Consider the following 144,179-nt stretch of genomic DNA (forward strand, 5'->3'; position numbering starts at 1 on the left):
CAGTTATATTTGTAATTTGTCATCTCCTGTGTTCTTCCTCCCTAGACTGTGTCAACATCTGTCACAGCATGAGGTGCACAGAATCCCATGTGACTAACATGGAGGGTCCCTCTGAACAAATGTCTCCCTTAATTTGTATACAGGACAAAAAGGTTCCTGGCATAGTAATCCTGCAGCCATGTCTGCTGAGTTCAACAGCATGTCCCTGTAGTACTCTACCACTGTGAAACACGTATTTCTTATGTGCCCCATCCCCTAAGCAACTTCTGAGGACAGACATTCTTTTCCTGTCTAATCTGAGAAGGGAAGGTTGTCAGATTCCACTCTGGGGCCAGAAGATCACTATATGACCTCATGCACCACAACCCCCAATGTACAACTCTGGAAAAGTTCATTTCATGGGTTCTTTGCTGGACTCTAGCACTGGACCATGGTTAGATACTCAGACAAAACCAAGGAAGACTTCTCACAGAATCTGGCCAGCCTATGTTGTAGAGTCGGGCTCACACTATGGTGATCTCTTGCTATCTGTACCCTGGAGTAAAGAAGCCCTGTGAGTCTATATCTCTGACTCTGGCAATGTCTCTGTCTCTGGACTTCTTGTACATGAACTATTTCTGTGCACATGGATATCAATGGCTGTCTCTTTAACTGGACTCCAAGAGAATCATGTAATACTGAAGATGGCCTTAAGTGGAAAATACACCTTAAGTGGAAAACACAAAACACAAACATAAAATTTAAAATTACAGTTGATAGAAATAGTTGCATAAAATGAAAAACCAACAGATGAACCACACTTACCACCTCAACAAAACTCCTTGAATGATTTGCATTTCCCTGATTACTAAGGATGTTGAAAATTGCTTTAGGTGCTTCTGGGCCATTTGATATTTCAGTTGAAATTTGTTTGTTTAGCTCTTTACTCCATTTTTGAATATGGTTATTTGATTCTCTGGAGTCTAACTTTTTGAGTTCTTTGTATATATTGGCTGTTAACCCCCTGTCAGATGTAGGATTGGTAAGGATCTTTACCCAGCATGTTGCCACTTTGTCCTATTGAGTTACAGAATCTTTGCAATATTATGAGGTCCCACGTGTCTATTGTTGACCTTAGAGCATAAGTAAGTCACTGGTGTTTTGTTTAGGAAAATTTTCCATGAGCTTAGCGTTCAATGTTCTTCCCCAGTTTGTCTTCTATTAGTTTCAGTGTATCTGGCTTTCTGTGGAGGTCCTTGATCCATTTGGACTTGAGCTTTGTACAAGGCAATAAGAATGTATCAATTTGCATTCTTCTACATGCTGACTGCCAGCTGAACCAGCACCATTTGTTGAAATGCTGTCTTTTTTTTTCCCCCACTGGATGGTTTTAGCTCCTTTCTCAAAGATCTATTATTTCTATTCCATTGATCTACCTGACTGTCTCTGTATCAATACCATACAGTTTTTAATCATTATTGCTCAGTAATACAGCTTAAGGTTAGGGAAAGTGACTACCCCAGAATTTTTTTTTTTTATTGTTGAGAAACTTTTCCTTATCCTGAGTTTTTTGTTATTTCAAATGAATTTGCAAATTACCTTTTCTAACTCTATGAAGAATTGAGTTGGAATTTTGATGGGGACTGCATTGACTCTGTAGATTGCTTTCAGTAAGATGGTCATTTTTACTATATTAATCCTGCCAATCCATGAGCATGGGATGTCATTCCACCTTCTGAAATCTTCTTCAATTTCTTTCTTCTGATACTTAAATTTTTTGTCATACAGATCTTTAACTTACTTTCTTAGAGTTATAGCAAGGTATTTTATATGATTTGTGACTATTGTGAAAGGTGTCATTTCCCTAATTTATTTCACAGCCTGTTTATTCTTTGAGTAGAGGAAGGCTACTGATTGAGTTAATTTTATATCCAGCCCCTTTGCTGAAGTTGTTTATCAGGTTTAGGATTTCTCTAGAGGAATTTTTGGTGTCACTTAAGTATACTATCATATCATCTGCAAATAGTGATATTTTAATTTCTTCCTTTCCAATGTATCCCGTTGACCTTCTTTTATTGTCTGATTGCTCTGGCTAGGACTTCAAGTATTATATTGAATAAGTAGGGAGAGAGTGAGCAGCCTTGTCTAATCCCTGATTTTAGTGGGATTGCTTCAAATTTCCCTCCATTTAGATTGATATTGGCTACTGGTTTGCTGTATATTGCTTTTACTATGTTTAGGTATGAACCTTGAATTCCTGATCTTTCCAAGACTTTTATCATGTGTCGCGCGCCCAATGTCCCACCAGCAAGAACGACGCGCGGCAACAGGATTCTTCTGCGAGCAAGCCTTTACTGTGTTACTGCTCTTCTTAGTGTTACAGCTCTTCTTAGTGTTACAGCTCTTCTTAGTGTTACAGCTCTTCTTAGTGTTACAGCTTTCTTGAACAGGGACCCCAAGCAGCAAAATCGCTTGACTTATATAGACAACAGTATGCTAATTATCTCTCAGGGATTGGTGGGGCATGGATCACCCCACTACTTGTCCTCCAGTGATTGGCGGAGAATGAATCACCTCATTAGCATATTAACGGTCAACTGACACCTGGTGCATAAACTGCACATGTGCAGTACCGCTGTTCACCACTAGAGGGAGCCCTAGCAAGGGGACAAGCCTGCACATGCGCAGTAAGTCGTTTATATCCAGACAAGGCTGGATGTCGGCGCCATCTTTGTTTCGCCGCGCCGCTCTCTACAATCATGAAGGGGTGTTGAATTTTGTCAAATGCTTTCTCACCATCTAATGAGATGATCATGTGGTTTTCTTCTTTGAGTTGGTTTATATAGTGGATTACAGTGATGGATTTCCATATAATGAACCATCCCTGCATCCATGGGATGAAGCCTACTTGTTCATGATGGATGATCATTCTTGAATTTAGTATGTGAGAATTATATTTTGCATCAATATTCATAAGGTAAATTGGTCTGAAGTTCTCTTACCTTGTTGGGTCTTTGTGTGGTTTAGGTATAAGTGTAATTGTGGCTTCATAGAATGAAATTTGTAGTGAAATAATTTGAAGAGTATTGGTATTAGATCTTCTTTGAAGGTCTGCTAGAATACTGCACTAAACCTATCTGGTCCTGGGCTTCTTTTTTCTTTGGTTTGGAGACATTTAATGACTGCTTCTTCAATAAAACAACCCTCAGATTCCACCTTATACCAGTCAGAATTGCTAAGATCAAAAAGTCAGGTAACAGCAGATACTGGTGAGAACGTGGAGAAAGAAGAACACTCTTCCATCATTGGGATTGCAAGCTGGTACAAACCCTCTGGAAATCAATCTGGATGTTCCTCAGAAAATTGGACATAATACTACCCGAGGACCTAGCTATACCACTCCTGATCATATACCCAAATGATGCTCCAACATATAACAAAGACACATGTTCTACTCTGTTCTTAGCAGCTTTATTCACAATAGCCAGAAGCTGGAAAGAACCCAGATATCCTTCAACAGAGAAATGGATGCAGAAAATGTACATTTACACAATGGAGTACTACTCAGCTGTTAAAGCAATGACTTCATGAAATGTTTAGACAAATGGATGGAACTAGAAAATACCATCCTGAGTGAGGTAACCTGATCAGAAAAGAACAAACATGATATGCACTCACCAGTGGATATTATCCCAAAAGCTTGGGATATCCAAGATACAATTCACAGACCATATGAAACTCAAGAAGAAGAAAGACCAAAGTGTGGTTGCTTCAGGACTTCTTATAAGAGAGAAGTAAATATTCATAGGAGGAAATATGGAGACAAAATGTCGAGTAGAGACTGAAGGAAAGGCCATCCAGAGACTGCCACACATGGGGATCCATCCCCCATGCAGTCAGAAAACCCTGACACTATTGCAGACGCTAAGAGTTGCATGCTGACAGGAGCCTGATATATCTGTCCCCTGAGAGGCTCTGCTAGAACCTGATAAATAGAGAGGAGGATGCTCCTAGCCAACCATTGGTCTGAGAATGGGGTCTCCAGTAAAGGAATTAGAGAAAGAACTGAGGTATCTTAGGGGGTTGCAAACCCATAGGAAGAACAACAATATTAGCTAACCAGACACCCCAGAGCTCCCAGGGATGAAACCATCAGCCAAAGAGTGCACATGGAGCGACCCATGACTTCAGATGCCTATGTAGCAGAGGATTGCCTTGTGGGGCATGAATGGGAGGAGAGGCCCTTGGTCCTGTAATTGCTAGATACTGCGGTGTAGGAGAATGTCAGGGCAGGGAGGCAGGAGGGAGTGGGTGAGAGGTAGCACTCTCATGGCGGTAGGGGTTGTGGGGAAAAAATCCTTGAATGTGTCACTCTTAATTCAAACAGACTCACAGAAGTATGCTAAAGAAGCACATTGCACCTATGATAAACAAAGGAAATTGGTTTTTATTTTCTGATATATTTAGGTGTCTTAGGCACACTTCCATTTTATCTTCTGACATTTGGTTTTTTTCTACTTTGGTTCATAGGAATAGGGTTGCTATGCGATTTTAGTGTTCACACAGTCTCCTCTCTAAAGGAGATGGAATGGAACTCACGGAGTAGCCCAGGTTACCTTTTTTTTTTAATATTTATTTATTTATTTTATGTGAGTACACTGTCACTCTCTTCAGACACACCAGAAGAGGGCACCAGATCTCATCACAGATGGTTGCGAGCCACCATGTGGGTGCTGGGATTTGAACTCAGGACCCCTGGAAGAGCAGTCAGTGCTCTTAACCACCGAGTCATCTCTCCAGCCCCCAGGCTACCTTTTACTTCCTCTGGATCCTGTTGCCTCAGTTCCTCCTTTGGTTCATTGTTATGCTGTTGGCATTTGTGTTTTAGTCAAGGTTTCATATTTCCTAACAGGCTACCTTGTAACCAAAGATGACCTTGAGCAGGATCATGTCCTTCTCTCTCTAATTCTCCAATGTAGAAGTTTCAGTTCTGAGTCAATCTGCCCTGTCAAGTATCAAAACTTCAAGGCCAGTGTAGCCAAGAGGAAGTACCAGGCTGAGTGGAATCCTGTCTGAAAAAGTACATAGACATTCTTAATATTTTTAACTCTCACATATGGTCTTAGGATCTGGGGAGATGAAGGTTAGGTAAAGTGTCACAGTGCAACAAAAGTGCCCTGTGAAAATCAGACAAGGAAGCATCCTTGCGTCATCTTAGGCCTGGAGGTCAACGGAGGAAAATGTGGGACCTTGATGGCCTAAGAGCACTGACATATACCCAGTCTCAAAAATTAGGGTAGAATAGCATTTGGTGAATATTCCTGGCCTACATGCGTAAGAACAAACAGAAGACACACAAAGTCCCAGTCTCTCTCTCTCTCTCTCTCTCTCTCTCTCTCTCTCTCTCTCTCTCCTCTTTTACACACACACACACACACACACACACACACAGAGAGAGAGAGAGAGAGAGAGAGAGAGAGAGACTTACCTTTATCATGCACAAATTAAGGCCTTATAGAACTATCTAGGCTTCTCCTTCTCGGCCATTACCCTTTCCTCCTCGATATCAACTGTCTAAAGTTTATACTCATGTCCTTGTTTCTTTGCAGTGAACATGAATTTAAGTCCCATGGCAAAAAACTACTTGAGTTTTCTATTGATGAATGTTTTATTTTTTCTCTCTCTCTTGTTTTGACTCCAGTTTTCTATATGCAGTCCAGGCAGCCAAGGACTTTTGATCCTGCTGGACAATGAACTGGACCTCATGAATGGTCTGATGAATGGACCCTTGGACCACTCAGGACTCATCGGGACTATAATCCATGTATAACAAAAGGGACTCCAACATCCTGCTCCTTCCACTAGGAGGGTAGATGCTCCAAGACATTGATTTTATGTGGCTTTTTTTCTGTGTGTTTTCTTTTGAAGCTTCTAAGGTTTGCTGTCTATTCCTCTTATATTTATATAATTTTGTTCATACATTTGTTTTTATTTTATTTTTTAATGTTTTAATTGAAACAGTTACATTGCCTCCCCCTTTTCTACCTTCTTTCCAGCCTCTCCCAGCTATGCTGTATTGAACCCCTCCGATGCCTTCACTCTTAAGTTAATATTCTTTTTTGCTTAAATTTGTTATGTGTGTGTATGCACAAATATATATATATTTATTATATTACCATATATATATATATAAAACTTTTTGTGTATATATATACACACATATATATTACCTTTTGAGTTTATTTTTCTTTTTCATTTGTGTATATATGGTTTCAAGACTGACTACTCTGTATTTGACAACATGGTACTTTTTATTTTTACCTTTTGACATTTTCTTTCCCCCTTTCCTAAACTTCTTATTTTGGCTTATGCTTTCTTGACACCTTCATTTAACCTAGAATCTTTATTTTCTTCTTTTGCCTCCTTTTCATAATTCCCTTCATCCTTGATTCTACTACAACAATGATCAATGCCTGTGGGTAGGACTGGCTAGGACATGCAGTTATGAACAGGAAGCATCGCAACACATTACAAACGAGATAATGAAATTCAACGTGGTATAAGCTGAAAGTAACAACTTTTAATATTCTTACAAATGAAGCCCAACAAAATATTCTCCGATCACACAAGAGAAGTACCAGGAAAGAAACCTGAAAATAAACATTTGCCAATCAAGATTGTTCTGATAAAGAAAGCAAACTTTTAGAACGATAAGGGCGTTCCAAAGCACATTAACACACCTGTGAAAACAGCCAGTGACGCAGAAGGTGCATAAAGGAATTGGAAGTGGACAGGGAAAAACAAGACTATCTGAACTACACAAGCACAAAAGAAAAGGCTTTCAGGACATGAACAGATCAACAACAACGAATAGCTGGGAAAGGAAAGTGTTCAGTGTGCTGAGCCAAAAACTGGCTGAAATGAATGCAAGAGAAATGATCAAATGATAAAAAATAATAAAAACAACACATTGCAAGATTTAAGATGTTTGTTTCAATAAAAACTTCTAGTGGAACTAGTTTGAACTTGACAACTAGAAGATGCACTAGTTGGTTTGATAAAAGCAAAAGATTCAATTGTAGTCTGTCTCTGAAAATCCTTCCTCATGGATAAATATGCACAAACTTAAAGTTAAGAGATGTGAATCCATATAGAGCAAAAAAAAAAAACAACCAAACTATGGTTATTCTTCTATCTTATAAATTATATTTGACCTTATGACCATTCACAGAGAGTAAACACGTAGGGCCATTGTTCTTGTCTCTGACATCACTCCATTTTTTTTAAGTTTAGGACATGATGGATTATTTCATTTCACATCCCAGGTCTCTGGTGTATTCTAGAGGGTCCTCCTACCTCCCACCTTCGGAGACTGCATATTTCTATTCATTCTGCTGGCCCTCAGGGTTTAACTTCTTGCCCCAAATTACCTGATTGTGTTCCTCTTTTCTGATCCTTTTCCTCTCTTCCACCTAGGACCCTCCCTCCCTCTACCCTAATGATTGATTTCTTCTGCTTCCCAAGTGGGATTGAAGCCTCCTCATTTGGGCCCCTAGCTTGTGTACAGGTTACAAATGTGCACTAGGGACCCAGATCAGCATCAAGCATTTAAAAATTCTGGGATATCTCAAAAGTCTTATAGTAAATGTTATAAATCTTTACAAATAATGGGATTATACACTGGAGAATTTATTGTACTAAGATATAAAAATAGAAACCTTTAAATTGAATCTTACATTTAAAAATAACTTTACTGAGAGTGACCAGTCATGTGTGTGATTCTTAATCCCCAGGATTGGGCCAGTTGCATGTCCTAAACACCAGCCTAGTGTGGTCAACTCACTGTAGCTAGTTAATGCCACACCAACCTCAAGGGTTTGCTTAGATATGGACTGATAGGCTCCCTAGAACTGGCCTGAGGCACCATATATACTTAACCAGTGGTGCCCATTGGTGCCTGTTATATGATGAGAACCTTACCCAGCTCTGAGTAATGGGAACATTACCTGTTGCTGCCATCCCCTGGTCTAGCCTGGTAAATACCCATGATTTCAGTCTACTCATGTTATCCTCAGAACTCCAGACATAACTCAGGTAACACAGCATACAAAGCACCCCAAGTAGTCTCAGCTCTTTAGTCCAGTCATGAGTTCTCTTGCTTACCCCTAGCCTGTATTCATGCTGTTAATCAAATCAAAAATCAACACTGAGCATCTGAAGTATCAATTAGCCAACTCATACCTGAGTTGAAATCAAGCTAGTGTGGACCTCAAAAATGAAAACAAATTTCTATTTCACAGAGGCAGCATAGAATATCACATTAGGCACACAACCAAGAAGATAAATCCACACCCCCATGTCTCATCATAAAAGCACAACAACATGAAAGACCAAAATGGTATAGTATAGTTCCCCAAACTCACTCTGTCTCACAAAAATGTTCTCCAATGAAAATTACCTCAATGAACCCCAGGACACATAACTTAAAAGAATCTTCATAAACTTCCTTAAATAATTCAAGGAGTTTGAGGAAGACATAGACAACAGCTTAGTCAAATTAGTGAGATTAATGGTAGACACCTGAATGATGCCAAAGAAAACAATAGCAACCACAAAAACCGAAGTGAAATGAAGACAATTCAGGATTTGAAAACTGAATTCAGTAAAAGACAGAAATGGTGAAGAGAACAAAAGCTGAAATGAAAACATAATTGAAAAACTACTCACACAGAAGCCTCACAGGAAGAATGGATCAAGTAGGAGGTAGTAGACTACTTGGATTTCAAGTACAAGAGTCAGAGCATGCAGCAGGGAATGTGAAAAGATTAAACACTTGAGAGAAATGCAAAGGATCTGGGAGTCAGCAGGAAATACAAAACTCTTTGAATTCTAGACATAGATGAAATGAACCAGGTCAATGGCCTAGAATACATCTTCAAAACCAGGACAGAAAATTTTATTCCCAAATCAAGAAAAAAACATGTCCACAGATATAATAAGCACACAGAACACTAAGTAGACAGAGACAGGGAAAAACTTCCTATATTATACATAAAACACTAAACATATACATTAAGAGTACTGAAAACTGCAAGACAAAACTACAGGCCACCTAAAAAGGAAAACCCATCAGAAAAGCATTGAATTTCTCAATGGAATTTTAAAAGCCAGAAGAACCTGGATCAAGGTTGTCTAAACTGTAAACCTAGACTGCAGCACCTTGCAAAATTCTCTATCAGAGGTAGAGAAAGAAAAAATTTCCACGACAGGAAAAAGTTAAAATCCATCAAATCAGCCCTAAACAGATACCAGAGATAATACTTCTGACTTAAGAGAGAAATAAATATAGTCAAGAGACTATAGAAGGAAATCAAAGGAATCTATAAATGCTAGAACACACAAAGTAGTTCTAATATATACACACATAATGAGAGAGGAAGAGGGGGGACTATAATCAAGACACGTCTTTCAATAATGACTTTAAATAGCAATGGCCTCAACTCCCCATCAAAAGACAAATATTAGCTGAATAGATTAAGAAATAAAATTTGTCTACAAGAAACTCCTCTTAGCATTGAAGCCAGACAGCATCTCTAAGTGAAAATACGGACAAAGCAGTCAGGAACAGGAAGAAAAAAGTTGACACTCTTCTAATATTTGACAAAATAAATTTCACACTAAAATAAATCAGAACTTATAAGAAGGAACTTATTTTAATGATGGGAATAATTAATGAAAAGATATTATAATGCTAAGCAATATGCACCAAAATCTGGTGCATCCAATTTCATAAAAAGCTAACTACTAGGATTATAGACATAGAAGAAATCCAACTCAGTAATAATAGATTTTAATGCCCCACTTTCTCTAATTGGTCATCTGGAAAAAAATAAAGAAACTTAATGACTAAATGGCATCATACATCACACACACACACACACACACACACACACATATGTGATATATATATATATAATGTATGTATATAGCATATCTAGAGAATATTTTACCTTAATACCAAGAATATATATTACTCAGAAGCCCCTCTAAAACAGACTATATTCTGGTAAATAAAATCTTGACTAATACAGAAAAAATAAAATTACTACCTATATCTTACTGGGATCACAAAGCTATAAAGCTTAGAATAAACAAGTGAATAACTAGTCATACAAAAATGCAGGACAATTTTGTACTGGCACACACCTTTAATCGCAGCCTCACAAGGTAGAGGCAGGTGAATCTCTTTGAGTTCGAGGCCAGCCTGGTCTACAAAGTGAGGTGCAGGACAGCCAGGGTGGTCACACAGAGCCTGTCTCAGGAAACACACAAACAATGCATTACTGAGTGATGAACAAACAAAAGAAGAAATTAAGACAATTTTTTAAGTTTCTAGAATCAAATGAAACCGAAATGCAACAATAGACCTGGAACCCATAAAAAGCAGTCCTAAAAGAGACATTTACAGCTCTGTACTTGTACATTAAAAAGCCTGAAACATCACGAATAAATGATTCAAGATTGCAATGCAAGAGGGGTGTGATGTCAAACAGAACAAACTTATATACAGAATATAGTGAGGAAAAATAAAAATTAGAGTGGAAATTGATAGAAATAAAACAATAAAAGAAATAATGAATATAAGATCTGGTTCTTTGACAAGATAAACAATATCAAAAGATTCTTGGCTCAACTCACCAGAGATGACCCAGATTATCAGAATTAGAGTTCACATCAAGCACCAAACAAATTCATACTATAAAGGAATCCTTTTAAATGTGTACTTCTTTCAGATAGAAAATCTGTAAGGAGTGAATGAATTTCTGGATTCATTCACGCTACCTAAGTTAAACCAAAAGATGAAAACCTAAACAGACCATAATAAATAAGAAAATTAAACCAATAAATCTCTAGTATAAAAAGAGCCCTGTTGGGCTAGAGAGATGGCTCAATGGTTAAGAGCAGTTATTGCTCTTCCAGAGGTCCTGAGATCAATCCCAGCAACCACATGGTGGCTCACAACCATTTGTAATGGGATCCAATGCCCTCTTCTGGTGTGTCTGAAGACATCTACAGTGTATTCATATACATAAAATAAATTTTTAGAAAAGAGCCCTGTATAGAAAGAATCTGTTACAATCATCACCTGTCAATAAAAATGCCTTTGCCAATGAGCTGAGACAGGACCTAGAAGATGAGACAATGGCAGGAAGAGAGAGAAATCTGGGAATTAGGAGACATATAAAGGAGAGATTCAAGCTAGATGCTGCAAAGCTAGATGCTGAGGAAGAAGTGGCCAGTACTAAAGGAAAGGTAAACTAACCATGTAGAATAGTTTAAATGGATTAAGTAAGTCAAAACTTTGACAGGGATAAGGCAAAGCTTATGTGTGGAAAGCCGTAATAGCTTCCACCGTTACAAGATGGCGCTGGCTTCCGTTGCAGCAGCCCGGCTCCTCCCTGTAAACAAACTGTGTGCGCGTGCGCAAGGGTGTGTTCGCGCCAAGTCTTTGCCCACCCCGGGGCGTGCCAGTGAGATCATGGGTAAGCGACCAATCAGGCGTGGACCAGCCATGCTAGGGTTTTATAAGCAGCGCCTTTCTGGGCCCCAGGTGTCTCCTCTTCAAGATGCAATAAACGCTTTGCTGCAGAAGGATCCTGGTGTCCGCGTGCGTTCTTGCTGGCGAGACGATAGCGTGGGATATTTGGTGCCGAAACCCGGAACAAACGCCTCACCATCGCCGGCGCCGAGGAGACCCTCCACTTGCAGTTTGACTGTCATTTCCTACATATGAACGCACGATGGTGCGGTCTCCAATACCTCAACAAAGAGACATTGTCCTAAATTCTTTTAGAAGCCTGGTTTCTAGGATAAGAGTTCCATAGGGGCTGGGGATTTAGCTCAGTGGTAGAGCGCTTACCTAGGAAGCGCAAGGCCCTGGGTTCGGTCCCCAGCTCCAAAAAAAAGAACCAAAAAAAAAAAGAGTTCCATAAAAATATTGTCTCAATTTAGACCTGTTTCCCTAGGTTGGCTCATGCCACATGTTGTCTAGAATGACTTCATACAAATTACCAGCTTTATGTCAACTTTCTGTTACCAATATTATACTTTTTTAACCATATCCAATAACTTAAAAGCCAATAGTCCATAACCAAGGCATGTAGAGCATATTTATACATTTAAAACCAATGAGAAACAAAATTGAAGTGGCTATACATATCTTTAATATTTAGATCAAGCACCATTTTTACTTTTCTAGCTATGATTTTAAGAGAAGCACCTTGTCACCTGCTAAGTCTAATAATAAGTCAGGGATTTTTCTAAGAGAAACAGCCATCAGCTCCTGTACCAAAGAAGCTGAGGAGCTGCTGGCACCTTTAAGATCAGCTCGTGCAGATGCTCAGCCCCCCGGGCAGCTTCTCCAGCTGACCTAGACTCCTGGCTATAGGTACAGGGCTCCAAGGACTGATTGAAACTGCTTTTTATTCATTTGTTCCTTTTTTGAAACGAGTTAAAACCAAATCAAGGTGTGAACGACTGGCAGATAATGTTTTTACCATTTTTTTCTTTTGAACATGAAACATAAAACATTCAAGCAACAAGAAACAAAAACCACAGACATAAACTAACAGACATGGACAGCTTGGTGCACCAAGGACAGACAATAGACATAGAGGGAAAAAACTAGATGGTGTCCCACCGAAGGGACCCAGATTCCAATAGGAGTCAGCAGAGAGGAAGGATTTCCCCTTTCCCACCACTTCCACGGTGACCATCCACTCGAGTGGAGTTGATATGGACGATGGATTGTCTCAATTCCTGGACTAGTCCATCAACGTGTTGAAACCAAATTCCTGTAAGATACTGAGATATATTACGGGATATCTGAGCAGCACGACTGATATTCACAAATGGTATGGAAGTGAAACACAGTCCTGAATATTTCCACTCACAACCCAATTACATTAACTCCATCAAGCTGTGCATGGGCGTTGAGATGTCCTTGGGGGTAGGGGGTAGGAAAAATGAAACTAATGCTGTAGCTGATGTGTTCTGACTGGTCCCAGCTAAAAGTCCTTGAGACCAGGAATCCAAGTAGGCACACTCTGTAAAATATGACTCTGAAGACAAAAGTTTAGAATTGAGATATCATTTTGTTTGATTCTCCTGAATAAATGTTTCAGGCGGTCTACCTCTATCAAATCTGATCAGTATGACTCTGTGAAGTTTTCAGAGCCTAATCACACCTTTTACAAGCACAAAGACAACATTTTTTCTTTCAAAATACTGTGTTCCTTTTATCTCCTCCTTGTTTCTCTCCCAGGGCGTCCTTTCCCTGATCTCTCGCTTCCTCGGATCCAAGGTCCTTGGAAGGGCCTCTTTTCTTAGGTGCACCTTTCCTTCTTAAAGCTTCTAATCTTTCACCTCGCTGTTTCTGACAGGCTTTTATAGTAAGATCTGATGATTTTTTGAATTTCCTCTGATTCTGTAGTTATGTCTCCCTTTTCATTTCTGATTTTGTTAATTTGGAAACACTCTCTGTGTCCTCTCGTTAGTCTGGCTAAGGGTTTATCTATCTTGTTGATTTTCTCAAAGAACCAACTTTTGGTTCTGTTGATTCTTTCTATGGTCCTTTTTGTTTCTACTTGGTTGATTTCAGCTCTGAGTTTGATTATTTCCTGCCTTCTACTCCTCCTGGGTGTATTTGCTTCTTTTTGTTCTAGAGCTTTTAGGTGTGCTGTCAAGCTGCTGACATATGCTCTTTCCTGTTTCTTTCTGCAGGCACTCAGCGCTATGAGTTTTCCTCTTAGCACAGCTTTCATTGTGTCCCATAAGTTTGGGTATGTTGTACCTTCATTTTCATTAAATTCTAAGAAATCTTTAATTTTTTCTTTATTTCTTCCTTGACCAGGTTATCGTTGAGTAGAGCATTGTTCAACTTCCACGTATATGTGGGCATTCTTCCCTTATTGTTATTGAAGACCAGCTTTAGGCCATGGTGGTCTGATAGCACGCATGGGATTATTTCTATCTTTCTGTACCTGTTGAGGCCGTTTTTTTTTTTTTTTTCCTTTTCTTTTTTTCGGAGCTGGGGACCGAACCCAGGGCCTTGCGCTTGCTAGGCAAGCGCTCTACCACTGAGCTAAATCCCCAACCCCGAGGCCCGTTTTTTGACCAATTATATGGTCAATTTTGGAGAAAGTACCATGAGGAGCTGAGAAGAATGTATATCCTTTTGCTTTAGGATAGAATGTTCTGTAAATATCTGTTAAGTCCATTTGGTTCATGACTTCTCTTAGTCTGTCTACATCTCTGTTTAATTTCTGTTTCCATGATCTGTCCATTGATGAGAGTGGGGTGTTGAAATCTCCTACTATTATTGTGTGAGGTGCAATGTGTGTTTTGAGCTTTAGTAAGGTTTCTTTTACGTATGTAGGTGCCCTTGTATTTGGGGCATAGATATTTAGGATTGAGAGTTCATCTTGGTGGATTTTTCCTTTGATGAATATGAAATGTCCTTCCTTATCTTTTTTCATGACTTTTAGTTGAAAATTGATTTTATTTGATATTAGAATGGTTACTCCAGCTTGTTTCTTCCGACCATTTGCTTGGAAAGTTGTTTTCCAGCCTTTTACTCTGAGGTAGTGTCTGTCTTTGTCTCTGAGGTGTGTTTCCTGTAGGCAGCAGAATGCAGGGTCCTCATTGCGTATCCAGTTTGTTAATCTATGTCTTTTTATTGGGGAGTTGAGACCATTGATATTGAGAGATATTAAGGAATAGTGATTATTGCTTCCTGTTATATTCATATTTGGATGTGAGGTTATGTTTTTGTGCTTTTCTTCTCTTCGTTTTGTTGCCAAGACGATTAGTTTCTTGCTTTTTCTAGAGTGTAGCTTGCCTCCTTATGTTGGGCTTTACCATTTATTATCCTTTGTAGTGCTGGATTTGTAGAAAGATATTGTGTAAATTTGGTTTTGTCATGGAATATCTTGGTTTCTGCATCTATGTTAATTGAGAGTTTTGCAGGATACAGTAACCTGGGCTAGCATTTGTGTGCTCTTAGGGTCTGTATGACATCTGTCCAGGATCTTCTGGCTTTCATAGTCTCTGGCGAAAAGTCTGGTGTGATTCTGATAGGTCTGCCTTTATATGTTACTTGACCTTTTTCCCTTACTGCTTTTAATATTCTTTTTTTATTTTGTGCATTTGGTGTTTTGACTATTATGTGACAGGAGGAGTTTCTTTTCTGGTCCAATCTATTTGGAGTTCTGTAGGCTTCTTGTATGCTTATGGGTATCTCTTTCTTTAGTTTAGGGAAGTTTTCTTCTATGATTTTGTTGAAGATATTTACTGGTCCTTTGAGCTGGGAGTCTTCACTCTCTTCTATACCTATTATCCTTAGGTTTGATCTCCTCATTGAGTCCTGGATTTCCTGTATGTTTTGGACCAGTAACTTTTTCCGCTTTACATTATCTTTGACACTTGAGTTGATGATTTCTATGGAATCTTCTGCTCCAGAGATTCTCTCTTCTATCTCTTGTATTCTGTTGGTGAACCTTGTATCTTCGGCTCCTTGTCTCTTCTTTTGGTTTTCTATATCCAGGGTTGTTTCCATGTGTTCTTTCTTGATTGCTTCTATTTCCATTTTTAATTCCTTCAACTGTTTGATTGTGTTTTCCTGGAATTCTTTCAGGGATTTTTGTGATTCCTCTCTGTAGGCTTCTACTTGCTTATTTATGTTTTCCTGTGTTTCTCTAAGGGAGTTCGTCATGTCTTTCTTGAAGTCCTCCAGCATCATGATCAAATATGATTTTGAAACTAGATCTTGCTTTTCTTGTGTGTTTGGATATTCAGTGTTTGCTTTGGTGGGAGAATTGGGCTCCGATGATGCCATGTAGTCTTGGTTTCTGTTGCTTGGATTCCTGCGTTTGCCTCTTGCCATCTGATTATCTCTAGTGTTACTAGAGGACAGTGGCTAGACTGTCCTGTAAGCCTGTGTGTCAGGGGTGCTGTAGACCTGTTTACCTGCTTTATTTCAGCCAGTTATGGGAACAGAGTGTTCTGCTTTCGGGCGTGTAGTTTTTCCTATCTACAGATCTTCAGCTGTAACACAGTTCCTGTGGGCCTGTGTCCTGAGTTCACTAGGCAGGTCGCTTGGAATAGGAAGGTTTGTCTTACCTGTGGTCCCGAGGCTCAAGTTTGCTCGTGGGGTGTTGCTTACGAGCTCTCCGCGGCGGCAGCAACCAGGAAGATCTGCGCCGCCCTTTCCGGGAGCTTCCGTGCACCAGGGTTCCAGATGGCATTTGCTGTTTTCCTCTGGAGTCAGAGATGTGGGCAGAGTGCAGTCTCTTCTGGTTTCCCAGGCGTGTCTGCCTCTCTGAAGGTTTAGCTCTCCCTCCCACGGGATTTGGGTGCATAGAACTGTTTATCCGGTCGGTCCCTTCAGGTTTAGGCGGTGTCTCAGACGCAGCGGACCTGCTGCTCCTGGGCCCTCCTCTATGGGAACCCAGAGGCCGTATACCGTCCTCATTTTTAATAGCTGAGTAGTATTCCATTGTGTAAATGAACCACATTTTCTGTATCCATTCTTCTGTTGTGGGACATCTGTGTTGTTTCCAGCTTCTGGTTATCATAAATAAGGCCGCTATGAACATTGTGGAACATATGATCCTGTGGCATCTTTGTGGGAATCTTTAGTGTATATTCCCAAGAGTGGTATTTCTGGATCTTTAGGTAGGTCTATTTCCAATTTCCTGTTGTACCAGTTACCACCAGCAATGGAGGAGTGTTCCTCTTTCTCCACATCCTTGCCAACATGTGTTGTCACCTGAGGTTTTGATCTTAGCCATTCTGACTGGTGTAAGGTGGATCTCAGGGTCGTTTTGATTTGCATTTCTCTGATCCATAAGGAGTGTGAACATTTCTTTAGGTGCTTCTCAGCCATTCCAGATTCCTCTATTGTGAATTCTTGGTTTAGTTCTATATCCTATTTCTTGATTTTTTTTTGTTTTGTTTTTTTTGTTTTTTGTTTTTGTTTTGTTTTTTGGTGGTAAGCTTCTTGAGTTCTTTATATATTTTGGATATTAGTCATCTATCAGATGTGGAGTTAGTGAGGGTTTTTCCAAATCTATAGGATGCTGATTTGTCTTATTGGCTATCTCCTTTTCCTATATCCTTTGCCAATTCTTGATCTTAGAGCCTGAGCCATTGGAGTTCTGTTTAGGAAATTTCTGCCTGTGACAATGAGTTCAAGGATCTTTCCCACTTTCTCTTACTAAGAAATAGTTTTAAAGTGTTTAAAATTCTTAGCAATTAGGGGAGTGAAAATTGAAACTACTTTAAGATTTTATCCTACTCAGGTCAGAATATCAAAAATGAATAAAACAACTATTGGGGCTGGAGAGATGGTGTAGTGCTTAAGATTAATAGCTGCTCTTCCAGATGGTCTCTGCTTGATTCCCAGCTACCATATGCTGGTCCACAATGGAGCAACTCTAGTTCCAGGGCATTGGAGAATGTCTTACGGCCTGCTCTGGCTATCATACAGGGATGTGGCATCTGGACCTATATGTAGGCTGAAAACCCTTACACACAAAGTAACAAACAACATTGTAAAGTAATAAGCACCTCTTTCTTTTCTGGCTACCATGATAAAATGATTATATTAGAAAAATAGTATCTTCTTGAGTTTGTTTCAGGGCAATTACTTCCCAAAATATTAAATAAAATACTTACAATATCAGTATTAAAGTGTTAGATTTGACACTGTGTACCACTCCGAGCTTTTGAAAAATTTAACTGCACAAACTAAGGTTGAAAATTTACACTTATTTTATCTTTAAAAATCCAAAAGTCAGCCTTCTGCTGGGGCAGATCACCAGCTTGTCTGCTTCCCCAAGGACACCACAGCCTGAAGGCATCCCAGGAGTTCTGCTGCATGCGGGGTAACTGAACGACTGACACTACAGTCTGAAGACCTCCTACACAAGCAAGGTAACTGACCCAAAAGTTTGAAAGCCTCCCTGGAGTTCTGATGCACACAGGTCAACAGACCCCACAGTCCACAGGCTTCCCAAGAGAATAGCTACACAGAGGACAACAGCTGGACTGCTCCTCTGATGGTTAAATAGTCTGAAGGCCTCCCTAGAGGTCTGCAGCTAGGGTAAGATATCAGCAATTATTCTGCCCCTCTGAAGGCCACACAGTTTGAAAGCCTTTCAGAAAGTCTCCCAGAAGAAACACTGAGGCCAGGGCAACAGGTCACCAGTGTACATGCCCCTCTGAAGACCCCACAATCTGGTGGCCCTACACAAAGTCTGATACTTCCAGGGCCACAGGCCTACTAGAAGACCTGACGCAACCCAAAGTCATAAGAGGCAAGCTCTAGACAGAGATACCCAGAGCAGAAAACACAGGGATAAGCAGATGGCAAGAGGCAAGCACAAGACCATAGGAAACAGAAGCCAATATACTTCGACATCATTAGAACCCCGTTCTTCAACCACAGCAAGCCCTGGATACACCAACACACCTGAAAATCAGGAAGATGACCTAAACTCTTATCTCACGAAGATAATAGAGTCCTTCAAAGAGGATATAAGTAACTCAGTGAGATAAATACAGGAAAACATATGTAAACAGGTAGAAGCTCTTAAAGAGGATACAAATAAATCCCTTAAAGAAATAAAGGAAATTGCAGACAGGTGAAGGAATTGAACCAAGCAGTCTAAGACCTAAAATTGGAAGTACACCTAATACAGAAAACAAAAATGGAGGCAACCGTTGAAATAGAAAACCTAGGAAAGAGGGCAGGAATTACAGATGTAAGCATCACCAACAGAATACAAGAGATAGAAGATGTTCTCTCTTTTTACTCTCCAGCTTATTGTTTTGAAACAAGGTCTGTCACTGAACAGGAAGCTGGCAAGCCAACAACCTCTTGAAATCCATTCACCTCTCCCCTCTGATGCTGGGTTTAGATGAAGCCATGCTCAGCCTTTTGCATGGTACTGAGAATTCATACTCAGTCCTTCATGTTTACAGAGCAAGAGTTCTTACCAAGTCACCTCCCAGCTATGAGGTTTTCCTAATAAAAGAAAGAAATGACGTTAGTCCACAGGAGTCTGACCAGTGGCTAGGTAAGACCCTCAGCCTGAGTAAGCTATGCTTCCTGATACTGGAAGAGATTGTAAAATACGCTCACTCTGAGAGGAGTAAAGAGCAGTAGCTATGGAAACCGAGTATTGGAAGGTCAGTTTGTAGCATGCCACTAAGGAGGTTGTTTAATACATAACCTGGAGCTGTTCCACATCCGGAAAGTGACCCTAAACATTTCTCTTCTAAACATTTCTTCTCTAAATATTGTCATGGCTGGATGTTTACACTCAGCCCTCCGGTTTCAAGAATGTGTCCACCAGTCGGGGAGCACCTGGGCCTCCAAAGAAAGTCCCCCTAGATATCAGATTCTCCTAACCCCTCCTAAGAACTTTGGACAGACGATTTCTGTTTCTGACGTTTTGAATAAAGTTCTTGCCGACAGACCTGGATTCCGATGACACTCTGTGTATTTTTAATTAGCATAGGACACGTGGAAACAGAAACTAGATAATAGTTTTTGTTGTTGTTGTCGCTGTCGCTGTTGTTGTTGTTGTTTTGCTTTGGTGTTTTTGGGTTTGTTGTTTGTTTTTTAAGTCAGCACAGAGGGCAATGTGTTGAGAAAATTCTAGGATGCTAGGAGCATGGTACCAATAGAGGGCGCTCGTTCCAGAAGGACTGGATTGACACTGGCAATGAACCCTCCCACCTCCAATAGCCCTGGTGAGCAATTAGTTCAAATCTCATTCTCTGCAGGGGGCCCAGAGGCCAGAAAACCCCCGGGCAAAGCCGGGACTGTAGGCCTCAGCTTACTAATGTGGGGCTCATCCATTTTGGAAGGTCGGAGTGATGCAGAGCCCACCGCCAAACGTGAATGGTCACAGCAGGGCTGTTTATGCAGCTGGAGCCCAGGCCAGCTTGAGTGCTGCAGTGTGGCGGAGTTGCCTGTGGGCAGATGCCGTCTTTGAAAGGCAGAGGATAGCCTGGAACACTCTTTCTGCTCCTTCATTCTCCATCCGTTTCCCACTTTAAAGGCCTTGCTTGCGGCAGCACTCTCAAACAGTCTCTTGTTGGACGTGGTGCTGGTGCAACCCTTTGCTTGAGGTATTTCCTGTTTACCTGAGTCCCGCTTTCCCCGAGAAACCAGCAATAGCTAGGAAATTAATTTCTATCTGGTTAGCTGTATATATGGCTTTTGTGTAATTTTTTTACTGACAATTCTTACATTCACCGGACCTAGAGACACCTGTGTAGTGTTTTTTACAGAGGTTCTACTGAGTAGATATGGACATTAAGTCATTGGCCATTGGTGACTGACACCAGTCTCCTCCCTTAAGGTCTGGAGCTGGACTGGAAATTCCACTGCTTAACCACACGGTTAGTAACTAGTCTTGTTTGTGTTTGCTGCTACAGTGAATTTGTTAAAACTTCTTGCTGGTGCACAGACACACAAGAGCTGATATTTATGGCCCCACTGTTCTGTCATTTCTTTTTCTTTTTTGTTTGTTTGCTTTCTTGTTTGTTTGAGACAACATCTCTGTATTGTATAGCCCTGGATATCCTGGAACTCATTAACTAGAGCAGGCTGACCTCTAACTCAGACATCCAGCTCTCTCTGCCTCCTGAGTGTTGATTAAAGGCATGAGCGCCACATCCAATGGTTTCTTTTCTTCTCTTTGTTTCTTTTCATATTGTTTTGCTTGGTTCAGCATCTTGAGATGTTGTCCAGATTGGCTTTGAACTCAGCATCCTTTTGCCTCCTGCCCTCAAGTACTGGGATTATGAGTATACAACACCGCCTAGGTAACCCTTCCTTCCTTCTTTCCCGCCTTCCTTTCTTTCTTTTGTGTGGGTGACCAGGAGAATATGTGGAGGTCCAAGGACAGCCTTGGGTGTCTGTCCCCTTCTACCACCTTGTCTGAGGCAGGGGCTCTTGTCTGGCCAGTGCACGTGCCCAGCTAGATGCTCCCAAAGCTTGCTGAGATTCTCCTGTCTGGAATGTGGAAGTGTTACCATATCATGTGGGGACTGAGGATCTGAACTCAGGGTTTCAAACTCTTGTGCCAAGCACTTTATCCACACAGCCATCTCCCTAGTTTGCACCTAGCACTTAAAAAAAAAAAATCTTGTTACTTCAGCAAAGAATTGATTTCTTCTGGAAATAGTTCTGTCAATTTGTGTCTTTGAAGGAATCTTGTCATTTAAACTGTGTGATTTATTAGGGAAAGTTTTTAATATTTTTCTTGTCACTTAAATTTCAGTGACATTTGTCCTCTAATTCCCCCAATGCTGCTAAATTGTGTTTTCCTTTTCAGTCTGGCTATAGCTTTATCAAACTTCTGATCTACTTAAAGAAGTAACTTTTAGTCTCTGTTTCTCATGGTTTCTGTATCAGGCTCTGCTTCCAGGCTCCTGCCTTTTCTTGCTCCGACTTCAGTGATGGGCTATAAACTGTAAGGTGAAATAACCCCCTTCCTCTCCCATGTTTTTATCATGATTTTTTTTTTAAAGATTTATTTTATTTATTATATATAAGTACACTGTAGCTGTCTCCAGATACACCAGAAGGGGGCATCAGATCTCTTTACAGATGGTTGTGAGCCACCATGTGGCTGCTGGGAATTGAACTCATGACCTCTGGAAGAGCAGTCGGGTGCTCTTAACCGCTGAGCCATCTCTCCAGCCCTTTATCATGATTTTTATCCCAGCAACAGAAGATAAACTGGAACAGTCCTCATGATGAGTCCATATGTGCTGGCTAGTTTCGTGTCAACTTGACACAAGCTAGACTCATGCCAGAGGAGGGAACCATGCCTCTGTAAGATCTGGCTGGAGTCAAGTCTGTGGGACATTTTCTTAGTGAATGATGGTGTAGGGCCCAGCCCACTATAGGTGGTGCCATCCCTGGGCTGGAAGTCCTGGGTTCTAAGAAAGCAGTTGTTTTCAACATCAAAAACAAACCAGTAGGCAGTGCCCTCCATGACCTCTGCATCAGCTCCTGCGCTAAGGCCCTGCCCTGCTTGAGCTCCTGTCCTGACTTCCTTCAATGATGGAGAGGGGTGTGGAAGTGTAAGCCAGATCAACCCTTTCCAAGCTAATTTGATTTTTGGTCCTGGTGTTTTATCACAGGAATAGATCCCCTGACTAAGACAAGTTGGTAGCAGGATAGTGAGATACTGCTGTTTGGGGAGGATTGTAGGACTTTGAAACTTTGGGTTAGAAAAGCTATTGAGTGTTCAGAGCTCAGTGGGCTGCTCTGTAGCAGCTTGGAAGACGAAGACGTTGAGAGCAGTGCAGATGATGGAGTTCTGACTTGTGAAGTTTTAGACTCTACCGGGTTCTTGTGTGAAGAATCTGTGGCCAGCTGGAGCTGAAGAATCAGCTGTGATTAACAAGAGGCCAGCACTTCTAAACTAAAACCTTCACTTTGGTGGGACAATGGGTGCTGGTTAGCTGGGGCTGAGGAAACAGCTGTGACTAAGAAGAGACTCCTGTTGTTGAGGTGAAATCTTCTGGACAGTGTCTCCTCGGGGTCAGCATAGAGAAGCAGTGTTGCAAGGTTGTACCTCACGCATGCAGCAAAGATGCTCGAGTCTCACAGGTGGTGGCTTTGAAGGCACAGAGGGTCACGGAGAGTAGCTGAGGTTTGGCATCATGAATGGAGCCCAGGACAGGCTATGGATGAAAGTACAGCCCAGTCGCAGCAGAAGACCCTAGCATGTCAGGGGTGCCAGCACCATGGGCTAACCACCTACAACAGCAGCAGCTGTGGAAGAGTTAGTGGAGCCCTCTTCAGCCTAGAAATCACAGTGTGTGCTGCAGAGCGCAGAGCCAGAGGAGTGACCCAAGGCCCTTGGAGGAACTCAGATAATAAGTGGACTTGAGAAATTGGACATTGCATTTTGTACACTGCTGGAGTGCTTATGCCTTGATCTGCGACTGTGCCCCAAGTCAGTCAGTCAGTCAGTCAGTCAGTCTGTCTGTCTGTCTGTCTGTCTATCTATCTACCTACCTACCTACCTACTTACTTTCGGATTTTTGGTTACATAGGGTTTCTCTATGTAGCCCTGGCTGTCTGGAACTTGCTCTGTAGACCAGCCTGACTTTGAACTCAAAGATCCACCTGCCTCTGCCTTCTGAGTGCTGGGCCCTGCTACTTGATATTCTAAAGGGACTGAAGTTGAAATGTATTTTAATTTGTAAAGTCTGTGGGTACTTTTAAAGTTATTGTGTTTTTAATGTGAGGTCTTGGGGATGAATGAGAAGAAAGGATGTGACTTAATGGTGATGTGTTTGTAGGTCAGGCTGACAAGGGGTCAATTGTACTGGTTAATTATACGTCTGTCAACTTGACACAAGGTAAGTCATCTGAGAGGAGGAAACCTCAATTAAGGAAAAGTCTCCGTAAGATCAGACTTCAAGCTCCAGAAATGCAAAAGCAAATTTTCTATAAAAATTGCCCAGTCTCAGGTATTTTTGGAATAGGAGCACTAAATGGACCAGGACAGCCATCTCCATGCTGAGACATCAGGCTGGCACAGGGGCAGTTGTGCTGACGAGTTTCATGTCAACTTGACACAAGCTAAAGTCAACAAGTCTGGAATACAGGAAGCATTAGTATTAGACAAAGTAAGGAACATTGCTTGGGAGAGAGAACAGTTCATAGCAGCAAAAGATGGTTTCATCGTGGAGATCGTCTTAGTTCGCTTTCTATTGCTATAAACTGTGGAGAAAATTTCTTGTGAACTATATGGAAGCGTCTTCTGTCAAAGCTTATGGCTAATGGGCTGAGGCAGAAACCAGGAGGTAGGAGCTCCAGGAGAAGGGGGCGGGGAGGGGGAGACAGAGACAGAGGCGGGGGGAGGAGGGAAGAGAGAAGAGAATGGGGAGAGAGAGAAAAGAGAGGAGAAGAGATGGAGGGAGGGAGGGAGAGAGGAGAGAGGAGAGAGAAGGGGGAAAAGAGAGAGGAAGAAAGAGGAGGAGGAGGATGAAGAGGAGGAGGAGGAAGAGGAAGAAGAAGAAGCAGAAGAAGAAGAAGAAGAAGAAGAAGAAGAAGAAGAAGAAGAAGAAGAAGAAGAAGAAGAAGAAGAAGAAGAAGAAGAAGGAGAAAGAGAGAGAGAGAGAGAGAGAGAGAGAGAGAGAGAGAGAGAGAGAGAGAGAGATATCTGGGAAAATCAGGTATGGGAGATTTGCCCTGAAGTATGGAGGAGACCGTTGCATAAACTTGAGAGGTAACTAGCTGTGTGGAAGAGATAAAATAGAATAAATGGGTTAAATAGGTTCCTAGTTAGTTGAGGAACAAGGCCAAGTTCATGGCCTAAGCATTTATTCAGACATAATTAAATCTCAGAGTCGTTATTTCTGGGAACAAAGAGGCTGGGTGGAAGAGCTCATGGTGACAATAAACACAGGACAAAAACAAGTTTAGCAGAGGAAGGGTTTATTCAGCTTACACGCCACATTGCAGTCCATCACTGAAAGAAGGCAGGACAGAAACTCAAACAGGGCAGGAATCTGGAAGCAGGAGCTGATGATACAGAGGCCATGGAGGGGTTCTGTTTACTGGTTTTCTCCTCATGGCTTGCTTGTGCATGTGTGTGGTGCGGGGTGAATGTGGGATGTGTGTGTGAGGACAGGATCTGTTGAAGTCCGATCCCCTGGAGGTAGAGTTACAGGTGGTTGTGAGACACCTGACATGGCTGCTGGGAACTGAGCAGGGTTCGCTTGTAAGAGCAGCCAACAGTCTTAACCACTGAGCCATCTCTCGAGCCCCTAATTGAATCTGATCTTTTACATCATAAACGTATAATTTTACGAGTAGGAAAGCACTAACATGAAGTAGATTTACCTCCAATATTGGAGTCCTAGATATAAATGCTCTCAATAAATTTTTATCATGTTGGGCCTGTGAGCCAGCTCAGCAGGCACAGTGCCTGCTGCCAAGGTTGCTGGCCTAAGTCACCCACCTCGTAGACACTTGTCTTCTGACTTCCACACCCATGCTGTAGTTTGCAAGTCACATAAGCACAAATACAAATTTGTATTGTTTTACTGTTAAAAAGTTTGAAAATAACAGGGATGAACAAACAGCATATGCAGCATTACTAGGTCATTAGTATTGTGCTACGTTTTCCGTGTGTGCCACTCATGTAGGGGTGAGCAGCCTATCACTGTAGGCAGAGTCTTGATCATGAGAATTTTGAGAGACGTCATGCAGATCATTGACTATGCTTTCCAGGTGCTCAGTAAACAGCATTTGACAGGGCTGGGGTTGAGAAGTAGGAGTGGTTGGTGGGGTAGGGGTGTGTGTGTGTGTGTGTGTGTGTGTGTGTGTGTGTGTGTGTGTGTGTGTGTGTGTGTGTGTGTGCGCGCGTGCATGCGCGCGCACACACACATGTGCATGTGTTTTATAGGAGAAACTAGGCAGTGGGAGCTTTGAGACTAGAGAAGGCGATCAATGGAAAGACAGAGAATGCCAGCCAGCCAGTGGCATCTGAAAAAGAAATGAGACAGTCTGTCCTTAGCTCCCAAAGCCTGGATTTCAACTCAGTGAAATAAGTGTATTCTAAATTCAGGACTTCTCCTGGGAGAGAGAAACATGTTTGCCTGGTATGCCCAACCTTTGACATCCTGACATAAAGTTGCCATTCACAAAGCTCATACACATGGTGCAACCAAGTTACCAAAACTTTTTTTTACTGTTTTGTGTTGTGTTGTATTCATAGCTGTCCTTGGATGTGGTGGGCTGGACAATCCTGGAGCTATCAAACATGCAATATTATTGTGATTGGGAACTAATAAATCATATGTGGTAAAAAATAAAGTCAGTAGCTAGATGGTCCAGTCTGTAAAGTGCCGGTCACGAAAACATGAGTTTGACTCCCCAGCACTTGCATAAAATCCGGTGTGGTGGCGTAAGATGTCTAATGCCAGAGGGGCAGAGACAGGATCCTGGAGTTCACCAGCCTAGCCAATCCATTAATTTTTGGTTCAATGAGAAATCCTGTCTGCAAGTTGTTCTCTGATCTTCACACATGCTATGGTACACACACTCAAACATAGTAAATGATAAAATGATGATACTGGACAGATTAAATCCTGGCCTCCACATACATGTGCTCATTGCTACATACCTAACCTCACACACTGGCACACCATACCCACCCCACACAAATGCACACACACCCACATATACACTCCCATACACATACCTACGATCATGTACACCCAGCATGTAAACCCACACACAAAAGCAAGGAAACAAGCCTTCTGTAACACCAAAGTTCTGTGATGCTAGTGTTCCTACTCTTTTACAGAATTATCAATGTAGACCATTCTCTACTCTTTAGACTTTTGTATGTATTCAGAATATTCTGGAATTATCTGTTTTATTCAGTTGCGTAGTCTGTAATTTCAAAGGCTAGTGTTTAATTTACTTGAAGAATATTAAGTTAATGTCTTATTCTGATTTCAGGCTAGTAGCTTTAGTATGATTGTGCACTACTTAGCCTCACCTAGTCCGTCTGTCTTTCAATGCAGAGCCTATGAGGAGGTAAGCAGCAGAGGCTGGGCTCTGCTTGCTCGACCACCATCTACTGTAGCACATTTCTTAGTCTAATGGGCTGCTTGTCTATTCCTGCAATGCTGTCATTTTCAAGCTAAAATCCAAAACCAAAACCCAACCAACCAACCATACACCAAATCCACAATCCTTATAATTTAGAGTTCAAAAGAGAACTTTTTTTTTTTTTAAATCTGGGTAAAAAGATAGTGTTTGTAGGGTACCTGGGGGTTTTGTTCATGAATTGTACCAAAGCTTAGAGCTATAGTGACCTCTAAGGTTACCCTGGGAACCATGAGGATGGTTACCAAGGAAACTGTGTGCACTGGTCTAACCACACACAGTTGTAGACAAACACTGCCATCTTTGGAGTCTGGCAGGTGTGACTTTAAGGCTGTCACACCTGTGCCCTTTCTTCACTTTCCCCAGGCCTTCTTGTTTAAGCTGTTTGTATCGTGTCCTTTATTTCATGGTACTGCAGCACAGTAGCAAGAGCATGGGAGACACAGTTTAGGGGTCCTCCAAACTACAGTACCCCTTTAAAAAATATGTATATTCCTTTGCACATCTCCTGAATCCCTGTTGTGAGGCACCCAAAAAGATGCTGCAAGGATCACGACCAGCACAGCTACCTCCCAACCTCAGCCGGGGTCACTTCCTATTTATGGATCTGCCTGCGGACAGAGCAAGCTTCGGAGGACACCGGCCCCATCCCGCCTGCAGTGTGCCCTTCGGAAGCGCTGACCCTGATCTGCGGTTTAAGTTTTCAGTCCTACTGACTACACACTGGGATGGGAAGACAAACCTCGTGCTCTCCCCTTGCAATGTGAGTGGGAATTAGTTCTTCACATTAGCTGTCTACTTCTTTGAGACAGATAAAACTAACTCAAGCTCACCTTGCTGTCAGCGCTGCATTACTCTCCTATCCCTTGCTTTGTAACCTCCTATCGCCAACCGCCCCCCAATTCCCACATGCTTGCTTCTATTCTATCCCCTTCATCTTGACATGGGTATTTAATGAGTGATCTTAAACCACCCCAATTCCCCACACCCACTTCTCCCACAGTGCTTTCAGCTGTCTGTGGTCGGCTGAATCTGCTCAGGTAAGACATTTTGAATGAAGTTTTGTCTGTACACCATGTGGAGGTCAGAGAGCACCATCATGGTGTCCCTTAGAAGGGGCCCACCTTGGCTTTTCAGTCTCTCATTGCTTGCAGTGTTCAGAGCAGGCTAGACTGGCTGACCAGTGAGCCCAGGGTCCACACTACCATCTACCTTTCCGTCAGTCCTGCGATGACAAGCATGTCGCCACTTGGCTTTTACTGAGTTCTGGGAATTGAACTCTGGTCCTCACTGCTCCTTTGGAGCTTTCTTAACCCTTTCTTCTCATGTGCCTTACTAAACAGATGCATTAACTTCTTTCTTTTTTAGAAACAGGGTTTCTGTACATATCCTGGGCTGTCCTAGAACTCACTGTAGACCAGGCTGGCCTTCAACTCAGAGATCCACCTGCCTCTGCTGGGATTACTGCCACCAGGCCTGGCCTGTAAGCAACTTCTAATGGCTTCTAAACAGAGACAGAGCCAAATACTTCACACTACCCTGGGGTCACTGGGGTCATCTACTACTGGGAGTTGCCCCTGAAGACTAGTCTGGATACTGAGGCAGAGTGGGACTCTTCTGCTCCAAGTTCCGTTCTGTACAGAAAGTCAGAGTCCTCTGTGCCATACTCTGCTGTCGTCCCTATATTCTACTCCCTGGTCCCTGCGTCAATGCTCCTCTCTGCCTGACTGCTTCTGCTGCTCAAGTCTCTGACCCAGTCTGACTGGGAACATCCTTGGCTCTCTACACTCGTTCACCGAGCCTGACTTTCCCTTCCCATTAGTCACACTACATTTTACATCTCATTTACTCTCACCTCCATGAGATTATTAATCAAGCGAGGGATTTCTTTCACTGCTGAAGACAGACACATCAAAATAATCACTGAAAACATGAAGTTCTCCCTTCCCATTTCTAACCAAGCCCCTTACTCAAACAACAAAGTCACACAAAGTTCTGGGGTTGAAAACAAAAGGCAGAGACCACTGCACGTTAGTTTGTCAACATGTAATGCCCTGGGTTTATTTTGTGAGAATTCTATCACAATGTTTCCAGGTGGGATTAAAAACCTTAAGGATAACATATGTCTGCCATTGGACTGGGCATTCAGACTTCGGTACTAACAAAGCAGTAGTAGTCTGGTAAGTACCATTCTCTTCACAGAAGAGAGGTCAAATATTTCCAAAGGAAGGCACCCGATATTTGTGGTTCTGGCCTCGCAGCCTTCTGGAGAATCTTAAAAGGAAAAAGCTGGCTGGCTGTTTTACAAACTGGAATGACGATACACGGACAGCATTCTTCTCCCCTATATCCTTTCTGTAAGAACAAGTAAAGAATGAAGTCTTTAAACAATTCCACAATATAAAAGTACATCTTTTTGTGCTAAAAAAAGGGCAAGACAACATAAACTCCAGTTGTAAGGACTCCGTTTGTGTACTTGATTTAACACTTTTTGGTGTGGAAGGAAATGGGACGACTGGGCTGTTTGTAGGGCAGCAACATAACATTAGTGCTTTAAGTACCAGGGCTGCCCAAGCTTGCAGGCAGGCGGGGATGGGAGAATTCAAGAGACTTCATTTTTAGCTTGTTGCGCATCCTAATGCTAGTAGACCAGGAAGATCCCCATTGAACAGTACATTCCCCGTTTTAAAAAACTGATGCCTTTTTTTTTTTTGTAAAATTCTGTATGTATGTCACCATTTTTTTTTTCACATGATACACAGAAAACTCAAGGACCCAGAGGGAACCAAGTTATGTTATACCATTTACAAAATACCAAGGAGTCCACAGCTACCTAACACATTTACTACAGCACAGGAACCAATGAGGGTACAGTGTACAAAACCTGTAAACACGGCACAATAAATAGAGACAGCAGGTTCCGCACCATGCACATGATGTGATGACACCAGCTACACAATCTCACAGCTCACACTCTTGTTGCAGTTACCCCCCACCCCCCGCCCCCAAGTGCAAAGCATCACAAATGAACAGTTCTGTATTCAAGTAACATATATACAAGGGTATTACAAATATGCAGTACTGTACAGATAATTGCTGTATTCTTAATTTACAGATGTTGATTTTTTCCTATTAACAATAAGAAAAGAAAGGTTGAAGCACGAGAGGTGCGCAGTGCTGCCGAGTCCCCACAGCTGCCACGGAACCGCCTACGCACTCCATCCTCCCTGCGTTCCAACGCTCTGATGCATAGCACCTGACCATGTCCCCAGGATGCAGTCCTGCTCCCAGGAAGCTACGTCACCTCCATTGCTACTGTGTTGTCTGCTATGTTGTTCAGTGCTGGCTTTTCTGATTCATGATTTTCCCTGTTGGGATAAAAGTTCCGTTAGTCAATGGTCATGTACGAGCTGAGCCAGTGAAGGCCGTCCTTCCTTTAAAAGCCTTAGTTATCTTTAACAGCAGGAAGAAAGGTCACTTATGGGGCAAGGGGACGAAGGATTAGGAATTTTCGTAATTATGAAAAACAGGCAAGTAGAAATCAAGTATATCAGGGGTCAACAGTCAACTCCATGCCAACTGCCAAAACACTGTCCAAGAACTCAAGTGACCCAAAGATACAGACACACTCAACACCGAAACGTCTCAAGCTCTGACAGTTACAGCAGCTCCCTTCCACAGCCGACTTCCCTTCTTACGCTTATCTACTTACTTAGTACATATGTGCATACACACGTGTGCTCACTCGAGTATCTCAGCTCAACTTTTGGGAGTCAGTTCTTTTCTTCCACCACATAGGTTCTGGGATCAAGCGTAGCTTGATGGGTTTGGTGGCAAGGGCCTTTACCCATGGAGCCATCATGTTAGCCCCAAACCTTTATCATCGTTTTGGGATGTGTGTGAGTGTGTACACACATGTGCGTGCACATGGAGGCCACAAGTGGATGGCGAGTGTCACTTCTATCCGTCTTCACCTTAATTTCTGAGAGAAGCTGAAGTTCATGGAGTTGATCCCTTCCTTTCCTGTAACCCCCACAATGTAGGGTCATGCACTCAACACGTGAAGCTTCTTTAAAAATGTGGATTATGAACTCAGCTGCTCCTGCGTGTACTGGCAAGCACTGAGTAGTTCTCTTTGGCCCTGAACTCTTTTTCGGCCTTTACACAATTACGTTGTGTAGTCAGAGGCAAGCTGCAGGACTGCTTCTCTTCTTCCACCACACGATACAACGGACCAACGCGGGCTGTCAGGCTTGACGGCAAGCGCCTCTGCCCACGGAGGAGCTCCTCCTCCCAACCCAAAGCTTTTCTTAACAATCATCCAGCACAGACACAAATATCTCCACAATTCTTAACAATCCAGCACAGACACAAATATGTCCAAAATTCTTAACAATCATCCAGCACAGACACAAATATGTCCAAAATTCTTAACAATCATCCAGCACAGACACAAATATGTCCAAAATTCTTAACAATCATCCAGCACAGACACAAATATGTCCAAAATTCTTAACAACCCAGCACAGACACAAATATGTCCAAAATTCACGATGGGACTTTAAATCTAGGTCTCAATCAACATCACTAAGTGAGACAGACACAGGACTGGAACACTGGGTAAAGACAGGGATATGAGAAGTCCCATCTACTGTAAATGTCCCCATATTTGTCATGTTCTACAGCAATGAAAGTCATGATTGGTGATGTGGAAGAGGAGAACTAGTCCACTGATCAGCCATGATCAGACCAACAATGCGTTCCTGGTACTGAACAGATAAATGTAGACAGGGCCTGTGGGTGTGCAAAGTGAGCTCCTGCACAGCTGCTCTCCCGAACGCTCTCTGCTGAAGTCTCAGTGTTGGTCTAAGCATAGCACTGGCCTTCTAGGCAGCAATGTTAACCGCTAAGCACCATCTTCTCCAATTTTTATTTCTGCTTTGCCCACTCAAACTTATGATACACATTCTCTTCACCCAATCAAGTGGGGTCTGATATTTCATAGAACACACAATTCGGTTTTAAAACAAGAGCAACTGTCAATACAATGAACTGGGCAACACACGCTGATCTGAGACAAACCTAGAAGGGCTTCTGTCTATTACCTGCACTGTTTTAACACCCACATTCATGTTTTAAGCTTATTTCTTGCTAATCTGAATAATGCAGGTCTTTGTTTCTTTTCTCCTAGTACTTTGTAGCAATAGGATTTTAATTAGTTAATACAGAGTTAAATTAATAGTTATAGTTAAAATGGAACCTTGACAAAAACCTTAAACTCCTGAAATCAAGAAGGTCAGTGAGCAGAGAAAGCCACGGCTTATTAGATGTCAGCAGGCCTGCCAGCATTTCCACAATGAGTAGCGAGCAGACTGGCGAAGGAGGCTTTACCAAGTCTACCCCACAGTAAGCCACCGATGAGATCCATCAACAGCATGACAGCACCTAAAGAGGCCTCCCTCCACCAAAGCCACACAAGAGTGACGACACTCGAGGCTACTGCTCAATTAGGGGAGGTCCGGGCCCCAGAAGCAACACTGACTGTCCCAGTGAGTGGACTGGCCTGGTCTTAAGACTGAATTCAACCAACACTGAATTATTACATCCGCTTGCTTAGTTCTTGAGTAAGCGAAGGTTCATTCATGTATTCATATATATATATCCATATATATTCAATACACAAAAGGAAAAGAAGAGAAGACTTAGGTGGATAGCCACTTCAGGAGGCAAGTTAGGTGTTTACATTTCAGACATTTAATCTTCAAAGAACTACTCACCTTGGAACTGAATCTACAGAGGATGAGGAGGGGACCTTGGAAACTTGACAGTTTGCTGCAGCAGCCAGCTTTAAGGCAGATGGCGGAACAGCACTTAAAGTCCTAGGTATATGCCGTGCGTTTATTGGGGCGATAGAGTTGACAGTGGGGACAGATGAGGGGACAGTTAATCGGATGTTGTTCCCAAACAGAACCTGAGTTGTTGCAGAGTTGGCAGCAGTTACTTGGTGACTCAGTGCGCTGTGGGAACCCGAAGTCTGTGTAATATTTGAAGGCTGTAACAAGGTTGAACCTGCGGTCGAAGGACTCGTATGTACAAGCGCCGTTGGTGTAGTGCTGCTGAGGTGCAAGCCCTTGTATACTCCTAGGGAGAGGAAGAAAGCATGTAAACACTGCACTCTGCGGCTAAATCACAATGTGTACAAACATGTATGCATGTGAATATAACTGGGTCTTTCTCCTCACCTGAGGCGGGAAGGACGCCATTCACCCCAATCCCAAGCACCACATCATCCTTCATCTTGAATCCCATCAGCTGTTCTGACGTCATTAAAGCAGAAGCAGCGAACTGTGCACTGGCAGAATCCAACGTCTTAGAAACAAAACCCTGAAAGGAAAACACAAAAGTCATCAGTGTAATTGTCTTGAAGTATCAGTCAGTACCACAGGTGATCAAAGTCGGTCGGCCTCACTACACAGGTCACCAGAGTCAGTCAGCGTCACTACACAGGTCACCAGAGTCAGTCAGCGTCACTACACACAGGTCACCAGAGTCAGTCAGCGTCACTACACAGGTCACCAGAGTCAGTCAGCATCAGTACACAGGTCACCAGAGTCGGTCAGCATCACTGCACAGAGTCACTAGTCAGTCAGCCTCACTACACAGGTCACCAGAGTCAGTCAGCGTCACTACACACAGGTCACCAGAGTCAGTCAGCGTCACTACACAGGTCACCAGAGTCAGTCAATGTCACTACACAGGTCACCAGAGTCAGTCAGCGTCACTACACAGGTCACCAGAGTCAGTCAGCATCACTACACAGGTCACCAGAGTCAGTCAGCGTCACTACACAGGTCACCAGAGTCAGTCAATGTCACTACACAGGTCACCAGAGTCAGTCAGCGTCACTACACAGGTCACCAGAGTCGGTCAGCGTCACTATACAGGTCACCAGAGTCGGTCAGCATCACTACACAGGTCACCAGAGTCAGTCAGTGTTACTACACAGGTCACCAGAGTCAGTCAGTGTCACTACACAGGTCACCAGAATCAGCTTCACAGCTCTAAAAGCAGCAAACCAATGAAATCTACTTCATTTTCATAGCTATAGTTAATTGTCTAACTTAAAGGTTTACACATTTTGATCTTCCTATGATAATACAGAATATATACAAAGCAATTACAAAAATAAGCCTATTAGTGCAGAATACAACAGCAGCAGAAAGTTTCAATTTTCTCAGGTAGTTCAGTCCTGGACAAATCCATTAAGGCAAATACGTAACTTCTTTCATTTAATCTCCAAACACCATTCTTCCTACCCACCCTCAGTGCTAATATCCACCCACTGTCCACCCAGAAGCACCTTTCAATAGTAAGACAACCATCCCTTAATTAAAAAAAGATCTGACATCATAATTTAAAAATGAAAAGGCCTCTCGCATCTTCAAAAATGAAATTTCCTTTAAATGCTTGGAAGGACTCAATTCTCAGCCGTTCAGCCCCAAGTCTATCTATACAGCAAGTATCTTTCCATACTTAAGAGCAGAACAGATGGTTTTGGGTTAACTCTGGAACTGGAACATCAGCTGCATGGGGCTTTGCGATGAGGACAGTACATTACAGACCCGTCAGAATGAAGCTACTTTACAACTTAGAGAGCTACGTTCTTAAGTTACTCTGTATAACAGCAGCAGAGGGAACGGCTTCCATACTCACCTGGAGTGTTCTTTCTAAACCCTGTACATTCAGGCCAGAGCCACGTGTCTGCTGGTTAGATGCAAGGTTCTATGACAACCCTTGGTAATGAGAGATGAACTCTGGTGGGAAACAATGAGGGATAATCATAAGACACACAAGCCCCTCACCTGTGGAGCGGCGGTGGAGGAACTGCTATTTGCTTGCTGCTGCTGAGTTTGTGCAAGCTGCTGCTGCTGCATGAGTGCCAGTTGCTGCTGGTGCTGCTGGTACTGCTCGGCTGTAAATGCTGAACATAAAACAAGGAGGCGGTTCACAAAGATGCAGATGCCACAGACACCTTACAACACTACAAAAGTCCAGCATAAGAAAAAGGTGTTTTTGTGCAAAGTGGAGGCATTTGGATAGAAATGATGCTGCTAGAGATCATTCCAGACAGAAACCAGCATCTTCTGCCACATCTAACCAAAGTGGCTTCAACTTCAAGAAAAACCACTGCTTTTCTCAGCTGTGTGTGACACTGTGCTGGACAGCACAGAAAGTGCTCTTGGGCTCTCAGTCCACGAGCTTGGAGATGCCCTTTGCACTGCACATGAGGTGAAACCTGGTAACCAGCATTCCGCTTCTATTTTGTCCAGATCGCCATGCCAAGGCTCAGGCCGTCCCAACAGCTGTGTACAAACACTAAAGTCTACATAGCTTCTTATTCCAGTCATTATAAAACTTTCCTCTACATAAAAAGTAAATCCAATAGTTTAATACTTAAACAGGAGAACTCATCTTTCAAGTTTAACAGGAAGAAAAGAAGTCCCAGGGTTAAGGTTAATGAACTTTCCCCACCCAGTTAACCCACCTGGACAAAATCCAGTCAATAAGAACGGAGTAATGCTGATTACTGTACAGAGTGAAGCCTGAGGACAGACACTGTGTTATGCTACTTATGTGTGTCTATGGAGAGCTCAGTTCTAAAAAAGACAAACAAAAAAATGTTCATTTATTACCCCCAAAAGTGTGTGCAACTTTAAAAAGGAAACCTGTTTCTTTATTCTTTTCCTTTGTCAATTTGAAAAGAAAGTGGGGAAGGGGAAGAAAAAAGAAAGCAATATCACAGCCACCTGACAGTGAAGGCTTCTTAAAGAGTCCTTTCCTGTCTGAGTAAAAGTTACTTAAAAAGCAAGCAAGCAAACAAACAAAAAAACCAAAACCCCCAAACAAACAAAACCAAAAAACCACAACTCAAACAAACAAACCAAAAAAAAAACCCAACCCCCCCAAGCCCCAAACAAAAAAACCACCCCCCCCCCCAAAAAAAACCCCACAACTCAAAGCAACAACAGAGTTTAGCCGTACCCGGTACCAGAGCACCTATTACCAACACTCCTTGTGCTTCAGCCCGCCGTTCTCAAACATGCCCACCTGACTGCCTAGAAGTGCTCTGCTAGTTGAAATGTCATCACCCCATCAAGTCTTCTGAATTTCACTTGTAACTTGGGAGGGGCTTTACTAACCTCCAGGGTCCCACTTCTGCCTGGTACCACTCACTAGACAGCAGCACTTCTACCACACACACTGTATGTGCCCAGAAGACCGTTAGGCTATCGGCACCTTCACACGTTCTTGAACTGAACTAAGTTCATGGCCCACATGGGCAAAAAAGTACTTCTCCCTGGAAAAATACTCCTACCGATTCTCTTACTTTTTGTGTTACAGCTCCATTTAATTGGTATCTAACTTGTAAGTCTTTCCTACCATTTGTAATCTAAAGATCTAATTCTGTGGGGAGACTTATTGGTATTAGGCAGGCAATATTTGGTAATTAATTTTTTTTTTTTCTGGAAGGGTCAGGGCATTTCATACCTAGGAAAATGATGACTCAGCCATTGCTGATGACCTCTCATGAGTGAAGGTAAACAGATGCTCATAGATAGCAATGTTATTTCCCTGCAAAATTTCTTTTGTAAGTATTTGATGTATGTGCACTTCAGTTAAACATTTAGTGGTAAGTAAACTGGGACTCAACTGTGAATAGACTTTCAAATACTTCTGCCCTAGTTAAACTTTCCCCCAGTTTCTGCCAATCCCCCTTTTTAAAAAATAGATTTACTTATTTTATGGTTATGAGTACACTGTAGCTATCTTTAGACACACCAGAAGAGGGCATCAGATCCCATTACAGATGGTTGTGAGCCACCATGTGGTTGCTGGGAATTGAACTCAGGACCTCTGGAAGAGCAGTCAGTGCTCTTAACCACTGAGCCATGTCTTTGGCTCAGCCAACCTACTTTTTATCATCTGTCTCTTGCCAGTGCAGGTGCAGAGATAAACAACACTTAACCCCCGAGCCAGTCAGCTCAGCATCTCATCACTGCGTTTTAGATGCTGCTGCTCTATCTAGAGTCTACTTGTAACATCTGGCCTGGATGTTTCTGGTAAATGATCTGTATTTAAAACAGCAACAGAGCTGGCAGTGAGAAATAAAAGCACAGCACAACAGCGTCCTCAGAAGAGCGTGCCACCTGCTGTGGTTCAGCATCTCCATGCCAATGTGACAGGACTCAATTTAGGTGGCTGCCAAGTCCTCTCAGCTCCTTCTCAGAAATAAAACTGCAATCTGTATGAAGGTACATGTGGATAATGAAATGGGAGCTGGATCTTATATTCCCATCTTGTCATAGAGACTGCAGAAGCATTCAAGGTCCCTGATCCAGTCTAACTCTAAGGTCCAACCAAATGTTCCATGAGATAAATGAAAGCGATACTTTCTCAAATGTCTACTAACAACTGGGGCATCAAGGCAGGAGTCTTCAGCTATACATCTGCTTCAGATAAAATGGAAGTCAAATTTAACTCAGAAACAGTGGGGAGAACCAACTAAAGCAAATCTAGGATCACAACTGCTTTGCGGAACCAAAAGAGCAGCGGTGGTCAACGAGACCATCACACCTGATGCTGTCCTGTAACCTCACACTGGACATGAGGCTGAGGGCCTGGGGAAAAACACGGAAGGTGAACAAGCACCACCAGTAGTGAGACTTCACAGTTAGAACAGAAAGGCAAGAGCATTGAACTGGGGAAGAAAACGAGGCTATCTCTGGTGAACAGTTTGACTCGATCCCATGAGAAAACAACTGAGCTGCAGGAGGCTGCTTGTGGTAGTGTATAGATAAGCTCTCTGAGCAAGCTCCTTCAATGCAGAATAATTTGATCAATTCCATTTCCTCCCATCAGAAATAGATTATGATGAAACTACCAGGTTTTTAGGAGTCTCTAACTAACTCTGGGGTAAGACTCTGTAAAGCAAACCAACTCCAAGAATGGGGAAATGCTGTCTTCCAGTACCTGGAATTGTCTAAGGCCCTATAGGCACACCCCTGACACTGCAGCAAGCTACCTAAGTGGGAAGGGAGACACGAATCAGCAAGAAATGAACCATTTATATTTCATTAAAAACAAACAAAACCCACAAACTTGTTTTAAAACAACTCCGAATCAGTAGTTTCTAATTCTAAGAGGCTGACCCAAAAGGTAATGAAAACAAGAGCTGGGGATATGGCTCAGTGGTACAGCACTTACCTAATGTGCAGGAGACCCTAGCTAGATCCAATCCTCAGCCACTCAAAACCAAATAAAAAGCCCAAACAAAATAACTACGATGTGAAATGGTCTGGTTACTAAAGTAGGATCTCTGCAGTAGAGAACTGAAATCAAAAAGCTTCCCAGTCTCTATCAACCAACAAAAACCCAACTTGAAAACCAAGGTGTGTTGTAATTCAACTGACAGCAAGCCGTGTCACAGCTGAGTGTGCCTTGCTAAGACTTCAATGTGACATTTCACTATCGCAGTGCTACTCTGGACGTGACGCTCCTGCAACATTTACATCCACCTGCTGAACTCACAGTGCACCACACACAAGGTGCCGTGTGTGTGTGTATGTGTGTGTGTGTGTGTGGGGGGGAACCACCTTGAGGTAAGCTTAGGGTCCCATAGACTGACACAAGTAACAAGAACCACTGCACAAGACTGCAGGCCTGCCTTTCCATGCAAGATCAAGCCAAACACACGGATTCTGCCGGTAGAGCTTCTGTTGCTTACAAACACAAAGCAGGCTGGAGCAGACAGAGTTTAGAAAAACAACTTACAATGATGCTGATTTCAATTTCACTGGACGCTAAGAGGCTTTTACTGTTGTAGGAGTTTTAGTCTTTCTGAATCATCTACACACTCATACATATATCCTTTCCCCTGTCTGTCTGTCTGTCTGTCTGTCTGTCTGTCTGTCTGTCTGTCTCTGTGTGTGTGTCTCTCTTGCTCTCTGAGAGAGACAGAGTGAGTGTGCATCAGGAGGACAAAGAACAACTTATGGGAATGGAGTCTTTCCTTCCACCTGAGGGTTCTGGGGACAGAACTGGGGCAGCAGGCTTGCTGGTTCATAGCCTTCACCTACTGAGTCACTGCTAGACCCTTGTCTAGCAATTTGATATCACTCCAATTTCAAATGCACAAAATAGACGGATGCTCAACCACTGACCAAATAGTAAGAAGGTGCTAGTACAGCTTGATAAAAGCCTAGAAAAGTATTGAAAACAGTCCAAATCATGCATTAACTGATGATCACTAAAAACAATGTATCCTATCCCGAAGCAGACCTAGCCCTAGAAATTCTAAACCCCTATCACCAAGTCTTCCCAAGAGCTCCCTCTGATACACAGCATTCATGGCACGTCCTCGGAGGCTACCCAACACCCTATTCAGGACATGCTCCATGGGTGCACAGCTGTGAAATGGCCAATGAACAGCAAGCTGAAGGGACCCTGAGCTGTACAACTGCATACTCTTCAAAGAAATGAGTACACTCCTGGTATACACTTCAGTTGGAATTCTCTATTCAAAATGTGGATATAGCTCACTAAGAGCTACTTAGAAAAGAGCCTGGTGGGGCAGTGTATCACTTGTATCAATTTCAATATCTGAGTCAGTAATTGAATAATCAGAAGTGGTTAAATTTGAGGCCCTATATTTGGCCTACACTATGGGCCAAACTGACACCTATCCATCTGATGGGATGGCTGAATCAGCACGGCTAAGGTCTAGCCTGCAGATGCTTGCGGAGAGGACGTGGCTGACACTCATGAGACCCTCAGCAGACCTAGAATAATTGGATTGTCTTTTCTGTCTTCAGGGGCTGTTAGCAGAACTCACTTAGGTTAAATTCACACATGACATAATTTAGAGAGCCTCATGACCTCATGAATATTCCCAAGCATGAAAACAGCATAACTCTACTGTAAGCTCTTATTTTCTAAGTATATGTGAAAATAAAGACAGCATTTAAAAAGGTCTGATTGTCAAAAAAAATGATTAAGAAGAAAAGTTACATAATTATGAAAGGCTTTTTTCAGCTAACTTTTGCTAATGTCTACCTTTTAATGATGTTGGAGAAACAAAACAGCAAAGTTTGCAACTGGCACCGACATGCCTCTGTAAGTCACGCCAGCACACCATGTTACGTAAACTGAAATGAAATCTGGAGGTCTGTCCTGGTCTATAGTGTTCCACTTTAGGAGTGACAGGATGTGGTTGATAGAACATGGCTACTTTCTCCATAAAAATCTCAAAAAAACCCTCATATATCTCCAAAAATATTTGGGGGGAACCGATTAGGAGTCTCCACTTTTGAATTCCCCACACCCGTGCATAGCTAACTAAGGCTCCAATCAGCCAGCTTGTCAGCCTGGCTTGCAGGACAGAAAAACGGTTAGTAAAACTAGTGGAATTACAATCACTAAAGTCCCAGAAACTACAGATTTTTTTGACAACTGATTGTCAAGTTTGGTCAGATCACAGAACTACTTTTATTTGTAACTAACAAGTAAATTAGTTTATGGAGCATTTCCTCTGAAGATGTCAGCAAATTCTTATGTGTAGAAAACACTTTAATTGTAACTTAAGGTAATTAGGGAAACAATCCTCTTCTTAATCTGTATTAAAATCATCCTAAAAGAACTTTAATGAAATGATTTAAAAACATTTCAAGCATAAGCCAGACATGGTGGTACATGTATGTCTTTAGTCTCTGCACTCGGGAGGTCGAGCAGGCAGATCTCCACGAGTACAAGGCCAGCCTGGCCTACAAAGTGGCCAGGACAGCCAGAACTACAGTGAAACCCTGTTTCAGAATAATCACCAAAACAACTACCACCAACAAAAAAATCTCAAAAATATCTCTTCACTTATTGTATGTATTGACTGTGTACATGCACACAGGCCACAGCACACGCACTGAGGCCAGAAACAGACTGAAGGAGTGGGATCCTTCCCTTCTACTGTGTGGGTCTGGGGACTGAGCACAGGCTGTGAGGCTGAGCCATGTTGACAGTGAGCTTTTATAATTTATACAACTCAGATAATGTGGACTACCTAAGTGTTCTAAAAAAGAAAGTCACGGGACATTGCATTGTTCCCAGTGTTTTATTCACACTATACAACAAAGTAGGGATTATCTTTAAAATATCTACAAACTATTAGAAGTCAGCTTCTCTGGTATTTATTCTGAACGACTGCCAATGTAAGTTTATGTCTAACTACTGACTAGTGGCCTCTAAATTTAAACAGATCACAGTAGATGATGTTCAAGTACATACCAATAACAACTTGGGGTCCCTTTTATTTTATTACTTGAAAATTAATGAATCTTGTGGTTCATGGGCTACCTCAAGATAACAAGTTAAACATTAAATATATAGTGACAAACATACCACCTCTCTTTGGCTGTGGTTAAGGAAAGATGCACGTACACACAAACCCACACAGCAACAGCACTACTGAGCAGAACTCAAAGAAGTACGTGAGGACCTCACTACGGGAATAATATACCACATCCTCAACAAGATGGGAGACCCCACCCTTATAGCAATGGGTACCACAAAAGGACATACCACAGTGTGTCGAGCCACTGCTACTTCTGCTCTGTGTGGAGGCGCTGCACGTGTGGGCCCCAGGCTGCGCTGGTCCTGCTCGACTTATACTTCTGTGTAACTTTCTACTGGAGAGCTCACCACTGTCACTGTCAGGAAGGGATGGTGTCCGGGGCCTAAAGTGCCGCCATCTACATGATTTGATATCGACTAGTATCTGACTGAGGTCTTTAGAGGAAGGTCTGTCCGAGGTATTGGTTTCTGAGGTATTGGCAAACTGATTGACTGGAGAAGGTTGTGGTGAGGAAAGCATGTCCAGATCCAGGTGGTGAAACATACTGTCATAGTCTGAATGCGCTCTGTCCAGCAAGACCCTGCACAAGGAGCAGACACCAGAGATTACATCACAGACTTTCCTTTCTCTCCCGAACGCTTTCCCCCAAGCTGAGCAACAGTACACTGGACATTTAAAGTGAGCAAGTTCATCACTGCAGCGTTTGACTCTCACACTGTATGCGCACAGCACACGGAGCAGAGCACGGCGTGCACGCAGCAGCCACAGGACAATTCCCAAGAGTTGCTTTTCTCCTTCCACCAGGTGAGTCCTGGGGACAGAACTCAGGCTGTCACCTTGGTGGCAACCGCTTCTTCCCACTGAGTCATCTTGTTGGCTCTGGTTCTTTTAGCCTCAAAGCTCAATGTTGGACAAAGTTCTTTTTTTCAAATTGTCTTTCAACCAAAACTTTTCTGTGCTTTGCAGTTCCTTCTCTCCTCCACTCCATGTATGAAATATTCTATTTCAGACCCCAGAACCACATCCTGACAAACTGAGGCCATGAGCAGCAAAGTTAAGTGGTCACTGCAGTAGTTAACGTAAGGTTTTCCCCAGAACTCAGCGACTTTGGTTGTAGTCTCCTGAACCAATCCTGAGTGTGTACACACAAGTATACTTGTCCTTTCTTGGGATTCTACTCTGTGATAACTCAGGTGCTAAGAAGCTTGGGGAGATAAGAACCCACACGGGCCTGTAGGGACTACGCAGTGTAGTGTGTGAGGACGTTGGGAGTGCAAAGGGAACATGTAGACAGCTCTGCTAAGCATAGCAAGCTGGAGCTTCTAGACTCTGTTCACAAGAAGGGCCTCAGTTTAAACTCTGACTCCAATGTCTAAAAAGCATGCTGGTGCAAGGAAAGCAGAAGCGCGTTACCTTCCACCGCGCCCGACCCGTCTTCGTGCAAATCCAAGACACCTCTGGGGTACGGTGAGAGTAGTTAAGCAATATCTATATCGCACATCCCCCAGGCCTCCATCTTTAGGGCTAGTCCAGGGCCAGTTGCCAGTTTGGTCTAAATGAGGCTAAAAAAAAAATCCAAATTATTGTATTTTGTCAGTCTGTCTGCTGTTTGTTGTTTACAGAAAGTCTGACACTTACAGCATAGTACTGACAGCCTGCTTTCCTACGGAAAGCGAAAGGGCCATCAGGGTCATTCTCTTCCTCAGCTTCTGAAGAGCCAGACAAAACCTTGAAATAAAGCAACGAGAGGTCAAACATGCGGGTTCTATGTTCCTCTTCTGTGTGCAGAGAGCTGGTCTTCTGTTTACCTGTGACAGAGGCTCTTCATCTGAGCTGGGGAAGTCGTACTGGTTTAAGTCTTTAGCACTGAAGCCTGGCAGTGCAGCAGGACTTGGCTGCTGGGGTGCGGCAGCAGACGACGGTAAGACTTTGGGCTTCTTTTCATATTTGCGCTTCGGCCGAATAAGATCAGCCTTATCTTGCTGCAACACAGACACGAGTCGGTCACACAGCGAAAGCACACCCCACAACTGCAACCTCTTAACAGCTTGAGTTAATTATTACTTGGGGAGCCAAGTGCTTGAACTATTAAAAGAGGCTCAGGCAACCCTCTGGTGGCCCCCCTACCCTCAGAGGGTCAGTCTCAGTTTCCCCTAATAATCTACATTTGCTCTGTTCAAAACAAACATTTGCTTAAAAGACTTAAAAGTGTATGTGTATGTGCAGGTGTCTTCAAAAGCCAGAGACTGTCAGACCCCCTGGAACTGGAATTACAGAACTGTATGCCATCTCACGTAGGTGCTGGCAACTCAACTGCACCCAGGTCCTCTGCAGGAACAATGGGCACTCCTAACTGCTCACCCAGCTCTCCAGCCAGACAACAAAACAGTTTGAATGAAAATTTAAATAAGAAAATGTTCAAAACAGCAGGCCTATTCCACTAATGACTCTGTCTTGACTTAGAAGGATTTAAGGTAAACCAGAACCACATGCATGGCTCATGTCTCTGGAACATACAGACGAACAATGAATGTTGTACAATTAGAATCCGAGTTAAATCCCAAAATATAAAAATCAAAGTAACACCTTTGAAGTGATTTGTAAGGCCATATATTTCAGACAGGTGGACAATAGACTTCAATATAAAAACAAGGAAAACTGTACTATGCAGGACTGGAAATTATGAGCACACAAGTATTTGGAACATGGCCTTTAGCATTTTTTTTTTTTTTTTTTTTTTTTTTGGCAGAGGTAATTGGATAGAGGTGTTTCACTGAGTAGCCTTGGCTAGCCTGAAACTCACTATGTAGACCAGGCTGTGTCTCAACCTCAAGAGATCTGCCAGGCACAGCTTCTGCTGGGATTAATAGCCACCATTTGTGATTACCAAAGAGAATACTTCTATTTATCTGTTCAACAGTTCAATACTTCAAAACCAACATGTTTGAAATAGTCTTGGTCAGTGCTCTGATAGGGAAAAAGTCTATGCTGCAGAAACCACCATTCCAAATGGTACGGTAAATTATACACCAAATTATAAAAAAAAAAAAAAATCACAGACACAAAATATTAAACAGAACAGGTTAGATAATAAATGATTAGCAGATCACATTATTTCCTCAATTGAAATGGAATGCTAAGTCTGAGTTAAATGATACATGTTAGGTCACAAGTATATGAAAACCTTCCCTGCTAAGGTGCATTTATCAGAAAGGCACACTGCCGGCTCTCTCTTATTCCCCTGGTTTTCTCCTTACTAATTTTATTTCCCCCTCACCAATTTTACTCTTCACAAATTAGGACATATCAACTTGTCAAAGTATTTCCACTTCTGCCCACGTTACCAGCCGTTGACAAGACCCGCCTGACACTGACACACAGATGTGGCCCAGAACGTTACACTGGGTGGAAGGCTTCATGCTCTCTCCAGGCCTCCATACCACTAACCACACCAACATTTCATACCCCCTCTCAGCAAACCCCTCTTTTTATCAGACAGAGAGCAAAGCCTTCCCTTGTAAGGAAGCAAGGGAAATTAAATTGTCGTGAAAAGCTCCCCATTTTTAGTGTCCCTTATTTTCAGTGTTCAGAAATCCCTTGCGGTAGGAATTCATGGTTTTCCCTGTTTACTGGATCTACTGTTACAAAGCTCTAATAACCTTGTTAACTTTGAACTCCTTCGCATCCGTGACGTCCTGGTGTTTGAACTGGCTGCTGTTAGTAATCGGGATGATGGGGATGGCATAGGTAGGCTTCACTGGCTGTCTCTGTGCCATGACCTCAGACATGATCTCTCCACTGTAGTCACCTAAATTATACCTGAAATTACAAAGGGAACTTTAAGCTATACACAGAGTACAATGAGATGCTTCCATACACACTGTGAAATGATCTACAGTCCAACTAACTAACTCACTCACTCACTCAACAGCCACCTCCTCGGGTACCGTGTGTGCCTGCTGTAGGTGGGGTAACATACGACTTTCAACGCACGTGCTACTCAACAGTGGCCCTAAATGCATATGGGTACGTTGCCGACTTGTATGTCTGTGCACCATGTGTGTGCCATGCCCATGTGGCCAGAGAGGATACTGGACCCCTGGACCTAAGCTTAACAGAAAGTCGTTAGATGTCACAGGGTACTGAGCATCAAACCAGGTTCTTTACAAGAGAACCTCTGAAGCACCTCCTGCAGGCACGAGCCACCATGCCTGGCTCACCTGGCTCAAACCCAGAGCTGCATGCTTGACAGGCGCACTCTACTGATGGGGCTAACGCCTGAGCCGTCCAGTCTTAGCTCGGCTCAGGGCTGAAATGCCTCAAGCAGTGCCAAAAACACCTTGCCAATTAGGACTGTCTGTGCTACAAAAGTACTTTCTTTTTTATGAAAGAATCATAAGAAATTTAAGTGTGTTTTTTTTTGGGGGGGGGGAGGAGCTGAGAAGCAGGGCCTTGAGAACGAGCTTTTATGTACATGTCATGTGCATGGCACTAAGTGGTCATCTGAGTATCATGGTGCTGAGGGAGCTCAGGGAAATGTTTGCCTGGGTTGTGCAGGGCCCTGGGTTTTGTCTCTAGTACTAAAAATCCCCCACAAACCCACAAAACACTACAAATAAACTACTAGCAGTCACACACACTCTCATACAGCCACACAACTCAAAAATAATAAAATATCTCTCAATAGAAACACCTGATGTGCTGTTAGTGAGCCCAATCACCTTGCAAGAAAATTAAGACAGAATTGTGTATAAAATTTCACAGTTTAACCCACAGTCTCTATTAAAGAAAATGTTTCTGAAACTTCGGATTAGGAAAACACGATGGTCCTGGCACTGAGAACTTGCTTCACCTCTTCTCCATAATCTCCAGTGTCAGGTGCAGCAGCTCCCGTTTACTTTTCTCACGTCTCTTGATCATCTCCAGGATGGTGACAGCCCGGCTGAGATCCCGGCGCAGCTTAAGCATTTTCTCATAGGAGGCTTCATCGTTTTTGCGATTCTGGAAATATAAAGCTACTTGCTTAACATCAGGAAGCACTTCTCATTCTTGGCACATAAAAGTGTATGGATCTGTAGGGCTACAGCTTAAAGACACCGGAGAGGAACACAGACCACCAAGATACCAATTCCAGACCTGGTTTTTAAGTGAATCAGTATTAATATATATTAAGACCTCCATTAAAAACTCTAAAGGTCAACTACTTTTACTAATTTCTCGTGTAATTAAAAAAGTTAGTGTGTGTGTGTGTGTGTGTGTGTGTGTGTGTGTGTGTGTGTGTGTGTGTGTGTACAAGTGCCCCCAGGTCCAAAGTGGGGCACTAGAATCTTTGGAGCAGGAGGAGTCACGAGTGCTTATGAGCTGCCTGATATGGGTACAGGAATTGCAATACTGTCCTCTGATAGAGAAACAAAAGCTCAGAACCACTGAGCAACCCCTCTAGTATAATTTTAAGGAATATTATGTAAAAGCACAGAATTAAGTCACAAAATTAAGGTATTAATAATTTTTCATAAAATTAAAAAATTTACTTACTTTTCGAGTTTGCATTTTCTCAGTTCGTCTTCTAAAAGCCACATAAGGATCATTTGTGCTAGAACCATCTCGTTTTTCCTGTTTTACCGACGGGATAAGTGATGGCCCCCGGCAGGTTTTCCTCTTTTTAATCCAGTATTCATAAACTTCTCTAATTAACTCATCATCTTCTTTTAGAAGTAGTTTGGCTTCCTGCAGACTGACTGGCTAAATGTAAAACCATTTCGTCACTTTCATAAAACACATACGCGAGAACTCAACACCATTCATCACTGCTTCATTTTCTGAGAACAATCAGGCCAACAGCAGTATTGACAGTTCATTTTCTTAAACAGGGTCTCCCGCATCCCGGGTGAGTCTGGAACTTGCTGCACAGCTGAGGATGAGCTTGAACGTCTGACCATCCTGTCTTAAATACCAGGACCCGGGCAGGTGTAACTACCACACCCGCCTTTGCTGGGTGTTGGGGAGCATGTGCAACACGCGTGCTATGCAGGCACTGTGACTAAGCAACACCTCCAGCCCGTCTGTGCTCAGTCTTTACAATAATCTCACACCAACTCCTAGGTCACACAGCTTGCTGTGTTTCATGACTTTAGGACTTGGTATTAGTCACTTTCTATTGGTCACCAAATACATAAATGCCAGGTAAAGAGAGTTTTTTTGCTTTGACATAGGGTCTTACTATGTAGCCTTGGCTGGCCTGGAACTTACAATGTAGAGGAGGCTGGTCTTTAACTCACAGAGATCCATCCATCTGCCTCTGCCTTCCAAGTTCTGGGATTAAAGGTGTGTGACACCATATCCTTCCAGTTTATTATTTTTATCTCTATATACAGCTAGGATAAGTGAGGCACAAAAAATTTAAACATAATGCTCAAAATTATACAGGTGATGACTAGGCAGATGTGAGTCTACGCTTTAACTGCAGAGTGCTACCTCAGCCCTCCTCCATACTACTGTACTGTTCACATAACACAGCAGTCCAGAGAACACGCAAACATACATGAAGTTGTACCTGCTGACCGCTGCCTTTTTCTAACCGGTCAATCATCTCCTCAAACTGCACTGGGCAGATGTCCATTTTCTTCTTCAGTTTATTCACAAAGACTTCATCCTCAGAATCCAGGTCGTAATCAGGCTGCTCAGCGTCCAAGCTGAAAGCTGATGGAGGAACCACAAGCAATCATTTACCATGACTCCACCAGCAGAGGCCGCACAGAAGGCAGCGTACAGCAAGCCAGCCGGGGCTTCGTAAAGAATGAAGGCACCACCAGAGTCACACAGACTCCAGCTTAGTGCTGGGTCTTCCACACAGAACGGAAAGTAGATAAAAGCTATACAAACAACGACAGGACTCCCCACCCACTCTTCAGGTAAGTTATTTGTCTAGATTATTTAAGTTCTATTTTATAAATCATTTAGCTATTTTTCCAAAAGATTAAGGAAGCCATTATCAGTAACCGTAACAGTTCCAATGGTTCAAGTCAAGAGACTCTTGTGTCACTGTGTCAGACATGTGTAGCTTGGTACTTGCACACGTAGGTGAGAAGTCCAGTCTACAGCATCAAAACTCATTCAGTGGTTTACAAAAACCACTGAAGGGAGCAGATATTAAAGAAAATTAAATATTCTGATAGCAAAACCCTTCTATTTCTTTCCTTTGGGTTATTAGTTTCTAACTCTGGAAAACGAATGTCTAGAATGGCAAGGCCTTTTTAATTCATCTTTCTGACCCAGTCTCCCTAAGGCCAGAAGCATATCAAGTCTATTATCATATGGCATGCTGTAGTTTATGACTTCAGGCCTTTCTTTGTATTACGTACATTTTGTCTAAGCAGGTACATTCCAATTTAATCTTTTCAAACTCTAGATGATGTCGCTCCTTCAAAGTCCTCTGCCTATCAGTCACCCAAGTAAGTGGTTCCTAAGCTCTTCAGCCTCAGAAACTAAGTCCTCAACAGAAAAATGGGCTGAGAAGATATACAACATTCTGCATAAATTAGAGGCATTTCAAGCAATCACAAAATCGCAAGGTACATAGCTTAAAAACAAAAACCCTATCCCAATCATTCTCTCCTCTCTTCCCACTGCTGTTTCTGTGTTGTTTGACACTTTAGTTATTAACCCTCTAGTGAGATGAGATTGATCCTCAAGGGAGGCTTATGTCTTGTCTTTGTATCTCTAAGTGTTTTGAGAAAGAGGAACCTGTCCCTTCTGTGCCACCCCTGTCTGAAGCAGTCAACTGAGAAGTATTTTAGCATTATGTAAATCTACTTAAGCCAGAGGGAAAGAACCACACAACTAGTCATTTGTGACATATGGGGACACTCAGTGGGTGGCCAGTAACTGTTACCCTTGCTATAGAGGACGCCTTAAGTACCTGCAGAATTAAATGTATTACTCTGCTGTCTATCTTCTTCATTGACTTATTTAATTAAAAGTGTGCTGAGAGTGCTAACTGGATGTCTAGACTTGAGTGACTATAGAGTGACTATAGAGGTCTCTCAACCCAGACTTTGCAGCAATCTGTTCTTCCCTTGAGAATCCACTTCCCATCACCGTTACAGAAGCAAGACTTTGAGAAAGTATTATATGGTGGAACAGAGGCAGAGAACACTGGATTCTGCTTCTAACCAAATTAATCCAGATCTATGTTTGTTCCCTAGCTATTTTGATTAAATTTATACTAAGCAAGCAAAATTTAAAATTCAGTCTCTGCCACATTAGCTGCATTCCAAGTGCTAACAACTGACATGTGCCTGATGGTAAGCGCTATCTAGAAAAGTACCAATTAGAAAACACATCTATCGCTCTAGATGGTTCCATTAAACACGGCTGACTCAAATCACCCAGAAAGCCATACTGACAGGGACCAGACTGATGTTCTACCTTCTGAGGTTTTTAATGCATTTTTAGGATCTTATCTGTACAACACTTCCCAGAAAGCTCTACTGTGAACTGTGGCTTTTCTTTAGAGCAAACCCCAAGGGAAATCATCATCATCACAATGCTTAATCATTCCTAAGAACCAAACCAGGTTGCCCCACATCACCTTTCTATCAATGCTCTCCACATGCTGCTGGTACATACTCAAATCATCTTTAAGCCTCCAGGGAACTACGGAGGGACTAGACAGGAAGACTGTCTTCATTTCACCAGAGAGAACAGTACCATTCCCAGCCCCCTACCCAAGGGTCCTTTTGATAGTGCCAACACAGGTCCCACTGAACAGTTAGTTCAGCTGCCCTAGAACCTGTGGCTCCTACTTTTCACCTCCAGAGTGTTAGTTGGGATTACAGGTGTGTCATGGCTTCTCTAATGGATTCCATCAGCCACACAAGCTTGGTGGCACATACCTGTGATCCCAGGATCCCAATACCCAGGAGGCCAAACCAGTGTGCTCCAAGTTTGAGGTCAGCTTGATCTATACAGTAAGCACTAGCAGCAGCAACAACAACAATAACAACGTTCTGTCAATTAGAATGAGATCCAGCTGTCAACTGCTCCTAAATAACTACCACACTGGATTTAATTCCTTTAAAAAGGTCAACCAGACACGTGCACAATCAAGGCCATTCACAACTTAATTCTGGGAGATCGACAATCTCCTTTTGGCCTCTGTGGGCACCAGCAATGCATACTACGCACCATACATATATACATGCAGATGAAACACTCGTACATGTAAAACCAAGTAAACAAATCTTTCAAAAAACAAAACAACGCACACCATCACCATGCTGTGGGCATAGTTCAGTGGTCCAATCTTTGCCTTACATGTGTAAAGAAAGACATGGGTTTGATCTTTAAAACCGCAAAAACTAAACCAGAAAGATCAACCCTTAGTATTGTATGTTACATACAGGAATACTGCTACAACATGAATCCAAGTGCATGGAGCACAATCCCACATAAAAGCTGACTTTACTTTAAAAGAGAAATAGAAAGTAATATGAGACAGTAGTTTCCTCCCGTTTACTGGGGCTCGGTCTCCAGAGGGTGCGAAGCCACAGTTTGCAGCCTGATTATTTAGTGTCATCTCCACTCATCCTCACACACCATTCTTACTACACTTCCGCACCTTAAAACTCAAAGACTGGTATCTAGAATGTCCCACATAATCCTTCAGAGCTCAGCTGATCACAGACGAGTGAGAACAAGATAAGGACAATTTCTGTACTTACTGCAGAGATGAAATACATATAAATGCTTACAGTAACAAAGTTAATAATTAACAAAATTATTGTGCTCAAACTAACTGGGCACAAGCAGGCTTGCCGGCAACAGTGCTGTGTGACATAAGGAGAAAAGCACACTTTCGGGGTCAAGGAGACATTTCTCACTCTGGTTCTAATATAAGCACTAACTTTCAATAAATTATCTCCTAAAACAACTCTGAGTGAGTGTCAAGGAAAATGTGTTGTGCTATTCGCTGTGGGCAGTGGGATTAGCAACTCTTGCCTTAGGTCTCGGGCAACGCCGTCACTGGATGCTTCAGCCTCCTCACGGTGAAGACCTTGGTTCTTAGAGTCACTTTCAAATGTACTCAAGTAGCGCAGACAGAGAATCCTACATCTGAAATCGCGTACAGCTCTGAGGTTGATGCTATGGGCTTTATCTGTCACAAAGCGGAGCCCTGGACCATGTCTTGGGTAGACATGGAGACAAAGAAATGCTATGCTGTGCATTCTTTCAGTAACTGGGCACAAAGGCAGAGCACTGGCTCCGGGAAGCAATGACACAAAGTCTGATTGTGTTTTAGGGTCTACTGGGGGAAACACAACCTTTTATATTTACTTCTTGTGTTTGTGCACTGAGGTCAGAGGAACTTTTGGGGTACAGTGTTCTTTCACCATGTGAGTCCTCGGGGTCAAACACAGGTTGTGAGGTTAGAGACAGGTGTCTTAATTCAGTAGGCCATCTTGCTAGCCCACCACCTACCTTCTTATTTTTAAAGAAAGGATTTCATTCTGTAACGCAGTATGCAGCCCAGGCTGACAATCTTCCTGCCTTAACCTCCCAAATGCTAAGACAAGGGGTATGAGCTATCATGCCCATGAAAACTCGAATCCCACCCCCACCCAGACCAAAACCCTTTTTCCTTTGAAAGTCAAAACTACTGCAAATTGCAAAATAAGAACACCTACAGGATACCCGAGTGCCTCTATCGCCTGCAGCAGGCAAGCTACTGCCACACATTTGTTTCTTTACTTTCTACGTCACCACAGACAGTAAGTGACAATAATGGCTCTGGCCACACTCCTGGCTGGACTGGGGATGCAGCTCAGTGGCAGAAGCACTTGCTTCAGTGTGGAAGGGGCTGGGTTCAAACCCTGCTGTAATAAAACGGAACACAACAAACTACATTCTTCACTTTTTAAACACTGCTTGGCTCCTCTGTCATAATTTGACTGTATGTGTTCTTGACTAGAATAAGATAGGACTATTTCAGTCTTCAGAATATCATACCTGGAAGCACACAATACTTATCTGCTCCTCATAACAGGGATTTTATTACACACACACACACCATACTCACACCGCTCATAACACACACACACACACACACACACACACACACGAATGCAGGCGCAGTACACATATGGAGGTCAGAGAACAACTTTCAGGAGTTAATTCTCTCTTTTCACAACTTGGGCCTAGGGAATGAACTCAGCATGGTGGCAGGTGACTTTCCCAGCTGAGCTGCCTCTTGGGCTCCGTCTGGTAATTTTGACTTAGGAAGTCAAGATACTGTCCAATGACTCTAGTCTAATGCTGATTTCTTTCCCCTTTGGATACAATAAGCAGTATAGGGAAGAGGTTAAATTTCTCACATATCCTGTTTCTCATCAAACTCTCTCACATTCAGTAGATACTGGTGAGCTCTATGCTGTCACCTTGATCATGGTAACTGTCCACAAGGTGTCACACAGTTCTGACACTCGCTGAGGGAACACAAGATGCCCTCATCAGCATGCTGAGTCCCCAACAGTTTACTATTCATTACTACGCTCAAGATGTTTCTGGGTCACCATGTCCCTCTCGTATTTACACCTGGGATCAGCCATTTCCTGATGACACAGGTCCTTGGTGTACTCACTGCTCTGAGAATTATCATTGCTTTTTGAATCCCTTGGATCAGGAGAAATTGAACAATGCTAAGTGAAATAGTTTAGACACATCAGAGAATGGAGCTGGAGATAGTAATGGCTTTAATGTTTCTTTTTGCAGAATTCTGACATGACTAAAGAGAAAATACTGACTTTGTTCCTAAGCCAAGACCAAAACCAATAGAGGTGGAATTTCCCATTTGATGAGATGAAATAATATTCAGTGATAAATTTACGAAAAGACTGCAATACACAGTAGTAGCATTCACTACCATTTAGGGGGCAGGGAGAGGCATACATTCTCAAACACATTTGATCACAGCTTTAAGGGCACATTAATTTTATCCTAAAAAACACCAAATAGTCAAAGCACCAGCACCCCTTGCCACAGCGAATGGAGGACTGAGGCACGGGCACGCAAACAGACCTATAGATCAATGCCATAGAACTGAGCATACACAACTAAAGCCATGTGTGAGAACAGGACTTTAAAAGACTCCTCAGGGGCTGGGGATTTAGCTCAGTGGTAGAGCGCTTACCTAGGAAGCGCAAGGCCCTGGGTTCGGTCCCCAGCTCCGAAAAAAAAAGAAAAAAAAAAAAAAAAAGACTCCTCAGTTACACACTGATGGAAAGACATTCACCATGTAAAAACATATTCCAAAGGATTTAAAGGCCTTAAATAGGCCCGATACTCTGAAACTGCTAGAGGAAAACACCCCACAGTACAGCACAAAGATTCTCTCAACAGGACTCTAGCTGTAGTGGTCATTCTTAGTTGCCAACTTGACTACATCTGGAATTAGCTAAAACTCAAAAGGCTGTGAACATCAATGAGGGATTTTTTCCCCTCAATTAAGTTCCATGAAGTGGGAAGAGTGGATCTTTGAAGTGGGAAAATCTTTAGTCATGTTTAATCTGAGCTACACCTCCTGCTGGCAGCCTACATGAAGGACTCTGAAGAAGGAAACTCTGTCCTTGCCCGATTGCTCGCAAATGCAAGTCCCCTCACTGTCATTAGAGCCTGTACTGCACACCAGTGTTTACTCACAACAGCCAAACTAGGCATCCAGCAGCAGAGGGATAGACACAGTGGGACCTTACAGGCATAAAGTACAACAAAGCTAGGGGTTTTGTGGTAAAATGGACTCCACTGCAGATGATGGCATGAAGCAAACTCAGCCAGTTGAGAATGGTGAATGCTCTTCTTTTCTCATTCATGGGCGCTAGCCTTTAGACATATAAAATTATGTATTTACAGATGGCATCACAGCAAAAGCAAGATGGCTAGGGAAAAAGGGAACAAGAAGAAGGGTAAGAAAAGGGAGGGAACAGGATGGGGAGGGTAATATGCTTAAAACACATTTTATTCACATGAAAATGTCTTCATAAAATGTCCTCATATAACCCTGCATAATAAAACTAAAAGAGAAATTCCAGAGAAAAATTAGTGTAATTTAGGAGCTTTAAAATTATCTTATCACTGTATATTTGTATGATGTGTGCACAAGTATGGGTTATTATGTCACTTACCAGAGTTAGGAGTTCACTTTTCACTTGAAAACTATTATACTGCGTGTTATGGCTACTCTCAGTTGCCAGCTTGACTACACGTGGAATTATCTAAAACTCAAGCAGCTCAGTACTCCTGTGAGGGTTTCTTTTAAATAAGATCATTTGAAGTAGGAAGACCCACCTTTAATCTGGGCCACACCTTCTGCTGGCAGGCTACATAAAGGGCATGGAGGAAGGAAGCTCAGTTTTTCCCCCACTTGCCCTCAACTCTTGCTGGCAAGTTCATCCCTTCACTGGCCTATTCCTCAGGATTTTGGTGCACACCGTAGACCAGCTGAGACACCCAGCCTCAGGGACTGAACAACTATTTGAATCTTAAACTTTCCATTGGTAGACAACTATTGTTGGACTTGCTAGACTATAGCCTATAAGCCACTCTAAGAAATTACACACATTCATTCTCATTCATATTCTCTCTCTCTCTCCTCTCTCCTCCCCCCCCTCTCTCTCAGATCAGTCTATCAGTTCTGTTCCTTTAGAGAACCTTAGAGAACCCTGACAAACGTGTGTGTGTGTGTGTGTGTGTGTGTGTGTGTGTAAAACAATTAGGTCTTCTTCATTTATACTAAAATTCTTTAAGAATTATTATCAATGTTATTCAATCTCTTCCACAAAGCAGAAAAAGTTGGAACATTCCCTAACATGCTTTACCACACCAATACTAATGATGTGTAAATCAGGGAAGACAGATGACTTACTAATGCCACTCATGAACCTAGAAGCCAAAGTCCTTCATAAATTCTTAGAGCAAACATCTCCATCTCACCTAACAATGTGCTGAAAGGCACACTACACCATAGTCAAGTGAGGTATAAGGCTGTAAGGCTAGTAGTATCTGAAAGTCCGCCAGAATAACCAACCATTATCAGCAGGCTATATTGGTTAGATGTTTTTCTGGTTGGATCTGGGAAGAAGAATCAATTGAAAAAATACTTTTATCATACTGGCGAGATGGCAGATTTGTTGGCTATTTTTTGATTAATGATTGATGTGGGAGGGTTCAGACAACTGTGTGTGGTGTCACTCCTGAACAGGCAGGATTGGGTGCTGTAAGAAAGCAGGCCCCTATTGGCTTGATCACCAAAGTTTGCTAAGCCTGTTTTCTTTTCATCCAAGACTTATTCCCAGACATTAAGGGTTATATTTAGCTACAATATGCAAGACAGTGGTGTTCTACTGAAATAAATACAAAGATCAAGGGACAGAATTGAGAATCCAAGAACAGACCCAGCAGGTCAAGGTGGTACATGCCCTGTAATCCCAGCACACACAAGACCAATGTAGGAGAGGGCCAAGTCCGAGGCCACTCTGATACAGAGACTGCCACAAACAAAGCAGCACCCACAAAATGTGTTCAATTAGTTTTGACCATGAAGCAAAAGGTAACCTAGTGGGAGGGAGCTCCTGTAATAATGGCAGCAGAGTGACCGGGGCTACAAAGGGAAAATCAACGACTATGATTCTCATAAAAACTAACTCAAAATGGATCACAGAATTACATATCAAACTGCTAAATTTCCACAACACAATAAAGAATGATCTGGAAGCCAAGGGTGACAACTCATGTCACTCAAGGCTACAAAATAATAAGGCCCTGTCTCAGAACATCAGCCGTGTAAGAGGAATATCAATAACTTGGATCTAATCCATATTAAGAACTTCTACTGTGGGAAATGAAGAGACATATGACAAAAGTGAAAGAAAATATTGCATCATGCACCTAATACAGTCTTAAGCCTAGAATGTCTTTATTACCTCTCAGAGTCAACAATAAACAATCCATTAGAAAAATGGGTAAAAGACATATGACCAGTCCCTTAAAACAACACAAAGAGAAGGCAAATAAAGCCACAGAATGATTCCTTATTTAGTCTCTCCAGGAAGCACACAATAGAAGATGAGCTCATGCTATACACAATACACACAATAACTACAATACGAAGCAATGACCCTGGCCAGATGCTGCAGAGCACAAACCCAGACTGCATATGCATCAACAGTGACCTGGGAAGCAGCCTGGCAACTGTCATCCAAACTAAAACTGGATGGCTCACGCCAGTCAACCTGAATACTGAACCTAGAGAGATTAAAAATAGAGTTCATACAACAACATGCACATGGATGTTCTAGTGGACCTATTTATACTAGTCTTAAGCTACAAGCTTCCCACATGTCCTCCAATGGGTTAACGAAGACAGCATGTGGTACATAGGCACTGTGGTTGGCTTTACTTTCAGAGGCTTTCCTAAGGGACTATCTATAGACTTTTGTCAGCGTAGTATAAACCTGTCTGACTCTTTCATGATCTTGTACAAAACTGAGAAACTGGCTGTAACCAACCCCTAACTCACTACCTGGTTTCTGGCTTACTTAATTTTTCCAACTATTTGTTTTTAAGCTGCCAACCACCTGAGGCCAGGGAAGCAGACTTTAGTAACAAGACACACACCATCTTACGTCTGTTAGTCATTCTGAGCAATCATTTCTCGTTTACCATCCAGTGGAATAACTTTCAAATGAGAACATTGACATTTAAAATACCAGTGTCAGAGACTGACAAACCACACCCCACAAAACAACTCTGGCTTGCTATGTGATATCATCATTAAAATGTAGCTGCCTTTATACTACACAACACCAAAGACGAGTATTTGTAACAGAGAATGACTTACAAACTTAAAACCTTTCCCAGGAAAAGCTGACTTTCTTACATTAAGTTCTTTGAGGCTGGTAATATTATTAATTCCAAAAAATAAAAAATGAAAACTGCTTTTCTTTTGAGGCACATTAAGATTTTGCTTATCTGAAGCAGCATACAATGGAACTATAAGACTATACAGACAGATGCCATCTTTTTATAAGACAGGTATCTTAAACACCATTTTCTGTGCGACAGAATCCACGATGACCTGAAACTCACAATATAGCTGAGTACAATCTGAGTTGCTATCCCTTCAATGTGCACCACTGTGACCGGTTCATGCAATGTATGGCTTTGTGGCACACAAGGTACTTCATCAGATGACATACATCCCTGGACCCTCAAACACTGTGTTAAAAGTGGAAAACAGGCCCTACTAACTTAGGCCATGGTGCTCAAGGACACAGATTTTTCCAAGTTACATAGGAAGACAGACTCGGAGAAAGAAACAACAATCACAAGAGCACTCACGCTGTATGTGAATGAGCTGCTTTGGCATCTTGAACTCCCCAGGGTATATGGACTCATAGTAAGCGATGTTACTTTCTGCTTCAGGAACTGGAATAACCATGTTATCCCGCTTCTCGCCGTACACCTGCTGTGCAGAGATAGCCCGCTGAAGATGGTGTTCCTAAAAACAAGGAAAATGCCAAGTGTAAGCTTTAAGATGTACTTATCAGTATGTACAGTAGAATATATATAGCAATATGCATACAGAAGTTTCTGCCCATTTGTTTTCGAATGAAGGAACTCTGGTAGACCCAACAGACCAGCTAGCCTAAGGGCTTTTTTGACATAGGTGCTCATTATATAGACCAGGCTGGCCTCAAACTCCCAAATATCCATCTGCCTATGTGCTGGGATCGAAGGCGCACATGTAAGAATACTTCTAGGTACAGATACTAACTACTTCCTCGAAAGGTAGTATCTGTCAAATGTCAGAATCTGACTATCAGAATCAAAATTTCATTTACAGATGAAGAGTTATTTTTTAAAATTTAACTCTATTTGTTCACATTTAAGGATAATATGGAGAACGGATCAACTAGGAAGAACACCAGCATAAAAATGTTAATGGCATTTTGTTTATAGGGAAAAATCAGAAAATGAATGAGTAGGGAATCATTCTAGGTCCACCTCAGAGTAGCCAAGTCACACAATTTCAGCACTCAGATTATCTAATTAAGCACTACCCACTAATCTAAAGCGAAAAGAGAACCCAAAGCTTCTGTTTGGTGTAAGAACCGAGAGGTGACTTGTTTCACAGTAACTTTGCAATTCTCTTTCATGTGGTGACTGAAATTCCTGAATGCAACTAACCAGCCATATTTTACTAATACACCCCTCTGGCTGAACTAGGGACAAAACTTTAACACAGACCTGATGCTTAGGATTTGGGAATGACAGCAGTTAAGGGTGGTTTGGCTTTTATTCTAGGTGCTTTATTCTAGATGTTGAAGCATATGAAGTGAAGGCAGTTACACTTTAGTGAGAATCACGACAGTCTTTTGCAACCTACATGTAGAGCATAATGTGTACATGAATGACACTGTTGGCTGAGGCACTTTACACAGTCACATAAGTAAACAACACAGGCAGTTATCCTATAGACGTACCACACAAAAGCTTTGTGGAGCTAAGAGAATGGCCAGCAATGTGTTTCATCTGGGAGAAAGGTGACTGGCTCTCACCCACAGCTAAGCCCACACCAGCTGTCCTAATTACATGCCAACAGCACCAAAACAAATGTTTCTAGGAAAGCCAGTACATCTTTTGAAAACTGTCACTCACATCTGTAAAACCAGAAGAAGACTACAACTATTAGGAAAGCTGCAGACAACAGACTGTAGGAGCGCCAGTCCTGAAAGAGAAAAGGTCTCTAGGTATGCTCCCCTAACTCTGTGAAAGAATCACATGGGTAACAGAAATGCTGAGGAACCCTGGAGGGTTCACCCACACTGCACTACGAACGGAACCTAAGTCTCTGGTTAGAAGTGACCCCTCGGCTTTTCATGTTGGGCACCATCTTTTTAATGACATGAAAAAAGTAGGCAGGGCTGCGATGGCAACAACGGTCCCCGATGTTGATTGCATCTTCAATCTGACAGGCAGGGCTGCAATGGCAACAACAGTCCCCAATGCTGATTGCATCTTCAATCTGACGAACTTCAAGTGTTCTGTCTGACTTCATAGGTGTTACGCTCAGAGAAGCCCATCTCTGGCAGCAGAGTTTCCTCTCACTGTTGATGTTATTTTCCTAAAACCAACCGCCAGTCTGTGCACCTCTAGTATGGATCTACGCCAAAGCCCTGAACAAAGTTTTCACCATGGATTTGCAGCACTTGCTTCCCAGATCTCAGACTAACCAGTAAGGTCCAGTTCTTCCATCCTGAAGGACAAAGGACTCCAGGAATCCATTGCTAATTTACTGTTCTATGAATCCTGTGACAGATGATACACCATGCAAGAAGCTCTTGCTACTAAGCCCTGAGCAGGTGCTCCAAAGACAATAGGCATACCTGCACGGTTTCTTCATTTAAAGTCAATTCCTTAAACTAAATGGAGAGAAACTTGAAGTAATCCCACTAAAATCAGGGACTAGACAAGGTTGTCCAATCTCTCCCTGCTTATTCAATACAATTCAAAGTCCTAGCCAGAGCAATCAGACGGCGAAAGGAGGTCAAAGGGAAACAAGTTGGAAAGGAAGAAGTCAAAATATCACTATTTGCAGATGATATGATAGTATATTTAAGGGACCCCAAAAGTTCCACCAGAGAACTAGTAAGCCTGATAAACAATTTCACCAAAGTGGCTGGGTATAAAATTAACTCAAACAAATCATTAGTTTTTCTCTATTCAAAGGATTAACAGGCTGATAAAGAAATTAGAGAAATGACACCCTTCCCAATAGTCCCAAATAATATAAAATACCTTGGTGTGACTTTAACCAAACAAGAGAAAGATCTGTATGGCAAGAACTTCAAGTCTCTGAAGAAAGAAATTGAGGAAGATCTCAGAAGATGGAGAGATCTCCCATGCTCATGGATTGGCAGGATTAATATAGTAAAAATGGCCATTTTGCCAAAAGCAATCTACAGATTCAATGCAATCCCCATCAAAATTCCAACTCAATTCTTCATAGAGTTAGACAGAACAATTTGCAAGTTCATTTGGAATAACAAAAAACTCAGGATAGCGAAAAGTATACTCAACAATAAAAGAACTTCTGGGGAATCACCATCCCTGACCTCAAGCACTATTACAGAGCAATAGTGATAAAAACTGTATGGTATTGGTACAGAGACAGGCAGATAGACCAGTAGAATAGAACTGAAGACCCAGAAATGAACCCACATATCTATGGTCATTTGATTTTTGACAAAGGAGCTAAAACCATTCAATGGAAAAAAGATACAATTTTCAACAAATGGTGCTGGTTCAACGGGAGGTCAGCATGTAGAAGAATTCAAATCGATCCATTGTTATCACCCTGTACAAAGCTTAAGTCCAAATGGATCAAGGGACTCCGCATAAAATCAGATATACTCAAACTAATAGAAGAAAAAGTGGGGAAGATCCTTGAATACATGGGCTCCTGAACAAAACGCCAATGGCTTATGCTCTAAGATCAAGAATCAACAAATGGGACCTCATAAAACTGCAAAGCTTCTGTAAGGCAAAGGACTCTATCATTAGGACAAAATGGCAACCAACATCCTGGGAAAAGATCTTTACCAATTCTACAACTGATAGAGGGCTAATATCCAAAATATACAAAGAACTCAAGAAGTTAGATTCCAGAGAGCCAAATAACCCTATCAAAAAATGGGGTACAGAGCTAAACAAAGAATTCTCAGCTGAGGAATATCGAATGGCTAAGAAGTACCTAAAGAAATGCTCAACATTCTTAGTCATCAGGAAAATGCAAATCAAAAGAACCCTGAGATTCTACCTCATACCAGTCAGAATGGCTAGGTCAAAAACTCAGTTGACAATCATTGTTGGTGGGATTGCAAGCTGGTACAACCATTCTGGAAATCAGTCTGGAGGTTCTTCAGAAAACTGGGCATTGCACTACCTAAGGACCCAGCTATACCTCTCCTGGCATATACCCAAAAAATGCTCCAACATACAACAAAGACACATGCTCCACTCTGTTCCTAGCAGCCTTATTTATAATAGCCACCTATTATAGTTGGTGGAACCCAGATGCCCTTCAACAGAGGAACGGATTCAGAAAATGTACATCTACACAATGTACTCAGCTATCAAAAACAAGGACTTCATGAAATTCATAGGCAAATGGATGGAACTAGAAAATATCATCCAGAGTGAGTTAACCCAATCACAGAAAAACACATATGATATGCACTCACTGATAAGTGAATATTAGCCCAAAAGCTCAGATTACCCAAGATACAATCCACAGACCACATGAAGCTCAAGAAGAAGGATGACCAAAGTGCAGATGCTTCACTCCTTCTTAAAAGGGGGAACAGGGGCTGGGGATTTAGCTCAGTGGTAGAGCGCTTACCTAGGAAGCGCAAGACCCTGGGTTCGGTCCCCAGCTCCGAAAAAACAGAACCAAAAAAAAAAAAGGGGGGGGGGGAACAAAACTATTCAAAGGAGGAGAAATGGAGGCAAAGTTTGGAGCAGTGACTGAAGGAATGGGCCATTCAGAGCCTGGCCCACAATGTAGCCTATACATATATATATATACAGCCACCAAAACTAGGTAAGATTGATGAAGCTAAGAAGTGCATGCTGACAGGAGCCTGATACAGCTGTCTCCTGAGAGGCACAGCCAGAGTCTGCCAAATACAGAGACGAATGCTGGTACCAAACCATTGAACTGAGAAGAGGATTCCCATTGGAGGAATTAGAGAAAGGATTGAAAGAGCTGAAGGGGTTTGCAACCTCATAAGAACAATACCAACCAACCAGAGCTCCCAGGGACTAAACTACTACCCAAAGACTATACACTATACATGGACTGACCCATGGCTCCAACTCCATATGTAACAAAGGATGGCCTTGCTGGGCACCAATGGAAGGAGAAGCCCTTGGTCCTACAAAGGCTGGAACCCCCACTGTAGTGGAATGCTATGGGGTTGGGTGTTGGGGGAGGGTATAGAAGAAGGGGAGGGGAATGGGATAGGGGGCTTATGTCCGGGAAACCGGGAAAGGGAATAACATTTGAAATATAAATAAAAATATATCCAGTAAAAGAAGAAAAAAATAAAGTCACTTCCACATATTGAGGGAGAGCTGCAGACATAGTTTAGAACAGATATTTCTATCTAGAACAACTGGAGCAGAAGCTTCTGTCAAAACTGCTTGGCAGAAGACAGTGTGAGCCTAAATTACTTTATCTACCTCAAATCTTCAAGTGATGGGTAGAGAGATGTCATTGCAGGTGTTTTCTGAACTACAGGACTACACACTATTTCCACCTGCTACTGGTATGACTTCAGAGACCCAGGATGGAATCAGGGCTCCACCTACCATATATGAAGACAGCAGACTATGTAAAAAAAAAATTTTATGATTTAAATATCCTGTTCAAATCATTTTATGAACTTAAAAGGCTTTCATGAAAACCAACTAGAGGATCATTTCACAGAAAAGCAGGAATTAACTTCTTCATAATGAACATATACTAAAAAGCCCAACCCTTGGTCTCAAGTAATAACTTTTCTCCTGAATTTCCAAAGCTCTTTCTGGACGCACAGTACAAACAGGGCTGGAAGCATGTGCCCTGGACTCAGGCTATCTGGATTACAGCCAACTCCAACAAGACAGTTTGTGATTCCTGGCAAGTCTTCCAGTTGGCTGGGGGAGGTGTAGGGGAACACCAAGAGCGCCTTTACAAGACTGGTTAGAATTTAAGATAAACATGAGGCTGAAAGGTTTGGTATAACAGGCATGCAAAAGAAGCTGTGGTTTAGTTATTACCCAGAAGGCTTTTACCAGTCTAAGAGAATACCAGCCGCTATACAAGTATTGCAAATGCGTGTGTGAGCATGTACACACACACTCCCCGCCCCCCTCCACAAGTGGACAGCACTCTACTTGTATGAAAAGCTCATTAGGAATGTATATTCTCTCAAATACTTTTCTGTACATATAAATACAGCCAGGAATATAATATAAAGTAAGAAACAGAGAGCTTTATTGTACAACAGAGTTCTATTACGTGCTTTGGGTCACTTGATATATGAAAAGCTTTCTACACTGAGACTTTACTCTTCAATACTCTAGGCTTTGTTGTATACGCTCCACAACACACACTGACAGTGGAGAACAAATAGACCATGTAGTAATAACCTAAACGCAGACACAAGTCGTCTCCTTAACCGATTCAAACCAAGTCATCGCCTTGTACTATGTAGAAGATATATTTTTGGACACAGGAAAGGATCTGCAGACAATAACAATATGTTCAAACACTCTTAACATCTATTCCAACATCCCCTGGAATAATAGCATTCAGTCACCACAGCCCTTTTCAATTTTTTTTTTGTTTTTGTTTTTGTTTTTGTTTTTTGAGACAGCATCTCACTATGTAGCCCAAACTGACCTTGAGCTCACAATGAAACCCAGGAGATCTCAAACTCAAAGGACTGCTCCTGCCTCAGACTTCCAAGTACTACACACTCACACGGGGTTGGGGATTTGGCTCAGAGGTAGAGCGCTTGCCTAGCAACCGCAAGGCCCTGGGTTCGGTCCCCAGCTCCGAAACAAAACAAAACAAAACAAAACACACTCACACGAGCACACACACTTGCGCTCTCCTCCCCACCTCATTTTTATTATTTTTCTCACAAGGTACCAGTAGGTTCCCTAGCTGTTGCTTTTCTTTGCCCAGCTCAGAAAGGACCAGTTTCCCTTTTTTACATTAAAGGAATGTGTCTCCTGGAATAATCTTACAAACTTTTGCTATCTAGACTTTTCTATGTATAGAAAGTACTTACAGGCCACTTTACAGGTCACCCTTGATCCCAGAGAAGTTGCATAGTTAAAAACTATGGTGTAAAAACAAATGCTTTGTTTATAAAGTTTGTGTTAAAATTTTCGGACTCCTACTAGGTTAAGAGAGGTGGTAGAAACTCTGAAGGGTGGGAAGGAGGTGAGGAGGTGCTGAGCCCTAGCCCGTCTGTCCTCTTCCCTGAGCCCAGAGACAGACTGCTTTGGGGAGCCACTCAGCTGGGAAGGCAGGCGCATGCACACACCCCTGCTCTCAGATACCCTCAATGTCAGGATGGGCGAACCAGGGGTACTATCCTCAGTTTGCACTCTTATTCGGTGCTTAGATGCACTGTGAGGTGTAGTTTATCCTCCTATAAATCCATCCTGCACAGAGTCACATTTGAAATGCAGTGTTGTGAGCACAGCTGTGATTCCAGTGTCCCTACAGTGAGACTGGGGGTGGTGGGAGACCCCAGAAGCCCCGCCAGCTTGTATACACAGCAGGACACGATGAGATCGTGTCTCACACAGCTGTAAGGGGAGGAAGGATTGACATCCACAACTGTTCTGACTCCCACACTCTGCTGTGTCTGCGACTAAGCTCGGCCTCCTGACTCAAGTAAGAGCTGCCTGAGAGCACCGTACCTACCCCCAAAGGCTCTAAACAGAGCACACCAATACCAGTAATTTTTGAGAAGTCAGAAAATACCTCTAAAAAGGCTTTGTCAACGTCATGAGCTCACATCCTGAGCTCACATCATGGGGTGCAGCTTTTGCTCCACTTACTCTAGACCTTCATCCACCAGGACACCCTACTTGTTCTGCACATTCCTCCTCATGTAAGCAAAACTGTCCCCTCGAGCATGGGCCTACAGAAGCACGTCTTACACTTAGGAGAGATAGCAGGTCGTAATTATGTACATACATTCCTCAAGTTTAAGTTCTTTCAGAGTAGGTGTCTAAATTACCTTTTAAACTTTTTCTTGATAAGATGTATTCTCACATGGTGTATGAGGATTAGACATTGTAGCCTTGAGGACTAGAGGAGACTGTCTTTGCAAGTACCGAGATTCTGGCTTGGCAATCTGGCTTACTGTGTAGTGTTGTATAAGCTGTCACTGAGGCAAGCTGGAAAGGGCAACCTTAAGGAAGCATGAGGAAACATTTCTTCTGGCTTTATAACAGACGGGGATAAACGCCACAAACCAAACAGACAGATATGCTTACCTTTTTGTAGTCTATTCTAACTGAATTAGAGGCAGTTTGTTCTAAGGAGCAACGATATATAAAATTCCTTTCTGGGCAAATAAGTGATGGCTGATTTTGTTAAAAGCCCCCTAAAGGTTAATTCAGCTTATTACACCAGAGTCCTTGCTGTTGGTCAAACTTCCAGTAACACTCCTTCCACATCTTCACATTCTGTTCTGATCCTTTTAGCCAGATCATTGCTCATGGGCTCCTCTACTATATTTTCACTAGAATAGCTAAAACTGAAAAGGTCACCATCAAAAGGTGGCAAAGATCTAGAATGACAGAGTTTATATCCTGTCACTAAGAAAAAAGTCAGCAGTTTTTAAAACCCAACATTCACAGTCCATATTGCCTAGCAATCTTCTTATAAGTGTTGATTCAAGAGAAACTGGAGAGGAGTGGCCAAGATCTAGAACGACAGAGTTTATATCCTGTCACTAAGAAAAAAGTCAGCAGTTTTTAAAACCCAACATTCACAGTCCATATTGCCTAGCAATATTCTTATAAGTGTTGATTCAAAAGAAACTGGAGAGGAGCTCACAAAAGACCTGAGTAAGAATGTTGAAACCATTGTAACAATAAAGGCTTCAAACTGACACACCCATTATCCACAGGGAGGCGTGCTACACTATCAGCTCAGCTAAAGCATATGAACAGCATGAGAATCTGGTTTTGACCCCCATTATTGAAACAACCAGTCTCCCTGTGCCCCAAATAGGGCAAACACAGCACAGTAAAAAAGTAGACTATCAGTGACAAAGGGAACTAGTTACTCATACACACAATGTCACAGCAACTTTCAAACCAGTTTCACCCATTCGAGCACACACTGCAGTCCACCTCTGCTTGGTTCTTAAACAAGTTCTCTTGGGAGGAAGGAGTATGAAGGACAATGGTGGTGTTCTGTATTTTGCTGTGGGGTTAGGTAATGTGAATATATGAACACTAAAATTCAACTATGACACACTATTTGTCAATTTTACCTCAAAATGAGAAAAAAGGTGAAATACAAACAAACTGGCCCCTCGTCGATGCTCTGTGAGCTGATGGACAAAGTGAACAGGCATTTGAAACTAAAACGTCCTTTAAACATATGGGGGTGAGCTCAGTGCAAAGTCCTTTCCTAGATGGCATTTGTGAGCCCGGAATGCCATCCCTAAAGCTTCCAAACAAATAAGGTAGCCAGGTGTGAGAGATGGAAAACAAAGTGTTAACTGTAAGACCTGAGTAGTAAATGTCACGAATGTGCTTCAATTTACTCAGTGTTTGAGAATTTCCATACAATCTGAGTGGTAAAAAGCCAGGGTTTATTTCAGTGGTAGAACACACGCCTAACACGGTAAGTCCTAGGGTGTGGCTGTCCAGGAGCACACAAAACCAATCCTGTTCCCACTCCTCTGCAGCCTCAGACACTACAGCCGCATCTGCTGTGAGCTCCTCCTTAGCAGAGTGTGGCTTCAATGCATAAGAGTGTTTTTCTGCTTTGTTTTGCTCAAGGCAGAGAATCAGACCTAACACATTATAACTATTCAATAAACATATTTTAATAATTGCATTTCAAAGAGACTTCATAAAAACAAAAAAATTTCATGAAAGCAAAAAAAAATTAAGTATATTTTGTTTTGACATTCAAATGTTCAAGGGAAATAGTTAAAAATTGTTTAAGGACAGACAATGTTGTAAGATAAGATATCACGCTATATTATAAATTTATATCAACACTGCATTAGAAATTTAATATTTATAATTTCCAAAAGAAATAAACAGAAAGGATTATTTCCCACTATACTCAAAGTAAAATTCTAAAGTTCTATTTCCACAATTTTAAATTGTAAAGGAAGTTTTGCCATTTCAAAGCATGAAGTATTTGCTGATTACTAAAACTGAGCACTGGGCATGTTCTGATGGCCTGAGAGTCTGCGGGCAGAGAAGGATGTTTCACAGCCATGGCCAGAGTCGAAGATCCTAGATGGGAGACGCAGTACCACAAGCCTGCCAACAGCAGGCAGCTCCACAAGGGCAGCTCTCAGAGCCGACAGTGAGCCACGGGGCCAGCAACTCTCCGAGGTACAAGAGAGACTTGCAGGACACCTTAAGACAATGACATCAGGATGAAACACACCTGCCCCTCAGTCTGGGAACACCCCTGTCCACCTACACGACAGACATAGAGGACACACTCTCACTGAGCTGTCTTTTGTTGTCTTGCTCCCAAAACATCCGTCTTTTGACTTAACTGGCAAATGGTTTTTCCCAACACATCCGGGGCTTAAGTTATTGACATGTTTAATTCTGATCCTTTCCCCCTTAGATGCGGCTTGTTTGTGCTTCACGTCTTAAGCCCTACACACCCAATGTGATGCTCAGAAGTGAGGATAAGGCTAAAATCACAGTTCCTTGCAGAAGAATCTAATGGGGGCAAGCCCCGTGTCTCTGCTTTTCTGGTTAGAGTGATGGACACCAGCAGCTGCGGCATTAGGTAAAGCACCGTGGCTCACTTCCTGTTCACTCGGCTTCACTACTGAAGCTTCACTACTTCCAGGCTGGGGGTTAGTCTGCATGTTACCTGCCACTCAGATTTCCAAAGAGCTCCACATGTACCTCTGGCCACGTGTGTTACCTGTCTATCCAGGGCAAAGCTTCCCGTCTCTCCTCCTCTCCAAATCACACCCAATTCTTAAGAGATGTTTTTGATGTTGCTTTTTTTTTAATCTAGAAGCCATTTATTTTCTACCTCAAAGTTGGACCTTGTCAGCCAGCAGAACACACTGTGTCCCCTTCTCTTCTGGAGCTAGGGCCAGTGGTCTTTCTGAGGAGGCTGATATCTGTGGACGCTGCTGCAAGCTCCCTGTGACGTGTAGCCCACAACACCCCTGCACTTCCTACCCCTCGTCAGCATCTTACAGAACATTCTAGCAATACTAGAATGTGACGGTTCCCTGTGTCTAGCCCACAGCTACCCCTCTCCACTTTACATGACTGCAATAGGACACCAGTCTGGGCAACTACTGAAATCTTTATGAAGTGGAATACTGAGTAAGGAGAATCAGGAGAAAACTCCCTGATAATGCATTGATGCTCCCAAACTACGTGCATCACACACGTCAGAAGGGACAGGGCAAAACAAGCAAGAAGAATGGTGAGCGCCTGTGATGCCACCACTTCCAGGAAGTAGAATAGGAAGATCACTCGAGACCCTGACTCTGATACACACACACACACGCATGCACGCACGCACACTCACGATGCCAAAAAAAAAAAAAAAAGCAAAAACAAAGTAACAATAATAAAAACCAAGAGAGGACTGAAATGCTTAAAAGCAAAGTGCCGTGATGTAGTTAATTACTACCTGGTTTGTGAAGATGAAGGGAGGAAAAGAGGGCAGCAGAGAAGACAAAAAAGCACGTGAACAAATACAACGATCAGGTCTGTTTCCAAGCACAGAGTTCTGTGCACTGCTTCTCTGTGTGACGCATGCACGCATGTGCACGTGTGCGTGCCCAGTGAGCTCTTAGGCCGGGTTTCCTGATTATTTCCCACCTTGTTCTTTTGAGACAAGGCTACTTACTAAACATGGATCTCACAAGCTTGGCTAGATTGGCTAGACAGCAAGCCTCCTGCCTCTGCGCCCTCAGTGCTGTGTTAAAAGGAGCGCTGGCACACTGGCTTTTTACATGGATGTTGGAGATCTGCTAGCAGCAAGCCCCAGTGCTTCTATCTCCTCAGTGCTGGGTTACAGACCTGGGCCAGCACTCGTGGCTTTTTCCTTTCTATGTGAATTCTTGGAATTGGAGGCAGGGCCTCACAATCACTTTACTGATTGAGCTGCTGTACTATCCCCTTTCTAAAAACTAAACCCCTTTCTGTAACTGAAATAGTCTCCTAGTAGGAAAGGATATTCACCTCTTTCCTTCTCAGCAGGACAGTTTGTGAACACTTTTCTTGCCAGCCGACTTTGTGTACGTAACTTACAGGGAAGCGAACACAGCAGAACAGTAGAGCATAGTTTTGAACAGAGGAAGAAAACTTCATGGTTGACAAAATTACTTAGTCATTGAGTACACTCGTTGCTCTGACCCACATAGAATAGTGATCTTAAACAGTTCTCTGGGAGAGGGGAGGTTCTAAAGTGACATTCACCACAGGATTCCTGTGCACCTCCAATCCCAGTAAATGCAGAGTCTGGGGAAAAGGAGAGAGTCCTCACAGGTGCTATGCTCTGACCAAACATAATACGCTCAGCCTGTAAGCGCCTAACATGTCTTCCTTATTTATGTGATTATTGTTAGTTCGATGTACTGAAGTTTGATGAGGCCCAATTCACAGGAGTAAATGTACAAGCTACAAAAACAAAAAGTAATGCTTAGCTGTGATATACTGAAGTCACTCTCTTCTACCACAGATACACCTGTTTGAGGGAACTCCTGCAGTTCCTTCCACTGCTGCATTTTAAATGAGCTATTTTCCACAAAGTTTATCTTCTTGGTTTTATTTTTAAAGGGGGCTCTTTATATTGACTATAGATGCTCTAAGCTTGAATGGTTTTAATGGGAAAAAAATTAGAGGTTAGCAAGCTACAGTTGGGGGCAGGGGAACAAGTCTAGCCCTCCCCCAAGCACAGATTGCCCAGGCTGCTTTTGCTTCACAGCAGGCTAAGTAGTTCTGAAGGACTGGAAGGCCTGCAAAGCCAAGCCTTTACTGTCCAATTCTTTACATACAGGTAGGTTCCAGACCGTTGACACGCATCTGAATTTTGATATATAGTGGTTTGTAACAGGAAGACCTCTTATTACACAGTAGAAATGACGGAAAAGCAAATCACAGCTCATTAAGTAAAAGTGTTGTCTCTGGACCACATAATACATACTTCATCTTTACTTCTCAGTCTGTTACAATGTACACCCATTTTACAGGAAAGGTGATGCTCAGTAAGACTCTGTCCCTTCCCTCAGGGGGAGAAGGGGGTCTGGGTTATAGTCTGGCTCCACAACCCCAATCTTTGAGGAGTAATTCCTCCATATCTCTTTCTCTTTCCCCAGCAATAGCTGAGTACAGGACGGTTGTTAATATTAAGATTAGCCACAAAATCTTGAAGAAGCTGAAGAGTAACACTGGCTACAAGGATCCTAGAATGCTATAATCAACTTAGGTAAGCATCAAATTTCCTACCTTCATTTATTTGCCTGGAAAGCCGTCAATGTGTATCTACAATTCCAGATGACTAACTACCCTATCTCAATTCTGAAGTACTCAACATGGTGAGGGAAACCACACTTCAATAAGCACTGTTTTATCTTGTTAAGTCTAAGGACACAATTATTAATACTTACTAGCCCTCCAGCACTTCTTTTATAAACTCTGGCACTCTACTTACCAAGAGCTGGCATGTGGGAATAATGTAGTTCCTTTTGTGTTTTGGGTGGTCAGGAGTCAACACTGAGTGAGTGGCTTCCTCCATGGGTGCCGCGCCCCCCCAGTCTTTCAATTAAACCCCGGCTCAGAGACTGGGCTAGATTGGCTGGCTACTGAGACTTGGAACCTGTCTCCAGATCCCCAGTGCTGGAAGCACGCATGTATGCACCATGATACCTAACGTATATGATCGCTGGGGATCTGAACTCCTCCTCATGCTTGCACAGCAAGCCCTTTACCAACTGAGCCGTCTCATCAGCCTCTGACTTATTATTTATGGAAAGTACTCATGAATAGGAATTTCCTTATAGGAAGAAAATCAGCTTTTAATTAACAGGAAATTATGAAGAAATTCACTTGCCTTTAATAAGTATAAAATCAATTTTACTGTTATAAAAGAAACAAATTATTCACCATTCAGAGAAAAGACTTATGAACAAATCTGGTTGAAACAAAATGTCAGGTTGGATTAAATTTGACCTATAAAAGTAGGTTTTATGTATTTTGTTTTCCAGCTGGTTAATGTTACAAACAGTATTCAGCTATTGTTCCTGTGTGCATGAATCCCCAAACTGACAACTAAGGAACCTGGGACAGTGTGACAGCCTGGGTGAGAAAGTGACAGTTCTGTGGAGTTATCATTTTTTCAGACTAAAAATAATAACAACAATAATAATAATAATAGCATATAATTTTCTTCCGTAAATGGTACTGATTCCCTTGGGTTCAGCAAAACCAAAACCCCTCAGCACCTCCCCTGATATCTGTGAACAGCATCTTCCCATAGCACTTTTAAAAGTCTGAGTGTCTCAAAAATCCTGTTTTCCTCATTTGCTCCTCTTCCTTTATTCATTCTAATTACACACAGAAGAACATAAATGTCTGATAATTTCAAATTACAAATTAGCTTAATGTGATATGACAAATTGTTTTTGTTTATAATGGAGTTTGAAAATTATTTCTGATTCTACTAGAATTTTTTTTCAAAAGTCAAGAAGGTCATGTAAAAGGCGACATCAGAAATGTGGGCTGAAATTCCAGTTCACCATTTTCTAATTTTGCGTGGCATTCTTTAAGCCTTACTTTCCATGTGTCTGTGGATATAGAGCATGTGAACATATGATGGGGGGGGGGGGTGTCTCCCTTCCCCTATGGTTTTCTGCCTTATTTCTTGAGATACAGTACCTCATTCAATGAGAAGCTTGCCAATCAGCTAGACTGGCCTATCAGCGAGGTCCCAGCATCTGACCATCTTGACCCTATAACTTGGGTTACAAGATGCACAGTTAGGCTTGGCTTTTGATGTAGGCACTCTGGACTCAGGTCTCCATGTGGACAGAGTACACTCCTTTCCAGAGAGTGATCACCCTCATCCTTTAGTTACCTTTAAAAAATATATTAAGTATTTCTATTATAAGGGCAAAAATGAAATAGAAGATATAAACCTCTTAGTATAATACCTAGCACTTCAAAAATCAATTTTATGTTTGTTTTCTTACTTGAAAAGGGCTGAAAATAATACCTAACTTACAGGGAATAATAATAATAATAATTATTAAGAATCAAAGTTGTATCTATAAGCCTTGCTCTGTATATTATTCTAATAGTCAGGTTATAATGTACACTGGACTGAAATACTCACAGAAATGCTTTCTGTATAAGTGAAGCACACATAGTGTTAGGCTCAATAGCCAGTACTATAGTAATAAAAATATACAGCCCTCCCAAACAAACAGTAAAACAAAACTCAGCAACTTCTACATGCTTTAAAGATGGATTTATTCTAGTTCACTGTTTCCACTTCATTTCTATTGGCTGACTGTCACTGTCATCAGTTAACCTCTGAAATCATCAAATCTCACTGACAGATTAAGGGCTTTATATGGAAACTTCAGATACTGTAAACCACAGACTCCAGTTAGCCAAGTCAGCTTTTCCAAAACAATGAGGCCTCTACACTTTGGAACACAAAAGGGAAAAGTAGTCAATGGGGTTCTCTCCTCAGCTTCCAATCAAAATCACAACTGCAATTCATTCCAAATACTACTTACTTAAGTCACACACAATGTACATGAAAACTCATGGGAATGTTTTCCAACTTAGAATGCTACCTGAAACGACTCTAGTCAAGTCCTTCCGTGAAAACAGACAAACTGTGCCAGCCACCTTCATGTGGGGAGGAAGGGGAGAGCTGCAACCCTAACACAACTGCAGTGCTTCCAGGCCCACCTAACTCACTGCACCACCTCCTTAGTCAAGTGACAGCCACCAGTGACACACTTTCTCTCGTAAGTCTCTGCTTCACTAAACACAGCTCAGACAGCATTTACCTCTTATAAAGACATTAAGTAAACCATGCTAAATTTGGAATGTAGGAATTCCATTAAATTTGTTGAGAATGATAGCCTGATTCTATTTTTTAAAGACAACAGAAAAGTAGCCACGATCTCATTGCAAGGACAAACTGTAACAGCTGGTGCCAGTCGGTCTTTTTATTTCCTCAAGTCTATAATGCTGTTAACACTGCAGTAACAGATGCTGGCACAGGACCAGTGTCGAAACATTTGTTCAATTAGGGAGTTTCTTCACTCTATAATTTTCAATCACAAAACATCTTCAAGTAAGTGAATGACATTCTCTGTTTTAAAATCTAATCAAATCATGGTCAGAATGCAAACTCTCTTTTTCACAGAAGGGAGGCTAGATTAATAACTATAAAGAGCTACAAAATACAGCCATGTTAAGGTACACCTCTCATCTGCTAAGCTGGGTGTGGTTGTACACACTATTAATCTCTGTGAGTTCGAGGTCAGCCTGGTTGACACATGACTTCCAGGACAGTCGAGAACACACAGAGAGACCAGACCCTGTTTCAAAATAAAACAAACAAAAGGTTCTCTGAAAACAGGAAGCAGTTAGCAGATACCTCAAAGGCAAGGTGATGGTGGGCACATTTCATCTTCTCCAGCCAATTAAACAGGGAAAACTCAAAGTGTCTTTCCTCAGATTACTTCTAGGAGGACTAAACTTTCTGGCAGTAAATTCTTAGTCAAAGTGACCTCTGTCTGGACCACAGCACAAGCACTCTTTCCACCAACACCATGTTTGAAATAATGATTACTGTAGCAACCTGGATCCCCAGCTGACCTATGGTGATACAAAATGTAACAAGAGCCATAAATAAACTTCTGATATTACATGCCTGACCTATGCCTATTCTAACATATATATGGAGGAAGGGGTGGCACAAACAAAATCTGAAATACGGAAGAAAACTAAAACAGATGCCAAGCGAGAACAATGACAACCTGCATGTGTGGGAAAGTAACTTGTAATGACCTGGAAAGACCGACAACGTACTGTGACCAAACCTGCAGCCCCAGCCAAGGTTTTCAAAGCTGAGAAAGGGGGTTGGGGATTTAGCTCAGTGGTAGAGCGATTGCCTAGCAAGCGCAAGGCCCTGGGTTCGGTCCTCAGCTCCGGGGGGGGGGGGGGGGGGGACACAACAAAAAAACAAGGTAACAAAAGCTGAGAAAGAAAAGAATATATTGGTTGTTCTTCTATTTGGCATTACATAAGATAGGACACAGACACACACTCACACACAGTGGGGAGAAACAATGGGCAGCTAGACACAAACAAAGCTAGTAGGAAGCAGTTTTAGAAGAGACACATCTGGACAGAAACACTGGCTGGCATAGTGAGCAGAAAGGAAACACAGTGGAAGCCAACCAAGAGGCAGAACAGCACAAAGCTTAAGTGCCAACAAAGGCACGAACAGACATCAACAGCAGACAGTTGGAGGCATGCTGTCTCTGCCTTGCCATAGGCAGAAAGGTGGCTGTGAATTATTCCAACTCTCAAAGGGCACATATCAGATGAAGAAGAGAAAAGAAAAAAGGAAAGCTGTCAGTCAACACAGAAGCACAAAGGCTTATGGAGCAGGGAGCCTCTTTCTTGCTGTGGCAGACCTGTGCCTGACGAACAGGCATGTCCTATGAGTTTCTGCAGCACTTCTCCCAACCTTCCTTCATCTATATGGAGGTTTATCTTAGTCATCCTGTCTCTGTTACTCCCACTGACTCTCAGATGGGGAGGGAGAGGAGGAGAGGGTGTTGTGTGGCAGTTTTTATTTACATCCGGGGCAAGAGGCAACGCATCCAGACCTATACAGTCCTAGGAAGAATTATATGCTATTATCTGAAAATCCAAAGACCTTAATTTACATTTGATGCTGTAGTTAACTGGGACTTTAAGGTAGGCTTCACTGTGGAGATGAATTCATTTTGTCAAAAAGGAGCCAAACTTTTAGTTAGCCGAAAGTGAAGATTATCTCCCAAATATTTACACTTAAGACTATAATTATTGGTTCCTCTATGGCTAGGTTTGGTACATTATTTTTACTGGTCAAATTCTGACCACAGCTGATTGATCTTCTAAGCCCTTTCTTCCACTAAAGTCACATTTGGGATTGAGGCCACTCTGCCACAGTCTACATCCTGGAATGAAGTTACAAAGAACTGAAGCCTCAAGTCAAGCAAAAAAGCAATGTGGTGATAGAAAGAACTCTTTGCTGCAAAGCCACGAGGATGGAGCCAGGTTCTATGCTCACAGTCCGACCCGTGTCTTCCCTGTCCTGTCTGATAATAGAAACAAATGGTTATGCCAGTCATACTTATGGATCTGCACTGTAAGTGACAGGAGTGTAGTGATGAAGCCTAGTCGTTAAGAAACTTGTCTCATAGCAATCACATGGCAAAACCAGCATCTTGATAGAACTTGGAAGTGCAATAGGAACAAACACAGCCTTGGGCTAGACTGGCTAGCAATGCATGAATAAGTTAACCAACCTAGTCAGAAATAATAGACATTAAAATCCACTGCTAATGGTAGCTGGAGCTCAGACTCCTGTAGTAAAAGACTGTAGCAACCAATTTATATAAAACAGAAGCGTCAGCAGCAATTGTGGCAGCCTGTGACTCTCAGTCGCATAATGTACAACCAAGGAAGGGACCATTAGTAAACTCAGCAGGGGAATGGTCGAGAAATGCTTTAACAATGGAAATAAAGAAGACCCTGAAGCCTTCAGAAGTACAGAGAAACAGGCCAGATGACAAAAGCCCAGAGCATCTGTCCTCGTTAGCATTTCTCTGCTGTGATGAAACACCAGAAGCAAGTTGGGGAGCAGAGAGTTTCTTTGGCGTATACTTTCCCATCATAGAGTCTATCGCTGAAGAAAGTCAGGACGGGGCATGTGGAAGCAAAAGCTGATGCACGACAGAGTGCTGCTTATTGGCTTACTCCTCATGGCTGGCTCAGTCTGCTTCCTTTTTTTGAAAAAATAAGAAAGACAAACCCCAGGACCACCAGCTCACGAACAGTCCCATCCACAGTGGTCTGGGTCCTCTCCTACTAATAAAGTGCCTTACAGCTAGATCTTAAGGAAGCATTTTCTCAACTGAGGTCCCTCCTTTCAGATATCTCTAGCTTGTGTCAAGTTGACATAAAACTAGCCAGCACAGCATCACACATCACTTCAAAACCAGCAGCAACAGTTTTCCTGTCTTCAAAGAACTGACTTCTGAATAGAGGAGGCAGCAACTAGAATTTTGGAAAGCTTAGTTAGGAACTTTACAGCTGAGTGAGACGTAGTCTCTTAAACTAGGGAAGTGGCATAGCAGTGGGAATGACAATAACCATTTTTAAAAGTGTATTAGCATTCTTTGTATGATGTGTGTGTACGTGGGTGGCTCCTTCCATTTTCCTATGGGTTCTGGCGATTGCATGCAGGTCATCAGGCACTCGTGGCAAGCACTTGTGCCTGCTAGAACATTAGGAATTTTTAGGAAGTTCCTTTAGACACATGGTATTGGCAATGTTTGTTAGCCTGGCAGACTCGTCCAATTAAATCCTCGACTTCTTGCCAGACTAACCTTTCCACTGGGACTTACCAAAGCTGAACATGTACACTCAGTGAAAGGGTGGTTTAACACCAGTCTGTTTAGCTGAGTAAGAAAGAGCTCATGTCAAGACATCTCTAATAAAGTCTAGTAATTCTCTTTATAAAACTGTGCCATGTGCCTATAACTCCAGCACTGAGGACGGTAAGGCTGGGAAGACCAGAGAGTTCATGGCCCGCCAGGGTTACAAAGTTTGACCATGTACAAACAGAACCAAACAAAGGCTATGGGACAAACACATCAAATGAAAGTGTATTTACAAAGCTGATTCTTTAATATTTCCTGATATACAGGAGAAAAAAAACCTTTTATTTTAGTGCAAATGTATTACAAGGAAAACTTCACAAAAGTCAGGAAACTTAAACAAATTTCTCAGTGTGTGTCCCACTGCCAGGTGGCAGATGGGAGCGTTACTGCAGGTAGCAAAAGCATTTGCCATCAATCTTTATTTCCAGATCAAAGAGATAAAAATGGATGCAAAAATTTTTAATTCAAGTAGGAAATTAATTTTGAGAATTAGAGCAACGTGACTTTTCAGGAACTTCAACTTGGCTTATTTTCATTATGGAAGGAACATAACTGCTGTAAACTAAAATAATTACTTCTCATCTTTAAAACTGGGAGTTTAAGAACAGACCTCTATGTAATTTATCACCTGAGTTTTAAGCACTATGAGGGATAAGCCATGTGTGCAGACAGCATAGTATCAGCATCGCATTCTGAGAACACATTTTCAAAAGTGCAAGTTGGCACACTGAACACAGGACTTCACAGGTTATACTTCAAGAGAGTTCATGACACTCTCATGTCCTCCATATAACCCATATCTTATATTTTTGGTTGTGAGCCTAGCCTTTAACGGCTGAGCCATCTCTCCAGCCCATAACCCATATCTTAAAGTCTACTTTTAGTTTTACTCTCAAAACGCCAATGATAGGTGTCATTTAGAATATGATGTTGGTGAATGCTTAAGTTCCCCAGAACTTTTTTTGTTTGTTTTTGTTTTTGAGATAGGGTTGAAACCCTATGTGGCTTTGGTTGCCCCAGAACTCACTTTGTAAAAGAGGTTGGTCTTGAACTCACAGAACTCCACCTGCCTCTGCCTCCTGAGTGCTGGGACTAGAGGTATGAGCTACCACACCTGGCTCCCAAAACTATTTAAACATTCATTTAAGAAACATTTGTTACCTTAATATTAAGTTCTTTCTTTTTTTTTTTTTCGGAGCAGAGGACAGAACCCAGGGCCTTGCGCTTGCCTAGTAAGCGCTCTACCACTGAGCTAAATCCCTAACCCAATATTAAGTTCTTAAAGATGATGCTTTCTGCCTGGGTAAAGGGAAAAGGGCCTGTGGCAGCTAACCTTCAAGACTAATCTGAGACGCACTTCCTTCCTGGTATTCAGAATCCTGGCAAATGTGTGAGCACCAAGGCAAAGGTGACCCAATGGCAAGGTGACATTATAAATGGCTTTATAGGATTAGGTAACCAAAGAGCAGGCTTTGGGTGTGTTCTTCGTATTTCTTGGGCCCTATGCTATGGGGGAAGCCAGATGCTAAACCAATTCATGTAGGTATAGAGAGGCCTGGGTGATGATGAACCTCTAGAAGCCATGGGCTGAGAATATGAGTCTGGAAGCAGTTGGCAAGCAAGCAGTGTTGACAACCCTAAATTACTGTTCTTAAACTGCAGTCAGAACTGCCAGTAACGTGGCTCCTGGACCTTCTGGAACCATTAGATTTTAACTGGTTGAGGTTTTGAGCTGCTAACTTTTTGGGGTAATTACATGGTAACAGATAACACACATGTTGATACTGATTCTTTGCTGCTCTAACGAAAAACTAAAATAGAGTAGCTTTGGAACTAGTCCATTGACCAAAGAGGTCACTGATGATGCCTGGCAGTGTGTCACATGGCTGTGCAGGTGAGGGCACACAAGCAGAGGGTAAGATACTAGACACTGGAAAAGGCAGGAAGTTTATGCTTTTGCCTTTAGATAGATGAAAAGTAGAAAACTTACCTAGTGAACTAGTTGCTGGAACTAGGGACTAGGGAGATGTTCTGAATCAAAGTTAGAAATGCTTTTTCCCCACTATATATACTAATAAATAATTAAATCAAGGGCCAGTTGATGGTCTTGAAAACAGTGCAGTTTCTCTTTACAAATGGAGCATATATTTGGAAATGGATGCTGAGTCAAAACCAAACTCCAGGCACTGCCAGAAATCATGATCCAAATGGCTTGCTGAAAAAGTCAATCACGTCTTTCTTGTGACATGGTCTCACTATGCAGCCCAAGCTGGCCTCAGTTGGGACCATCCTTCCTTAGGCCCCACACATTGGGATTACAGTGGAATTACAGGTGAGTACTGAGATTACAGGCTTAGGCCTCAGCTCACTCTGTCAAATCTCTCGGACCACAGAAAAGCTACTGAGAGTCCTGTCTCTCACAGGTGAGCTCATAGACCTTCTCAGAAATTTAAGAGTGCTGTCTCTTAGTAGGACCAATTAAGGGCTAATCTCGAGGTTATTCTCACACGCTAGGTGTTAGGTATAGGTAGGTCATGCTTGTGAGATCAGCACTTGGCTGATGGAAGAAGGACTGGGAATCCAAGTTCAAGGCCAGACTGGGCTAAAAGACACTACCTATGTGTTTTTATATGTAAATACACACACACACACACACACACACACACACACACACACACACACACTAATTAAACAAGAACTTTCAACTAACAGAACTCAATACAATTTGAAGAAAACTCAAAACGTTTTTAAAAGAATTATACGTGTAAGAACACTGGTCTCTTGCACTGTATGAGACAAGAGATAGTAGAAAACAGACCCTTAGAAGCCCAAATGCTGGCAGAAAGCAAACAATGGTACTTGGCTGAAAACATGACTCAACATTACCATGTTGGAGGTTATTTTTAGCTTCCCAGGTCAAGAAGAATTATGCTCATGAAACTGAACACCAAAACTATACTCAGCAACTGTCAACTGTACTCAAATTAGGTAAGAACCTGGTTCTGAGTTCAAGCAGTAGTTGGTGAGCCTGGGGGGCTTTGGGCCGAGTAAGGAAGGATAATCTGCATATGGAAGGTATGTGAAGATGATTGCCACGTCTCTCAGTCCCGGCCACCTGTAAACCTCTTACCTTTTGCCTAGGTAGATCTATGCGACCAACGCATGTTAACAGTATATAAACTCTGAAATCAGATTACAGAAGACTATGGCCCTTCTCCCACACTTTTACTCTGGAGGAAGAGAGGTGCTATGCTGGAAGGACTGCTATTCTAAGGCTCCAGACAGCATAATGAAGATTAACTACCTCTAAATCCTCAGCCCTCAGTACCAACAAATACTGGTTCAAGCTGCCAAACTTGGGAATCATCTGTTGTGGAGCAGGAAACTGCTAGTACAGATTTAAAGGGTTTTCCCCATGGAGCCCCTCACACTCTTAAGAGTTCTTTCTCATATTTTGCTAATAAATCTAGTCTTGCTCTAAAACAAAATAAAACAAAACAAAACAACAACAGAAAAGAAAGGCAGGGAAGGCAAAGGAGCCAAGTGAACGATGACAAGTGGAATCACCAGCCAGAGACCACGTCGGGCTCCCGTTTATCATAAAAGGGGTTCCTGCATCTTCTATGAGAAAAAGTGATTATAAACATTCCTAAGACAATGTTCTAACCTTTGTACAGAGATTCTTAGATTTAAATGTATCAAGTGGCAGAGCAACTATGAGAGCTTACAAAGTATCTAGCTGGTCATGGTAACTCACACCTTCAATCCCAGCATCTGGGAGGCAGAGATGGGTAATCTCTGCAAATTGGAAGCTAGACCAGTCTACATAGTGAATTCAACACCAGTCAAAGCTGAAGAGGAAGACCTTGTCTCAAAACAAAACAAAAAGCATGAAAAGTCACAAAACTTAAAAAGGCAAAGATCCCCTCCCCGCCCCCATCGTCTCAACGTGTTCTAGACAGCTAATAACTCTGCTGTCTGAGCTATCCCACAGGAAACAACTGGTCTGAACTGACTCTCTTGTCCAGTAAGCAATGCTTCTGAATACATTATGTCACAATAAATCATAAATAAAACTAGACCCCACTGACAAAGCACTCCACAGCCAATAATATACCCTTTGTAACACCTCTGTCCTTCTGAGCAAATATAAGAATTATATATTATATAGCACTTTACATATTAGCTGTCATTTCTGGAAAAGGCAGTTGTGTCTCAAAACTAACAACACACGCACATACAGTAGGGGGAGAGAAAGATGGATAGACAAACTTCACAGAGAAACATGGAATCAGGACCCAGATGTAGATAATTCACATACACATTTTATCTAATGCAATGTTCTCTGGGACTATTTTTATATTGTGAAATGTATACAGGCCACCTGTTAATAACTGCAATGATATCCTAATAACTGTCAATTAAAAAGCCTCCAAAACTTCCAGAAAATCTCATAGTAGGAAATTAATTAAGCCTCTGTTAAGGACCAATGTAGAGGATGACGGAGAGGTCTCAGATATTCCATAACAACCCATAAAGTCCACTTCCTGAGTATTAAAACATCTGTAATCACAACACTTGGGAAGCAGTGGCAAGAGGCAAAATACAGCAAGACCCGGAGTCCTCCCTTCTCTCAAGAGAATATTTATCTATGAGGAGTGAGAAGAGCTCTCCTAGCTCAGGGGTTTAGGAACTTGTACAGTGGAGCAGTCCTTCTGCAAGCTCCCACCATCTCTGATGACAGCACGGTTAGCCCTTAGAGCTCAGCCTCTAGTGGGGATTTGTAAACATTATTAAAGAGCGTGAAAACAACTGTTTCTCTGGCTTTTCCCTGCGCTCTGATTTCAACTGCAACTGTGACCCAATTCCTCCACTTTTCCTGAACGTACCAGTTTATATTTCCAGTTTCTACGCCTTGCTCTAACTGGTTCTGCGTATCCCCCAAGCAGTGCCTGAGTAGCTATTCGTTTCCTCATCACACATACCAACCACCTTCCCTTGGTTTCCACAGCTAGCCCAACCATGCTTTTTCTTGGCCTTTCTTTCCTACTCTCATGCTTTTCTGGAAGCCATGGTGTGCTTTGGTCTGTCCGCTAGAGCTCAGCTCATCCCCAATATTGCATTGGGGTCATTCCTAAGAGTATGCACACCTGGAATAACCTGACATCAGGACTCTCACAGCCACTTCTAACACCGTCCTGAGGTTCTATCCCAGAGAGCTTGATTTCACCACAGTTGTACCTCTAAAACCTAAACTCAAGCATCCTTCTCTTTCCTCTCCTGACTCAGTTCCTTTCCCTACCCATGCACTCCTATTCTTGAAACAATCAACCCCACAAAGCCTTTCACTCCAGTGAGCCCCATATCAACTTTCTCTATTCATTAGACCCCCTGCATCTTTGTTCTTTGCTTACAGTTCAAACCCCATGGCTGAGATCATAACCTGTTTCACAAACACTCATGATTTCATTACCCCTCTCATTTTCTGTACCTCCTGGGCAAATGTCAACCTTGGATGAACCCCCCACTGTCTACATTTTCACTGAGTTGTCCAAATGATCACTTTAGAATAATCACAACCCCGGCTTCCAGCAAATCCATCATTCCAATCACATTTTCACAGTAAGTTTAATCATCCAGGTTCCCTCCTCACAGAGAGTGATGATCTCATCTCATGGGTCACAGAGAAACACAGGTTTATGTCAGTTCATCCTCATTACCAACTCTACTAACTACCCCCAACCCCCACATAGCTTGCCTTCCCTTCCTCAAGAGAGGGGGTATTCCTTCTCTAGCTAGTAACCAACTCCCCAGTCAAATGGATCCTGGGGAGACAGGGAAGGGCTAATCAAGAGCAGAGCTACCAAGTTCGAGAAGATGGGATCATCTCGTCTTTTTAAATGAAATCATTTTCATTAACTGGAGTAACTTACTGTTATTTATACCTTTAAATGCTTTATCTACTTTTGTGATTACCAATTGGGACACATTTTTTCTGCTCTTTGAATGGTAATTTCTTTGTTTCCTTTCTGAAACAGGGCTATGGTATGGGGCCATAGTGGCCTAAACTATATAGTTCAGGCTAATCTCAAACTCAAAGCAATCCTCCTGACTCAGCTTCAGCGTTACCATTACAGGTGTGCCTGATGCATAGCCTCATCTTGGTGATTTGAAGTGCCAGATGCTGAGTTTTGTGCTGCAGGATTAGTTTCCAACACAGGTTGTTTTAATCTCAGAATTGTTTGAGCCTTGTGTTCAATCTTTCAATCCTAGAACAGTCATTAGCTTAGAACAAACTGGTGATAACTTTCCAGAGTGTTTTCTAGATTGATGTCTCTTCTGGCCAGGATGGGTAACGTTCCAAGCTCTGTGTTTCTAGACCCATCCCTCCTCCCACAGACATGAAGTTTCTGTCAGCTCAGCGCAGCTTCAGGAAGCACAACAGGGCCCCTGGCACTCTTTCTATGCAGCTTTTGTATCAGTATCCCTCAAAGTCTAAATTCTGTCTCTAACACACTGTGCTGCCAGCCTGTACTTGGGATTTCTTTCTTGTGCTTCGACCAGAATCCTCAAAACAACCCGAGGCTCAGCTTTCTTAATCTCCCTTGTCTGGATTAGGACTTTGAAACAGTTTTAGACATCATCTGCAGACCCCAGTCCCTTCCAGTTTCCACTCTGATTGTTTCTGCCAACCTCCTTAAATGTTTCCATTCTTGGATGGCACCTCTTACACAACAGTTCTTCCCGAGTTGCTAAAGTCTATAGCATAAGTCATAAGCTAAAGTCAAACAATACTACTCAAATGAAACAGCACTACTTGTTATAATTCCATTGCTTTTACAACACATGAAACAAATGCAACTTCAGAGTGGAAAGGCTCATTTTGCCTCACAGTTTAAGAGGATGTAGACTACCATGGGAGTGAGGTATCTAGAGGGTCTTGCCACAGTTGCTTGTTATAAGATGCTGACCAATAAAGACAGATCCACTGAAGTGAGACAGGAAGGGCTATTTCAAGACTGGATTCCCAGTGACTCACTTCCTTCAGCTAGGTCCTATCTCCTAAAGGCTCCATAAACCCCCCAAAACAGCTTTATCCACTGGAATTCCAGAGTCTAAATACGTAAACCCGCAGGGACACTTCCCACCCATCCTATAACAAGTAGTGAGCCATGGCTTTCAAACGATTCACACTCTCGGTTGCTGGCTGTACTATATTCTCCTATACTGAGTCACACTTGGATTAAGAGGCTTTCCAAAGTCTTTGGTTTCTATGTTTTCCTCCCTAATTTCCCCCATCCCAGTTTAGTGTCCCCATCACCTATCCAGCCGCTCAAGTAAAACCTGGGCTTGGGCTGATTCAATCATCAAGTCCTATTGGTTCCACCTCAAAATGTATCTCAAATCCAGAGTTCTCTTCATTTCCAAACAAATAAACTCACGTCCACTCTTGCCCAAAAAACTTATTCCCCACATGGTATTTCAGAATGATATTAGAAAAAAAATGGGTAAAATATGTTCTTCTTTATATAAAACCTATTTCAAAGCACTTGCAACTACTCACCCTGAGCACCCAACGGCCTCCCTGTGTTCTGGTCACATAGGTCTTCTTTTGGTTCCATCCTTGGGCTTTCTCTCTGGAAGGTTCTCTACCTCAAAATTCTTCAAAGGGCTGGCTCATTCTCAGCACTCAAGTCTCAGGTACTTAAATGTGTCTCGACCACTACTTAAAGAAAACTGCCTCCTCTCTGGAATTCTGTATTTTTATCTTACTGCCATATAAGACTCATGTTAAAGTTTACTTTTTCATACTCCCCCTTCTCATCAAGTCATTCAATCTTGAATACTGACACTACATACTAGACACTATTTCAGACTCTAGAAACACATCCATGTGCAACTGAAGCACACACAATTCCCATCATCACAAAGCCAATAGGCTAGAGTATGAGACCCACAGAACATCCTTGTGCGGTCACTGCTGCACCCATGGGACTTACTTGCTTCCCAGAAAATGCAACATTTGCTACATAAGCATATAAACCTTGGCTGTTTACTGTTTACACAATGCCTCTCACCTCAAGGATCTCTGAAACAATGACGTGCTTTACACGTCAGTATTAGTACATTTATACTGTTTTAACCTCAGACCGCTTTTATCAATAAAACATAATTTGAAGCTGATTACAGAATTCTGGCTCTAATCCCAAGTTCTTACAACAATCAAAGTACTCTGACTATTTCATCCATTTATTTCCTAGATATCCTTTAGAACTGGGCTTTAAATTTGAGCCTGTCAAGACTAGACCAGAACCAATTACCCATGAACCGTAACTACCTTCTTTGTAAATGATAGGCAAAGGATGACATTAATTCCAGATCTAAGGCACACCGCCTTTTTTAAAACAGGAAACCAGTATAGGTCAGTACCTTGTCTTTCTCAGCTAAGATAGCCTTGTGTACACCCACTCAAGCAACATCACAGGTTAGACTAGTCTTAGATCTAACTAATATTCAGTTTTAATAATCACCTAAACTTAAAGACAGTTTAGACCACTGTACTGTGGAACTCTCTAGGGAAGAGAATACATTTTACACCAGATAATCAAAAATTTCGGATTACATAAATGTTAAATCACTTTTGAGTACCAATAAAAAAGGTCATTCTAAAACCTAACTAGTATGTGGCACAGCACGTGTGTGCTCACTGTTCTTACATGCTGCTTCTTACGCCTCGGAGTCACCCTGTAAGGCAGGACCAGACTAAGGTCCATCCAGTAAGGTGAAGTGACTTGTCAAAGGACTCAGTCCAGGTGCACTGTCTTAGTGTATATAAGTGTTATTTGGGGTTCTAAATTATTAACATAATTCTAAAAAGACTGAACTGAAAAAAAAATCATCACTTGCATGACATTTTAAATTATGCCTCTATACTTGGTAATACTGAGGGGAATCTGTTGCCAAATTCAGTAAGCTATGTCACAACGCATATCCAAGGGTGAAGAGCTAAGCTTTTTAAAGAGCTGACTTCTGCACTCCTTAAGGCTGTAACCCAGAGCCTTCTCAAAGCCAGCAAGTTTGCTATTTATGTACAACACAGCAACAGGTTGCCAATTGTTAGATGAAATTTACTTACTGCAGTTAAAGATGCAGAGCTGGGCACCCACGAAGTTTAAATTACTCCAACAGCCTAGTTTCTTATCACCATGAGCATTTAGAGGGTTCGCAAAGACTCCAGTCAATGAGCATGCAGAAGGCATGAGGAACCTACTGACAATGGCCCTATGAAAGCAGTTAGACAGTGGCTTCCTATCTCACAGAAAGTCACTGCCACTTTTTATTTGTGACAGGGTCTTCCTCTTCACCACAAAGGTAGCTTCTACTCTGTCCCCACCCTAAGCAAAACTGAAGGCATGAACCACCATGCCTAGCTTTAGCAGTAACATTTTAAAGGTCCAAGCCTTACTTCAGAAGTTAAATACATTTTCCTGTCTCTAAACGTTCTATTATACTTTCCTTTCACTTGTGTACCCAGAAACAACTTATTTTTACTAGTTAACTATAATATAGAATCTCATTTCCTTGTGTGTTATCTAACTGTAAGAAGTGGAGTCATAGATGGAGTTGGAACAAGTATTTTCCTATGTGTATGAAGAATACTTACTAAGAAGTGCTTAAGAAAAACACCTAGCAACAAGCGCTTAAACTGCCAGGCAGATGTGCTGGGGGCCCCTTTGATCCCAGAAGCAGAGACAGGCCTACCCCTGAGTTCGAGGCCAGCATGCCTCTAAAAATAAAAACAAACAAACTTTAAAAAATAGTCCACTGAAAAGAGGCAGCCAAGGCTGTTATAGAGAGAAATAAAAAACAAAAGAACAAAACAAAACAAACCCAAACCATAAAAAGGAACAAACAAAACAAAACAAAATACAACCAAATAAAGCCCATTCTGTTTTTAATAGAACACTGTCTGGTATAATGTTTAATCCTGAGACTTACAAGCTTTTAGAAAGTCTTCTATCCTGTGTTTTTTCTTTATTTAAATAGTGCTTTTAATTAAATTCTAGTAATAAAAAGAAAATATAATTTGGTAAAAAAAAATTGTTAATCACAACCTACAGAAATTCTTTTAGATACATAAGCCATCCGTCTTGTAATTTCGTAACAAAATGAGGTTGAACTATACACTAATCCCAAATATCTGGCTGCATAGGTATAGTAAAAGGGAGTTTAACTCAGACCCAGACACCACAGCCTCATTGCCTCGGGGCTGAGGTCAGTGGGAACTTTCCATAGGTCCCTCTGTAGTTTCTTCCTTCAGTCTCTCCCTGGATTGCCTATTCATGTTTTCAATTATTATCCCTTCATTATACTTATTTTAAAAATACTTGCCACATGGAAACAAAGAGTCTCCATTTGACATTTTAAGGTTTGAGCCTTCTTCTTTCAAAAAAAAAAAAAGAAAAAAAACTTCCCAAAACTTAATATGCTTACGGAGGGAATTCCAACTTCTAGAAGGTGTGTAATCTCTGAATCCCAGCGTCTACGACTCAGGTGTGATACCACAGCCCTAAAATACCAGTAGATTCAAAGTAAGCAGCAACCTGACGGCCTATCTCAAGTAATCTGAAATCATCAATAACAAAACTTTTACTGAAAATTAAACTTTATTTTCTCAAATATCTTTGTGCCCAAATCCTTTACCATCTAATGCAGAATCTTCCAATTTCTTTCTTTTTTTTTTTTTTCTCAATTTCTTCCTAATCCAAACTCCCTTAAGTTTCTTAATTCTGCTTCTGTGACAACGAATAGTTTACTTCACTTGCAGGACTATTCACAGAATGGAAAAATGGGCCAAATTTTGCAGCTTTAGACATAAGAAATAGATTTGGCTTAACATATTAAAGGGGGGGGGGAAGCTTGCTTTCAAAAGAAAATCAGTTTTAAGCTTATCACTGAAACTGTCAAATTTATTTCTATGAATCCAAACTAGATCTCTTAAAAATGTTAGATGTAGGGGTTGGGGATTTAGCTCAGTGGTAGAGCGTTTGCCTAGTAAGCGCAAGGCCCTGGGTTCAGTCCCCAGCTCCGAAAAAAAGAAAAAAGAAAAAGAAAAAAAAAAGTTAGATGTAGAGCTTTTTATTTGGGAATGTGTGCATATTTCCAATTTTTCCTCCCCTAAAATTTTCTTTTAGAAGAAAACTAACACCGTTTATAAATCCTTCACTTGCGTGTGGTAACCCCAGAATGGAGGTGAGACAAGGCAGGACTACAAGACTGCTGTGTCTAATTAGAATTCCTTAAATCTAGAGCTGAATTAATCAGTTTTAAGAGACTGCATGGCTAATACCAATGTGTTATCATTTATAATCCAATCACTTCAAATAGCCCAGCCAATCCCTGTAAATGGCAGCCTGTTCCCTATGTCCCACCATAGAAAAGTAGCTCCAATTTGCCAAAGGGCACTTTAAACACTAGTAAAAGATCTGCAAATGTTTCCATACATGAAAACTGTAAGGTCCCAACTATAATCACTTGGTCAGCTGTAACAAACCCATCATCCAATGGGCTCATCTCTTTGGAGAGGTACCCAGCCGGCCTCAGTGTAAGTAAAACTGTGGCAGCACTGTTCAGTTCTAATAATGACATTACCTATTTACGAGATGCTAAGTGATAATGGGGCACTCACCCCTCACTGGTTTTCTTTTTTATTCCCCCCCAGCCCTAAAGCACTCGGGGTGTTTTTTTTTTCTTTGTAGTTTTTTTTTTTTTTTTGGTTTTTTTTTTTTTGTAGTTTTTCAGCTTTAAAATTTACATGTGACTCTAAATAAAAAAAAAACTTTCTAGCCTTACTCTTTGACTTAGCTAGTTACTTACTACACTTTAATTGAAACACTGAATCCCTAATTCTTACAGTCAGTTCGAGCACTACAATCCAGTTTTCAGTTCTACAGTAAAAGTTTTTAAACACAAGAACAATTTGCTTTTTAACCCCCAAAAAGGGGAGGGATGTGTTTGTGTGTCATCCTTTATTTAAACTTGTTAAAAAATTAAGCGTGCCTAATTAGGCCAATATCATCATCTTTTCTAAGGTGCCGGGAATGGCCAGATGCTCCATCACTAAAGTGGGTCTATCCTTTGCTTGTGGCTTCACTCTCACAGGCTTGATACATTTATTTCCTGGGCTGGCGTCAGCCTTCTGAATACAGATTGGTGCTACCAGCTTTGTTCAGTTGTTACTACTATGACTGGCAGAACAGGAATACATTGAGAAGTTATCATCCCGGTACTACAAGGTTTCTAAGCTGGCTATGGTGGCTTAGACCTAATGCCAGTACCCAGGAGGCTAAGGCGGGCAGGGGTGGGAGTGTATTTGAGATAAGCCAAGGCTACACAACCAGATCAAAACCTAGATTTCTTTAACCACACAAATTACAATAAAGGCGACAATTATATTCATTGGTAGCTTTACATGCCATACATTTTTTTAAATTATGAAACGCTTCCTTATAAAGCAGTGGATAAGAAACTATCTTCATCTCAATCTGTTTTGTCTAATTAGAATCCTATAAACCCATAAAGTTGGATTATGATAACTAGATCCTATTTCTAACCCTTTCAAGATTGAGACTAAATTAGGATGCTATCTTTTTTCTGAAACTAGACAATCAATTCAGGTCCCAGGTTACAGGACCTGGCAGGAGGCATAGCCTATGTGTCCATGGGTGAGCTTCACTGTAACTCTTCTTTTAGTAAAAAGATTAACTCCAAATTATATTACATTTAGTACTTTTCAACATTGTACAATATACTTTCACTGCCCTGACTCCCAGAGCCTGTCACTAGTGTGGCCTGACACACAAGATTGTGGAGCAGTTTATTTCCTGAGGATTTTAATTTCTTCTATTAAGAAACTTATGGCTCACAATACAGTTTTGGCTGGTTGTGACTTGAATTCTAAACAGATGATTGAAAAAACTAATCCCATACCTAATAAAAGTTGGAACTTCACCTACTAAAACCTGTGACAACTACTGCACAATACCAAAATTGTTTCAGTGAACAAAAATTATTTGTAAATGTTAATATGCAGGGACAGAGCCTTCCGTAGAGCTCAGCATTTATTTTAGGTTGTAGCTCTCAGGACTGTCCAAAAGGCTCAAAAAGCAAGACTTAACTCAGTTTCTAAAGTGTACTGTTGGGAGTCTTGCTTAATGATTTCCATCTTAGATGCATAAGATGCAACAAATTCCTCAAGCAGGGAAAGACCAGCACCCCAACTTGAAAGTAGTATCCATATACTTACATAGAGAAACAAAAATAAAACAAAAAGACAAGATTCTGCAATCACAAGTACTTTAATTAAAAAAAAACAAATCACTTATTTTAAAAATGTCACCATTCTACTCTAAGTTGATACAAGTCAACATAAAGAGCACTGCTCTCACAGACAGTAAGCTGCTAGAAGTCAGTACACTACCCCACACATCTCATCTACACTTAGCACTCAGCTGTGAAGTGAGACTCCAGACCCTCCACCCCAAAGTAACATTTGACTGTCAAAACTATTTTACTTTAAAAGGTTAAATAACCCAAGCAGTTTAAAGAGTTTTATTTTGAAAAACATTACAGAGAATAGAAATTCTTACAGGACCAGCAGAAGTATTACAGTACAATTTCCACAACAAAATTGGAGCACACAGTCCACGGGAATCCCCGACTTCCTTCAACTGTCAACACAGTGCACCTGTATAAGTGGCTGTACCTGGAAACCAATGTACGCAAGTCCTTAGAATTAGAAGTCATCCAAGTTATAATGTTAACATCTGGGGGAAATGTGCAGAAGAGTCTATTATCTCTGTGTTCCGACCCACCTCCTACAGCAAAGTAAAGGCCACAGCAATAGTAAACACCTATTAGCTGTAGAAACAGTAATGTAACTACTGCAGCCCACCCAGTTTGGATAGCTTAATGTCAGGATGTCTGTGAAGAATTCACTCAACTTTAGCTACGCTATTGATACAAAAGGACCTTAGAGCTTTAACTTTCATTGAAACGTTTATTCTCTATCTTTTCCTCTAAAAACAGGCGAACCTAAATTTAATTTACAAAGAACTAAAAAGTTGCAGACTTTAGAACAGAGTTACGTACTGTAAACAAATCTGCAACACTGTCTCAAAGATCAAAAAGTAGGAGACAGGTTTTTTTTTTTTTTTCTTCCCGCCAGCACTGCGGGTGGAAGCAAGACTGTACCGGGAGTTTCATCTTCAATAAATTTAATGGTGTCTGGGCAGACCCGGAGCACCTTCGCCACTTCACTTTAGGAAGGGGAGAGAAATCAGCCTGAGCCCTGAAGTCAGCATGACAGGCCCCCTCGGAGGCTCCACGTGGGGACTGCACCGAGCCCTCTGGCAAGTGCGCTCAGAGCCGGCGCCCGCAGCCTTTGCCAGGCCCCGACGGCCCCAGAGCGCCACCTAGCGGCCCTGCGAGGGGCCCGCAGGCGCGGCCCACTCCCGGCTCGCTGCACCCCCACCGCCGCCCAGCCCGCTTCCCTCTCCGGATATGCACAAGGCCCAACCCAAGAACTGAGACCACAAAATGGCTGCCGGCGGCTTCGTCACGTGACCCCTTTGTGCCTTTCGGGCCCCCGAACTCCGCGGGACCCGGGTACCAGTGGCCGAGGACGGCGGGAGGCCTTCGAGGGTGCTCCGCCGGGCCTCAGCGGCCCGGGACCGAGCACCCGGGGAGGCGGGGGACCGGCCCGGCCGGCGACCGAGAGTCGGCGGCGGAGAGAAGATGGCGGCCATTTTGTGTGGGTCTGCTGCTCCGCCGCCGCCGCGGGCAGCGGAGGGCGCGGGCCTGGCGGCGGGTCGGACAGGGGAGTTAACACGTACCGACTCCTCTTCCTTCTCCATTCCGGTGGGCATCTGCGGCACGGCCCGGTTTATCGAGGCGTATTCGTGCAGGTCGGGCAGATCCTCACAGCGGAAGACCGGCAGCGGCTTCGAGGCGTCCAGCGCCCGCGCCCGAAACGACAGTTTACTCATCTCAGGCGCAGCAGATACCTCTCCGCTCTGGGGAAACGGCCCCGGCCAGCGGGATCATGGAGAACCGGAGTTTCGGTCTCCACTCGCCTGCCGCTGCCGGGGACTTGGGGGCGGAGCGCAAAGCCCGCCGTCCGGGCCCTGACACCAGCCGGGAGGGTGGGAGGCTGTGCCGCTCCGCGCCTCGCTCACTCGCTCTCTTCAATACGCCATGGCCAACATGGCGGACATTAAAACTCCACTGTGCGCTCTTCAGCCAACCCCAGCCATTCCCCACACTGCATCGCGCAGCGGCGCGGGCACGCGCGGGGGGAGCGCGGGCTCGAGCGGGCGCCGGCGCGGCGCGGCAAGGAGCGCGCGTCCCGCCAACCCCCGGCCCGCCGGCCGCCTGCCTCGCCCGCTCCGCCCGGCCGCCTCGCGCCCGCCCTGCGTGGTGCTCGAGCGAAGGAGCGACGAGCTTGGCGCCCGCGCGGGCCCTGGAAAGGCCGGCGCGTAGAGCGGCCGGGATGTTCGGGCCTGCGTCCCGGGCGCGGGCACCTGTCACCGCCGGGCCGCGCAGGGCGAGCGCAGCGCAGTGCGGGAGATCCAGGGACTTAGAAATAAAGACGCACGCGAAATCATAGGCTAACTCTCAGTCGAACGAAACTTTTGATGTTGATTCTTAACAGGTTCAGCATCAAGTCAGGGATCGGTCTCCAACCCCGGGCTCTCTCTAACCACTACTTATATATTCAGCTCCTAAGTAGTTTTTTCCCCTCAATCCTACATTTTATTCATCCCTTTTAGTATAATTGAAGCAAGCAGAATAATTACCGCAAATTGTAACAATCTTAAGTGAAACATTTCAGACACAGTTTCCAAATCCCAGAGTAAGTAGTGCTAGCTAGCTAGCTCATGAATTTCTGTTGTATTTAGAAGAAACGCTATTTCTACATAGAGGTTCACACTTTTGCCATCTGTTCTCTGGAAAACTTTCTAAAATCAAATCAAAGACCTGTGGTGGTTCTGTGATCACATCAGAAATAGACGGTTAAACATTAATTTATTAAAACTTAGATGTTGATAAGACTGCTAATATCTGGCTTGTATTATACATGAAAATAAGTACCCAAATATATCTTTTCAATAAAGTATTTTATAAACCGGGAAGATCGTTAGGATGGATTTTAAAAGTTTGGTGGCAAAAATTCAAACGTTCAAGATTTTAAAAACGTGTTGTAAGTCTGATTTCCTCGAGGGCTACCAGGTAAAAATAATCACTACTCTTAAATACAGGGCTTGATAGAAATCTTTAGAGTGCACAGACAAACTATCTCTTAGGTTTGTTCTATGTAACATTAATTATGTATGACCTTTGTCTCACAAGAGCACACTTTGCTTCACTAGACCAGGTAGGTCTAGGAAGAGAGCAGACAAGCAGGATACAGACTGCAGTTCTTCAGGATTGTGCTAAAACTCCAATACTGGCAGCTAGCTCCTCTGGAAGGGAGTGGGACTTTCACCTGCCTCTCCTCCAGCTTCTGGGTTCACTAACTGCCTCTTGCAAGGAGGTAGGATGAAAGCTAGTGCATACTGTTGGCAGAAGTGGCGAGACTCCACTGTAGTCACAAAAGTTTTGGGAGAGGATATCCGAGTGAGATTATGCAGATAAGCATGGGTTACAGAAGGGAAGGAGAAAGAGGGGAGGGAGAGAGGGATAGACAAATCTCCGGGGCATGGAAGACTAGATCACATTCCAGGAATCGGAAAAACTGTCAGATCCACCATGGAACATGACTCATATCTAGCCAGGTTCAACCGTTAGGGGAACACTGGCTGTTCAGTGTAACAGTAGCAATCCCTCAGCCTGTAATATGAGGTTACTGAAAATCCTAGAAGGAGAATTTATGGTTAGAGAACCGAAGATTTTAGAGGACGAAATAGTGTCAACAGTCAATGAATGAGCTGAGAAAATAACTTATTTTTATCTTCATTGGAGCAACAGCCTAAGGGCTCCCAGGCAGGGGACCAGTAGCATGCACAAAGTCCTGGGCGCCAATTCCAGCAGTACAAAGCAGACTGACAAACAGCAGCCTATGGGTATATGTTTCTCCATCCTACAGCAGCAGTGATCGAGTCTGCAGCCTATGGATGTGTTTCTCTACCCCACAGCAGCAGGGACCAACTCCGCAGCCTGCGGACAGATTTCTACATTCTACAGTAGCAGTAATGACATTGCAGAAATAAACTGTGTTTTCTAGAAATGTCTAAATCGTCACGACATACAGATCTGCATGCACATCAGTGGTCCCTTTTACATACAACATGCCTGATAAGAAGCACGTTTTCTAGTCAAGTTCTCCATTCATGTCCTTGTACCCTGGAATCCAACTCTCAGGCCCTTCTAGGCTTCTTAGGACCCAAAGGAGTTCCACTCCTCTGCCACAGTCACTTCATAGCACTTCATTCTGGAGGCAGAATTAAGTAATGAAAGCTCAGTTCTAATTTTTCTTGGTTCTCCTACTCAAAGATTCCTTAGGAAAAAGCACTAGCCCTGCACTGTCTTTAACTTTCTCATCGCTCTACTTAAACCTCCCCAACAGAAGCTACGGAAAATTCTCAATGTCGCCAAAATGTGTGCTAGCATGGTATGTGGAATACACTTAACTTTTTCTCAAACAGAAACATGTTTGGGAAAAGATTTGTAGCTAAAAATGGCTATAAGTCACAAACACATGTTAAGAGAGGTGATAATGGGCTATCTCTGTAGGGGACACAAATGAGAAAGTATGAACCACACATGGCAGCCCTGGGAAATGCTGGAGAGAGCAGTCAGGGAAGGATGGGGATGCAGATCTGGGATCCCAGCAATCAGGAGGCTGAAGGAGGAGAGCAGGGCTATAGCCATATTGGACTTTAAGGAAGCACCTGCCCTAAGAAACCAAGAAAGCAATATATACTCATACACACATATATGCTCACACACACATATGCTCAAATATGCACATCCCACACATTCATAGTCTCACTTATACACTATCACACTCACATATATACATACACTCATACAGTCTCACACTCACACATACACACACACATATATACTCACACATTCTGTCTCACACACACATACAGTCTCACACACTCATACACACATACACACACACACATACACAGTCTCACACACTCATACACACATACACACATACACAGTCTCACACACTCATACACACATACACACACACATACACACATACACTCAGTCTCACACATACTCATACACAGTTTCATACACACTCATACGCACATATAGACACACAAACTTACAGTTTCACGCACTCATACACACATATACACAAACATAAGCATATACACACATACTAAAAGTCTCACAGATTCATACACACATATGCACAGTCTCACACACACCAATATATACCTATACACACACCATTATACTTACAGTCTCACACACACTCACATTGTCATATTCTCTCTCTCTCTCTCACGCACGCACGCACGCACGCACGCACACAGCTGTGGCAGCAGACAAGTTGACCAAACATTATATGATGGTAGCACAGGTGTGGTTCTGAAAGATGCCGCACTGACTGGTTTTGTGTGTCAACTTGACAGAAGCTGGAGTTATCACAGAGAAAGGAGCCTCCCTTGAGGAAATGCCTCCATGACATCCAGCTGCAAGGCGTTTTCTCAATTAGTGATCAAGGGGGCAGGGCCCAGACCATTGTGGGAGGTGCCGTCCCTGGGCTGGTAGTCCTGGGTTCTATAAGAAAGCGAGCTGAGCAAGCCAGGGAAGCAAGTCAGTAAGTAACATCTCTCCATGGCCTCTGCATCAACTCCTGCTTCCTGATCTGCCTGAGTTCTAGTCCTGACTTCCTTTGGTGATGAACAGCAATGTGGAAGTGTAAGCTGAATAAACCCTTTCCTCCCCAACTTGCTTCTTGATCATGATGTTTGTGCAGGAATAGAAACCCTGAATAAGACAGATGCCAAGGGGACATGAAGCAGTATCAGAAAGACAGGTACTTGTAGAGGAGCTGAGCTACAGGAACAAGCCAGAGTGAAGAGCGGCTGCCAGGTATGCACAAAATGGAGAATTGTTCAGCCAGGGGATAGCAGGACACTCCTGCAACAATCCTGCTACAAAACTATCCAGTAGAAGTGGTGGGAATTTGAATGGACAGTGTACAGGAGAAAGTAAAAAGATGCGAGTCTCTTTGGAGTGGATTAGAGGTGCTTTTGCTGTTTGTTCTGAGACAGGGTCTTGATATATAGCCTAGACTGGTCTGGAACTCACAAATTGTCTCCACCCCCTGAGATACAAGTGTTGGGTCACTATCCTTTTGTATCCTGTCAGTCCTCCCTTCCTCAGCCTCCCCCCATCACCCCAGGAGGTGCAAGGTTCAATCAATGGAAATAATAATTACTTATAATGTTGTCATCCTGATATAATGAGCACAATTTAGGGTGCGCCTTTAGTGGGGCTTCATAGTACATGCCACAGGTCAATTTTCCTGAAACCCATGTTTCTTTACTCAACCAATATGTCCATAATTGTTCTGTATTTTGCCCATGAGGGAAGCTAAAGTTGGCTTTGATATGGGAGTTAAGGCCTTCTGTAATGCTAACATATAATTTCCAAAGCTGAGCACTCCAATGGGACAGATCAGTCTTGTCAACTCCAGGAGACAGCACAGCTCTCTTGCTTCCAGTGTCTGATCCATGCTTTTCTACCTTCCTGTTCGGCTCCAGACTGTCTTCTGAAAGCCTCTTACAAGAACGTCTTGCGGACTGAATGGAAGGACCCATGAAAAGCACTGATGATGTGCCCTGGCCCACCCAGAACAGTTCACAGACGCAAATGCACTCTCATGGCACTGAGGATGGAACTGGGCCTCACACTCTAGGTCCAGTTCTGCACTCACTTTCATAGATCACCGCCCTTGCCCCTGGTTTTTGAGATACCTGTTCCCTGTGTACCTCAGGCTGCTGTGGACTCCCCATCCTTCTGTCTCTGCCTCCCAAGTGCTAGGTATCCCCCACAAGATCAATCTAAGATAAATTCTACTATCCTTCAAAATCCAACTCAGTATCAACTCCTCTGTGAAACTTAATTCATCTAAATGCACTTTTACAATCCGAAAAACAAACAATTAGGTGAGCTCAACCGTCCTTAAGCCTACCTGAACTGTGCTTTCACTGAAGTCAACTCCACTTTCAAACAGCAAGAATAATGCCTGTCACATACTCCATGCTCACTCCACTGCTTCCACGACAGTCCCATTTGATGTGTCTGTCAGGTTAGAGAAGCTGGTGAGAATATGGAGGTTAGAACAGAATCTCTGCGTCTGATTTTAAAGTCTCAGAAGATTAAATGGAGAAGAGAAGACATGAAATGGGGAAGGAGGGATGGCAGAGAGGAGCGAGATGGGTCAAGGGTTTTGTTCTTTGGAAAGGTGGGGGAGATTTGGACATGTTTATACTAAAAGCCAAAAATGGCAGAAGGGTTTAACCTCAGGACAATCGTCTTACTCACAAGAAGGAAGACATAAGGCCGAGCATGAAGAGTAACACAAAGAGTTAAATTCCTTGATAAAACAGCAGAATTATAAATATCATAATATCAGTTTAGTTAGCAGATGTCCAGCTTCCTCATTCCCAAAAGCATTTAATAAATATTTACTAATAGTTTATTCAGAGCTAGGGTGAAGCAGTCTGTGCGAGAGAAATGAGAAAACACAATACATATGACCTCTCAGGGGCAGATGCTGTTACTGTATACATTGGGGAAATACAAAATTAGCTTTTTTTTTCCTTTGAGACAGGGTTTCTTGTGTAGCTTTGGCTGTCTTGAAATTTGCTCTGTAGACCAGGCTGGCCTCAAACTGGGAGATCTGCCTCCTGAGTACTGACATAAAGGGCATGTGCTACCACTGCCCAGCTGGAAAATAACATCTTTAAATATGAATGGCCTAAACGAGAATGCTGATACTGAGCACAGTGCAAAAGCAGCAGTACTGAATGAACATGCTTTTGCTTAAGGCAACGATTCCCCTTGTTGGTCCTTTCATTTTCATTCTAAGCCACCTAAGAAATGGCAGTAAATAATTCTTCCAACATAACACTTAAAATACAGACTGGGAACCCTATAAGATGTTGTTGCTGTTGTTTTTAACCTAGAAAATGCTAGAAAGGAAATATGACAGTTTGTATTGCTCCCAGAAATCATAATTACATGCCGAATTCTCAAAATTGTGACTTATGCCTACAATTTAAAAATGTCATGAAGTCATACCCAATATGAACATTAAAAAAACCAACAACAACAACAAAAAACTCAGCCAGGTAGTGGTGGCACACACCTCTAATCCTGGAACTCAAGAGGCAGAGAGGCAAGGGATCTCTGTGAGTTCAAGGCTATCCTGGTCCAGGACAGCCAGGACTACACAGGGAACTCTGTCTCAAACAAACAACAATAACAACAATAAAACTCCTTTAGGATATCTTACCGTGTAAAGTTATATACTATATATTCTAAAGTTATACAAACTTTACTTACTACCACACAGATTTTTGTCAAAATTGAGAATTTCTATCCCACTACGAGTGGCTAAATAAGTTTAAGATGTGTCCCTTCAGCTCCTATAAGCCATGGGGTGTTTGCTCACCCTGTAGGCAGGCAGTGAAGACTCGGATGGCATTTTGACGTGGAGTTTGCTCATCACAGCTGGAGAAGTGGTGGAAACCCTGAGTTGGAAACCACTGAAACTTGAGTTCAAATAGTAGTGACTTAGTATTTAACAGAGACCAGAATTCTGTTCTAAGTCATGGCTATGTCATGAACAACTAGGTGTCTAGAATAATAAAATTCCATATTGGAAAGTTGTAAAAAGATGTAAGAATTAAACTGTCTGTGTTCAAAATAGTTGGCAGAGTGTATCTCAAATGAGTCGTGTGAAGTATTGCTGATCCATTCAGCCTGCTCAGGCGCTCACATGAGGTGTGGTCTCCAGGAAGGATGAAGGCAGAGCAGGAGAAAGAACCTGAGCTCCAAAGGACCAGCTTCTGCTGGACACCTTCCGATCCTGAGAAGATGAGACCCACAGCCTGTACACCATGTCCCAAGGCGCGCTCGTGAACACTCAGACACACTCAGACACACCGACCACACACACACACACACACACACACACACACACACACACACACACACACACACACACACACGCCCGAGTCAGGAAGGTAGGTAGGTATGCGTGGCCCAGAAGGGAGTAAAATCTCAAGGAACAAAAGGGCTGCCAGGGAGCAATGACCAAAGCAACGACCAATCAGGTGGACTGCTGGGAGCTGAGCCAGCCCTTGAGAAGGCGGGGTTACAGTGAATTGCTACTGCTTCTACAACAGAATGGGAAGTTTTCTGGCGTCTTTCTATCCCCGGGTACAGAATTACCTTTCTTGTCATCAAGTGCGCTAACTGTAGTGAAATGGAGTGTTGCTTGTCGCCGGTTTCACTGATTTTTTTTTTTTTTTTAATTTGAGGACCGACACCTGCATATGCACTCTGCATCCAGTTCCCGGTCCTGTTCACAGGGGGGAAGAGAAAGTGATGATTCCAAACGCACGGAGTGAGACTGCAGGTGTCAGAAGTGAGTCATGGAGAGACAGGACAGGAGAAGAGCAAAGAGGACAGAGGCCCAGGGAGCATCAGGAGTCCAGACAGCAGAGCCAGAAGAGCCAGGGGTGGGCGAAGTTGAGCTCACTAGAACTAAGGGAGGAGAAGATAACCAGGGAGCACAGAATCCTTCCTATAGGGTGCTTTGTGCAAACAGGCTGGTGGGTTGACAGGAGAGCTGGAGGAAGGACCGGCTGTGGTACCTGGACGCTGTAAGTCTTGCATCTGGAGGGCCAAAGCCAAGCAAGATTTCAAGCCATTTCCAAGTGCCCTCCCATATGATTTTCTTAAATGTTTATTTCTTTATTATTGGCAGGGAGGCAATGCCACGGACCTGGGCTAAGGCAGTGTGGTGCTATTTTGGGAAACTGTAGAACCTTTAGACATGGGGTTGAGCTGGCAAACATAAGGCCTTAGGGCTAGGCACTGAGGATTCAACACTAGCCTGGCTCCCACTGGGGCTCCCTGCTTCCCGAAGAGTACCAAAGCTCCCACTACCATAAACTCATCTACCACCATCAAATTGCCACCAAGACTGACCTTTCCCCTTTAATCATTCCTCCCCTAAGTGCTTCTGTCTGCTATTTTGTCATAGCAACAAGAAGAGTTATTAATTCACCCGCCAAAAGGAATAACACCACCTTGGAGCTCAGGTGAGGCCCTAGCCTGAGGCGCCCAGTCTTCATCCTCATGATGCACCTCACATTACAAGGGTGCTTTCCACACATGCACACCTTCTCAGTCCACCCTTTTTCTGGTTCGAAGATGTACACGCTACCACACCACAGGCCTGTCGGCCTTCAGGAGTTACTGAGAGGTAGGATTCACATCCAGATCTGATTTTGAGTTTCGCAAACATGAGACTCATAAGCTCAAACCCAGGACAAGTAGTGCTGAGCTGGCAGCCTGAGATGTCCCAATAGGTTTGTTTAATTGATCTATTCTCAAGGTTAACATCTTTTGCTTTCATGTCACCCAATCGTTTAGGGCTGGCTTTGTTCATTTTTGGTTTGACTTTTTCTTTGCTTGTCTTACAGTGACACACTCCGTATTGCTACTGAGGACATTACCTCTATCTTTTCATGGCCATTGTATCTCCGTAGAATTTGGGCTTGCTCCCTTATCTCTAAATATTCTTTTAAAAATGTCTGATTGTTTTTCAGACAAGGTCTCACTGTGTAGCCTAAGCTGGCCTCGAACTTGCTACCTTCTGCCTCTGTATCCTATGCACAGCCTAACAGTATGTACCTAGCTTTTTAAAGCATTGTCCTCTTAAAGGACTCTTTATGTACACCGACTTTTGTTTATTATAAAGAACTTTTGTTTATTATGTAAGACCAGGTGTGGGGGTGCATGCCACTAATCTCAGCACTTAGGAAGCAGAAGCAGGAGGATCTTTGTGAGTCTGAGGTCAGCCTGGGCTACATAAAGAGTATCAGAACAGCCATGACTATATTGAGAGACTCTGTCTCAACAAACAAACAGAAAGACATATCCAATCTTAATAGAACACCTATGATAGAAAATGATTTAAACTGCCATAGTTCAAGACAGAAGAGATTAAATGTCTATAGTTCTCCGAATAAAAATGATTCTATGTCTATAAAAATTAAAGTGGACAAACTATTCTTTATCTGAGTAGTCTTGAAAAACTCGATCTTAAATAGTATCATTTCTTTCCATATATTAATTTGACATTTTCCAAAAGTTTGTTTTATAACACATGATACTGAGGTAAGAGCCATATAGGTATATAAAATACCAGTAGGAACTGGATGTGTGAACACTTTTCTAGCATGCTAAAGTTCCTGGGTTCCAGCCTTTGGGCTGAAGAAATAAGTGACTACATAAGCTAATAAGCCTGGAAAATACTACAAATTATTTCTTGCCCTTTGAAAACACTGTGGGTCCCTGATGGATAAGCTCATAGGCATCCTGCAGAAAGAAATGGGGTACTTAATACAATGTATCTCAAGTGTGTCTGAATGTCTATAGCACACTTTGGCAAATTCTAGTCATGACAGCTCAAAGAAATGGAACATCTTATTGCTCTAAGATGCCTGACACACAAACCGAAAAGGCTTGAGAATCCACATCGCTCTAGAGTACTGTTGTTACCATTAGTTGTAGGTATGAGCATGAGTACACAGGCACCTGAAGGTTTGAGGCATCTGTAGACCCCCTAAAGTTGGGGTTAGAGATAGTTATGACCCACTAAACATGGGGGATGGGAACTGAATTGGGGTCTGCTAAAGGAGTAGCAGGTATTCATAACCGTTGAGCACCTCTCTAGTACCTGATAAAGATTTTTATCCTGATAATAAAAAATGCTAACCAAGCCATTTAAAGAATTGGTCAGAATTCCTATAGAAACTAGAGCTGAGCAGACTGAAATGCTCCGTAATATTTTTATCCTTAAAACCCTGTATCTAAAGAAAGTTCAGCTGTATTTAATCCTCAAACTTCTCAAGTGAACTCTGGAAACTGCTTTGCCCTTGGAACTGTTCCTTCCCATCTCAAAATCTAAGAATCATAAACCTATCGGTGAGGCTCTCCAAGGATTTGATGAAATACTTCATGGAAAAAGAATGCCCAAGCCAGCCAGTGCACCTACCCATCTCCCCCCCCCTCAACCCCCCCAGGACAAGGTCTCACTATGTAGATCAGGCTAGCCTAGAACTCTCTAGCTCAGGCTGGCTTCCAACTTGTGGTCTTCATCCTCATATTTCTGAGATTATGAGTGTGCGTCATAGTGCCCACCTTCACAGGACCCATTTTTAAAGGACATCGGTATTGTAATAATTTTACTTCCCACGCTTTATTCCTTGTTACTGCCAGGGTACTGAACCTGGGCCTCACACATGCCAGGCAAGCGTCCAATCACCACGGCTCACACTCACACACACTCACAGCTTACTTTCATAGTTTACTTTCTGTATGCTTGGCATGAAAGAGAATAGTGTCTGTAAGGGACTCAACTGCTTTTAAGTAGAGAAACAAGAAAGTCCTCCAACCAAACACCTACATGATATTTATAGAACCAGCCTATGGAAGCATAGTCTACAGGGGTTGGGGTTTTTGATTTCCTTCCATTTAGCAGTCAGGGAGGCAAGGCTTGCTGAGGAGCACCCCTTGTTCTTTTCACCTCACTGCCAGGTAATCAACCATCAAAGATAATCCGATGACCACTCAAGCTCCCTACCCAAAGCTTCCAGAGTTACTGGGGTAAAACTCCCCAGGCTACCAGCTTCCTGACATGGCAGGCTGCTGTTTGCCTCAGGGACAGTATGGTAAGTAATCATTTGCATCTAAAACACCAATGGGCACAGGAAGGAACAGTAGCCTCCTGGGTTGAAGATCCGGATCCCAATCTATTATCTATATTTACCACGACTCTCCCAGTCTCAACCGTAAATGTTCCCGAAAAGCTTCTGGGTGGACACCTCAGTCCCCAAGACGACAGCATTCAGACGAGAGTGCTGGAATAAGGGTCTGACCTCACTGACTAATAATACATTAATGGGTTTGTGAGCAAAGGGGATTTATTGTAAAAGCGAATTCCTTCTTTCCCTCTGCTTCCTGACAGCCGTAAATGAGCAGCTGAACTCCATCACACGCACAACCACGATGCACAATGCATGGTGCACAGTGCACAGACCTGGCACCGACTGAGGCAAGCTACCATGGGCTGCCACCTCGAGAATGTCTTTCCTGTTGACTTCCACAGGTGATCTGTTCTGGCCCTCATTCGACTAACACAACTGCTCTCCAGAAGTGATTAATTTCTGAGCAGTATGACCTCACACAAACGGTGGACGGAATGAATACTCAGTCTCTCTCCTTTTAGATGATTAGCCAGAACAAATGAGACAGTACAGTGCGAACAATCTCTACAAGTCCCAAAGTGCCACACTGATATAAGGAAGGGCAGTCTATTCCAACATAGCGGCTGGGAAGGAAGGGTAGGCCGGCCTTAGAGGAACACGGGTGAGCACTTATGTACAAATGCGCCTGGCGTAATATCTTCTCTACAGTCCAAGGACGAACACGGCAAGATAAATTCAAAAGGGGAGTGGGGAGTCTTAAAATTAGTAAAATTGTTTAAAAGATTCCCTATGAAAGGAAAGTGGACGAAGGCGCCTTCTCTAGCCACTAAGTCTTCCGTAATTAGCTTCAATCGTGAGAGAACACAGCATTCCTGCTCAGCTGTGGTACTCGGAGGGCTGCTCACCCTTCCTTCCCAGCTGCGATGACCACTGACACAAGCTCCACCCTCAATACCCATGAGGGCTGGAGACCACCAATCAAGGGGTCTGATGCTCTCTTCTCGTCTCTGTAATTACGGCATTCATGTGGTACACAGGCACGCGCTGACAAAACATACATACAAATACAAGTAAAGATAAAAATATAAGAGAGCATTTCATAGTGCTGCCGCCTCCTGTTGTGTTTCAAGAACTCAGTCTAAAAAAGCAAAAAGCATTTTCAGCCACATTACATTTTTAGAACTGACTCATGATAAGCTAAAATTTAATCCATAATGAGCCAGCTTTCTTGTATCAAATGGTTACTCATGAGCGTCTTATTTTAAAGGAGCTGAGCTCCAGTACTCTGCTGACAGCCAGCATGCGTGATCTCCTTCCTCCCTCTCCCTGCGCTGCTGGGAACCAAACCAGAAGCCTTGTTCACACCACACTAACGCTCTGAGCTACAACCAGCCCAGGCTGCTTCTGACCTCCACCTCCTGGGTTCTCATATCCTCAGCTCTGAAAAGGATGAGTTCTTGATGCTGCTTCTTCAATTTTATGATTGTCTCTAGTCTCCCACACTTGACAGAAAAAAATGATAGATGAAAAAACTTTAAGTATAGAACAAGCTAAGCAAAGTTGACTATTCTCTGAGAAGCCATGCCCACGTTCTCAAATATGCCTGACTTTCTTTGAGTACATTTTTCTTCTAACCCTGTGTTTGTACCTGTGTTAAAATACTTTAATAAAATATTTAACTCTGGTTTGTTTAAGAAACAAAAAAACAAACAAAAAAAAAGGTAACCAGAGATGTTTAGGGGCTAGGCAGTGCTGGCACATGCCTTTAATCCCAGCACTCGGGAGGCAGAGGCAGGTAGCTCTCTGTGAGTTCAAGGTCAGCCTAGTGTAGAGTGAGTCCCAGGACAGGCAAGGCTACACATTGAATCGATGTCTCAACCCCTGGCTCGTGCCCCCACCCAAAGATGCCAGTGAGGTACCCAGTGAGTAGCGTTTGCCACGGGAGCCTACTGCCCTGAGCTTTACCCTGGGAATAAAGGTGAAGGAGAGAACAAACCCACAAGGTTGTTCTTTGACCTCTGCATATGGGTCAGGCTATATGCGCACGCACACACACACACACACACACACACACACACACACACACACACACACTAATTATGAGTAAAAGAATTATAAAGTTTTTGAGATATGTGATTTGTAATGAAGCTATGTCTTCTGTATTTCCTGATAGTATGTATATCTACATACTAGACAAAGACTAGTCAGAATCTCAAGAATAAATAAATCCCAGAATGCTCAATGCTCCCTTGGCATTGAGTCGAGGGAGTGGTGCTCTGCTAGGGACTTCTAACACTTGGCAGGAAGTGAAAGGGTTTCCCTTTTCTGTTTTTCTTCAGCACTGCGGTCAGAACCAGGGTCTCTTGCAAGCCAATACTCACTGCGCCATAAAAGGCTCCTGTAGTCTACCTAGACGAAGCTTTGTGCTAAGTGTGACCACATGTGAATTGAGGAACCCAAGCACCTTGCAAACATACCTTGACACTAGAGAAGAAGGATTAACATGAAGAGAGACAGACTACGTAACAAAGGCCTACACTGAAATTGTCTGGGGGAGGGCAAAATCTGCAACTGTGTGATACGTTTTCTGAAAGGGGATGGAGACCGTCACTGTAGTAGGTTTAGAAAATAATTAACACAGGAGTATAGTCTAGCAACCAACAATGACAGGGATACCTCAACCAGTTTAGCTATTTGACGTGTTATATGTATAAAGAATCTATTCAAGTCTGCACAGAGAGCCTGGTTATGGTTTATATAACTGGTTTTATATAACTAAGTTTTCATGAGCTGATTTTGTTTTCCAAGCCCCTACCCCATGCCAGCTTTGTATTATGATTCGTGAGAGAGGACAAAGAAAAACATGTATTTGACCTTGGCGAAAGCAGGCTACATTAAGCCTATTTTGAAAGGCTTAGCTTGTTATCTTTATGCTTCCAGATTACAGAATTATTTGTTGAAATAAAACATATGGATAATAGTTCAAAAATATACAAAGTAATCTACTTATAGCAACTTAGCCCAAAAATGGATTTATTCTTCCTGGTTTTCTTTAATGAAGACAGAAGTCAATATTCAGCAGTCATAGAATAGTCAGGCACTATTGTTTTGGTCTTTTAAAGAGATAAATGTGAGGCACATCGATGCACATGGGAGGCAGTATACACAATAAGGTAAATATGAAAACAAGGTACAGAATGTGAAGGCAAGCAGACAGTGATTACAGACTCCAAACATGGGCAGGGCACTAGGAATCAGGAAGAAAGAGGAGGGGAGAAACAGAAAATAGCAGAGAGGGGTGGGTGGAGGTGGGGAGAGAGGGAACTGAAGATTCAAGTGTGCTAACTTAATGCTGTGTTGGGCTACAAAGAGAGACTCTGTATGAAACAGACAAAAATGACTTCAAAAACTCGGCTAGCTACAAATTTGGGATTTAAAAATTCTATGTATTTGGTATGTAAAATAATAAGTACATTCAAATTTAAAATCGAATGATTTGTTTTGAGACAGAATCTCACATAATTGAAGCTGGCCTCGGGCCTCCGGTTACCACGTCTCTCTGCTGGAATTAGTTACGTCATCCAGCTCAGTTCACTGTTTGTCTGCAGTTTCGCATTCCAGTGCCACCACACCCACTCACTGCCTTTTAACAGCACAGCTGAGTATTGGAAAATAAAAGACCTGGGGCTGGAGAGATGGCTCAGCAGCTAAGAGAGGACACTGCCCTTCAGGAAGATCTGATTTACAGTCCCTGGCACCCACATCAGGAAGTTCACAAGCCCCTGGAACTCCAGCTCCAGGGCACTGATGAGCTCTTCTTGCCTGAGAAGATTTGTATTCGCATGTGCATGCCATGAAATCCATTTAAAAAGGCAAAATCTTAGTATTGTGTGTGTGTGTGTGTGTGTGTGTGTGTGTGTGTGTGTGTGTGTGTGCCTGCTTTCCAGTTGAAACTGTTGTGTGAAGCTCTGGCCTCCTATAGATTTGAGAGGAAATGATTCACAGAGCGGTTTCTGTCCTCTAAGATAAACAGCAATGCTGCTAGCCTATCACAGGCAAGCTGTTCTTTCACTGCCTGTTAATTTCTACTCATTCTGGGGAAAGAATACTGGTATTAATATAAGTTGTTAGAAATGTACTCGCGGTTGGCAGAAAATGCTATGGAAACAACCTACAAATTCTACCAACCTTTCAGTGCCCTGCTGCTCCTTGCTGCCCTGTGCCCACATTCACTGAAACCTGTCTCAAACCCTCCGACCTCTTTGCTCTCCCACCAAAACTGATGGGGGGTGGAAGCTGCTGAAGCTCTCCTTTCCCTAGCCAGGGGTGAGCAAATTAACAGACGCAGGCCGTTCCTTCCTCTGCCTCTACCATGTCGTGGGTTAACCTTCTCACTGTCCTGGGGGCACTGAGAGATTCCAAGAGCCAGTCCCACCATGTTCTAGCTCTTCCCAAAGGCCTTGTTCTGCCTTACCTATGTCCACGTGGCGTCTTTACCTGGCATGTCTGTCCTCTTGGCAACTTCTTCAGGAGCAAAGTCCACCCACAACACAGGGGTCCATGCAAAAGTTGCCTTCTCTGCAAAGTCGGCCCATTCCCAACCCTGCCTTTTTTGCTTTCTCTGTAATCCTCAGCAGGTTTTTTTGTTTTTGTTTTGTTTTTAATGTGAGAGATACACCGAAGTCTACACAGGTGAGCAGCCAAGCGTACTCATGCAGAGGCTAGAACAATATGTTGGGTGTCTTCCTCTCTAACTCTCCATCCCATTGATCTAAGACAGGGTTTCTGAATGAACACGAAACTTGTCATTGAGCTAGGCTGGATGGCTGGAATGCCTCTCAGGAACCACTTGTTTCCAGCCCCCAACACTGTGGTTATAGGTATGTTGGCTTTTTTTATATATGAGTGGTGGGGATTCGAACCCAGTCCTGGTGCTTGCAGAGTACATGTTCTTACTCACTGAGCCATCTTCCCAGTCCACCACTGTAAAGCAACTGGAGAAGACAGCACTCCACCCCAGGAGCTCTTACAATACTGATATCCCATGTGTTTGAATGAGGCAATGTGAGTGAGGGTGGGGACTGGGCTTGAACTCAAGCCCTCACACAAGGTAGGCAAGTTCTCAGACATGGGGTGATCTTCTAATGCCCACCTTATCTCCTGGAGCTCAGGTTTCCTAGTTATTAAACCTTTGGTCTAATGGTGGTGCGATGGGTACCTGATGAAGCTTTTGGGAGGTCGGATCAGGTGGGAAGATTTAGATCTCAGCAGGCAGTCTCATGAGGTAGGCCCATTCCCTAATTCTCTTTTGCTTCCTGGTTGTGAAGTGAGTGGATCTGCTCTGTCCCAAGATCCTCACTGTCACTCCTGGCACCTCAGCAGTGACAGGTCTCCAGTCACAGACCAGAGCTTCTAAAACCTGGAGTCAATAGCTCTCGTATATCTTTATAAGCTAATTGTCTCCGATAATCTGTTACAGTGACTATGGAGAATGTGGGGAGGTGTTTTTGACTTTGCCATTAAAGAGCTGAGAGCAGGTACCACATGGTAATGTGAGGTTGGCAATAGCACCTGTCTCAGGAAACTGAGGCTCTCGGTGATGACCTAACCTAATCCAGGTGTAAAGGGTGCAGTTCAGAACTCAGGAGAGGGGGTTAGGGATTTAGCTCAGTGGTAGAGCGCTTGCCTAGCAAGCACAAGGCCCTGGGTTCGGTCCCCAGCTCCGAGAAAAAAAAAAAAAAAAAACTAGGGAGAGAAGTTCGAAGGAGATGCTCATTTGCATGGGAGGGGTCTGGTCAGTTTTTTTCTTTATTACCTTATTGTACTGGCTGGTTTTGTGTGTCAACTTGACACAAGCTGGAGTTACCACAGAGAAAGGAGCCTCTCTTGAGGAAATGCCTCCATGAGACCCAGCTATAAGGCATTTTCTCAATTAGTGATCAAGGATGGAGAGGCATAGCCCATTGTGGGTATTGCCAGCCCTGGGCTGGTAGTCTTGGGTTCTCTAAGAAAACAAGCCAGTAAGTAACATCCCTCCATGGCCTCTGCATCAGCTCCTGCTTCCTGACCTGCTTGAGTTTCTGTCCTGACTTCCTTTGGTGATGAACAGCAATGTGGAAGTGTAAGCTGAATAAACCCTTTCCTTCCCAGCTTGCTCCTTGGTCCTGATGTTTGTGCAGAAATAGAAACCCTGACTAAGACAGTTGTTAACAGAGGAACTCTGAAAATATGGCCATATGGTCAGACAAAGCCCCACGAGACGTCCAGAGACCGCCAAGTATGTGTCACATCTGCAAGGCCTGACTGTTTACAAGACAAAGGGTAAAGCCATATGGCTTCCTGCCATGTTTAAAGGTCTTTGAGGCTTAGCTATAAGACTGCTGTGTATTTCTAAAGATTAAGAAATTCGAGCAGAAGAGATGGCTCAGAGGTTAAGAGCACTGACTGCTCTTCCAAAGATCCTGAGTTCAATTCCCAGCAACCACATGGTGGCTCATGTAATGGGATCCGATGCCCTCTTCTGAATCCGATGCCCTCTTCTGATGTGTCTGAAGACAGAGACTGTGTACACACACATATAAAATAAATGTATCTTTTTAAAAAGTCACCATTGGGGCTGGAGAGATGGCTCAGTGGTTAAGAGCACTGACTGCTCTTCCAGAGGTCCTGAGTTCAGATCCCAGCAACCACATGGTGGCTCACAACCATCTGTAATGGGATCCGATGCCCTCTTCTGGTGTGTCTGAAGACAGCTACAAGTGTAACTTATATAATAAATAAATCTTTAAAAAAAAATAAAATAAAATAAAAAGTCACCGTTGAAAAAGAAAAGAAAGAAATGCAAAACCCAAATATCTGTTAATTGATCAGAGTTACTTGTGGGAGGAGCATAAAAATTCTAATCCAAGTCAAATGTGGTGGCACATGGCTGAGGCAGGAACTTGAGAGCTTTGAGGTCAGCCCAAGCCAAGCTTTGAGACAGTGAGAATGTCTCAAACAGTCAAAATAAAATTTAAGAGCGATTTTAATCTTCTTTAAAAACAGGTAAAGGCAGGTCAATATTTAACTCATAAAGGCTCCTGGATTGTCTTTTAAATTTAAAAACACAGTGGGAACTGGGAAGACTCAGCATGGCCATGAAAGCCCCAGACAAGGATATAGCTGTCTTGTAACTAAAATTTCAAACCCCAGAAAGCTTGGAAGTCATGGCGGAAGCACCTTCCAGGGCTGTACATAAGGCTGTAACTGTTTCTGTGCGTGCCGCAAACCAGGAAGACCAAATGCATACATGAAGCACAGTAAGCACTTCACCTTTTGAAACAGGATCTGATATGTCCCGCCTTTCCCTCACTACAAAGATGAGGTAGTCCTTGAACACCTGATCCCCCTGTTTCCACCTCCCACGTGCTAGGATTAGAGGTGCCTGCCCCACAACTGGCTCCTAGGTACTTGCATCGAAAGGACTTGGACTGGCTGACAGGGGACTGGGTGGTCCGCTCACTGCACTTTTAAGCAGAATATCTGCTAAGTTTATAAGTAGCACTGACATATTAAGGGGAACTGGAGACTCGCCCTATTTATAAGTTACATTTCTTAAGTATGTAAGGCTCTCTTAAGAATCCAAACGTGCTTCCTGGATAGAAAGGATGAATATCAATGTGTTCTCTTCCCTAGTTTACTGCTTCCCTTGACACACTGTGCAGTTATAATCTATTTACTTTAGATACCCTTCAGCTCCTAGGATTCGAGCTTTTGGGAAATGGGGTAAGGGCAGCAATACTAGTCCACCCCCAGCCCTCCAGAGTTCCGGATCCATGGCTGGCTTCACTAGCACTTTGGGTTGTTTTGTTGTTTTGCTCTCTCTGTGTCCTCGGCTGTCCTGGAATTCACTTGTGTAGACCAGGCTGGCCTTGACTCATGAAGACCCACCTGCATCTGCTTCACAAATGCTGGGAATTAAAAGTGTGCCCTCACCCTCCTTCAGTAGCTAACTTGCTGATCTAACTCGGAGATCCTCAGCTTTGGATTAGGGATCTGGAATAGCTGAGGAAGACCCTATGCCCAGTCCAGTGCAGATCAATTAACTCAGAATTTCCTAGGTGAAGCCATGTGTAGACAGAGGCTGGTGTAGTCCACATGTAAAGTGCCTGCTTAGCAAGCATGAGGAGGCTCTGGCCTCCGTCTTCAACACCACAGCACATACATGGATAAACACATGCACATACACAGGCAGTGCTGAGAGGCTCTAGGATAAGAGGATAATAAGCCTGCCATGTAGTTTGGAGGATCTAGGTATATTCTGGACCAGGGTTACCTGATAGAATCTTCTAGAACATCAGAAATGTTCAGTCTGTGCTGCCCAAAATAGAAGCTACTAATAAGTAGACCACTTGCTATGCAGATAGTCTGATTGAGAAATTAGAATTTTCAAGTTTAATTACTTCAAATTTAAGTGTACATAGGTGCCGTGTGGTGATCGGACTAGCTCACTGGAGCGCACAGCATGTAAATTTTATACCATTTTAGATGAGCTGAGTCTGTGACTAAATGGTACTGAACGAATCTTTCTTTATATATGAAGATTTTTTTATATAATTTGATACATATATCAAATATCATTATATATTTTATATATCATATATCAAATATCATATATATATGAAGATTATATATATATAATTTGCACATTTGTGTATGTGTATCTGTATCAGTAGGCGCCATGTCCTGCATGTGGAGGTCAGAGGAGAATTTGGGGGAGTTGGTTTTCTCTTCTATTACGTAGGTCCCAGAAATTGGCCTCAGATCATGAGACTTAGCACCTACCTAGCTGCTGAACTGTCTTACTCTTCTGAGGCCTCACTAGTCACACCTCTTTGAGGTTCTTCACACCATTTTCCTAACAAGTCCTCTGGATGAATGGAAGGATAGACAAAGGTTATACTGGCTTCTGAGGAAGGTAAGGACTTTGAATTAGCTTTTCCCTCCTCCCTTCAGGTAAAAAAAAGAAGCAAAGATCTTTAGAACTAAATGTTCTTGTACATAATAATGGAGAAGCGAGCTGATGAAACTCCAGGGAAAGTCCTCCTCAATCTTTGGCATAATACAGGGCTTTCCAACTGTGCTCTGTGACCTCTGCCTTGGAAGATGAGAGTTTCCAGTGATCTGTGGTGACAGTCTGAGTCCCAGGGCTAAATATAGGTCACTGGCAATGACAGCGTCCCTTTCTTGGGCACTTGGAAACCGAGTCCTACCCATGAATGGGGTTATTCATGGTTGGTGGGATACAAGACTGAGAACAGCCAGAAGCATGGCCCAGATAGGAGAGTCTGTCCACTGCAACTTCCTACTGAAGAAAACCCAACTGTGTTTACCTGATTTCCAAATGATTTGTAAATGGTGGGTAGCTTTTGGAAAATTCTAAAAATTTCACGTTTAATTTAACAAAGTTTGAAAGAACAAGAATGAATTTCTAAAACTTAGTATCAACCTAGACCAGGATATTTCCCCATGGCCACATTTTCAAACACTGGCCACACAGCAGATGAATCACCATCAAATTTGACTGTGGAATTTACACCCCTCCACCCAAGTCCTTGTTGAGTGTTTCAGTGAGGCCATTCACTGTGTCTGCCAGTTTTGAATGACGGTTTGTGAGTCAGCTTTTGAGGCCCAATGAAGCATCATGGCTTATAGCCTGACTGACCTGGGCAGTGTTCTCCAAGGGTGTAACCCCTACAGAGAGCATTCTGGTCATGTGGACGTGGCTTAAAGACCATATTCTCATAGGACACCCCCGGACTTCCTGCAGCCAGAACCCAGGGGATACTCAGCACTCTGGGTTCTAACAAAGCCACCCAGTGATTCTGGTGCAAAATCTGATACCTACTGACCTAAAGTATTCTAAACCCTCCTGAAAATGTCCCCCAAGGAAACGCCCTGAGGCTGAAAATGACTAAAACATCTGTTCATTTTTCTTTTCTTTGTATATGCTGTTATGATGATGAAAATAATGATGATGGTGATGATGATGATGGTGGTGGTGACGAGTGTACCCAGCACAGGGAGTGCGTACAAGGGGAGGGCAGAGGACAGTTTTCGGGAGTTGATTTTCTTCTTCCACCATGAAGGTTCTGGGGCTGGAACTCAAGTCATCCGGTTTGTGCATCAAGTAGCTTTATGAGATGAGCCATCTTAGAACCTAATCAGGCCTTGTTATAAAGTTATAAAGTAGAAACCACTACTCTGTGTGCACTTAACTTTGTAAGTAGTGAATTCCCTACTTCAACAAGGCTTCTTTGCTTTCGGAATGTAATTCAATTTCATAAGTTTCATAAATTTGTAAAAATCAACTTCTGATAGAATCTCGTCACATACGCCTGATAGTGAGGGTACTTTAGGCAAACTCGACATGGAAAACTTCAGAAGTAGGGCTGCTGAGGTCACGCTGCATGTAAGAGGCCTGGGCCGTAAGCCTGAAGACTGAATCTGATTCCTGAACCCCAGTGGACAGAGAGACCCCATCCCAAAAGCTGTCTGACTTCTGCGTACAAAGTAGCAACCACACATGTACACAATAACAGCAATAAGTAAATATATAGTTTTTTTTTTCTTTTTTCTTTTTTTTTCGGAGCTGGGGACCGAACCCAGGGCCTTGTGCTTCCTAGGTAAGTGCTCTACCACTGAGCTAAATCCCCAGCCAATAAATAGATAGTTTTAAAGAAAAATTCAGATGTATATCACTGCTAAATGAAGATCACTCCTCCCATGAAATGACTATCAATTATAAAATAATGAATAAATCCAGTACAGAATTATGTAGTTATACTATACAATGCATTTAAAATAGGTCAATTCACAAAATGTAAATTTTCAGATGATCTAATGTGGCAGGAGTGAAGAGGGGAGTCTATAATGTAAGCTCTGATCTCAAACTTACAAGCTCTGGCTCTACTCTGACTTACTAGGTAATGTGCGTCATGTCAAAGGAGTGCCAGTTTCTCTTTTTCCTCCATAAAAATGAGTTTAAGTTCTCTACTTCGTGTGAAGATTCAGAGAAAATACTGGTTGTAGAACAGCACAAGCCTGACTTGAGAGCTACATTGTTATTGCCTTCTTAAAATAACTGTGTATTTATTTATTTGTGTGTGTGCGCGCGCGTCTGCATGTCTAAACATTAATTGTGAATTTATTTGTGTGTGTCTGCATGTGTTTACATGTACCACAGATGTGCGGGTGACCATGGAAGCCAAAAGAGGGCATCAAATTTCCTGCAATGGGAGTCACAGTGGTTGTGAACTGCTATGTATGTGCTATGGGCTGGGAATCAGATGTGGCTCCTCTAGAAAAGCAGGAAGCACTCCTAACTGCTGAGCCACCTCTGCAGTCCCGGTTGTCCCTTTTGAAAGTAGCTGGCCTGTGACCAGTCTGGTCACCATGAAGACAGATAACGTGAACACTTCATCACTCTAGAATGTGCACAGAGTTTACTAAGCAACCCAAACTCATAACACTGAGTTCTGGACACGTAGTGAGTGCTCGCCCTTCTAAGCATTTGTGTCTAGCCACAACCACAGTGATCATTCAAACCTCCCAAGTGACTGAGTGAAGTAAGGTACGTCCAGCGTTTCTGCGAAAGGCCGTCTCCCTTTGTGAAAACAGTCTTCTCGTTTTGAAAACTGTTTCTAGACTCTGACATGTGTGTCTCTGATATGTGCAGCCATCTTGAAAACACCCACAGTGTCAAAGGAGAGAAAGCCCCAAGAGAGTTCATAAAAACCAATTAGCTAGTAAGTCAAACCTAGAGCTTCCCTTCTGATTACTTAAATAATAAATACTGTTAGTTTTAACGTCGTTATCGGCAGAGTTCTATGTTAACACAAAACAAATTGGATGATGGACACGCCCAGTCAGCACGAGTTAACAGGTTCTACAACAAAACAACTCATCACAGCAATCGTCTGTGTAGAAATAACGCTAATTTGACTTTCTGGCTTAATACTCGCTTATACATTAAGCATTAGCTAGATGCGTAATGTATTAACTTCATAAAATATTTGTTTTGCTTTTATAATTTTCTGTTTTATAGCATTAGAAATATCTGCAGACGATTTAAAAATAAGAATGTATGTTAAAAGGAGCGTAAGGGCAAGTCCTCAGATAGATGACTGGCGCACTGTGACAAGCCAGGCTTGGCACCATGTGCCTGTAATCTCAGCCATGGGAGGAGGGGGCAGGGACAGGTGCATCCCCGGGGTTTTCTTGCCAGCCAGCCTAGCACAGCTGGTGAACCCCAGATCCCAATGAGAGAACCTAGATCCACAATTTTAAGCTGCTTCCAATAGTCTTCAGTTGCTCATTTTATTGGTCTGTATTACTATAAAGGTTGATACTGAACATGGTGACGTTTAAATTAGAGCTATGTGAGTAAAATGGACAAAGCTAATTAAAAAAAAAAACATCATATATTATCTTTTTTTTTGCTGTTGTCTTTGTTTTGTCTTTTCTTTCTTTTCTTCTTTAGGCAGAATCTCCTGTAGCCCAGGCTGGCCTTGAGGTCTTGAGTCTTTGTGTTGCCACAGCTTAACTTTTTTTTTTAAAGCAAACATGTAGGGGCTAGGGAGCTGGAGAGAAGGCTCGGCAGTTAAGAGCACTGACTGCTCTTCTGGGGGAATCTGGGTTCAATTCCTAGCACCCACATGGTGGCCCACAGCTCTCTAGTTCCAGGGATCCTCCGCCCTCCCACAGACATGTGTGGAGGCAAAACACCAATGCACATAAAAAATTATATTAAAAAGTAAGCATTTAGGACTCGAGGTTGAATTCTAATGATCAATACAAGCAAGCAAGCACATAAACAAACTAACAAACAGAGCTCAGAGACACGCCCCAAACTCATCCTACAGGATGCCCTCTCAAGTGCTTTCCTACAGACATCAGCCGAAGTTGCATTTCTCGCTTTGTCATGGGAACCAGCATCAGGTGGCTCTCTGGTTATGTACCATCTGTCTGTATTAGAGCTGCAACACGAAGGCCAGCCACCCCTTCCCCAAGCTGGCTGTGAGTATTCAGTGTCCCAACTATGGTCCTTTAATAAAAAGACAACTGCCAGAGCCATATTAACAGGTTGAAATTTAAACATTTTTTTCTTCCTCCAGAGATTACACATGGCCAATGGCTCCAAATGGTAACATTCCACACCTAAGGCCTCAGATTTAAAACACCGTTAGAACATGGAGCCATGCTGGACTTTCAGGTAGACAAGAGAAGGATTCTTTCATTCTCACTACCATGACCCAGCGTCTTGTACTACTGATGGAGACAGGGAGACCTTGAACAACGAGAACCCCGGGTAAAATGGGCCCTGTACAACCAGCATAAAGCATGGGTGTATCTGTCCAGGGATGGGATCCTTATCTCTGCCTTACTCTCTGTTTGGAGTCTTCATTTCAGGGTCATAGTGGAAAGATGAAAAAAAAAAAAAAGTCAGAACACAATACACCCATTTTGTGTATTATTTTCCTTCCTTGGTAAAATCATGCCAGGAACAATGAGTTACATTTGTGGAATATCTGCAGCGTGTCCAAGAAACACCAGACAAGTGGCAGGAACTATGTGTAGGAAGGACAAAACTGCACCATTTAAAACATCCAGCTTCAGATCTGTATTGAAGTGGCATTCAGAGTATAGATATTCTTCCCTTTGAAGAAGTTTATCCCAAGTTAAGAGAGCCTGGCCCCGAGTGAGTCCGGCATCTTGTGTCTGTGCCTCTAAATGCCTCTTCCCTTTGCTGCCTCCCCCTACCATTACCTACTGCCTAGTGGGTTTGGCTAATCTGAAATGTTCTCAATACTCAGGAATACCAATGACATCATAGCAATGATTTAGGAAACTATACTGGTTCAGTACATTAGTCTGAATGTAATTTTCAGTTTATTCGTATTATTGAGGATTCAAAGTTCATTTTTCTGAGGTATATTGTTTAGAATCTGACTTGCAGACTATCCCTGTCTTCTGTGTCCTTCCTCCTACAACCTGTTTCTTGGTTGTATCATTCATTAACCTCTCCCTCCACAAGAGGGATGGGTGGTACGTGCGCGCGCACACACACACACACACACACACACACACACACACACACACACACGGCATTTTAATGAAGTCAATTTTGCTACTTGCCACTACTCCCTCTGACACAATGATATGCAAAAAAGTGTCAATTTGAAATGACACAGCAAAATTGTGAAAGACTAATTTTTGATTGTCCATGATCTAGCAATTGCTGCCATGAAAAAAAAGAATTAGTTTTCTATATATTACATTTTTAAAGGATTTTTAATGATAAAAAAATTGGCTTTATAATTCTGAGTGTAACCACACCAAACTCATGCACTAAATCATAAAATGCTGTCAATTAAAAAGAAATAATTCCCAAAGAATCAAGAGCTATGAGGAAGCAGCGGGTACATGTGAAAATGGAGACTAATATAAACTAGGGAATTATCTTCGCCTCATAGATTTAAACCTCTTTACTTCCACAGTGATGGCAAGGTCACATCTAGAAGAGTATGTGTGATAGAAATGTCTGAGTGATTTTCAGAAGTAACGATTGAACTCTAATGGTTACTTCATAATCAATGATGTAATAGTCAGGAGGAGAACAAAGAGGACTGCATAGCCACGGATGGACTTCCCAGCTGGGTTTGCTCTTAAAAGGGGTGACATTAAACAACCATAGCTAGTTTCAGAAATTAAATAAAATGAAAATCACTACATTATGGAGGACAGAATATTTTAGCAATAAACGTGCCGGAAGGAATATTTTATTCAGATGATCAACTTCAGAGAGCTAAAGCCTCCAGCATCACCAGGTTAGACAATATTTACACCTGCAGTATTTCATTCCATACATAATCTATACTGTCAGAAGCCACACTTGAAGCTGCATTTAGACTTCACAAAGAAAGAGAGAATGAACTACGCTAGTGAATACTTCCAAACCTTTTGAGCATGCTACAAACAAAATCTAAGGCGTTGGGCTTGTTTCTTCTGAAGTTGAAGGAAGGAGATAAACAGATTCTAGGAAATACTATTTCTACTCCTGTTCACACATTCTCTACTCCAGACTGTTAAAGGATCAGTGGAAAGGGCATTTACAGATGTCAAAGTAAATAAAGACTCTTGACTCCTGACACGACAGTCACTCTCTCAAGACATAACCTGTTAGTCAGATAATCCAAATGCTGTTTCAGTTTTCACTTTACTTGGTAAACAATGCATTTCAAGGTAAATTACAGATCCCTCCTACTTTCTTTTTGAACTGAAGACATCTTCACAAACAACTAAAATGTTTACAGAGACCAGTAAAGCCGATGTCATATTGTGACATATTTTTGTTTTTGGCAGGCTTTGGGCCTAAATCCCTTAGTCTCTAATCAGATAACTCTCAAGAACAAAGATATAACACCTCCTTAGAAATGTATATGTCAGTATTTTTAAGTAAAAAAATATGTGTGCAATATTCTTAAAAAATTATCTTGTTCCAACAACAAAAAACATTTGCTCATTTTAAAACAAGGCTGTCTATAAATTCAATCCAAGGGGGGCAGCTCAAAATAAAACAGACATGACACCCTACCAGATCACTCTCAAGACAGATTCAGAATACATATTTGAGAAATCCCTTGATTCAAAAATGAAATTCAACTTTTACAATGTCCAAAGAACTAATACACAAACGTTTTGTTATACTGAAACGGCGCTAATGGGCATGGTTTTGTAAGACAAGAAAAGCATCCATGGAGGAGAGGGCAAAGGACAGCTTATTATTAAAGAATCCGATAGAGATAATAAATGAGATGAGATGGAACATAACTGCCAACTGAATGCTTGTCCATAATGTCCCCTGGATTGGCTGTGACGACATTGTCTGTTCTCACCATGGTGCACAGTCCACAGCAAACACTTAAATAACACTGCTGACCAAATTGAACTTTCTCTACGAAAATTAAAGGATAATAGATAAAATCTTGCCCCACCTTTTTTCTTCCTTTTTTCTTTTAGTAAAACTGACAAATTGTTGAGGAGCACTACAGCGCCACCAACACAGATCAGTGCAGAACAAAAAAAAAAAAAAAAAAAAAAAAAAATCTCCCACCGTGTGCAAAAAGAAGAAAACTAGAAAAATGCCAAAAATTACAAAATGTCTCCCAAATGTAGCTTTCCGGAGAAAAAATAAGATAGATCTGCAGAGACGAATCGACAAAGAGCTTTAAGGAAATCACATCCTAGACCACAAGTTAGGTCTGCTCAGCAATAAAAGAGCCACTATTTAGCAACAGCCATAACTTAAACCCGGTTAGTCAATCTCCGCCTTCATTATACCAGAGCTCCTTTCTGAAGTATTCCATCAAGGGAATCACAATAGATCTATTTTAAAAAACCAAAACAAAACTACAACGGTAGTTTGCTTGTTGGTAATTTACTCTGGACAAATTAGGCAATAGATAATTTTTATAAAGAGGATACGTACATATTTGGCACTACCAACATTCCTGGCACACAAAAAAAAGTCCATCTTGAAACATCTGAGTTCCCCTTTAGTTCACAGCAATTAAAGTATAATTTTCATTATACATGTTTATCTTTAACAATGGAGAGGAAAACTATTTTTTCCCCTTTTGGGAAAAAAAAAATTATCCAGACAAAATTAGGTGGAACGTGCAGAGATCGAAGCTAAAGAAAAATACAAAGATTGGTTTTGTGAGAAGAAACACAATGAAAACCTCTCTTATCTGGTGCTCCTTTCGAGGATGTAATGCCAAGAATGTTTAAAATTATAAACTTACCATCGGTGTAGGCAAAGCAGCAGCTAGCTCTCAAAAAAAAATTGTAACAATATAGGCTGAGGTCTGGGCTGTCCAGAAAAAACAGCCTCCGGGCAGCGTACGGGTCTTCAAACATCCTGAAAATATTTGGTAAATCAAAAGTGAGACTTTCGTCCATGGAGGGCGCGGAGCGGGGCGGGCAGCCGCAGGATCCGAGGGCGTCGGGGGGAATGGAGCAAGCTGGAGGCTGCGGAGCGGGCGGCGGCGGCAGGCGCGGGGTTAACAACTCTGCGCTGGCGGGCGAGAGGGCGGGCGCGCGCGCCCATTGGCTGGCGGCTTCCGGGCTCCGCCCTCGCTCCCGCCTCCCGCTGCTCGGAAAGAATGCGCGACTGTGCCATTTTAAACCGGCTCGGGAGAGCGCTGCTCCCCAGACTTTGCTCGGGGATCGGGAGTAAGTGACTAGCACAACAATGGCAGCAGCCGTGTCCTCCGAGCATCTGGGCACGCCCTTGCGCGCGGCTCGTTGGGGCTCCACTCGAGACGTCCGTGTGGGACGTGGATGCGGCCGCGGCCGCTGGGAAAGATGCCTATCCGTGGGTTCTCGGTGTGACGTTCCCGAGGGCCTCCTGAGGCCGCGAGCACCACGCGGCTCGAGTGTCCCTGCATTAGCCTCGAGTGAATCCTGACATAAGTTGAAACCATATTCAGCTCCCCCACCCCCTCCCATTTCAACGCTGCTCTCAAACCCCTTCCTGGCCGGCCCAGTTCTACCGCTCCGCCCTACAAACAAAATGGCTGAGGTGCCCAGTATTTTGGATCCTTCCACCCGGCCTCCAGGAAGTGGTAGAAATTCAAAATAAATTAAGCCCTAAAGTACACCCTTGAGTGTGAACTCCTTACCAACCTTTGCTGCTGGTGCTAGCGGGAATGCCCTCTTTTTTGTTCTTTTTCTTCTTCTTCTTCTTCTTTTGTTTTGAAAAGAACATCAATCATTAGGGATTTACTTGATTGTAATTTGAACCTCCTGTTTTACATATTTATAAGGTCTTTCACCTAACTTGGCAGGCTTTCAGATTAAGTGGGCTGGGAAACACGATTCTTTCTAGTTGGGCGCTGAGTAGGGCTGTTTCAAACAGGCTTTTCTAATACAGTCTGAAAATTAAACGTAAAAATGTTAAAGGAATCCAACACTTGTAATTGCAAATGTAAAGTCCCCAAAGTCGGCTAATATCAAAGTGTTTCCATAACTTAAATGTGTGAACTAAATGTATCCACTGTGCAATTAATTCCTTGCCAGAAAATTTCTAATGGGCCAACGATGAAAGAAAATACCAAAGGATGAAAAAAAAAAAAAAGATAGAGAATAGTCCACATTCTTCAAGACACTTCCCTCCCACACCCACTCAACTCACCCCACACGGAGGTCTGATATACTGAATATTTAATAGGCACCTTTAAAACTATACCTAGGGTTATTATCATACTCACTGTCTACAACAAGACGCGGGGGGGTGGGGTGTGCTGTTAATTACAGGACGATTAAAATAAACAGGGCTTGCCTCCAGTAAACCAGAGGGCTGACAAAACCAGAATTCTATGAGACAGGTAGTGACCCACAGGCTTGGGGTTAACTTCAGTAGACTGAGCCAGAGTCTCCATCCAGCATCTATATTTTGCACCTGATCTGAAGTAGATAACTGGGGTAGACCTGGATTCACAAATATTTACCGAGTAGCTATGATTAAAAACAAAAATCTGGACAGGAATAGACTCTCATGTAAGTGTACAGATAGGTCCTTTTTTATTACCTATAGGCTAGACTGTTCTGAGCAGTTTGTAAGTTATTCATATTCTTAACCATATACTTTCTGATGAAATAGTTGGTTTTCCAGCTCTTGAAGTCATATTCATGGTATACATGAACAGGTTTTTGTTTTTTTCTCTGTGTTTGAAGGCAAAATGGAGGTACGGTGTAGAAAAGTTCTCCAGTAAGTTGGGGGTTGTTTAGCACAGTTCTTGAGAACTTAGCATTGCTATGCCCAGCAGTTGCTGCTCATAGGTAATAATAAGCAGTGGTTTATCTCCTACCTCACGGACACAGACAAGTAGCAAGTCAACAAGTCAACAAGCACGTGATTGAAAGTGTCGGAGAGTGCTCTCTCTGAAGTAGTGCACAGGACAGAGAGTACCAGAAGCTGCCCCTTAGCAGATGACATCATTGACACTAGACCTGGGAACCAGCAACGACGTACACTAAGGCACTCCGGTGGATTCCAGAGGCACATTCTAGAAGTGCCATGGAGGCCAGGATGCCCACAACACACCCAGAGGAAAGGAAATGGCAACAGTTGTTCAGAGGTGCAGGTAGGAGTGACGAGGTATGTAAGCAGGATTGAAGCCGAGAGACCCCGGATCCACCATGGCACTCCATAGGTAAGCTGTGAGTTACACAGTGACTCAGACGATGGACTCAGAGATTTAATGGTCATGAACTGCAGAGAGATGGAAATGGAGAGCAAATCCCACAATGAGAATTTTGAATTCACATGGCTACATCATGGAGTTTTGCTTTTCGTCCACATGTCATAGCCAGGGATGATGGTCAAATTAGTTATAAATATGAAAAAGCAAGACATAAGCAAACCACATTGTGAAGTACTAGTAAAAGATTATCAATACACACAACTAATCATCTTAATTTTTCACATCTCTTTAGCTGTGCTCGTTTGCACTTTGTTTTCCTAGGTAAAGTCTCACTGATAGCTGTGGCCTAGTTGGCTTTAGTACTTTGACTTTTACTTAAGATTCTTACTTTTTTTTTAAAGGCTGGTGTGGGGGTGCAAGCCTTTATTCCCAGAACCAGGAGGCAGAGGCAGGTGGATCTCTGTGAGTTCGAGGCCAACCTGGCCTACAGAGTAAGTTCAAGAACAGTAAGGGTTGGACAGAGAAATTTTGTCTGGAAAACAAAATAAAAACAAACAAAAAATTCTTACACTTTTTTAATCAGTTGAGAAGTTTGAGTATCTTCTATTGTTATAAGGGATGCAGCGCTTTGCCGAATCTAGAAATTAGAAAAGCTAATTAGAAGAAAAAGTAATGTTTTTTTTCCAACTTGATATCTGTGTGACTTTTGCAAGTCAAAATTCCACCTGTACATGAGCAGAACCAGCATATTCAGCGGCTTAAATCTAAAGTCGTAGAGCATTCATTGTCCCATCGAATCAGTGACACAATCCCTCAAGTGCACCTAGGAAGCACAACCATCAGAGACTTCAAATCATGAGTGGGTTGGTGCATTAATCAAATCCTGACCTCACAGAACTGAGACGTAAAGGAAGTCTGTTTTGAGTGCAATCTTTTGGTCGTTCATTACCATTTGTGCAGTCAAATGCATGCGCCGATTTCGGGAAGAGGGATAAATGCGACAAGCAGTGTGGAGAACCTCAGCTCAGTTTTCCCTCTAATACCGGACTGCAGTCGGCAACTGAGTTTTTTCAGAAGTTCCCACCTTCGCAACTGTGGAGAAGGATTGTGCATCTGTAGATCTGAGTCTCTCTCAGGTAATTCAGGAAGAAAACAACAAAAACAAAAACAAACCATTCTTAGCTGAAGTCAGCATTTGCAACCCTAACAAGCATGGAAACATTTGAAAATACCCCCAAATGGACAATATGGCACCCAGGGAACAATGATATTAAATTTGTATATTCTTGGGAAAATTCCAATATCACACCCCCTATGATTTCCATGATTCTGCCTTAAGAATGGCAAACTCATACTTCCTGTAAACTTATGTTCAAGCAACACTTGACTAGCTTGTTTTCTAAGTGTTCTGGTGACTTCAGCTGACATTTAACAGTGTTGGCTTTAGAATGTTTTGTCTGTTGTGGGTTTTAGATATGTTTGTTCATTGATGATTTGCTCATCGTTAAGTTTAGTCATTGCAAAGAACGAGGAATTTCCAAGGATCATCTTTCTTGGAGCAGTTTGTGAACATGGGTGTAGCCAAGATTAGTTTCTGACTGATTTATATCTTTCCTGTTCATAGAATTCAACTTTATTTTGGGCTCATTACCAAAACCAAGCACATTTTCACTAAAGGGATGTAGCTGAAATTGGTTGGTAGGACTCACAAGTCAGTTAAAGAGGGCTGACTGGAGACTCTGAGGCTCCTGGGCTATACGTGACACCCACAGTGGCTTCCCTCTGCAGGGGTGACCAGTACTCAAGAGGCCTTGAAAGTACGCAGGCTCTAGTCTCTCCTCTCCTCAGTGCTGTGACTGCTTCTGACATGCCAATGCACTTGAGAGGCATCCCTCAGCTCAAACAGCCATTTCGGGGCTGACATCAGCAGTCTTCTATGCCAGTGTGCAGAATGCAAGGATTAGGTGAGGCCCTGGATGCATGGCCTCAGCTCTATTGAACATTTGTTGCCAGCCTGAGATGACTCAGTAACAAAGTAAACCAAAAGGAAGTCCAAAAGTAGAGCTGAGGCCCTTCATACACGCCTGTGAGAATTCCAGGGGTGCAGAGCAAGCTGCCGCACCACTCCATTTTTGCCTTTTTATTTCTTGGATGGCTCAGGGTGTTTTCTTCTCAAACATTTAGAAGAATTTTTACTTTATTACATTTAAAGTTCTGATGCTTTATCTATTATCTACCCCGCCCCCATCCCTCACTCATCCAATTGTGTCCAAGCAGTTTTCTTCTTTCTAGGACAACGGTTTTTCAGTTTTTCATTTTCCTCTTTGCCTTTATAACCTCGTCCTTCATACACACACACTTTAGTAGTGTCTGTGTGTGTGTGTTATTCTAAATTTGTAAAACCCGTTTTCTCCTCTGAGCTCTTGCTCTCTTCTCTCCTCCATAGCATTCTTCTCTGCCCATCTCTCCTTCCTCCTTCGTCTGCTTAACATTCCCTTCTCTCCTTTCCTATGCTCTTATTTCATTTACTGTTTACACAATTATCCTAGAAGAAGGTTAACATCATAGCACATTCCACACTGCTCTCCGCATTTTCAGATTTTTGATATTGGTGGTGGATTCATGGGTTGTAATTGCTTTTAAGTATATTTCTGTATCTTGTAGGGTTTGCCATTGCTCCTTGCCAAGTGGTATTGGGGATTGAGGCTTCACAACTAGGTTGCTCAATAAGAAATTACTCCACCCCCAACACACACACATACACACATACACGCACACATACACACACATATACATACACACACATACACACACATACACACACATACACACATGCACACACATAACACACACATACACACACATACACACACATATACATACACACACATACACACACATACACACACATACACACACATACACACACATACACACACATACACACACAGATACACACACAGATACACACACATACACACACATACACACACACATACACACATACACACACATACACACATACATACACACATACACACACACATACACACACATACACACACATACACACACATATACACACACATACACACACATACACACACAGATACACACACATACACACACATACACACACATACACACACATACACACACAGATACACACACACATACACACATACATACACACATACACACACACATACACACACATACACACACATACACACACACACAGATACACACACATACACACACACACACAGACCACACACACACACACACACACACACACACACGGAATGACTCTTTGAGAAATGCCTGCAGCTTCCTCTACAAATTAAACTTTTACCCAATCTGTAACTCATAATGTTTTTGAGATCATTTATAACTATGCTCTCATTCTATTCACATTCTGTATACTTAGTCTGTTTAGAATTAACTGACCTTCTACCAGGATTGGTGGAGACACACCTTTAATCCCAACACTCAGAAGGCAAAAGCAAGAGGATCTACTTGAGTTGAAGGCCAGCTTAGTGTATCTTCATAGCAAGTTTTAGGACAGCTGAGCCTAAATAGAAAGACCCTGTCTCAAAAAACCAAAAACAGTCTGAAGAGATGGCTTAGCAGTCTGCAGAAATGGCTTAGTGGTCAAAACAAAAAAACAAAAAACAAAAACAAAGAATTAACTGACCTTGAGAAAAACAATATAATTAATCTTACTATGCACTGGACTTCCCAATCGACCATGTTTCCTTTTTCTCTTTCATAACCCATCATGTCCCTGACTCAGAACAATGTGTGTGTCATAAGATATTGTCCAAGACTAAGATCATTTGCTGAAAGCAGCAAGGCATTGAAAGCCACAGTCCCCACAAAGAATATTGACAGCAACATGTGGGCATAAATAAGATTTGATGGCCTTGTGGGCTGCTCTTAGTCAATAGGGTAAAGAGAAAACATTTCCCTTTGGGAGATTCCTGCAACAGACTGATTAAGACAAAAGTTCCTTGCCATTTTCAGTATCATATGTGCGTGCTGCTCAATAAATAGAGAGAACAGCCCCTTTGGAACAACAAAATCAGAACTCTTCAGAACAAATCAGGCTTCCTCTTGGGTGAACAACATAACAAGTCTATGCTGTTAAAATGAAAGGAGTCTTTTCAGGGAAATCTATAGCTTTAAACACGTAAACTAAGAATTGAAAGAGGCCAGACACAGAGGCATATGCTTTAATCCCAGCACTCGTCAGAGACAGGTGGATCTCTGAGAGTTGGAGGTCAGCCTGGTCTACATAGAGAGATTCAGGATAGCCAGGGCTATATAGTGAGACCCTATCATGAAATAAAGAATTAAGAAAAGAAAGAAAGAAAGAAAGAAAGAAAGAAAGAAAGAAAGAAAGAAAGAAAGGAAGGAAGGAAAGACAGTCAGACAGACAGACAGGATCAGATAGATCTCAAACAAACAACCTAATGATACACACCAAGACCCTGGAAAATGAAGACCCAATCAAAACCAAATCAATAGACAGGAAGAGAAGTAAGATCAGGACAGGAATTAATGAAATGGAAAGAAACAAAGAACAAAAACAATTAGAGGAATCACTGAAACAAAGAGTTGATCTTTGAAAAGTTAAACAAGATTGGTAAAGCATTAGTTATCTACACAGAAGAAGAGAGAGAAGACCTAAATAAATAAAATTAGCATTGAGAAAGAAGCCATTACAACAGCTATCAATTCAGAAAAATCTCTTAAAGGTCTTGCCTTTAAATTGAGAAATCTAAAAGAAATTGATGAATTTCTAGATGCATATGAGCTATCAAATTAAAACAAGATGAGACACACATTAGTTAAATAGAGCTATAACAAAGGTGAAGTTGAAGCAGTAATTTTAAAATCTCCCAGTTAAGAAAAAAGCTCAGGGGGTTGGGGATTTAGCTCAGTGGTAGAGCGCTTGCCTAGAAAGTGCAAGGCCTGGGTTCGGTCCCCAGCTCTGAAAAAAAAAAAAAAAAAAGAAAAAGTTCAGGCCCAGATAAAATCACCAGTAGATTTTACTACAACTTTAAAGAAAAATTAACACCAAAGATTCTCAAGTATTCCATACACTAGAAAATTAGGAAGTGTTATCAAACTCTGTTTACAAAGCTAGCATTACCCTGATACCAAAATCAGGGGGAAAAAAATCACAAAAAAAACAGTATTACAAAGTAATTTTCCTGATGAACAGATTCAAAAATTTTCAGCAAATACTTGCAAACTGAATTTAATAATACAACAAAAACATCATTCATCATGACATGGTTGACTTTATACCATCAAGGCAAAAATAACTTAATGTACATAATTAAAAACAGTTATAAATTACATAAATGGACACAAGGAATGAAATCACATAATTATTTTTGATAGGTGAAAAACAAGCTTTTGACAAAAAACTGTTCATGCTAAAGTCCTGGAGAAATGTGGATGAGACAGAGCATACGTCAACATGATAAAGTCTGTATATGACAAACCTACATCCAACATATTGGATGGGGAAGAACAGCTTTTTCACTAAAATCACAAACAAGATGTGGGTGTTTACTTTGTCCATTTTTATTCAATATAGAACTGGAAGTCTTAGAAGTCTTAGCTAGAGCAATAAGGCAGGAGAAAGGGTACAAATCAGATAGGAACATAATGATATTATTCTCATCTAAGAGCCTGTAAAGAGTCCATCAGAAAATCTTTGTAGTTGATAAACACTTTTAGCAGAGTGGAAAAAATACAAAAATCAACATACAAAATCAGTGTCCTTCCTATATACCAATGACAAACGTGTGTGAAAAAGAAACCAGGGAAATAATTCCATTCACGATTGCCTCAAAAATAAGTCTTGACCTAAAGTTAAGCAAGGATGTGGAAGAGTTCTATAATGAAAACTTTCAAACACTGAAGAAAGAAACCAAGGGAGACACCAACAAGAAAATGGAAACACCTCCCGTACTCATGTATCCTAAGACTTCAAAATGACAAAATTTAAAATCTCTATGACCTGTCAAAAGCAATCTCCAGATTCAATAAAATCTTAATAAAAATGTCAGTGATATTCTTCATAAATACAAAAAACCTTAAAATTCATATGAAATTGATAGCCAGAGAAATCTTGAGCAAAAAGGAAGCATCACCAAGTTCAAATTATACTGCAGAACCACAGTGGTGAAACCTGCACATGGTTGGCATAAGTGCAGAAATATGGACCAATGAAATGGAATAGAGAAACAGAGAGATAAAGGAAGAAAGAAAGAAAGAAAGAAAGAAAGAAAGAAAGAAAGAAAGAAAGAAGGAAGGAAGGAAGGAAGGAGAGAGAGAGAGAGAGAGAGAGAGAGAGAGAGAGAGAGAGAGAGCGAGCGCCATGCAACTGCAGCTATATAATTTTTTATAGCAAGGCACACTGGGTAAAAAAGCATCTTCGGTATGCTGAGAGAACTGGACAGCTGTGTTAGAAGAATAAGACCAGATCCTCATCTCTCGCTCAGCACTCCTCATCAAAAGGAGATTTGCACATGGATGGAGAATGATGACTTAAGATTTGAAACACTGAAGCCGCTAGAATGAGAAGCAGGCAGAACACCTGAAGACAGGGACACTTAGTTCAACAGTGAAAGGATGGGAGCTCGTGACATTAAAGGAATTTTTATAGCAAAGGAAATTGAAGAGGGAGAGGCAAACCTACAGAATAGTTGAAAATGTTGCTAACTATACATCTGACGTAAGATTGGTAGTATTTACAAAGAACTCAGGGAACTAAATTTCCAGAAAACTAAATCAAAAAGTGGACTATATTGACATGAACAGAGAGAGTTCTCAAAAGGAGAAATATAAATGACTAATAAATATTTTTAAAGGTATTTAACATTGTTAGCCATCAGAAAAAGCCAAACTAAAACTACATTGAAGTCCCATCTCATTCCAGTCAGAATGGGTATCATCAAGAATACAAATGACAATGAATGCTGCCAGGCATGTGCAGAAAAGGAGAAGCCATATCTACTGATAGTGACACTAGAAATTGATGTAGTTTCTGAGGAAGCCATGCCTACTGGAGGTGGCACTAGAAACTGGCATAGTTCCTGAGGAAGTCATTCTGGATGTTTCTTAAAAAGTTAAAACCACATGCCCAGCTTTAACACCCATGGACACGTAACCAGAGAGCTCCATGTTCTCCTTCAGAGACATGTCTATATTCATTGTTGGTCTGTTCACAGCAGCTAGGAGATGGAATCCACTCTGATGTCTATCAATTGATGAACAGTAAGAAAAGTGTGGGGCATGTACACATGGAATTTTACTAGGCTGAAAGAAAAAGTGAAATCATAAAATTTTTAGGAAAACTTTGAAACTGGAAAACATTATACTGTTTTGAGGTAGCCCAGGCCCCAAAAGACAAACACACATTCTCTTTCATATGTAGAGCTCAGCTTCCAGTTTTTCTGTTTAGGTTTTAAATTTGGAATGTCTGTAGAGATCAGGAAAGGAATCATGAGGGGGAGGGGAACTAAATAAGCAGGAGAGGGGTAGTGGGACTCATGAGGTTGAAAGTTCAGGGTGGGAATACTAGGGTTAAAACTTTAAACTGGAATGAGGTGTAGGTCAAACAAATCTAAGAATGTATGAAGAAGCCTTACAGAGCTAAGTGGGAGGTGGTGGTGCACACTGTAGTCCCAGCACTCGGGAGGCAGAGGCAGGCAGGCGAATTTCTGAGTTTGAAGCTACCATGGTCTACAGACTGAGTTCCAGGACAGGAATTTTCCCCACTGAAATTTCTTGGCTAGGGTACACTGAGAAACCCTGTCTTGAAACATACAAACAAACAAACAAACAAATGAACAAAACAAGATGCCTTATAGAAACCTACCAGACTTTGTGTGTGTGTGTGTTTCAAAGCGTTTGAATATAGGTATGTGTATGTATAGGCAATATCCTAGGAGACACAAGACAATTAATGAAAGTGCTAAGCTCAAAATACTGTTGTTTGAAAACACACCATACTTTGGTTATAGGACATTGAGAAATCAAGTGGAAACTAATTTGCAAACTTCCTCTTGGCTGCCTACCTTTAAATATCCCAGAAAGTGCTATGTAAATTGTTAGAGTAGAAAAGTCATGATAGGAGAGTCACCGAGATCAAGAGGAAATAACATAGAATCGATCAAACAGGAAGTCAGCTCACTGAAAATAAGATTAACAACCCCTACCAAAACCAAGCAAAAGAAGAAAAGACCAAATTAATACAGTTTCAGATAAAAAGAGGAGATAGCTATCAACTCTAGTGAAATCCAGAGAATCATCAGGGGGTACTTTGAAAAGTTATATTCCCCCCCCCCAAAAAAAAAACAAAAAAAAAAACAAAAAAAAAACTAGAAAACAGAAGAAATGGAAAAATTCCTAGACATATATGACTTACCAAAATTAAGTCAAGAAAAAATGAACAACTTAGATTTGTTACTATCAGTGACTTTGAAGTTTGAAGTGTTAACCAAGAGAAGTCCAGGGCTAGACAGTCTCACTGATGAGCAGCCTAAACATTAAAAAGAGCTCACACCAATGCTACGCAAACCTCCATGTACTGACAGGGAAGGGACACAACCAAGCTCATTCTATGAAGCCAAGAGCAACCTAGTCCCAAAACCAAAGGCTCACTCGAACAGCAATCACTGTAGGTTTCCCTAAACAGTGACACAAAACTTCCCAATAAAATTCTTGCAAATCAAATTCAAGTATGTATTTATATCACACAGCGTGACCAAATTAGTTTCATTCCAGAGTTCAAGATAGTTTAATATCATTGTGATTCTAAGCATAGATAGACTTAAGGACAAAAATGACATGACCATCTCAATTGATGCAGAAAAGGCCTCTGTCAAAGGTCAACATTCCTTCATGATAAAAGCCCTGAAGAAATTAGGAACAAAAAAGAATGTACTTTAACATAGTAAAGGCTATAGATGGCAAAGTTACAGCAAACATAATATGTAAGAGAAAGAGAGAGTCTCTTAATTTTTACTCCATTTGGTGCTTAAAAGTCTTAGGTCCATGTGGCGGTTTAAATAGAAATGGCTCCCATAGACTCATGTGTTTGACTGCTTGGCTCATGGAGTGGCACTATTAGGAGGTGTGGACTTATTGGAGGAGATGTGGTTTGTTAGAGAAAGTGTGTCACTGTGGAGGTGGGGCTTTGAGGTCTGATATATGCTCAAGTTCTGTTCAGTGCGAAGCATAGTAGACTCCTGGCCATCTTTGGATGAAGATGTAGAACTCTTGGCTCCTCTTGCACCAAGTCCTATATAAGAGTTGGCTGGTCATAGTGTCTTTCACAGCAATGAAACCCTAATGAAGACAGAAGTTGGCACTAGGGTCTAGGGTATTGCTGCCATAGGTCTGACCATGTTTGGAAGAGTGTGGACTTTGGGACTTTGGATTTGGAAAGCACTGAAATGCTTTAAGTGGGGCTTAATGGGCCATCCTAGTAGGAATATGGAAGACATTGGGGTCTTTGAACTCTGAGGGTCCGGCTCACGAGGTTCAAGAGGAGGAGAATTTTAGTATGTTGCATGGAGATCATTCTTATGGTGTTTTGGGGAAGAATGTGACTGCTTTATGCCCTTTTCTGGGAAGTCTGCCTGAGGCTAAGAAGAAGATGTTTACATTGGTTGTAATGAGGAAGGAGGACTTAAAATAGCTTAGCATAGACTTTGCTTCACTCTCATGAAGAGCATTTTAATCAAGTGTAGTGAACTGAGAAAGGAAAAATGCAAAATATATGGTTCAAAGATTAGAGGGGCACCAGGAAGTGAAATGGAGCTAAATCCTGGGTTCAAGCATAAAATGAAATTAAGGCAGTGCCTCAGGGCAAGATTCCAACAAACTAAGCTTATTTTTTATTTGTTCGTAGTTGGACGTTATAGTTATATTATGTTAGGTGTTACTATCGTCTGGTTATTATTTTCATTTGGACATAAGGGGATGTGATTATGTGTCAAACTGATAGATTGTGATGACTATTCTCGGTTGTCCACTGACTGTATCCGGAAACTCCAATCTATAACTTATAAAATTCTTATGAAAACAGCAAGAAAGGCAAAGGTCCAATCATGATGGTGCACACCTTTAATCCTAGCACTCAGGAGAGAGAAACATGCAGATCTCCGAGTTCAAGGTTGATCTACGGAGCAAGTTTCTGGTCATCCAGGCTTAAGCAGTGAACGAAACCATTGAAGACAGAAAGCTGGCGAAGATTTAATAGAACAAGGGGCCATGTTCTGCTGGGGGCTAGCCCTGGCAGGGTGTTTGTTGTTGGTTCTTCTTGAGGCAGTGGAGGGGGAAGAGCATGGGTAGAGGGTAAGACTTGATCTTCTGAGATATTTTGGGTTAGTGTATAATAATAAAAAGTTTACTTATCTAAATCTAAGTCACTTTGCTAGTGTAGTTGACCTGCCTTCTGTGTTCCTCTGAGGCAAGAAACTGAAGTCTCGGGCACTTAGCACCTCATCCTAAAAACAGCAGGAGATAAAGTAAAGGATTAATTGCTAGAGCCTTTTCTCTTTTGTAAGAGGCCTGTGCCTCTTACTTGTCAGGCTAGGGGGAAGTTTGGAGCAATAAACTTCTATTGAACCAGGAGAAGAGAATAACTCTCACAGGAGGAAACACTTTTACATAAGCAAATATGCATAAACACATAAGTTCATGAACAGATTCTCACAAGTGTACACACGCGCGTGCACACACACACACACACACTTCCATTCAAACCAGTTGGGTTATGTTTGCATACATTTTCATAGCTACATACTTACACACACACACACACACACACACACACACACACACACACACACACAAAACCATACTCACATCTGTGTTTGGAGTAAAAGACCAAGCACTAGTGCAGAAAGAACTCACTCATTCTGGATGAAAAATGAGCTCCAACCTTTATTGCATAGAGAAAGAAAAACCTTCTACCTTTAGTGCTAAGTGAATTAAACCCAAGTTTGTAAGAAGAAAGTTTTGTTCCTTTAATAAGATTAAGTCTGCCTTGTTATTAAGAAAAGACCTGTTCCCATGGTAAGGAGAAGCCTGTCTGCTCCTTCTGTTCTATTAAGATAGATCTATTCAGATCTGACTATAAAGTGTTCTGTCTAAAAAGTTTTCCTCAGCTCAGGCCTGACTCTTTTCTTTGTCCTCAGCACTTATACATCTTTCAGAATACATGATCACATGGTAAAAGTTCGTCACAGGTTCATATATAAAATTCAAAACATAAATTGAATAAGAAGTTTACAACAGTGAATGAATGTTTACATGCAGATCCAGTAGGAGTAATTATCTGGCTAAACATTCATCACCTGTCACAGCTCTACAGGTTCATTGAAAATTAAAAACCATAACTAAGTTATTAGTGAAGTTTTGGATAGATAAACGCAGTCAATATTTCATCTTCTGTCCTAGCACCTATAATAAATCACTAGTTCCCTTTTTATGACCTTTGGTTAATTGTTTTACAACCTCTTGGAATGTGCTCTGAGTAGAAGAAAGTCTGGTTACTAATTAGAAGCAATTAACTAGTGACACATGGGAGTCTGACAGAGTTCTCATTGCAGTTTTGACTATCAGAAAAGGATCTAAAAGAGCTTAATACATACTGATATAATTTTAGGAATTCTTATAGGATCATCATTAAGAATTGAGAATTGATCTATTTGTCTGTACAGTTTCACTATGAGACAGTACATCTTCTTAGATCTGCAGAGATCTGCTTAAAAGGGGTGAGTTAATACTTAATGATTGTTATATATGTTTAATAATAACAGGAAAAGCATACTAATAGCAGGAATCTTTCCTAAAATGATTTTAGAGTTCTGTCGTAGATCTTACTCTAAAGCAGTCATCTCAGAAAGATCACCTGCTAGTTATTAGCTTGTCCTATGATGGCTCCTGACAATGTTCCAGCCCCAGCAAGCAGCAGAACTTGGAAGATTTGGCCATGTGGCTCTGGCTTTAGAACCAAGAATAGAAGGTACTACTGGAACAACTGATGCTGGTTAGCTGGAACTAAGAAATTAGCGGTGATTAAGAAGAGATGGGCATCTCTGTGGTGAAATCTTCTGGAGAGTGTTTTATGAGAGCAGAAAGAAGCTGTGTTCCAGGGGCAGCCAAGCTTCTACCTGGTGGAGGTAGCCAGTCTTGGTAATGAATAAGAGTCACTCAGGTGATACTTGTTTGGAAGGTATGAAGGGGTCATGGAGAGTAGCTGAGGCTTGGCATGGTGAGAGGTGAGAAAAGGTCATTGGAAGTTGAAGGCCCAGGACTGAAGTGGTCATGCGAAGAAGTTAAGGTTTGGTGTTATGAAGAGAGCCTAGGAGAGGCTATGGTGAAGTCTAGTTGCAGCAGAAGACCCCAACACATTGCAGATGCCAGTACTCTGGGATGCCCACCAAGAACAGCAGCAGCAGTGGAGTGGAGTCAGCCAGAGCTTAGAGCGCTACAGAGGGCAGACCTGGAGAACTGGCACTGGCCCTTTTGGAGGAGCCCAGAAGATCATGCGTGGATCCCAGACACTGGAACAAGAAACTGTGAAGTTGACGTTGCCTTGAATACCCCAAATATTAGGGATGGCCGAGCTGTGGGATACCTGCTGAGGAAAGGTGCTAATAGGGAGTGGAACCAGTCCGAGAGAGAGAAGTGTGTTGCAGTCAACAAAGGTGAAAGGAATTGGGGATCGGAAGAGCATTTTGACATCAGATGTAGACATATATAGTTTGAAGCTTGCCCGGCTGGTTTTTGGTCTTGCTTTTGTCTAGTATTTCATCACTATGCTCCATTCCCTGCTTTGAAACAGTAACGTATATCTTGTGCCACGATATGTTGGGAGTATGTGATCTGCTTTTTTATTTTGATTTTATATGGGATTACAGTTAAGCGATTGCATAGATCTCAAAGAGACTTTGAACTTTGGAGGTTTAGACATTGTTGAAATTGTGTTAGTCATCTGCATGACTGTTTGGAAGTTGGGCTAAATACATTATGTTATAGCTATACGCCTATAGGGGCCTGTGGATGGAATGTGGTGGTTTGAATGAGTATAGCTCCATAGCCTCATGTGTTTGAGTGTTTGGCCCATCGGAGTGGCACTTTTAGGAGGTGTGGCCTTATTCAAGGTGGTGCGGCTTTTTAGAGGAAGTGTGTCACTGTAGAGGTGGGGCTTTGAGGTGATACATATGTTCAAGCTCTGGCCAGTGTGAAACACAGTAGCCTCCTCCTGGCTGCCTTTGGATCAAGATGTAGAACTCTCAGTTCCTCCAGCACCAAGTCGGCCTGCATGATGCCATGCTTTCTACCATGATGATAATGGACTGAACTCTGACACTGTAAGTCAACCCCATTACATGTTTGCCTTTATAAGAAAGAGTTGCCTTGGTCATGGTGTCTCTTCACGGCAATGGAAACCTTAACTAAAACAGTCCAAGAATAGGTAATAGAGAGAAATTAAAAGAGTACAAATAGAAAAGGTATTCAAACCATTGCCATTTGTAGATCACATGATCTTATGATTAAAAAAAATCCTAAAAATTTCAGCAATGTGGTAGGATACAAAATCAACATATGCTCAGTATTTTTCTATATAATAATAAATGAACTCACCAGGGGGAAATGTTATTTACAATGGCTTCATGAAAGCAAAAGAAAGGTCAGGTGATAGTGTTGCATGCCTTTAATACTAGCACTCTGGAAGCAGATGCAGGCAGATCTCAGATCTACACAGTGAGTTCCAAGACAGCCAGTACTAAACAGACAAACCCTGTCTTGAAAAACCAAAAACCAAACAACCAAACCAAACCAAACAAAAACAAAAAATCAAATGAAAGAATGAAAGAAAGAAAGAAAGGGAAAGGCCTACACATAAAGCTAACCAAAGAAGTTAAAGACCTCTACAGTGAATGCTTTAGGACACATAGGAGAACAATTGCTGGAGATCCCAGATGGAAAGACCTTCTTTGTCCACACACAGGCAGAGGCAAGGCTGTAAAAAAGGCTGTGTTAGCAAGAGCTTCAGACCTACTGCAGTCCCTATCAAGAGTCCATGCCATTCAGCAGAGAACTGGAAGAACAATGCTGACAAGCATGACAGGCCAGCACGGGCAGCCAGCCTTAGTTGAAAGAGTACAATGATGGGGCTGCAACACCCAACTTAGGGATATATAATAAAGATCTAGTGAAAGCAGCATAGAAATGGTGCAAACCCACATGTATAGCTCAATGGAACAGGGAAAGAGACCCAGAAGTACATTTATATAGGTACAGCTGCCTAATTTTAGACAAAACTGTCATAAAATACATTGAATGAATTAACAAATTCTTTAGCAAACTCTTTAGCAAACAGTGCTAGGAAAACTGGGTACTGTAGAAGAATGAACAATTATCTTTTTTGTTTGTTTGTTTGTTAACTATGTGCAATACTCAATTAAAAATGGACCAGAAACTTTAACATAATGCCTGAAACTTTAAACTTACTAGAGGAAAATATAAAGGAAATAGTTCAGAGATAGGCATTGACAAGGACTTTTGAAACAGGACCCCAATAGCACAGGGAACAAGCCTGAGATTAACAAAGCCTGTTAACCACTTTAGTTGGTGGTGGGGCCTGTGAGAATGGATCTAATAAATGAGGCAGACTGAACGCTCATGCGTTAGCCGACTTTATACAGAGTATCTGACAACTTATACTCTGAGGGTCAAGAGGAGTCACAAAAGTGTCTAACCACAATGGCAAAAACATGCTTTGCACAGAGGCATGTACACAAACAGTAGCCAGATGGAATGAATTATCTGAAGTAAGCTCACTGCTGTCTGTCACACCTGGGAGAGGCATGAAAAGAAGTCCAAAAACAATTTTGTGGTTTTGAAGAAACTGAAGTCACAAGACCTTGTCTTGGTTTCTTGGGAGTTTCTTTACAAGCACTCAGAACTTTCTTCACACAACTCCACTCTTGGACTATATTCCTTCCTACAAAGGGGTATTATGTGAAATTAAAGCATGTCTGCACAGCACAGGAAGCAATCACAGGGCAGAGACAGCCGAAGAACAGGAAAAGCTGTCGTGCTGACCATATTCACACAGGAGATGAATAGCCACGATATACCAAGAACTACAAACCCACACGTCTTCCAGTTACACATGAAGCGAACAGACAGTGTTCCATGAAAACAAAGCACATGGTCAATACATACGTGGAAAAAAAAGTTTGGCGTTCTTAGGAATCAGAAAAAGGCAAATAAAATTTTCTTTGCGATTCCATTGAACACCAGGATGTCGGAAGTAAGGAATCTTACTGACTCCTGGTGGGAATGTCAACTGGTATGGCCACTGTGGAAATCAGTGTGCAGGCTCCAGAACAACTGAAAATGTAACTGGTGTATGACCCACCGATGCTACTGCCTGAAGCAGTCTAAATGAAGTCAACACAGAAATGCTAGGACAGCCATGTTTATAGCTGAACTGTGCACACTAGCCAGGGGACAAAACCAGCCTAGATGAGTGCATGAAAAAAGTACATATGAGACACACAATGACATTTAATATAGCCATAAAGAGAAATAAGATCTTGTCTCTCAGATTTATTTGAGCTACTGAGACCAAACCATCTCTCCCAGGAAGAAGGGTACTCCTGTATGGATACACTTCCCTGTTGGGTTACTGACACGTATTGCTGGCATATGGCCACGTAGGACTGTGTGTCACATTATTGTTCGTCCTCTCACAATGTCCCCTAGTATTCTTATTTTACAGCCATATGTCTTTCTCAGTGGCAGCCACTTCAAAATGTGAGCTCTGAATCTGGAGTGACCTTGGCTGTCACTCAAATTTGTCACTCATGCCTGCTTCTTATAGAATATTGGATATTGACCTAAAGTGATTAAAACACAAACCCCTAAGTACGTGTGTGTGTGTGTGTGTGTGTGTGTGTGTGTGTGTGTGTGTGTGTTTTAGTAGAACACAGAAAGTAAAAGTGACTCAAGGAGAGGTGCTTCAGCTAGGATACACAGAAAAGGGATTTATTAAGAAAGTAGCAAACTATAAACTCCTGGCCCTGCCACCTGCCTCCTTGCTGAACTCCTGTGGGGTCTGGGGAAGATAAACAGAAAACCCACAGACAGACTTCATTGCTCCAAATTCAGCAGGAATCCCTTAAGTCAGAGAAGAATTAGAACAGCCGCAGCAATGGAAACACAGTGGGCAGACACTTCCTCGAAGTGTGACCTTGGAGCAAGGACAGGAGGGAGCTGAGATGCCCTGCAAGATATGGCACTGTTTCTCTTTATGGAATAGACTTCACACTAGAACAAAATGGGGGTCAGTGAGCGCTTCAAGCCTCAGGTGAAAAGGAGGAGGTTAGCATTTTCATGTCATAACACAGCTAGGGCTTCCTATCTTTCCTTAGTGACAACAGACACGGGCTGTCTGCTGTATTATAAATATTTAGACAGTTGTTTTTAATCAGCCCTATTTTTTTCCTGCCTCATTCTTTCTTTTGGTGTTAAATTTTGGTAAGGTATCTTACTGGTTGGTTTTGTGTGTCAACTTTTTGACACAGGCTAGAGTCATCAGAGAGGAAGGAGCCTCAGTTGAGGAAATGCTTCCATGAGATCCAGCTATAAAGCATTTTCTTAATTAGTGATCAATGTGGGAGGGCCCTTGGTTGGTGGTGCTGTCCCTGAGCTGCAAGTCCTGGATTCTAAAAGATAGCAGACTGAGTAAGTCACACATACCTCTCTCTTTCTCTCTCTCTCTCTCACACACACATACACAAACACACACATAACAGAAGTACATACACAAATACATACATTGCATACATGCACAAATACACACATACACATATATACACAATACACACATGCACACATACTACACATGTACACATACCACACATATACATACAACACACACACATACACACACACTCATGAGCACTCAGATAACACACATACACACATACCACACATATACATACAACACACACATACACACACACTCATGAGCACTCAGATAACACACATACACACATACCACACATATACATACAACACACACACATTCACACATTCACATACACACAAACATACACATAAAAGAGGTACATACACAAATACATATATTACATACATGCACAAATACACACATACACACAATACACACATACACATATTCTATACATATACACATACCACACATATACATACAACACACACATACACACACACTCATGAGCACTCAGATACACACATACATTCATACACATATCACACATACACACATATCACACATATACATACAACACACACACATACACACATTCACACACACACACACACACACACACACACACACACACACACTCTCCAGCTGAGGTACTTACTACAGTTCTGAAGGAGAAGGAGGATCACAGAAGCATACTTTCTCAGAACAAGCATTTTTACCAGGTTCCCTGTTTTCCTGGGAGAACTGACAGGGCTGCGTCCTGGGTAGCATGGAGCCTCCATGTTACCTGCAAGAAGTTCAAGTGAAGTTGTCACTCCTGAACGTCTGTATCACCTGAGTCATGTCAGACTTAATCACTGGGGGAAAAGCATTATTAAATGTACATATAACATAGGAATTAATTAATAACCAGCTACTATCTAATATCGAACCTAGCTTTCCGATTTTCTCATTGATAAAATAATTGCAATCTCAAGCACCCTTCTGAAAATCAATCTCACTTATTAGATTCATTTTCTTCCAGTGATAAACACAGCATGAAGCACTTAGGAGACAGAAATGTGTAACAACAAGCATGCCAACTGTTTACAGTCCCGTCCCCAGCTCCTCCCCCACTGTCTTCCCCTCAACTTCTTTTTGTGTTGGCAAACTTTCAGAATAAGGATGCCAAGTCAGTGATCGCTATTACATAACTGAGTGAGTGTATGTAATAGCAGCCACAAAAATAACCCAGACGGGATGATTACATAATTAACACAATTGCACTTCACTTTGATAAGGATTGTTTTGATAGGGATTTTGCATTTGAAAACCGTCCTCACAGTTCTGGATTACTTGTGAAGTCACACGTGGGTGCTGATATCACTGGTCAGATTGCTTGCTCGCTTGCTGATCATTTGGATGAGCATTGATGAGGGCACGAAGAGGAAATGACTGTGGAACATGGGCCTCTCGAAACACCTGGAAAGGATGCTCCACAGAGGAAGAGCTAGGCTCCTGGGGAGTGAAGGTGAGGGATCAGAGAGGAGGTGGGGTGCCAAAATAATGCAGGGTGACCCCATGGACAGAGTGACCAGAGGATGTACCGGAAAATCCAGGGCACTTGGAGGACATCACTCTTAACTCTTGCATTGGTCCCAGATGTAGTTCAATAGTTCAGCACCTGCCTAGCATGCACGGGGCTCAGGCCCTGATCCCAGCACCTCCCAAAGGGGAAACAACTCTCAGAACGCCTTAGTAACTATTCTGGCAGAGCGGGTTGAGAAATCAAGGAACTGAGTAATTTTTATATTTATAGATCTCTTTAAGAACGGAAAACCAGGAAATCTGGTCACTTTAGAGAAACATTCTAAACACAGGTCTGGAAAGGAGCCAGTTGGGTTCACATGTGTGATAATACATGGAGCACCTACTCTGTGTAGACACATTCCCATGTATGTGCATTTCATCTACAGGCTGAGTAAAGCTTCCAAGACTCCCAGTCTTCCATTTTAACATGGGTGTCATCTAGCCCACTATGTATCTTGACAGGTGGGAGATGTGAGACATTAGAGGTGGTATCACCTGGCCTCTACCTATGAATTCTGCTGTTCTTGTGAGGACTGTGACTAAGTAATGAAGCAGGTGGGTTTGGTGTCACGGGAAAGGGTGTCTGTCTCAAATGGAAATATTTGAGATGGTGACTGAGCAACCCATTTTCACTAGAGGACTGAGATGTTGGGCTTCTCTTGCAAAAGAAAGGAAACAGCATTGTATTTGTGTGTGGGAGGGTGCAGGGTGAATCTTGGGACCCAAAAGGTAGAAGGGAGCCTGGAAATGCTGAGCCCTGGATCTCTGTGAAAATCCAACTTCATCCTAGCCCATGCCAGGCAGGTTTGCCCAGTTATCCCTCAGAGAGACTGGAGAGGGTATGTGTGGAGCTCCTTGCTCACATGGACCTCATACCTCTGCTCACTTACCCATGTGCATATGGGAATGCCTAAGAATGGGAGTGCCCAAGGCTGAGTCCATTGGAGGACTGTGAAAGGAAATGCAGGCCCACAGTCCTATCTGTGTTTTCCTGGAGACTTGGCTAAATGAGAACCCGGAGAATTTTTGCCAGTTCTTAGGGCTGTCTGTTTCTAAACATGAGGTGCACATATCTGTCAGTCCATGACTACATGCTCCTGACCCAGTTAGAGGACCAGAGGCCTCTAAAGACCAGAAGCCTTCACTAACCAGAGGCCAAATGTCAAGGAGTCTCAGAGTATAGGTGCTGGAGACCCTCTGAGAAGGGTTCTGTACTAGGAATACTAGGGGAAGACTCTAAAAAGCTCCTGTTTGCAAGAGCTGTCACTGGACCCTGGTTTGGGCAGATGTTCATTTGTCTGGGATTTCTGGCAGATGTGGGACTCCTCTATCTTTGGAAAAAATGAGAACCTGGGCATCTTGTCACTTTCTGAACCTCCACCCCTACTTTCTCTACTGGAGGAAGTAGAGAAGGGCTACAAAGGGCTAAAGTTAACCTGTAAGCTCCCACTTGTTCAAGAACAGATACCTTTCTCTGGAATTCTGGGGGCTGTGATTCATGTAAAATAGCAAGGCATGCATTTTTGCTTCAATAAACAAGGTTGGTTACCCCGCAACTGCACAGGATGTGCTTGATCCCACATAGGTAGGGGATATGGAGGCAGGAAGTATGTCAGGATGTATGCTTGTCCCTGATTGGACACACAGGAAATACCATAGCCTCGTGAGTTTTGCCTTTATGAGCATCTGACTAACCTAATTCAGCAACTTTCTCTGATAATACCCCATTATGGGCCTGGCCACTGTCCGTCTTCTTGACGAGTATTTGATGAAGCTTGCTTTAGTTGATAATCACTGCAGCAGTGGTGGTGGTGGGTGTCTTTCTGCTTCCAGGTTTCAGGTTTAACAGTACCTGAATCAGCAGCACACTTGTCTTTATCCTTAGATTTGGGATTAGAGGAATGCCAGGGCAGTGAGGCAGGAGTAGGTGGGTGTGTGGAGGAGCACCCTCATAGAAGCAGGGTAAGGGGCAATGGGATTTGCAGAGGGGAAACTGGGAAAGGGGATAACATTTGAAATGTAAATAAATAAAATATCCAATTTAAAAAAATAAAAAGAGAACGATGCCTGTCATTCTGTAGACCAGCACGAGGAATTCGTGGACGCTGGTGAACAAGCAAGATGACACTGTAATCGGAATAGCAGTAAAAGAACACATCTCATGTTTGCATGCTAACAGTGAGACAGTTAAAAAACAGTGCCAAGAACACCAAACTTCAAATGTCAGCAATAAAATGTACATTAGAGTAAGTTTGAATAATTAGCAAAACTTAGAGAAAATTTTAAGACTTTTTCAAAGAAATAAAGGGAGATCTAAGAAGTGTAAAAAGATGTCAGTCTCACTAGTTGAAAAGGTTAAATGCTAACGTTACATGACTCAGTCTACACATTCAGTGAACATTGTTTCCAAACAACGTTCCAAGCTCAAGCTTCCCCATCGTTCCTCTTCGTCAGTGGTCCCGGATCAAGGTAGGAGAGAGAGCTGGACGCTGTCACACCGTATCTTCAGCTGGTTACTTACAATTCAAGGGTATAGGTCATCTTGGCAGACCAGCCAAGGTAGCAGGCTACTAAAAGCCTCTGATCACACAGCATGAATGTTTCTGCTCAGCCGCCTCTCTCCTTTTAACACCATCGAGGACCCAAGCACCACCTAGTGCTGCCAAGCACCTTCAGTATGGTTTTCCAAACCCAATTAAGGTAGTTAACATGATCCCTCGAAGGCATTTCCAGAGGCTAGGTAACCCACCACAGTGTGCCTAGAGGTTTGCCTGTAGGGATTCCACCTGTAGGTGACTCCAGATCCAATAGAGTTGATGATAAGCACAGGCTGATTGTATGGTGGTTTGCACTCCACAGTCTCTCGACCATGGCTCTTATCTGTAATCCAAACAGTTTTCGTCTTCCCATTCACTCCTTGTTCCACTTTCTGTTCATGCCTCACTTCACTACTTAAACATTGATAGCCGTAGCTATTTAAAACAACAACAACAACAGAACAACAACAACAGCAGCAACAACAATCCAACCTATAAATTACATCCTGCACCAGTACCTGAGGACCACAATCTTTGAGCCTTATTGAAGGTAAAAGTAAAGTGTACAGGTGTCAATTGCAGTAAGCTCACAATGGGACTGCTATTCGTCAATATATCTAATATTATTACACTTAACCCTTAAAGAGAAATAGCAAACATAAAACCAGGACTCAAAGCAGAGTGGGAAAAAGGCATGGCGTATGAGAGGACACACTCTCCTCACAAATGTACAAAACAAAGAAATGCAGGAAACCTGGGACTGTAACCTGTTGCTTACCTTTCCACTATCTCACAGTTCTCAACACAAGGAACCAAACACAATGAGAGAGTGGAAAGGCAGAAAAGAAGTTCAATCTTACTCTTAAAAAGGAGCCCCAATTAAGTAGCTGAATTGGGACTGAGAACTGGCTTGGGAGAACTGGGAGGACATGCTGGTCTTACAGAGGATCCGAGCTTGGTTTCCAGCATCTAAATTGGGGGAATAATAACTCCCTGTACTTCCAGCTCCAAGAAATCTAACATCTTCTTTTAGCCTCCACTGGCACTGAAGTGGCAGACACAACACACACATACACACGTACACACATGCACACACACATATACACACGCAAAGAGAGATGCATACATATATACATACATATGTATATATACATACACACAGAGATACATACATACATACATACATACATACATACATACATGCATACGTACATATACACACACATACACAGAGAAGTGGAACACATAAAAGAAAACAAAAGCAGATGAATTAAGTAAGGAATCATCAATTCATTACCTACATTATAAAATATCACAGTGGGAGAACTTGTCAGTAATTTGGAA

General features: G+C 42.3%; 1 protein-coding gene across 6 annotated transcripts; it reads right to left on the reverse strand.

Moving 5' to 3' along the window:
- Positions 1–28,729: 28,729 nt before the first annotated feature.
- On the reverse strand, positions 28,730–119,752 carry Epc1 (enhancer of polycomb homolog 1). 6 transcript variants are annotated; one of them, XM_063276006.1, is made up of 15 exons: positions 91,534–91,979; positions 57,492–57,651; positions 47,653–47,798; positions 46,635–46,841; positions 45,952–46,100; positions 44,759–44,918; positions 42,908–43,081; positions 42,738–42,827; positions 42,513–42,661; positions 41,327–41,679; positions 34,561–34,679; positions 34,412–34,480; positions 32,941–33,082; positions 32,476–32,839; positions 28,730–30,066 (listed from the first exon to the last, which is right to left on the reverse strand). In XM_063276006.1, the coding sequence occupies exons 1-15, from the start codon at positions 91,684–91,686 to the stop codon at positions 29,994–29,996; spliced, it is 2,508 nt and encodes an 835-aa protein (XP_063132076.1). In that variant the 5' UTR covers positions 91,687–91,979; the 3' UTR covers positions 28,730–29,993. The 6 variants fall into 6 exon arrangements, 5 of the variants coding, with proteins under 5 accessions (XP_063132076.1, XP_038951209.1, NP_001296391.1 ...); XM_039095281.2 differs by lacking the exons at positions 34,412–34,480; positions 91,534–91,979 and adding an exon at positions 119,526–119,752 and having other exon boundaries at positions 47,641–47,798; NM_001309462.1 differs by lacking the exons at positions 34,412–34,480; positions 91,534–91,979 and adding an exon at positions 119,526–119,736.
- Between the last annotated feature and the right edge of the window lie 24,427 nt (positions 119,753–144,179).

This window comes from Rattus norvegicus, chromosome 17 (genome assembly GCF_036323735.1).
Source record: "Rattus norvegicus strain BN/NHsdMcwi chromosome 17, GRCr8, whole genome shotgun sequence".
Classification (NCBI taxonomy): Eukaryota; Metazoa; Chordata; class Mammalia; order Rodentia; family Muridae; genus Rattus; species Rattus norvegicus.

What these genes read in the sequence shown, in the direction of transcription:
- Epc1 (XM_063276006.1), bottom strand. Translation starts at nt 91,686, where the DNA reads ATGAGTAAACTGTCGTTTCGGGCGCGGGCGCTGGACGCCTCGAAGCCG. An exon ending in AAAAAGGCAGCGGTCAGCAG is followed by an intron (nt 46,842 to 47,652) that starts GTACAACTTCAT and finishes TTTTACATTTAG; the next exon opens with CCAGTCAGTCTGCAGGAAGC. An exon ending in TCTGTAGATTCAGTTCCAAG is followed by an intron (nt 30,067 to 32,475) that starts GTGAGTAGTTCT and finishes TTATCCCAACAG; the next exon opens with GGAAAATCATGAATCAGAAA.